The following is a 144,179-nucleotide window of genomic DNA, read 5'->3' as shown; positions in this document are numbered from 1 at the left end:
AATTTTGATCCTTAAGCCAGGCATGTCTACGAATAACTGAACCTGTAGCAGCCACCCTAGAAGAAGCCTGAAGAGCATCAAAACCACACTGCAAAGAATGCTTGCCAACTTGATCTGATGCATGAACCAACTCCTGGAGCTCCTTACACTCTATACCCTCAGATAAAGCATCCACCTTAGATTTCAATTGGCCTAATAAAAAGTTCTGATACTTCAGCATATGAAATTGGCAATTCAAAGCCCTCATAGCTAACGTAGAGGAGGTGTACACTTTTTTCCCCTACCTGTCTAACGCCCTAGAATCTTTGTCCAAAGGGACTGGATTTTTAGCCACAGAAGCCCTAACACCCTTAGGGCCTTGAATAATGGTGTCCGGATCAGCCCTAGGACTCTTACTTATGTGCTTCTGGAACTCTGTAATACCTGTCAGGCTTAACAGGGGCCGGAGGCAGAGAATCAGGATTAAGGGAAGATTCAGAAAAAACATCCTGAACAACATCTAAGACAGGAGGAATAACCAAGGGCCTATGTTGTGGCAGAAACAAAAATTCCCTAAGCCTTTTCCGAGAATCTGAAAAATCTTGACCTTCCCACTTGAAATGCTCCCTCATGGTATGTAAAGTTTCAGAAAAGGAAAAATCTTCTGGAGGAGAAGCAGAAGGACAGGAGTCCTCTGCATCCGAATCAGAATAGGAAGGAAAATCCTGAATTTCTTCAGCTGAGGAATCAGAGTAGTCCGAGGAATGATCCATTCCCTCTAAATCTGCCTCCACCCTAGGCCTTTTCTCTGGGGGGGGCATAGAACCCCGGATCAAAGTAATCAAGTCCTCCGCCATTTTCAACATATGTTTTTTAGGAACAGGGGCTGGAGAGCTAGAAGAATGACCAGGTCCAACAAGACCAGGTTTGGCCTTAGCATGGCCTTTAGCCACTGAAGTAGAAGGCCTAATAACCTTTTGTAAGGATGGAACTACTGAAACCTGAGAAGCACCCTCGGCCTGTCCTAACTCCTGAGAGGCCAACTCCTGTAAAAGTAAAGGTTCCCCCTGGGATTCAGCCGAACCCTCGGCAGGATCCATAGATTCAACCGGAGGCTCCGAAGAACCGGCGTCCGCAACGGACGACTCATCCGGTTTAGATCTCAAAGATTTATCCTTACGCTTCTTAGCAGTAGCGGGCGTCAGAGGATCCGACGGCATGTTATAGTTACACCGCTTACCGAAAACAAGCCTGGCACAGTCTAACCTTCGCTTAATGGTGCGCTTATTAAATCTAGCACAAAAGCGACACCCGACTACGTCTTGCTCAGGCCCTAAGCAAGGAATACAGAGAGAATGATAATCCCTATGAGGTATCTGTTTCCCACAAGAAATGCAATTATTAACTTTTTCTGACATCCGGATAACTGAGGCAAGAAAAAACAAAAATTTCCCCAACGGGGTACTTAGCCCAACTTGGTCTTCGGTCTGAAACTCGGTAAATGAAAATTTCAGAACGCCGAACGGCACTCGCAAACACTGCTTCTGCTTCGGACCACGTGGCAAGAAAGACTGAGGATATGGCGTCGGTCATGCGCTTAAGTACTACTGCGTACTGACGTCAGCTCTAAGCGACTATGACCGACGCCAGCCTAGCCCTTTGGTATTCGGGCCGACCGAGGACAGCGGACTACCCACAGGTCATGACTGCAGCAATGTGAGACGAAGAACATCATCTGTTTGGGTCCCAGGAAACCGACTGATCTGACAGATGGGTCAGAGTCATCAGACACAGGATCCCTTTCAAAAAGGGATCTTTAGTAAAATGAACCGAGATAGAAGTAACGGTGTTACTGTAACCTGGTTATGCACTCTGTAACCAACTGCCTGAGCATGGATCTATCCATAGCCACCATCTCAGGTGGGAAACTAGTCAGAGACTGCTGCCCCACCATGTGGAGGGTCTTCTGTCTCTTCTTAACACACAATACACTAGAGGGAAAATACCAGGGGGGAACTGTCAATATTGCTAACAGATCCTGCACCCTTGAATTCTCCTGCACCTAAAGGGTTTGGTTCTCCCATACCTGCAGCAGACAATGAATGGTACAGCCCTGGAGGATATGACTGACCCTACTGTCATACACAGTTGTGATACTATAAACATCCCAAGGGACCTGGAGATAAAAGAAGGATTGTGGTCTGATAGCCTGGCTGAAGCTAAGTCACAAGCCATAGGCTGAGACATATTTTTTGATTTACTCTTTCATTTTACAGGAGCAGATGCAGAAGATGGTGGTGGAGTGAGTGTGTGTGTGTGTGTGTGTGTGTGTGGGGGGTCTGAGTTCATCAAGTCAGGGGACAAGAAACTTGCCAGCTCAACTGCAAATACTGGTTGCACAGAGTCAGCCCAGTAGGAAGATGTAGAAATCCCACCACTCTCCCTCTAAACAGCACCTTAAGGATTATTTCTGTCAGGATATTGTTCTGAGCATTATACTGAGAAATTGACAGTATTTTTAATAACACAATTCACAGCAAAAAGTCCCCTGATTTTGTTAAAAAAGATGGGCTAGTTTCAGTCAAAATGAATGGATACAATCGTAAAAAATATTAGAGAAGTAATACAAATTCCTGTCAGAAATGTTTAACATACAAAACAGTACCAACATCACAATTAAAATAATAAAATCATATATATAATATATATATATATATATATATATATATATATATATATATATAAAATCCTACTCAGTCACTTCAAATAATCATAACAAAGAAAAAATGCAGTATCAGCATGTTTTCCTGTCAAAACTTCCAAATGAAGCTTTTAATCAACATGCCTTACTGTGCTAGTCGAAGTAAAACCAGAAACATATACAACATTTCTAATCAGAAGGAAAAACAGTGAAAGCAGCAGCATATACTATTCAAGCACTGATAAAAAGCACATGTAGGAAAGTAAAACCCAAGAACAGTTTCTTATCTGAGCTTTCCGGCTGGATTTCTCAGAAGAAAGGGTAAAATTCAAGAAATATTTCTCTAACTATGGCACAAGAAAACTACATCCTGTAAGAATGAAGGGCTGTCCTAGCAGGTCATTGGCCCTTCTCACTCACAGTAAGTGGGAGTAGTTCTGAGGTTTGAAAGACTGCTAAAGGGAAAGTAGAAAGGTCCTTCCACCCATATGCTAGTAAGACAATGTGTTTGTTGAAGATATAGAAACATGACTATGTAAGTGTTAACTTAGTGAAAATAAACCCTTGGTAGAGATCTGTAAGGTTAATCATTTACATCAGCAGAAATTATAGCATAGTAATATAATTTAAAAGGATGCAATCTGAAAACCAGTGGTCTCATAAGAAACTTCCAAGCCAAAACTCATTTAAGGGTTCATAGGTTCATAGGAGGTTACTAGGCTAGCGACAGTACAACCTTTATAAGTCTAACCATATTAATGCCATATATCCCCATTTGTTCTTTGTAGGTAGTTTTCAGAACAAATATGAATAGGAGGGTCTGTGATCAATACCGGCTACCCCTGTCCTTGAGGGATATGGGTGCCACCCAGGAGGCGAATCTGTGGTCTCCCATCCAATTATCTAGGTTCCATTTGAATACGGTCAGTGAGGAGCTCTGTTTTACTTGGATAGGAAGTCTATTCCAGAGAAGCGTCAGTCTACAAAAAGGAGAGCCTTTGAAGTTAGCTAGAGCTGAACTTGATGCAAAGCTTCAAATTATTCCCATACTCCACATTACTGGGTCTAATACTGATGACACCAGGTTTAAAATGAAGAACCTTGAATTGACTGGGAAACCCTCTTGACAAAGAAGATCAGGCAGGTAACCCTGGTAAATGAATACTGAACCATCCAGTAGACCAATCTCAAATAATGAGTAGAAGATCCATGAACAAATGCACTAGTCCAGCCCCAGTTTGAGTTCCTGCCACTGAACATAACAACAAGAGGTACAATTCCAGCTTGCAGGCCTGAAATCACAAAGGATCAATCACAGCAGCACATTAAGGTGCATACCTCCACTAGTACAAAACTACAGAAATAAGTGTGCAGTCCATTCACAAATTACAGACGGCCACATTGTACAGATGCAACTCTTCAGATGATCTGTAAAATGGGCAGCACTGGTCCTACAAGGTATATGGGCACAAGTAGTGAGAGCATTACAGCTGAAAAAGAAGAAGCAGGCAGCTAGGAAAATAATGATAGCTAGACCTGCTGAAAGTTAAACTCCTATTTTTAAGTGTGGGATGAACTCTCAATAGTTAATGTATAACTTTAGAGGAAGAAAATGGTACTTAAAAATTAAGGCCTGGAAAGAAACAGCTCAGATAATGTTAACAGCAGAAGACCAAAAAATCGCCTAACCACTTTGTCAGACCCAAGTAAAAATTCTTCAAGATGCAGATAGATGCACCAGTTACACATCACCTCATTCTTTCAAGTCCCTTCATATATCTTAACCTCTTAGCACAGGAAATCTGAACAAAGCCTTAAATAATGGGGAACAAAGGCCCAAAAATATGGACAGATTTTAAAGCTTGCTCTTATAAACTTAAATATAGAATAACAGGATTTTGTGTTAGCATACATTTTCTGAAGGGTATGAAGTGTGAAACTCAAATGGGTGTCATTATTTAGTGACTTCAATCCTCAGTGATTTGCCAGAAATCCACAAATTTTATGAGTAATGATCAAAATTATGAGGCAAAAATCTGGACATTCTGTGGAAATCTGGACAGTTGCAAGGTACAAGTCCCTTCAGTCACTGTTACTTTCTTGAACCTAAATACACCCATACATTAATACAAATCCGTATCCAGATTTTCTTTTCATATATCTACCATTGATTCAATCTGGAAGAAAATGAACTTTAAGACTCAAACCTTAAACTTCTCTAGTCAACATACAAATTTCAAAACTAAACTGTTTTTGTTTCATTTGGATACTCATCCATAAACTAAAATTGTTTTTGTTTCATTTGGATACTCATCCATACTTTGGTTGCCCAAAGTTTATCTCAATATAAAAAAGTTACCCGACATGTCTACTTTAATAAAAAATAAATTAAATGTATTCATTTATCTTTTATGTACAGGTGGTATGGCTCAGGGGTGTAGCTAGGATTTTGAAATTTGTACTGACAGCTCTCAAACTGCTACCCCCCTCCCCAGCCAAGCTATGGCCATTCTCGTAATTCACGGTTCGTTCTTTTAGTGTCGATGAAGAGGCATTCGCTGTAATGCCTCTTCAGTAATATAATATAAATTCACTCAAACTCGGTTCCTTGAATTGAAAATTAACCTGAAATGTCAGTTCTTTGAAAAATGGAGCATGGTAGTTGGGGTAGAGACTTTATGCTTTTGTTTTCTGTAACTAAGGTACAGGTTTTGAGCTTGAGCAAATTACTAACAACCTGCTACCACTAACTAGGATGTTTCATTCACACACACACCCCTACCTACCTCTTAGTGCAAGAAATATGGACAAAGCCTAAAATAAACAGGGACAGATATTAAATGATGTTCTCGTGAACTTAGAAAGTTGCTAGAATAACAGGATTTGTGCTAGTATGAATTTTTCTAAAGGACATGAAGTCTGAAGCTCAAATGTCTGTCATTATTTAGCAACTTCAGCCTTCAATGATTTTCTAGAAAATCACAAAATTTATGAGGAACAGACAAAAAATATGGGGCAAAAATCTGGACATTCTGCAAAATGTGGACAGTTGAGAGGTATGCTACCTACCACACACACAAACAACACCTCTCAACCTCTTACAGCAACAAACTCATAAATAAAACTGAGGCAAAGGCCCAAAAATAAGGACATTTTTTTAAATATTGCTCTTATAAACTTAGAAAGATAATAGAATAGTAGTAGGTCTTGCATCAGTACGAATTTTCTGAAAGGTATGAAATCTGAAACTGAAATGTCTGCATTATTTTCTAACTTCAGTCTTTAACAATTTGCCACTAATTTGCCAGAAAACTGCAATTTTATGAAAAACGGACCAAAAATGTGATGCAAAAATATAAAATTGCCAGACAATACAGCTGGGAACCTGTCAAAGGAGGGACACCATTTTAATATGAGAACAGTTAACTTAGAGCAGCTGACAAAATTAGAGAATCTACATGCATTTCTGAAATAAAAGTAATGTATAACTCTGATCATTACAGTTATTTATAAAAGTAAAGTAAACCCTCTATGTTTTCTTCCAAAATTGCTATTTTGTGGAGGGATCATTAGGGGAAGAGCAACATTTTGAGCCAAAATCAGGGACAGTTGAGGTTTGGCTATGCCTAATTCTATAAAGCAATTTATTTGCATGTACCTCTCAACCTGTTAATGCAATAAATCTGGACAAGGCCAAATATATTGAGGAACATATAAACAGTACTAAAATTGCTCTTGTATAAACTGGGACAGTTGATAGAACAGATCGTATTTTAGCATGCATTTTTCTGAAGGTTATAAAGTCTGAAACTAGTGTCATTATTTAGTGACTTAATTCCTAAATCATTTGCCAGAAAACCACAAATTGAGGAACAAACCAAAAATAAGAAGCAAAAACTCTATTCATTCTTTGAAAATCTGGACAGTTGGGAGGTATAGTTCAGCTGGGGCTGTCTAAGTTCGCCGCCCTTCCCCTCACAAAACCATGGTCGAATGGAGCCTCCCCCTGCAGCCATTCCAATGATCCATTACTTTGCTATTTCACTCCATTTACCATAAACACTAATGTGCATACTGATTTACTTCTATGATGATTTGAACTTCATTTGAAAGTTTTATTTTGCATTTTACAGCACAAACACTAAGACATCTGCTAAACAAACTTGGCATTAAAACTTCTCTGCCCTTGAAACTCACATTCATTGAAACAACATTAAAACCCACATTCAAAGAAAAATACATTTACCCGTGGCAGATAAAAATTAATTCTGGGCTGCTTTTAAATCATAGGCCCCTTGCATATGAAACATACATGTGCTCTTTGATACACCTTCCTATTGCTTTGAACATTTTTCCAGTAAACAATGAAACAAAACTGCCCAATTCAGAACATTTCCATCATAAAAGTCTAGTCAAACTTTTATAGTCCACCATTATCAGTAAATAATATGCACAATCTCTGAAGTAGTAAAAAAGTCATCTAAATAATTCCACGTTAAATAAATCTAACTAATGAAGAGGTTGCTGCTAGCAATCACCTTTATATTTCATGACTTCACCGAAAAATAAAGTGTCTGATGTCCCTGAGGAATAAATTGCCTAAATTATATTAATAATAAGCTAGTAATATTGCAATAGGAAATGGATGGCAAACTGATAACAGGGTCATAGTTAGTGTCTTAACTTTCAGTACAGCAGCATTCACCCCTTATGGGAGTAGAACCAACAACCTTCTGCATTAAAAGCAAGTACACAACATTTTGTGCTACTAGCAATGTGAGCCAACTTAGCATAATCAGCACTAAACTTCTCTTCCCCTGCAGCTCTCAGCTCCTTGCAAAATCTACGCAATACTCAACTACATCTCAACTTCGCAGCACAAGAAGTCTGGAAAAAGCCAAATTTATTGGGGTGGGTCAAAAGGGCAAAAAAAAGGAACACATTAAACATTGCTTGTATAATCTTGGAAAGCTGCTAGAATAAAATGCTGTGTTACCATCATACATTTTACTGCCAAGGTTACTGTGCAAAATAGTCAGAACATACCACTATGCCAAATCACCTGCTTTGTGAAAGAGAGGAAGACTGAAACTTAAATGGCTACCATTTAATGAATTCAGTTCTCACCATAGCTGTCAACCTCTTAGCACAAAACACCTGGACAAACCCAGTAATGAGGGAATACAGCCCTCAAACATATTCAGTGAATTCAGTTCTTGCCATAGCTGTCAACCTTAGCACAAAAAACATGGACAAAGCCAATAACAGGGTATTACAGTCCCAAAAATAAGGACAAATTTCAAATAGTCATAAACTTAAAAAAATTGCTATAAAAAAGGTTATGTTAGTATATATTTATTGCTAGAATAAAACATTGTTTTACTATGTCACAAACACAGGGATAAGATGCAGACTCCACACAGAAGGCACCCCAGCCAAGAATCAAACCAGAAAACCTATAGCTGTGAGGCAACAATACTGCCACTGCACCATCAAATATGTAAGGAAGTAAACATTCAGAAACCTGAAGTCTAAATTTAAATGCCTGTCAATTTGTTAATCAGGACAGTCTGACTTGGAACAAAAAAAAAACAATTCTCAGCAGAGGCCCAGGAAAAAGTAATGCAGACAGGTCTTTGTAACATGGGAGGACACAAAAGCAAACCCACACAAACACAGAGAGAAGATACAGACCCCCCCCACAAAGAAGGCACCCCAGCCAAGAACCAAACCCAAGAACCTACAGCTGTGAGACATCAATGCTACGTTGCTACCACTGCACCATCAAATTTCAAGCATTGCAATATTTAAAAACCACAGATACGATACAGATATTGATCAGATCAAATATGAGGCAAAAATCTGCAATTTTTTTACAAATGGTGGTGGGTAGGGAATTCAGGTCTTTAACACCTGCATACAAGGTACAGGGTTCAAGCCTGAGGTATTCCCTACCACACCACCATGACTAATCACCAGTACATCCCACCTGGGGCATTTTCACACACAGACACACAGACACACACAGACACACACACACACACACACACACACACACACACACACACACACACACACACACACACACACACACACACACACACACACACACACACACACACACACACACACACACACACACCTCTCCTGCTCTGGTCTTCCGAAACTCACCAGCCCTTCTAAATAGTCTCCAAAACAATCCTCTCCCGCTCTGGTCTTCCAAACCTTCTAAATAGTCTCCAAAACAATCCTCTCCCCCTCGTGTAATGGCTAAATAGTCCATAACGCTAATCCTTAATACATGCGCGGTGAGCTTTCAGCCGACTGGCTGACGTCATCGTGCAGTAAAGCGCGAAAAACAAACATTTAAAAAGCTACCCCCCCTTCTAAATAAGTTGTACTGAAATCAGTACAGTGAGTATGCCTCCCGACGTCCCTGGTATGGCTGACCTTTAAAGACCTGTTTCCCTCTCATCCTGAAAATAAAAATGAACATAATACTGCAAATGCTTACACTGATGAGTACATAGCAACAGAGCAAAAAACAATGTAAGGAATCGATTTGTCATCAGTATAAAAACAGCTACAAGACATGATAAAATGAGCAGTCTATAAGCTACAGGTCATATGCCAATGGCCAGCTATATTAGTCTCAGAAACACAGACAGCATCAAAACATATCATGTTTCCAGACTGCTTTACTTCTCTGAAGATGGGGTCTCTGAAATCCTGCTCAAAACATTTCAGTGAAGTTAGACTGCATTAGTGGAAGAAGGTTTAAAAGGTCTGTGTATGGTAAAACATAATCATTTGTATCCAGAGTGAGCAAAACTTCAAAATTTCCTACAATCTCTAATAAAATCACTAGAAAAAAATCATGCTAGCATGTATTATGCAGGCTCTACTGATGTAATTATATAGTTATCTTGTGAGATAATTACAAGTAACAGACTTGAGAAGAAGACTCTTACCCTCTTGGTGGCAGGACAGAATATGATATAACCAAGACACATATACAAAGAACTGAAAAAAATCACTTAAGTAGCTTAAGAACTTTTAATGTAGAGGACTTCCAAGATGGCTGCACAACGATCAACAGCTTAATTTAGCTTGCACCGTGTGAAAACAGATCTGAAAAACAACAGATAGTGATGTCAGCTTGAGTAAAATCCAGTTACTGGCTAGTCAGTACAGTGCTTGGATGCCTGCAAAGAAGAAACTAAGACAGCCTGAAAGAATGTTAACTAGAAAAAGTGAAGAGAAAGCACTGACTGGGAAGAATCCTGCAGCTGTTTAGCAGAAAGCAGTGCACACTCCAGCTATGGTGCCATTCATATATTCCAGTAACCTAGAGGAAAAATAAGTCAAATGTGCTTAGAGCTGACTGAAATAGACAAAACACTGAAAGAGTATATCAAAATAAATAACAAAAGGCTGGAAAAAATATGACCTGTAACTTATAGACTGCTCATTTTATCATGTCTTGTAGCTGTTTTTATACTGTTGACAAATCGATTCCTTCTTTAGCTATGTTAGAAACCTAGGAGGAAACTCCCAGATATGCTCAGAATTAGTTCAAAATGATGTGAAAATTACTGAACCTACACATATTGCTAACATACTGGCTGACAGGTTCAGTGCAAACTTCTCCCCCCCTCCCCCCCAAAAGGAGAGATATCTATTCCAGAGGATTGTAGCCCCCCAAACATCTCCAACGCCCAGGTGAGAACTGCCCTCACTAAGGCAAAAAACACAGCATCCATGGGACCGGATGGTGTCCCCGGCTGTGTGCTTCATGAACTCAACGAGGAATTAAACCCACAGTTAAGACAGCTGTTTAATCTTAGCCTCACCTCAGGATACGCACCAAGGAGTGGCGACGGCGACTGTGGTCCCACTTCATAAGGGCGGTGCCTCCACAGACCCTGGAAATTACCGCCCATTAGCTTGACAAGCCTTATCTGCAAAGCCATGGAGAGGATCATAATGGAACTCATAAATAAAGACATAGGGAACTTGCAGACTTTGGATCCAACCCAGTTTGGCTTTGTCAAAGGCAGATCCTGCCTCTTAAACTTGGTTGACTTTTTGAGACAGTCACCAAGGCCATTGATGAGGGAAAGGCAGTCCATACAGCCTACCTCGACCTGGCAAAGGCCTTGACACAATACCCCACTCAGGTATCATCGAAAAACTCATCAGCTTGAATGTAAACCCATACATCACAAGATGGGTTGCAAACTGGCTAAGTGACAGAACCCACAGGGTCAGAGTTGCTGGAGCCATGTCAGACTCAAAGCCTGTCACAAGTGGTGTCCCACAGGGCTCAGTCCTGGGTCCACTCTTGTTCGGCATCTACTTTTCTGAAGTACAAGCAAACACAGGAGGGTTATGGCTGACAAAGTTTGCAGATGTCTGCAAACTGGGCGCTATAGTCGAAAACACATCTGACACAGATATCCTCCAGAAGGGCCTCACAGAAACGGATAACTGGTGCCAGAGCCATGGCCTGAAGTTAAACACCAAAAAATGCATAGTCATACCCTTCGGGAAAAACAAGGTTACCCCTAGCTACCATATAGGTGGCAATCCACTGAGCACAGACAAAGTCAACAGGGATCTGTGGACTCAAGTTGACAGTAGCCTTCGCTTGACACTCATGTTGCTAAAGTAGTTAGGAAAACCTTCTATATCGCCCACCTGATCATGAAGGGATTCACATCTAGATCAAGGGAGGTCATCGTCCCCCTGTACTCATCACTCATTAGACCTATGATTGAGTACAATGCCCCATTTGGAATGTATCTGACCAGACACCTACTGCAGCTTGAAAGGCCCCAAAAGTTCCTCACCAAAAGGATAAAGGGTCTCAAAAATATGTCTTATGCTGCCCGACTGAAAGAACTCCAGCTCTATTCAGTCTCATACCGCTTGCTCAGAGGTGACCTGTGCCTGACATATAAGGCCATGTCAAACCCAGATTTGATGAATATGCTTCACCTCAAAAAATCTAGATCCCTCAGAACCACAAGGGTCGGAGACTTAAACCTTGACACGGTTATAAATAGAACGTGCTGGAGGGACAGATTCATCACCCAGAGACTCCCTATGCTGTGGAACAAAATCCCGGTACATGTGAGGCAGAGCACCTCGCTGGCCTTGTTCAAGAGGAATCTTGACCAATGGATGGGAGATCGCAGATATACCCCAGGGATTACTTCAGTGTCACTGCTTGACAGAGGCACAGAAAAATGATAGGCATAGTTTTTATTCAAACTAAAGGGGTGGCAAAAGCCACATAACTATGGGCTAGGCTTATAAATGCCCTTGAGTAGATAGCCTAGTATGAACCTATGAACCTATGAACCTATGAAGCTTTAAGCGGATATTCAGATGAGTTGATAAAACTGCAAAACTCAGAGGGTGAAATAAAGAAAAGGCTGGCTGAGTATGAGACTGCTTAAGAAGACATGGTTCAAAAATAGTAGCGTTAGAGGACAGAGCACACAGGCAAAATCTGAGATTTTCTGCTGTACCACAGACTGCATTAATTTTATGAAAGCACAAATAAGCATCTAGACTGGGATTCCACAGCAGGAACTGTTAACTGAAAGGCACACCATGTGTATTGCTCCAAATCTGGCCATGAGAAAGCAGCCAAAACCTTTTTTAGGAAAATGCAAATCTACCAGCAGAAAAAGCTGATCTTGACAAAACTGTGGCAAAGGACAAAGTATTAAAATTTGGAGAGGGTAGATTGCTTTTGGAAAATTATTATTCGCTGCACACAAAGCAGAAGAGAAAATACATTTATTGTAGTGATCAGGGAATGCCAAGAGGCAGGTGTGAGATTCAAGCTGCTGCATCCAGCTGTCTTCAGAATATTTTTTTTTCCTGGAGGATCAAACTTAATGCAGAACAGGCTAAAGAGGAAATCCAAAAGGTTTTCCAACAGAAGAATGAGCCGTCAAGCAGAAGGGGACACAACTTTTCATGTTTCTGATAATAAAGCACAAAGAGAGACTTGGCCAATGAAAGCTTTACCCCTGTTCCAGAGGAAAATGCATGAGACAGAGAGAAAAGCACAGGAGTTGACCATGAAAATCAGGAGTACCTTGGAAGTGAACCAGAATCTGCAGTTTCCATTCCATTTCCAATCACTAATCCACTGTATACCTAACTCATGGGATATAACCGTATATAAATCCTTAACATCCACTGTCAAAAAATTATAATCAGCTTTAAATTCTAAATTATGTATATTCTCAAGAAAGGACCACGAATCTCTACAGATCTGTGGTTCATCTACTAGGAACCCTTGGACCTTTGGCTTTGAAACTCGAGTGTAGAGAATTAAGGTGGAAAATCAGATTAAATGCTTATAACTCTCTGGGTTTAACTGAGTTTTGTTCCATCCAATGTTTGTTAAAATTAAAAGCACTTGATAGATAGTGTAGGTTACTGTTAAATCAATTTAAGGTTTGTACTATATGAATGGAAGTTTTTAGTATTTGGCTGTTTTAAATAATGCAATTTTTCATAACAGCCACAACAGGGAGCTTGTTGTATAGTTTTTAAAGCTAGTATGATGTAATTAAGCAATAACCTACAACGTGGTGTGGTATATTGAAGATTTACCCATGGTTGGTGTGGTCGAATCACGAGAATGAAGCCCGAGTGATTAAATAAAGCCAGCCATGGGTAAATTTCAATGTACCACAACCACGGAGTCGGTTATTGCTATTATACAACATTATTTAAGAAAAAAATACTTACTTTCCTTAAATAATAATGGCGCCGTACTGTTCTTCCATGGCTGGTGGCATCCTGCTGCCTTGTTCTGATGTACTGTGCATGTGTATGGGAACTGTGTTCCCATGCATACCCAGTACATCAATGCTTTGAAAAGGAAGCAACAGAGAAAACAAAGTCTCTGTTGCTCCGTTTTTTTTAAAAAAAAGTTTCGGCTACTTTAGGGTTAGGAGAGAGAGAGAGAATGGAGGAAATGCAAAGAAAATCAGGTACGTGTCTTTAGTTTTAAGTAATGTACCTTATTTTCTTTGTATTTCCTCCATGCTGCCTCTATGGTATGTCCAGAGTACAGACTATAGATTTTTTAAAAATTTTTGATAAAATAAATAAATAAATAATAAAAGTTATGGAATATATGAACGGAAAGAAGTCCGTGTGACCAGATCTTTTTCTGTTGGTATATTTACAACAGGCACGCTGGTTGGGTTGCCCAATCAGTGAGCTCGTTTTCGAATATTAATGGCCAGTCATTGTATAATCTTTATCTGATCACATGATGTCCTTAGAGGGATATTTAAACAGTGTTTTTATGGTGTATTTTATGTCTGAAGTTTGTTGTAATTTTCAAACAAAAGTGCTTACATTAAAATATTTTTTTGGTTTATTAGTTTCGCATGGGTTCTTTAGCCTTGCCACTGTCCCATTTGTAGTAAATTAATAATAGGGCAACAAAAGACAGAACACTGGCTTCTTCAAGGCTAAAAAGTAATGATTTCTGAAAGCATGCAAGATGTTTTCACAGTGGGTGATGGGAAATAAAGATGAACAAAAAGAACAGATAACAATTATTATATGTAGAAGCACAAGCAATAACATATATCTAGAATGGATAACCTCAATTTCAGATTAATTAGGCCTGTGTAGCAGCTGTCTTCTTGGCATAAATGTTCCTATTAGGTGGGTTAAACTTGATTACTTGAAGATGTATACAGTTATGTGTTTTTGTGTTACGTTACCAGGTTATGGGGGTGTTCTTTGAAGGTTTTATTACAGCAAAAAAGTCTCATAAAATGTGACATCAAGTTCAAAGTTGATGATAAGAAAAAACTGTATAAAGGATTAACCTGCCAAACATTAATGGGTGCATATATCAGGAAAAACTAGAAAAAGACATTTAAAAAATCTAACATATATAAGTGGGTCGATTTCTTACCATAATGGTGACCATTTTCCATATTATCTTGGAATGTGAATGGTCTCATAGGTATAGACAAAAAAGGAAAGAATACTTAATTATACTAAGAAATGCATACTGCAAATACCAATGGTAAAGAAGACAGACTTGGAAGGAACAGAGCATTTGAATTTGATAAAGAAAGGATTTCAGGATGGATATTCTGCAGAATATCAGGGACAAAGGAAAAGAAGAGCACTTGTATTAATTGCCAGTTGAGCTCTAGTAGTGTAAAAGGAGAAAAAAAAGACAATAATGGCAGATTTGTGGTAGTAAGGGGCTACTGGTGAGAGAAGAGGATTATTCTGGCATGTATGTATATTCCACCTAAAACTGCTATTAAATTAATTGGGATAAAAAATCAGTTTTTAGCAGGGAGTATTACTTATAGGTGGGGACTGGAATTTGATTTGCAATGAGGATGTAGCGGGGGCTAGACGTGAAATATAACAAAAAGAGGGTAGAATTCTGAAGAAATTTATGAAAATATTTAGTATGGAAGATGTGAATTCAGTTGTAGGACCGCAAGACAGAATTAATATATTATTCCCCAAGGTACAATAACTGGACTACTCTAGACATAAATTATTTTCACAGGAATATGGGCATTTAATTGAGAACCTTTATACACATCCAATAACTATTTCAGATCATGTGCCAATAATTATTAAGATAAAAATGCAGGGTAATGAAGTATAGATGTGACGCTGGCACTTCCACAGCTATCTGTTTTAAAGAAAAGAATGAGTACTAGAAATTATCCGGGAGTTATTAAGGAAGATAGAAAGTACCCCAGAAGTTATAGCTAGTAAGTGGGATAAACTGGAAGCTAGGTTTAAAAATAGGGCATAAATGAAAGACCTGATTAAAAAGTAATAAGAATTATTTAGAAGGGCAGATAAAGGTTAAAGTACTACAAAATAAGGGGAATCTCACATAACAAGAGTAGGCACAATTGCAGAGTGCTAAAAAGAAGGGGAAAAAAAGTAGTAGCTTCATAATATGCATGTTAATCCCAGAACACAAAAACTTTTGGCACAACAGCTTAGGCAACAAAAAGTAGAAAGGGTTGTTGCCAAATGTCGGGAGTTAAAGCAAAGAAGTGGTGAAATCAAGAAAAAGCACAAATGGAAACATTCGTGAAGATAAAAATAAAAAAAGGTAAGAGGTAGATGAGACTCAACAACTAACAGTTAAGACAGGAAGAGATGAGATAAAAATGGTGATTTATAACCAATCTACAGGGAAGTCTCCAGGAATAGATAGTATTCTGGTACAAGTTTCAAAGCTAGAAGGGAATAAAGTGATAAAGACCTGGAAAGTTTTGTTTAATAGTATTTTTAAAGGAGAGGAGGCACCAACATCCTGGAAAAAAAGTTGTGGTGGCTATAATACCTAAATATGGTACAGACCCATCTGATCAGATGACATATAAGCTTATTTCAATTTTAAACCATGATTATAAAGCATTTATGTCTATAATGTCTAAAAGAATGGGAAAGGTGATGCCAAAATTGATAGAGATGGACCAATATGGTTTTCTGGAGGGGAGACAAACATTTGACAATGTGAATATAACAATGATGATCAAGAGGAATGCAGAATGTAAGAAAATGCCACTGTTACTGGTGGGTCTTGATGCAAAGAAAGTTTTTCAGTGTAAGCTAGGATTTCATTAGTAGGCAATGGAAGCATTTCCAGATACAATAATAATGTTAATTATAAGGATATATGATGGATCATATATCAGGAATATATATATATATATATATATATATATATATATATATATACACACACACACACACATATATATATATATATATATATATGTGCATATACACACACACAGATGTATATATATATATATATATATATATATATATATATATATATATATATATATACACACACAAGGAACAGCTTATCAACCCTAACTGCACACCTCTAGCTGCTCCCAACTTATGTAACTTTCTTTAACTTTCTAGACCTTGTCTCACATTAACTTATCTATCCTAGGCACATTGCATACATTCTTATTTGCATAATGTAAGATTTTACATCTGGTGTCAAAACTATTGTTAGACCTTCTGAATTATGTAGAATTCTAAATCTGGCAGACAATGATTAGTTTACTGTAGTAAAACCTTGTTTTTCATGCATATGTTGGTTTGAATATTTTCTGTAAACCAGTTATTGATTGTTTACTTTTTTTTTTTTGTAAATTTTAATCTGTAGAACATGTGGACCTTTTCTCCCCAGGTCTCAGCTGAAAAAGGGCTCTTAGCTCAGTTGGACAAACCCGGTCAACAAATGTAAAATAAAATAAATACATCAGAGGCAAAAATCACATTGGGAGGGGTTCTCTCTGATAAGTTGCATCTGAACCTTTCCCCTGTGTTATTTGCGCTATATTTGGAGCACTGGTATGGTGTTTAAGAAAAGTTGGCTTTATCCGTAGATGATATTATTTTGTACCTGATGGAACCAGAAAAGGGCATCTCAGCGTTGTGGAACATTCTAAGACAGTTCCATTTTTTGTGAGAAGGATATAAATTTAATGAAGATAAAAAAAAGGCTATAGCTATAAACTATGTACCCACACAGGAACTGGTTCAGTAATACTAATATTTATAGGGACACAATAAAAAAGTATTTAGGAACATGGATTAAAATGGATTCTGTTATAGCAGCTAAGGATTCGTGGGAAGAGCCTAAACAAAAGATAATACAAAAACTGAGAAACTGGAAGCTCTTGCCTGTGGATATGGATAGCAAGATACACACAGCAAAAATGTTTTTAGTCCCTGTAGTTTTATACACAGGTCAGGCATATTTTAATAACCCAGAGGAGAAGTTGTGGATAGTAATTAATAAAAAGTTGAATAGTTTTATTTTGGAGGGGAAGAGGGCAAGACCAAGTGGAATAAGTTGATTTTCCCAAAACAGCAAGGAAGTTTCAGATTACCCAATTTGAAGGGATAATTTACAGCTACATAGTTAAGTCTCTTACACATAACACAAGCAGAAAGCTACACTTCAAATCAAGAAATATGTAAAGAATTGGATTTTGGACACAGATCCTTAATGAGAGTAACAGTCATTCAAAATATTATACTCATTAAGTAGCAGAAAATATACAAAGAAATGAACCAACATGGGAATGGAGAAAGGAGATTCTGCCAATAGGGATGACTGCAATTAGGGGAATAGTGAAAAGGCCAGGATGGGCTGGAATTTAGTGGAGGACACTGGTAAAGGAACACAGGTACTGGGAACAAATAATTATAGAGGGAAAGGTAACAGAATGGGAAGAGGCCACGAAGACATCTGGCTTGCAGGCTACTAACTGCCTTCAAGTATAGACAAAGAGAAAGGGATAAGGTGATCCTAAATGAAAAACCTGCACTGGTTGAGTTATTAATTGAATCTAGAACAGAAGCTGCTGTTAAAAAAGGATAATTAGTAGGGTAAATAAAATATTGCACGACAACTCTAGGAATCAATTAGAAGAAGTCACAAAATATTGGCAAGAGATCAGGTATGCATTTCACAAAGTAACAAATGGGAAGATCTAACCCACACACAGAAAGACAAACCATTCACCCACCTTCGCAGAGGCTGTCAATAAAAATTTACCTAAACAACAGAGACCCCCCCAAGACAGAAACGCACTCGAACATCACAATGCAACACCAACCCCAGAAAACACAGCTCACCACCATAGTGTGCCCCTCAACCTAAACCCTTAAGGCAAAACACTTTGCCCAATGTTCTAATCATAGGAGACTCAATGGTGAGGCACTGATGTCCCACTCATTAGGCTGAACAAGGAGAAGGTGACAGTCAGTTGTCTACCAGGTGCCAGAATCCGCCACATAACACATGCACTCAGGTCACTCCACAACAAGTACAAATATGATTCAGTCACTGTCCATGTGGGTGTGAATGACCTGAGATGTACCTCCCTGAACTACATGAAAAGTGATGTGATGGAACTCTTGGATTATGTGGCCCAGGCAGGTATGACCCTAGCCCTGAGCAGTATTCTACCATCACCCAGAATGATACACCAGTATGAGCAGAAAATTATTGACTTCAACAACTGGCTAAGTTTCTGGTGTCATTCTAAGGGGATCCAGTATCTGTCTGCCTGGGATGACATGATCGACAGACCTCGATGCTTTGCCAGAGACAGCCTGCATCTGTCACCCCTGGGATTCCGAGTACTGGCTAAGGCTCTTGCCACCGCTACAGTGCAATTTTTAGGCAGTGTTTCAAAGACCAAAATTCCACTGTAGTGGCTACAAACAAATGCCATCTGAGGGTCATGCTGCTCAGTGAGAGAAGTCTAAGCTCTCCTCAAAATGGAGAATGTCGAGATCTGTGCTGTAACGAAGACCTGGTTTAAATAGGCAGAAAGCACCCCTGCACTCACTACAATTCATTCCATACCTTTCGGCCCCAGAATACATCCAGAAGCTCCAAAGGCGGTGGGGTCTCCATATTCTTAAAGGATACATACACCTCTAGAATGGCATCCCAGCATAATGCATCCGAGATACTTCGGGTACAACTAACACTGGGTAAGAGGGTGATACAAGTCATAGCCTGCTACAGAATCCTAAACATGTCTCTAGCCTCTCACTCAAAGTTTCTAAGCACCCTGGAATCTATCAAGGTCCAACCCAATACTCTCATACCAGGTGACTTCAACTACCCTTCCATCAAATGGGAAAACTATTCAAGTATCAATGTATAGGGCCAACGCTTTCTGGAATTTATCAGTTCCAATGCCCTGGACCAGCTCATTCTGACCCCCACTAGAAGAAGCAACATCCTCGACTTGGTTATCACCAAAATGGGAGACCATTGTTCCACACCTATAGTCAATTCCTCCCTGGTTAAATCCGAGCACAAACTGATCACCATGGAAATCTCCATCTCACCTACAATCCCCGCTAAGGTGACCACCCTGAAAAACTTCTCTAAAGCTGACTTTGGGCTCCTAAAAACAGAGGTGGCTAACTTCTCGGCACCCATGCCAATGGAAAATAGCTGCATGACTGCTGAATCATACATCAATGCACTGTACGAGCACATACACAAATGCATGGACCTTGCCACACTAAACAGAACTAAGAGGCTCTCCTCCAAAAAAAGCAAGCCAATCTGGTGGTCCTCAGCCATCAATAAACTCTACAAAAGAAGGAAGACACTGTTGCAGAAAAAATGAAGTCACAAGACTGGAAAACCTCCCTTATCAGTCTCAACAAAAAGCTGAGATCCCATAACAAATCCTCTAAAGTCAGCTATGAAGGTAGAATTGCAGCTGACACCAAAAACAACCACAAAGCCTTCTATAGCTGTATCAAAAACCTCCAAGGCAATACCCATATTTGCTCTGAGTTACTGCACAATGGCACCTCCTATACTGAGCCAACAGATATAGTCAACATACTGGCTGACAGAATAAGTGCCAACTTTATCCCCCCCAAGGGCCCTATCACAATACCAGAAGAAAGCCTGATACCCACCATTTCTGTGGCACAGGTAAAAGCTGCATTGTCCAAAGCCAAGATTACAGCATCTATGGGACCTGTTAATGTCCCTGACTACGTCCTACATGAACTACAAAATGAAGTGGCACCACATCTGTGTCCCCTGTTCAATCACAGCCTTACCTCAGGCTATGTCCCTAAAGAATGGTGCACTGCCACAGTCATCCCGCTTCATAAAGGGGGAGCAACTACAGACCCTGGGAACTATCTCTCCATTAGCCTGATGACTCTGGTATGCAAAGCTATGGAGCGCATCATCATCATGGACCTGCTTAACAAAGATGTAGGCAAATTTTCAAACGCTTGACCCCACACAGTTTGGCTTTGTCAAGGGGAGATCCTGCCTGCTGAACCTGGTTGACTTCTTCAAGGCAGTCACCAAGGCTGTGGATGAGGGTAAGGCAGTGCATACAGCCTTCCTCGACCTGGCCAAGGCCTTTGATACTATTCCCCACTCAGGTATCATTGATAAACTCACTAAACTAGGCATCAGTCCTTACATCACTAGGTTGGTGGCAAATTGGCTTACAGACAAGACCCACAGAATGAAAGTTGCTGTTTCCAAGTCAGACTGTCGACCAGTCATGAGCGGGTCCCACAGGGCTCACTCCTGAGCCCTCTCCTGTTTGGCCTCTACTTCTCAGAAGTCTAGGCTAACACAGAAGGACACTGGCTGACCAGGTTTGCTGATGACTGCAAGTTAGGAGTCATTATCAACTCCCCAGGTAATGCAGACATCCTACAAAAGGGCTTCTCTGAAACCAATGACTGCTGTCAGAACCATGGCCTGAAGCTTAATGCCAAAAAATGTGTTATCATCCCCTTTGGAAAAAACTCAGTTCCCACAAATTACCACCTTGATGGGAGCCTACTGAATGGGCCATAAGAGATCTGGGCACCCAGGTCAACAGCCACCTCACCTTTGACCAGCACATTGCCACTGTGGTCAGAAAGTCCTTCTAAGTGGCACATCTTATAACCAAAGGTTTTGCATCCAGGAAGAGAGAGGTCATCATCCCTTTCTACTCATCCCTCATTAGACCAATCATCGAATATAACACCCCATTTGGCATCTACCTGACCAGACACCTACAACAGCTGGAGAAGCCACAAAAGTACCTAACAAAAAGGATCCCAGGCCTTAAACACATGTTCTACATGGACAGACTCAAGAAACGTCAGCTGTCCTCAGTCTCTTAACGTTTATTTAGAGGTGCTAGCTGCTTGACTTACAAAGCCATGTCCGACCCAGCCCTACTTGAAGTGCTACACCTAAAGAAATCCCACCTCCCCCAGCCACATGCTCCAGAGATCACAACCTCATTACCACAATTAACAGAACATGCTGGAGGGACAGGTTCATCTCCCAAAGACTGCCCAAACTCTGGAATAAGCTTCCCATTCATGTCAAGCAGAGCACCTTGCTGGCCCTCTTCAAGTGAAATCTTGACGAGTGGATGGGTAACAGAAAGTTCACCCCAGGGATCACTCCAGTTGCCCTACTGGATAGGAGCACTGGGAACTAACATCGCAATGTCTCTGGGCTAGGCTTGTAAAGGCTCCAGGGCCATTAGCCTAGTACATACTTATGAACCTATATACATGGCTCAGAAATGTGCAACAAAATCTAAAAGAGTTCGTATTTTGCTTGGAACTGTTTGATAGATAATTTTATATGCCAAGCAGACTCAAAGAATTTTTCCTCAGGAAGATGGCAAATGTTGGAGGTGTGATACGGAAGAAAGAGCTAATTTGGAACATATGCCTTGGGAGTTAAATATGTTGCCAGACTAATAATTCCCAACAGAGTATTCTATCAGGAATATTAGGTGAACAAATGAGTTAACTAAGGAAATTACTTTTGAGCTGGGATGCAGGATCTGAATTGCTTAGACACAGAAAGGCCTTGGTAAATTTAATTCTGGTGGCTGCCAAAAAAGCAATTACTAGAAAACGGAAATCAAAATCTAAGCCAACTATACTTGAAATAGTGAATATTGTTAACAGAGATAAAAGAATAGGAAAAGGGATACTTAGAAAAGGGTAGGAGTAAATTATATAGAAAAAATGGAAATTGTGGGAACAAAGCATGAAAAAAAATCTTTTAGAGGAAGAATTAGGTTTAAGAGAAAGCAGAAATTTAACAATTCATGTAATGTTGCTAAGATTATATGATCTATGCCAAGATATGCAATGTAAAATGTTTGCAACTGTGAAATTGTTAATATGATTTATTAATTTTATATAAATGTAAATTTTCCTATGTCACAATGGATAATTCAATAAAGGTGTTTTGTATTAAAAAAGAACTTTTAATGTAGTAATATATTGCAATCACCGCTTGAAACAATGCTCTATCTAAATCTTTGTCACACACAAGCCACCTTGCTTTGTTTTCCATATATAGAGGATAGAAGTCTAATTCTAAGATGTGAGGATAGATGAGGTACTGAGTATCACAATGTGCCAAAAAGTGCAGACACAGACTTTTTCAATATTTACAGCAAACCTGCAATTGCTAACTTAATGCAATTGCCAACTTATTTACCTTGGAAATGAATGGCTGCTGACACAATGCACTTATTAGCCAGGATGCAACAAGTTGGTGAAATTCTACATCCACCACATTAAGGTACATTAACCTGGTACCAGCCTTCAGAGATCGAATACCAATATGCAGTTCTTGAATTCCATTTGGAGGAAGAATAAAGGTTTCAGCTGGATCAATCTGTAACAGAACATGAACAGTGATATAAATTAACTGTGGAACTGAATGCATTTTTTTATTTGAAAACAAAAAAGACATAAGCAAAAGAAAACTACAAAATGATAAGAACAGCAAAGTCACTAGCAGTCACATAGTGCTGCATTTTTATTAATAGAATATTCGTCCTAGTCTACAAAAATAACAGATAAGAAATTTAGTTTTCTTCATTTATTGTTTAAAACTTTTTAACAAATCATAGAACAGAGATGAAAAATAGAGTAATGACATGGGAGAAACAAAGAAAATAATAACTTACTTCTGCTAAACTGTGCAAAAGTGCTCAATTCACTGTTAGGGGAGTATGGCAGCATGTAGAACTGTAGACAGTCCATCTAAGTATTCGTAGGTCTGGAACATGCTAACTTTCTAACATGCAGTAGTAATTTTATTTTATTAGTTACTTTACTATGCCTCTGTCATACAAATATGGTGCAACTCAGGTACTCCAGCTCTCCCCTCACTCTTACCCACGTAGGTCCTTCAGGCCTAGTTGCCCTTCTCTCACAGGAACACAATACCGTTCCAACTCAGATCATTTGGCAGCTAGTGGAAAAACTGGAGGAATAGTACAGTTGTGTTAGTCACTATAACTGCAGATGTTACAGTGTGATCACTGTTGTAGTCATAACCTTAGGGAATTTTGCCTTTGAATGGAAGATGGTGCCGCCCAGTGTGGCAGCAGCCTCTCTGGCTCCCGAGGTCCATTTCTGTATATTTATGTTAAATTTGTGTGAACTGTCAATCTGCGGTCTGTTGGTGATTTGTTCTTGACTTGGTCAACTGTGTGGTGGACTGCAGCGGTGATATTTGTTGTTTTTGCTGAGTTTTTGTTTTGTTGAGGAATGCTGGAATGATCATGGAAGTTTGGGTCTACAGTGGCCTCAGTGGTGAGTTTGAACTAAACTTTGAGGCCGGAACCCAGATTTTTGTCTGCCATGTTCATTTGTAAGGACTGGATTGAATTCATTGGGTTGGAAGGAATCTGACGGAATTTGGGATGATGTTTGTGGTGATGGAAATGGAAATGGTGAGGGCATGGATGGTGAGGATGGTGGAAAGATCACTGGACAGGTAGTGGCTGTTTGGGCCTTCGGGTAGTTTTGGTTGCACTGAATGCAGGTAGCTAGGGCATGATTTTGTATGCCAGTTGTTTTTGAATCGGTTTTTGGTCTGTGGTGTTGGAGGGACCAGACTTGAGATGTTGCTGGACTCGGAGACGGAGATGGTGGCAGTGTGGTTGGAGGGGATGCAGTAGTCCTGGAATCATGCATGGCTGAGGAAGCTTTTATGCATTCTGTGCCTCGGCTGGCTCAGTCACTGTTGTTCTTACTGTTGTTGTATATGTGTATTTGTTTCTGTTGTACATGAGCTTCATGATCCTGTGGCTTATTTTCTGACATCATTAGCTTTTTCTTGACCCACCCCCCCAATCTAAGAATTGTCAATGCACAGAGTAAAAGCCCAAGGTTTTGAAAATGCCTTGAGGAGAACCTTACTTTCCTATATTACCTGAAAACAAAAGGGGGGGCACAATAGGAAGCATGGACAAGATACTTTACACAAGAGAAGAAGGGGTGTGAGTCCAGACCTGCCTCGGGTCCCCAAGTTTAGAGGAGAAGAAGTGGGTGGAACAGTATTCACACTTGAACATCTACAATTACTGAAAGTTGACTGCACAACTGTACTATGTTTATTGTGTGTTTCACTGTTGCAGACCTAAACTTAGGGAAAATGATCAAAGCTGACAGTCCCAGTAGCTAGAGTGGTTGGTAGAGTTGCAGTGGATGACAGCAGCATGTCCTTTGGCATGGCCACGGCAAATCCTGCTCTAGCCCGAGAAATCAAGTCCAGTCTGTAATAACTGGAAAAGATATGAAAAGAGGACAGTGTAATTGCTTTGAGAAAATCTTGGTTGGGTGGCAGTGGTCATGATAGACTGAGACCCAAGTTTTCATTGTACAGGCTTTCCAAGTAACCTGTACCAATTGTGAATGCAATGTGCTGCCCACCTAGATATGGTTTGTTTTGACATAGGCAAGCATTTCTTATTCTCAGCAAATATCACAAAGAGCTGTTTTGATTATCTAAACTTGATTGTTCCCTCTAGATAGTATCTCAACTGTCTCTGCACATCCAAATAGTGTATAATTATTTCTCCTTTGTTTGGAGGAGCAAAAAAAAAGACTGAGGATTGAAAGGTTTGTATTAAGGCCACTTCTCTGATTGCCTTAGACATAAAGAAGGTGTGAGTGTACAAGGTGACCCTGTCTGGAGAGGTTCTTAGTACATGAATATCTGTAAAATTCAGGAAATATACTAGTTGAAGCTAATACAACTAAAAACACTGTCTTACAATACAAGAATTTGAGTTCTGCAGAGGCCACTGGTTCAAAAAGGAGCTAAGTTCAAACTTTCTAGCATATAAATTAGGTTCCATGCTGGATCTAGAGCCTGCCTGGGGGTTCTGAAGTGAAGGGTACCATTTAAGAACTGATAATCTGGGTGCGGGGAGTGGAGTCTAAAGGTAAGCAGGCTAAGATGCCTGACAGGTGTATAGTACATGTTAGATCAAAGGAGAAAAGTTTGGAAAGTTATAGGAGTACTCTGGGCACATCTGCATGCTTATAGTTAAGGTCCCTTTTTTGGCACAGAGGGAAACGTTCTACCATTTAACTATTAATGCTTTTTATACTTGGCTTCCTATCCTCACTCATAATGCTTAGCAAGTTTGTTAAAATACAAGTGTCCAAAGGGGAAATAAGTTCATAGGTTCCAAGTTTCTAGTTTCAGTTTGGACAGGTTTGGTGGAAAAGAGATCCCCCCACACTAGTAAGAGGTCTTCATGATGAGGAAGAAGGAAAAATTTCCCCCTTGCCAGGTGAGAAAACAATTGCTGTGCTAGTTAGATGGGGGCAATGACAATCATTTCTGGCCTCTTCTCCCTTAGCTTCTCAATTGCTCTAGGGATCAAGGGTGGACAGGAGAAAGCATAATCTTTAGAGCACCATATACAACTCCTCTCACTAACTGGCTAAGCTGCAACACAATGTCTAACACAGAGCAAGAACACAGCTCTAAGAAGTACTAATTAGTTCTCGCAGATGGAGGCTAAAACAGTAGTGGATGTTTTATGCACGGCAGAAAGACCAACCAGGCCCTTAAACCCTGTCTCAGAATAATAGTGTGCATTACAAGTGAGTCTCTATGACTAACTCCATTAAAGAAGAGGTCCATGGGAAGCAGGCATTCGTAGGAAACCTTACTAAACAAAACACAATACCCATATTAAGCTTTACCGAGTAAAGTTATTTAAGACTACACAGCAAACTCACTAGCCATATTTTTTAACTAAACCATCAGCAGGCTAATTTGTCTATAAACTCATTTCACCAAAGAGCTCAAAAATTAACTTGAACAATATGCCAGGAAAGAACAATGTGTGTGTGTGTTTGGGTGTGTGTATATACATGCATGCAAACATTTCAAGGATGGGCTTTCTAGCCTGCCAATATACCAAAACAGTTGTTCCCATGATGTGTCCAGGCTGTTCTTAGAAATATCTAAACTAGTGCCTGCTTTAATGTAATTTGGTAGTCTAGTCCATGCATCAGCTGCACTTTCAGAAAACCAATTAGTAGGTTGTATGATGATTCTGTACTACATTTTGATAAACCCAAACATTCCCACAGGTAGTTGTCTCTAAATGTCCTACATACCAGAATAAGGTCTCCTATTAAATATCTATATGACACTCTATACAAGTTCAGATATTTTAGTCTTTCATAATAACTTAAATGTTCACATCCATAGATGCCATTGGTATATTTCTGCTATACTCTTTCCAGTTTACTCATGCTTGTTTTCTTATAAAGTTTCCATATTGTTATTCCATACTGAAATTTGAGTCTAATGTAACTAACAAACAATGATTTCATCATTTCTGACTGCCCAGACCTTATAAATCTATTTATGCAATCTATAGTTCTACAACTATCTTTAAAGAACTGGTTAATATGATTAGAAAAGCGTAAAGCTGGATCTACCCATATACCCAGGTCCTTAAATGAATCTAAAGTTTCAATCACTGTGTGCTGTATCAAATATTCGCCTTTCAATTTATGTCTCCCAAATTTCATATGGTTAGTTTTTGATGCATTTATCAGCATATTACTCTTGCGTGCCCAAATGGTTAGTTTAGTCACATTCTTTTGCAGACATGCCCAGTCTGTAACACATGTAATCAGTTTATCCAATTTCAAGTCCTCTGCATACAGACTGTAGAACATCTATGATGAAAAATATAGAGCTGAAAGATAAAGTCTAAACAAGCAAGGGCCCAGGACAGAGCCCTGTGAGACACCATGACTGTAAGCAGAAATTACACCTGTTCAGTTGCTGTATGATACTTGCCATGTCCTATTTGTAAATCATGCAGCTATCCATCTTATCAAGAGTACATGAATACCTAGTTGTTCTAATTTATTGATCAGTCTTTTGTGCATGACCCTGTCAAATGCTGAAGTAAAATCTATATAACTTATATCACAGCACAAGTTTAAATTCATAGCTGTTATTAATATGTTACAGGTGGCACTAGATCTACTTTCAGCATATGCATGCTGATATATGGTTTCAAGCTACAACCTTTCCAGTTCTGACAATAAATGACCCAACACAATATTTTCCATTATTTTTCCACAACATGAAAGTAGACTTAAGGGTATGTATGACTCAGGGTTTGTCTTGCTCCCCTTTCCATTAAAGCCAGGTTGAATAACTGCATGTCTCCAATCTTGAGTAATCTCCCCATATTACAATCTAGTAAATAATAGATATAATGGTACTGTAATTTCTTGCTGAAGTGTTCTCAGGTCATTATTACTAATTCTGTCTTTGGATCCAGTTTGCATAGTTCTGTTTCAGTATCTAATTTGATTTCAGTACCTAAGGTTACCTGGATGCCACTAGAACAACTTACCACTCTCTTTGTGGTGCCAAAGTGTTTTGTTTAAGATTTTGTAAATATATCTATAATTTGTTGTGTCTGGGAATAAATTTTAGAATCTATGCACAGTTTATCAATTTGTATGTATTTACTCCTTCCACATCTTATGTATCTATAAAGCAGCTTTCTATTATGCTCAGTATCTTTATATACATTTTAAACTTTTTCTTGATCTTTATCTCACAATATGCTTTATTTGTTTGACCAGCTTGTTTATTTCAATTTTCAAGTTGTAATTTGACCTCTTTTTCATTTCTTATAATTTTTGTCTCTCAACTTAATCAAGTATCTAGTTCTTATGGAAATATATCCTTCTGATATTGTGTACCTAGATCCTGATGTTAAACATTTTTTGATTTTTTTTTTTTGTTTTCAAACAATTTCTCTTTCAAAACCTTCCACGTTCATTCTGTAGTATTTCCACTGAAAGCATCACTCCAATTAGTTTTACACGGTAACTGTTTTGCTTCCATATACTGTTATTAATCTTCTGTGCATTAGTATATATTTGTTTCCTGACACAAAAAGACATGTTTAAGTTTTTGTTTGTTTTTGAAAGGAAAATATGAAGTAAGAGACCACTTTTGCAGGCAAAAACCTCCTTAGGAATGGGCACAGCTTTTTATCTAATCAGAGTGGCATCTTTTGCCCCTCCTCCCAGGACCAAAAAGAGTGGTTCTCCCTTGCTCACCAAGGGCACTCCAAAAGTAGCACAGGACATGTCTAAATGTCCCAGTCAACGGTGGCTATAGGGACTCCACCAGTGGAATCCAAGGAAAAATATGAGTGGTCAGAGGAACCAGCTCTGGCCACAGCAGTCATCCACCTGTGGCAGAGGCATTTTATCAGCCTGCTATAGTGGCTAAGGCTGTTTAACAATTTTTTTTGCTTGGCTAGAAGAAGGTAAAACAGAGAAACCGGTAGGTTCAGCATCATCATCAATCCCCTTTTTCCCATTTTCTTCATGGGTTTGGGGTGTCATATCAACTGCTGTCATCTCTCTCTCTCTCTAGTCAGTGCCACTCTCCTGCCTTCTTTGACAGTCATGCTTGACTGTCTCACAAGTCTCCTCTGACACAATCCATCCACCTTTTTGCTGGACACCCTTATTTCCTCTTGCCCCCTTCCTGTCAGTTACAAATTTTCTTCACTAGATTGTTTCCTGTTTTTCTGCACATGTGCCCAAACCACCATAATCTGTTCTCTTTCATCTTTTCTGTAAATGGAGCCATGTTGGCTTTTGCTCTTTTATCCTCATTTCTTCATTTGTCCCACAGTGTGCACCTTAGTACCTCTCTCAGGCACTCCATCCCCATCACTTCAAGTTTCATCAACTGTTCTGCCTTTACTGCCCAGGTTTCTGTACCATAGTACTGGTCTGGGAATACTGCTGAATATTCATCCAGACTGCTGTAGTTATTTTCTCTCAAATAAACAAAAATTGAAGTAGAAAGTGTGGCAGATGTGACAGACCTAGGAAAAGAGGCAACAGAAAGTACAGTTGTGTACAATTACCATGAATGTAGATGTTCGAGTGTATTCACTGTTGCAGTCATTACATTTGGGTTATCTGCCTGCAGGTAGCACTCAGCCAGCCTGAATATCAAAGTCTTGGATACCTGCATCGGATGCTGTCTCTTCTTCCATGACGTCAGGTCGTCAGGGGTATAAAACATGCAAACGATGCCATTACATCAGTTTTTCTTGCCCTAGATGTCAGGTACCTCCATAATGGGAAGCAATTATATGTTAGGTTACATCTCCAACAAAAAAGAAAATAAACCAGAAAGCTGAAATACACAAGACAAGAAGAAAAGTATAGGCCAAGAGAAGTCAGGGGACTGGATGGAGGGTAACCAGGACTGCAACAGTGAATACACTCAAACATCTACATTTATGGTAAGTGTACACAATTGTACTATGTTCTTCATGTTTTACTGTTGCAGTCATTACATTTGGGTTGATTCCCAAAGCTAAGGAAGGGAGGAGGAAGTTAGATAGCATTAGGACAAGCTATTAAGCCCTGCAGGACTGCAGTGGCAAAACCAGCTCTGGATTTAGAAAAAATAGGCATGTGATAATGTTTGGTGAAGGTATGCACAGAGCTCCAGGTAGCAGCTTCTAGGATGTCCCTGGTAGGGACACCTCTGAGAAAGGCTGTAGAAGTAGATGCAGCCCTGGTGGAATGTGATCTTATCCCCTGTGGGGTAGGTTTTCCATGGTGCGTATAGCAGAAATACATGCAATGGGCTATCCACTTAGAAATGGTTTGTTTAGAAATGGACTTCCCCTCTGCTCCTGCGCAAAGGCCACTAGCAGCTGTTCAGATTTCCTGAGAGGCTTAGTCCTGTCCAAATAAAATCTTAGTTGTCTGTGCACGTCCAACGAGTGCAGTATTCGTTTCCCTTTGTTTTGTGGATTCAGGAAAAAAGTAGGCAAATGAATGGACTGATTAAGGGACACATTAGACACCGCCTTGGGCATAAAGGAAGGGTTGGTCCTGAGGGACACCATGTCTGCATGGAAGATGATGAAGGGCTCCACTGTCATGAGGGCCTGTAATTCAGACACACTTTTTGCTGAAGTGATGGCAAGAAGGAAGGCTGCTTTCCAAGAAAAAAATTTCAACTCTGCAGTTGCAGCTGGCTCAAAAAGAGGTAGAGTGATCTTTTCCAATACAAAGTTAAGGTCCCAGGCTGGAATAGGGGCTCTCCTGGATGGTCTTAAATTGTTTGCCCCTCTGAGGAATTGCTTTAGCTTTAGCAGGGGGTGAGAGAAGAGTGGAGGTTCAGTATTATAATATGCTGAAATGGCAAAGGCATGAATTTTAACTGATGAGAAGGAAAGGCCCTTGTGGATCATCTCTGTTAAATACTGAAGAATATGCGGTACGCTGGGCACCGTTGTGCCCATCCCCTGAGTCTAGCTCCAGGAACAGTATTTTTTCCACTTTTCAGCATAGGATTTTCTAGTACTAGGCCTCCTTGCCTCTAGAATGACATCTAGCACCTGCTTACTGAGGGATGCTATTGGAGAGCTCAAGGAATTAGCCAGGCTGCAAGGTCCAGGGTTTGAAGCTGAGGGTGCAGAATCTGGCTCTCCTGCTTGGACAGCAGGGAAGGGGTCTGAAGCAGGTGCCATGGTTCCAGCAGTGACATACTGTGCAAGAGGGGGTACCAATGCTGGTGTGGCCAGTCTGGTGCAATCAATATTGTCCTTGGTTTGTCCTGTTTGATCTTTAGCAGAACCTTCGAGAGTAGAGGCAGAGGGGAAAGGCATAAACTGAGAGGTTTTCCCAGGTAAAGGACAGGGCATCCACTTTCCAAGCTTGACTGTGGGAGTCCTTGTGCAGAATCTGCCCAATTGGTAGTTCTGAGAGGATGCAAACAGGTCTGTCTCTGGATTCCCCCATTTGTTTCTCAAGAGGTTGAATATCTTTGTTCCAGTTTCCACTCTTGTGGGTCCATGAGACTTTTACTCAGGTCATCTGCCAGTGAATTTAGCTTGCCTAGCAGGAATTGAGTTTGTAGGTGCACTTGGTAGCTCAAGGCTGTGTTCCACAGAGCCATGGCTAGTTTGCAAAGAGTGTATGAGTGAGTTCCCCCCTGCTTGTTTATGTACCACATAACTGTGGTGTTGTCTGTCTTTACCAATAATTGTCCTGGAAGAATGTGGTCCTTGAAGGCTGTCAGGGAATTCTGTACAGCTAACATTTCTTTTTGGTTGATATGCAGGTGCATCTGTATCAGGTTCCATCTGCCCTGAATGCACTGCCCTGCCAAGTGAGACCCCCATGCATAGTCTGATGTGTCTGCTATTAGGGTTTTGCAGCAGGGGGTAGAGTGAATGGGAGTCCCTTGTTGTGGTAGCAGGCCTCTGCCCACCAAAGGAACTCTGTCTTTATACAAGGAATGATAGGATTCATTGATTCCAGGTCCTGAGAATGTTGACACCATAGACTTTTTAGATACCATTGCAGTTTCCTCATATGCAGTCTTGCATATGGAATTAGTAGAGTGCAAGAGGCCATGAATCCCAGGGCTTGCAGGATTTTTTCTTGCAGATAGCTGGGTCTTTGAGGCCAGTAGTTTGAAGTAGTCTGTCAAATAAACTGTTTTCTCTGGCATGAGGTAACCCATCAGGGAAGTTGTTCTCAAGCTTGCTCCCAGGAATACAATTTGTTGACAGGGTACTAGATGAGATTTCTTTTTGTTTATGGTGTACCCCAGCGAGGTTAGAAGTTTCTTTACAAATACCAGATGTTTTCGTAGCATGTCCTGGATTTTTGCCTGAATTAGACAATCGTCCAGGTGTGGTTATATTTGAATATTTCTTTGCCTGCAAAATGCAATGGCTGGAGCTAGACACTCGGTGAATACCCCAGGCGTAGTAGATAAACCAAAGGGAAGTGCAGAAAACTGATAGTGCATGGAGCCTGCTCTGAAGAGTAGGTATTTCCTGCAAGATTCGCTTATTGGAATGTGCAGATAAGCTTCCTTTAAGTCTAAGGTTGCCAACCAGGCATCTTTGCCTAGCATAGGAATCAGCTGTTGAAGTGTTAGCATTTTGAATTTTGGGATTAACAAAAAGGTGTTTAGAATAGAGAGGTCCAGGATAGGACGCCAGGAGCTGTCTTTTCTGGGTACCAGGAAAAGTCTTGAGTAAAAACCTTGTCACCTTTCTTCTGCTGGGACAGGCTGAATAGCCCTGATACTTAGAAGAGAGAGAACCTGCAGTTGAGCCTCTGCCCAATGATTTGGGAGGAGGTCTGACCAACCGTTTGGGGTTGGTAAGGTGTGGAAGTGGAATCTGTATCCTTGGAAAACTATATTTAAAACCCATTTGTCCTGGGTAATGAGTTCCCAGTTTTTTGCAAGCAGGGCGACCTTTCCCCCTAAGGGAGCAGGCAGTTGAGCAGGGCTTGGAAGGTATAAGGTTAAGACACTGAGACATTTTTCCATAGGGGGGGTGTGTCTTACTACTTCCGGCTTTGGAAATGGGAGCACCCCACTGCTTAGGCCTGTGAGTACCTAGGTGGTCTGCTGTTCCTGGGTTTGGACTGAGAAGGCCTGGAAGATGCATGAAAGGACCAATTCTTAGAAGGCCAATGCCTACTAAATCTGTGAGACTGTACTTTGCAGGAAATCTTTAACAGTTTGCATACATTTAGCTTTTTCATCCATCTTTTTAAGTACTTCTTCTGCTTTGTTGCCAAACAGGTGGTCTGGGTTTAAGGGAGCATCCAATAATTTAGCTTTAACATGATCTGGCAAATTTTGATCATTAAGCCAAGGATGCCTTCTAAGTACAGAATCAGTGACAGCAGCCCTGCAAGATGCTTCTAAAGAGTCAAAACCACATTGCAAACTATGTTTATCAACTTGTTCAGCAGAATCCATTAAATCCTGTAATTCTTTATTTTCAGCACAGTCAGGAATCAACATAATTTTCTGTTTAAGCAGTTCCATAATATGATGCTGATACTTTAACATATGAAACTGGCAGTTTAAGGCCCTAAAGGCCAAAGTAGCAGAAGTGTATACCTTCTTACCCTATCTGTCCAAGGCCATGGAATTTCTATCAGAGGGGGTAGAGTTTTTGGCAGTAGTAGCCTTAATGCCTTTGGGCCCTTGGGAAATGGTCTCTGGGTCAGCAGTAGGATTCTTGAAGAGGAACTTGTGAGAGTCAGGTACTCTGTAGTAGATGTAAGGATGGCTCAGCTATAGTATCATTATTTGTCTGATTTGAATTAGAGAATATAAGTGGATGTATGAAACAGTTATACATGTACGCATTTATTTTTGGTTAATATGAACTTTAGTATATGACTTATATTAATGTATTAGTCACAATGGTTTTGGTGAACACTTTTATATATTCATTCATAAAAGGCATTGTATTTTAATATTTTAGTATTTCTACCTTCCATTTTTTTCGTTTAGGTGATTTTAGTATTTAGTTTTTTAACGTGACAAAGATTATCCTTTAGGTCTGCAGGAATTCCTGCATTTACTATTTCACTTTTTAGTAATTTAAGTGCATAATATGCTGTTAACAAAACCTTGAATAAGAATTCTAATTATTGCTCATTTAACAGAGTTGATTTATATCAATTATGTTAATTATGTAATCATGTGATTTTACGTTCTCTATTTATTCAAGCTAACTGCATTGTAATGTTATCTTGAAAAAGCTTGGTATTAACCGAGCGAAAGTGCTTGTTTTACGGTGTCTGTGGCTATCCAATAAAGAGGTCTAAGCTTTTTCACTGGTTTGGTTCCTGTTCGTGGATTTTTGTTTCTTATTGGTCTTGATCAACCTAGTGGTGTTTTTCGAGTCACTCTGTAATACCTGTCAGGTTTCCTGGGAGCTGTGTCTGGGGCCAGGCTAGATTCCAAGAAGGCAACATCTACAATGTCCAGGACAGCAGGGATAGCTAAAGGCCTGGGTTGAGGGAGGAGTAAGAATTCCCTAAGCCTCTTTTTTGAGTCAGAGTAATCCTGGCTTTCCCAGAGGAAATGTTTGCTAAAAGTGTGCAAGGTTTCACCAAAAAAAAAATCTTCTGGAGGGGAAGCAGAGGGAATGGAGTCCTCTGCATCAGAATCCTCATAGGTATATAGGGGCAAATCCTGGTAATCAGAGGAAACAGAAATTTCAGAATCCTGACCAGAAGAATCAGAAGGAAAATCAGTTCTAGGTCTCTTAGAGGGAGAAGGCTGACTTCCCCTAATTAAAGTAATAAGGTCTTCAGCCATTCTTATCATTTGTTTTTTAGGCATATGGGCCTGACCATGCAGTTTGGACGTCGGTTTTCTAGGCATGGGTTGAGTTTTACACCTTGAAGAAGAAGATGGTGCCGGTTTGAATGCAAGTCTGTAGGCCTGAAAACATGCTCAGAAGCCGGTGCCTGCACAGTGGCTCCGGACTCATCTAAGGTAGAGACATCTGCAGGTTCCATAGTAGAAGAAGCATCTCGCAGCATACCGGACTTCGAATGGGTCTCAGTAGAGGACTGCGAATCTGAAGTAGCGGGTATCAGAGGCTGCGAAGGCGCCTCACTGAGTACCGGTGAACTGGCGACTAGCTTAACAGAAGCGTCGTCTGCAGTTTTGGACCTATGCGGTCTGTCTCTATCTTTTTTGGAATGTCGGTAGTCGGGTGGCTTACTGAAGCCATTTCTGGATAGTTAAACTGAGTACCAAAATAATTTGCTGCAAAATAAAACCGATGAAGAATAGTTTGGGTGTTGAATAAGGCACAAAACTGACAGCGAGGGACATCGTGGTCTGGGCCTAAGCAAGGAATGCAGTACGAATGAAAATCTTTATGAGGTATTTGCTTTCCACAGGTAATACAATTGTTAACTTTTACTGACATCAGTTAGGAGCAAGAAAAAGGATCCCCAATGGCGTAGTTAGCTTTTTTGAAGACTAAAATGAAAATTTCAGGAGTCGGCCAACCGGCACTTGAGAACTGCTTCTGCTTCGAGCACCGCCCAGCAAGAAAGACTGATGTAATGGCTACATGTTTTATACTCCTGACGACCTGGCGTCATGGAAGAAGAGACAGCATCTGATGCAGGAATCCAAGACTTTGATACTCAGGCAGACTGAGGGCTATCTGCAGGCAGATAACCCAAATGTAATGACTGCAACAGTGAAACACGAAAATCATCTGGTATCAGCATCAGATTAAGGAAAGCTCTACTCAGACCTGCAATTCCTTCTATGTTGCTGGCTAACATAAGATCTCTGGATAGCAAAATGGACTTTATCAGGCTGGATATTAACACAAACAGTAAGGTAAGAAACAGTTGTACTATTACATTCACTGAGACTTGGTTCATTTTAAATATCAGCAACCAAGCTGTTGGAATAGACACATTCTCCTTATTCAGAGCAGAAATGTTACAGGCTCTCATTGGCAAAACAAAAGGTGGGAGAGTCTGCATATACAACAACATCAACTGGCGTGAAAACAATGATGTCATTACTAGCCATTGCTCGGCTGACACTGAATCCCTTGTAATTAAATGTTGTCCATTCAATCTACTCAGGGAGTTTTCAACTATCTTTAAAACTGCAGTTTACATACCTACAAGTCCAAACAATAATGAAGCATTCACCAGCCTCTTCTGTTAAGTACAAATTTGCGGTTTTAAAAGTACTGTATTTTATTTCTTCTGTTACCTAACTGTGTGTTTCACTGAATAGTGTGCTGTGTGTCTGCAGTTAGTGTTGGTGGCTTGAACTGCCCACCCCTCCTGTAAGTCTGTATTTGAACACTCTTCCTGGGTCTGTCTCATTTGCTCACTTAACTGAGTACAGTGAGATCATATTCTGAGTCTACTGTTCACCCTGCTTAATACAGAGAGAAGATTTGAGAAGGCTAACCCACTTAGGTTCTTCCTTCCTCTCTCCTTGCACTTTACTAACAAAAAAAGCACTTTATTCATCTTCTTTTACTGTATGTGTGTTTCCTCCTACTTTATTTTGCATTTGCCTCTTATTAAAAGTACTCAGTTTTATTTATTCTGCTGCATTTATTACTGCTTGGTAGTAGCCTGATTAAATTGTAACTGTTATTCTAAGCCTTTTGGTTTAAGCACTTGGGCTTCATACCGGTTGTTTTACATTAAGAAGGTTTGTGGTCTGCACTGTTGTGGCAGGACAGGTAGCTTACATCCTTCTAAGATGGAAATTGCTGATTGAAGGCTCAGTATCTGCTATTCTAAAAGTGTATTAGTTCTGGTTTAAGCACTTGGGCTTCAGGCCTGTTATTCTACATTAAGAAGGTTTGTGGTCTGCACTCTTGTGGGAGGAGAGGCTGGATTCTGCCCTTCTGAGCTGGGGAATTTCTGGTCACAGGCTTATTGTGCCTGCTTATTTGAACTGTTTCTTTCTGAAATTGGTGTGCCTTGTTACCGTAGCATAGAACAGATTCAGGCATGCTGAATCTAGCTTTGTTTGTATAACTTGAGCACTGATTCAGGCCATCGCTTTTTGGAGAAAGTTCCCCTGCACCCTAGTAGCAGAAGTGTGCAGTAAGAACTTGTCTGACTGAAGACTGCTGGAACAGGGCTCAGTTTTGAGCTTTTTTCTGGTTAATGGGGTAACTTGTTTAAATCAGTTTGTTCATTTTTTATTGTTTTATATATATACATATATATATATATATATATATATATATATATATATATATATATATATATATATATAAATTGCACTTTATTCATCTGCTTTTACTGTATTTGTGTTACTTCCTACTTTATTACTAGGGGCATTGACTACAACTCCGATCTGAGATATATAACAATAAGTATCCTTTTCTGTGCATTTAAAGTATTTTTTGATTATATCTGCTTTATTTTCTGGAAAAAAAAATGCTGAATTCAGGGCTGTGTTACAAATCTCTGTAGTTTGCCCATACCTTACTTGGATAGAAGAAAGTTTCTCTGTTCACCCGTGAGAGAGGGGAGCTTTGAGCAGCCTATTTGTCCCTGGAGGAGTGGTTTCAGCCCAGAAATGAATAGTTTATTGGCCATTTTGGGCTAATTTCTTTCTCTTTCATTTCCCTGCTATAAAAAATACATTTGCCCGGTTTTGTGTGCCGGGCAGCGCTGGTTAGCTAGGGTATAACTATCCCCAGCTCCACAAAGTCTCCTCTTCAATTTTTCCCTTAGAACTAGACAAACTTTCAACTTAAGCACTCAAGCCATTAATTTCTCAGCCCGGCACTTGCTCAAAACTCATAGCAAGCACTTATAAACCCTAGCACTAGACCCCCCCCTATACTGTACAGAAGACAAGGCTCTCTATTCGACTTTACCAGCCATTCAGTAAAACACTTCACTGTACCTATCCAGGCATGTCCAAAGAGCAGTTTCAGGTGTACTCTCCAGTCCAACTGGTGAATCTGGGCATTTTGAGGCAATGTTACAACTGCCTCATGTACACAGACAACCCTCTCCTTCTACCACCAAACACTAATACATGCGAGAGATGCACTTATACAGCCAAACTGGAGACTAAGCTCTCTCAACCCAAGACTGGATCAGACAGTCAAGAGGAGAAGGGAAATACTTGCATAACACCACCAGTCTTACACAGACCCATTAAACCAGCACCGGCAAAAAACACACATAAATACACAAAAACATACTCGGAGGCTCTAAATAAAAATCTGCAAAAGCAACAGAGACCTCCAAAGCAGACATCAAGCAACCTCTAACCCCCAACACAAACCATGAAACACATACTTCACAAAACCAGTGTGCCACACAATCATAGCCCTTAAGGCAAAATAACATACCCAACATACTAGTAATAGGTGACTCTATAGTCAGGCACACTGACGTCCCACTCACTAGGCTGAATAAGAAGAAGGTTACTGTTAGCTGCCTGTTGAGTGCCAGGATCTGCCACATAACACAAGCACTCAGGTCACTCCAGAACAAGTACAAATATAACTCTGTCATTGTCCATGTTGGTGTGAATGACCTGAGCCATACCTCCCTGGACTACATGAAAAGAGACATGGAAGAGTTCTCTGATCACGTAGCCCATGCCGGTATGACCCTGACCCTGAGTAGCATCCTGCCCTCACCAAGAATTATACCATGATATAAAGAAAAGTTATCAATTTCAACAATTGGCTAAGTTTCTGGTGCCATTCAAAGGGGATCCAGTGTCTGTCCGCCTGGGATGACATGCTCGACAAGCTACGCTCTTTGCTAGAGGCGGCTTGCACCTGTCACCCTTAGGCTTTCAAATACTGGCCAAGGCTCTTACCACCCCCATAGTGCCTTTTTTAGGCAAGGCTCAAAAGACAAACCCACCGCCGTAAACAGCACAAGTAACAAAAAAACTGAGGGTAATGCTACTCAATGTCAGAAGTCTAAACCTCAGAATGCACGCACTCAAGGCACTCCTCAGTATGGAGAAAATCGATATATGTGCAGTAACAGAAACCTGGTTTAATGCTCCAGAGAGCACCCCAGCACTTCCAGGCTACAACACATACCATACATTTCGGCCACATAACCTGGACCGAAATATAAAAGGTGGGTGAGTATCCATATACATCAAGGATACCCACAGCTCCAGGTTAGTGGCACAGCACAATGCTTCAGAGATCATCCATGTGCAACTAACAACGGGCAAAACTGCAATTCAAATTGTAGCTTGCTACAGATCACCCACCATGTCCCAGGACCCCAATTCAGTGTTTCTGGAAACACTGGGAAAAATAAAGGTCCTACCAAACACCCTAATATTGGGTGATTTCAATTACCCAAACATTAACTGGGAGAACTACTCAAGTACTAACTCCCTTGCCCAACATTTCCTAGAATTTATAAACTCAAACCCCCTGGATCAACTTGTCAACACTCCCACCAGAAGTGACAACATATTGGACCTGGTCATCACCAACATGGGCGACCGGTGTTCCACATCGGAGGTCAACCCCTCGCTGGTTAGATCTGACCATAAACAAATCACTTTGGATATCCACATTCCGCCCCCACCCATGAACAAGGAAACCACCGCGAAAAACTTTTCAAAAGCAAACTCTGCGTAACTTAAGACTGAGTTGGAAAGTTTCAAAGCCCCCATGCTAAAGGATAACACTGTCCAAGCCGCAAAATCCTTTACTAATAAATTCTACGGGCACCTACAAGAATGCATGGATCATGCTATCCCAAGAAAAACCAAGACTCACTCCTCCAAGAAAAGGAAACCAGTCTGGTGGACCCCTGCCATAAACAAGCTATACAATAGAAGGAGGAAACTAGTGCAGAAAAGAGTAAAATCCCAAGAAGGGAAGACATCCATGATCAGTACCAGCAAGAAACTATGATCCCTCATAAAATCATCCAAGGCAAGCTTCGAAAAAAAAATTGCCAAGTACTCCAAAGACAGCACAAGGCATTCTTTAGCTATGTCAATAATCTAAGTGGCAATGCTCAGATCTACTTGGAGTTAGTGCAGAATGACACAAATACACTGAACCGACCAATATTGCCAACATCTTGGCAGACAGGTTCAGTGCAAACTTCAACCCTCTCACCCCCAAAAGGGCCCATAACCATACCAGAAGAATGTAGAGCCCCTGAAATCACAGACACTCAAGTTAAAACAGCCCTCTCCAAAGCCAAAAACACAGCATCAATAGGACTGGACGGAGTCCCAGGCTGCGTCCTACATGAGCTCAAAGACGAACTAACCACACTGTTCAAACTCAGCCTCTCCACAGGCTATGTACCCATAGAGTGGCGCACAGCAACGGTTATTCCACTCCACAAAAGTGGAACAACAGACTCCAGGAACTATCGCCCTATAAGCCTGACTAGCTTGGTCTGCAAGGCTATGCAGCGCATCATCATGAAACTCATTAACAGAGACATTGGGAATCTCCAAACACTGGACCCTACCCAGGTCGGCTTTGTTAAGGGCAGATCGTGCCTCATAAACCTGGTGGACTTCTTTGAGACAGTTACCAAGGCTATAGACGAGGGAAAGGTGGTGCACACAGCCTAACTAAACCTCGCAAAGGCCTTCAACACCATTTCCCATTCTGGTATTATAGACAAGCTCACCAGCCTGAACATAACCCCCTACGTCACAAGATGGGTTGCCAACTAGCACATGGACAGAACCCACATGGTGAGAGTTGCGGGAGCTAGGTTAGACTCTAAACCAGTTACAAGTGGCATTCTCCAGGGCTCAGTCCTAGGACCCCTCCTATTCGGCACATAATTCTCAGAGGTACAGGCAAGCACAGGAGGACTACGGCTGACCAAGTTCGCAGATGAATGCAAACTAGGGGCTATAATTGACTCTCCGGCTGACACAGGCATCCTCCAAAAGGGTCTCACTGAGACAGATACCTGGTGTCAAAATCATGGCCTCAAGCTAAATGCCAAAAAGTGAATAGTCATCCCCTTTGGAAAAAACAAAGTACCCACAAACTACCACATAGGTGGTAGTCCCCTAAATACAGAAGACGTAATAAGGGATCTGGGGACCCAAGTAGATAGTAATCTCTTCTTTGATAATCACATTGCCAAAGTGGCTAGAAAATCTTTCTATGTGGCCCACCTAATCACAAAAGGGTTCGCATCCAGATCAAAAGAGGTCATTGTGCCCCTCTACTCATCACTCATCAGACCCATCATAGAGTACAATGCCCCATTTGGGATGTACCTTACAAGGCACCTGCAACAGCTGGAACCACAGAAGTACCTCACCAAGAGGATCACTGGCCTCAAACAGATGCCCTATGCAGCTCGACTGAAGAAACTCCAGCTGTACTCGGTTGCATACCGCCTACTCAGAGGTGATCTTTGCCTGACATAGAAAGGCCATGTCCAACCCAGAATTGATGGACATGCTCCACCTAAAGAAAACCTTATCTTCTCGAGCCACATGCTCTAGGGATCTAAACCTCACCACAACAATAAATAGGACGTGCTGGAGGGATAGATTCCTGTCCCAGAGACTTCCCATGCTTTGGAAAAAGATTCCAATCTACATTAGGCAGAGCTCCTCGCTAACACTCTTCAAGAGAAACCTTGACGAGTGGATGGAAAACAGAAAGTTTACCCTGGGGATCACTTCAGTGGCTCTGCTGGACTGAGGCACAGGGAACTAAGCTAAGGGGGTGGCAAAAGCCAACACATTCTGGCTAGGCTTATAAATGCCTTCGGGCAGATAGCCTAGTACCTACCTATGAACCTATACCACTTAGCCTGTGATCTGCAAAACAAGAACCCAGAGTGTATCAGTATTTTAGCTGTGGATTTCAATCAGGCCAAACTGAAAACTGTGCTACCAAGCTACAAACAGTGTGTAAACTTTTCTACAAGAAAACACACTTGATCAAGTGTACTCAAATATCAAACAGGTATTCAAGGCAGGCCCCCCACTCCCATCTTGATAGCTCATATCACGATTCTATCCTGTTTAACCCTGCCTATAAACCAATGCTAGTAAGGGGAAAACCTTTCAGGAAGCAAATAAGGATCTGGCCTGAAAATCCTGATTCGACTCTGCAAGACTGCTTTGAATGCACTGACTGGAATCTATTTAAAGAGGCTGCCACCACAAATCAATGCATTAACTTGGATGAGTACACTGAAATGACTGTGGAATACATCACAAACTGCATTTAGGATGTCACTACCCTAATGGAGTAACCATCAGAGCGAATCAAAAACTCTGGCTCACTAGTGAGGTACATGAATTACTGAGAGCATGTAATGCTGCCTTTAAGGTTAGAGACAGACAGGCTTTGAAAAAATAAAATACAGAGACACCTCTCTGAACAAAAAGATCTCAGGCAGCTGTGGAGCGGGATCCAAAACATCACAGACTATAAGCCACCATCCAAGCGATGTGATGATAACCCAGACTAATTAAACAAGCTAAGCATCTACTTCAGCAGATTCAAGGAATCGAATAGAACATCACCAGAGTGACTACCCACAAATAAAGATGCCACATCACTATGCCTCAACCTGGAAGAAGTATGCAAGTACCTACATAGGGTTCATCCAGGCAAAGCAGCTGGTCTGGATAGGATCCCAGGGAAGCTACTTAAAAACTGTGCTGAACAGCTGGCACCAGTCTTCACAAACATTTTCAATACATCGCTCAGCCAGGAAGAAGTGCCCAAATGCTTTAAGACCAGCAACATCATCCCTCTGTGCAAGAAATAATCTCCAGCATCATTAAATGATTACTGTGCAATTGCAGTAACCTCAGTAGTGATGAAGTGTTTTGAAAAAATGGTCAAGGATCATATAGCATCCTGCCTGCCTGCTAAATTTGATCCTTCACAATTTGCATACAGGTAAAATCATTCTACTGCAGTTGCCATAGCCTTAACACTTCATCACACCTTGGACCATCTGGAAAATAAGGACTGTTATGTACACATGCTATGCATAGACATCAGCTCAGCCTTCAACACGCTTATTCCAGAACTGCTGGCTGAGCTGAGTAAACTGGGCATAGGAAACACAGTATGTAATTGGATCCTCAACTTCCTAACTGAAAGGCCACAAACAGTTTGAGGTGGAAAGCATCACTCTAAGAATTGGGGTCCCACAAGGTTGTGTACTCAGTCCACTTCTTTTCACAGTTCTAACACATGACTGCACAGCTGTGCATCAGTCAAACAGAATCATCACATTTGCAGACAACAACACAGCAATTGACCTTATCAAGAAAGAAGATGAAGGAGTCTCCATGGAAGAAGTGAACCAACTCGTTCATTGGTGCACTGACAACTTAGCACTAAATGTTGGGAAAATGTAGGAAATCATCATCAATTTTAGGAAGAAGAAAAAGTCACACGCGCCTATCATCATCAATGGTGCCGCAGTGGAAACAGTACAAAGAACTAAATTCCTAGGGGTACATATCTTGCAAGACCTAAGTTGGGGCACAAACACTTCCTACCTTATAAAGAGAGCCCAACAACATCTCCACTTCCTTAGGAGACTTCGTAGAGCTAACCTCTCCCCACAGGTCCTACTCACCTTCTACAGAACCACAACTGAGAGTATACTGACAAACAGTCATCTGGTATGGAAATTGCTCTCAAGCTGATCAGAAAGTAGTGGACAACATTGTTAAACAGGCCACAAAAATCATTGGCTCCAACTTTCAATCCCTATAGGACATATATTTAAACAAATGCTATGGCAGAGTCCAAAAACTATTGAGGGATATGCACCATCCGGCTCATGGACTGTTCAAACTCCTGCCAACAAGGAAGCGCTACAGAAGCATTAGATGCAGGACATTCATATTCCATAATAGCTTCTTCCCACACACTATCAGACTGCTGATCCACTAATGCGCTACATGGGTAAAAATGTGGCATCTGGTAGCTTCCTAGTCCAGAATCCTAGTGGCACCCCCTTTGATCCCTGTTATTGCCAAAGACTCCAATTAGCGTAATGATCCTACACAGACACATGTAATTCTACTTTCCTGTCCTGTAGGGGCCATAATTCTAGTGCTTTTTGAATAGCCTGCTTTGCTTGTTCAGAAGCTTTCTGCTGATCATCCCCCCTCCAGATGAACTCGTATTTCTTTTTAGTCACTTTGTATAATGGAGAGAGTATTTGACTCAAATGAGGAATATGCTGTCTCCAGTATCCAAAAAGTCCTATAAAATACTGTGCCTCTGTTTTATCTTGAGGGGTCAGAAATCTTTTGTTTTGCCTTCGGCAAGATTTCTCTGTATCCCTGATGCCACTGGATTCCCAGAAATTTTCCTGTTTGAGCTGGTCCCTGTATTTTATTGGGGTTTATTTCCCAGCCCTTTGTTTTCATGTGATCAGTTACTATCTGTAAATACTCACTCATTTCTTGCTAAGAATTTCCCTGAATAAAAATGTCATCAATGTAATGTGAAATTTGCATATTCTGAGGTAACTTTATCTCGTGTAAATGTTTTGCTACTATTTTATGACAAATGGTGGGACTGTGTAAATATCCCTGTGGTAACCAGGTGAATGTATAATGTCACCCCTGCCAAGTAAAAGAAAACTGGTCATAGGTTTCTCTGCAATTGGTATAGTAAAGAAAGCATTCACTAAATATATTACTGCATACCAAGTGCCCTGATGTTTCTGTACACTTTCTATTAATGTTATAGTATCTGGAACTGCGACTGTTAATGGAGAAAGTTCCATGCCGTCGTAGTAGTTTTTAAGACACCCACATTTAATAAGTCCTGAATTATCTCACCTATTTCCTTATGTCCCCCAGGGATTCTATATCGTTTCAAACTAGTTACTTTTGTTGCTGGAGGTAATTCTACAGATGACATTTTGACTTTCCCTACTGCAACTGCTTTAACCAAAAAATATGGCTTAACACCAAATCCATACTGTCCGTCCAACAAATTAAATGTCAACCTCTTTAAAATGTCAATTCCTATTATAAATTCGAGGACAGGCACTATTAAGACAGGGTACTTTTTCTTTGGTAATTGACCTATTTTCATTTCTAACATCATCTGAATTTGCTTCCCACCAAGTCCAGTGATAGTAACTTGTCCCTTAAATAAACACAGATTTCCATAAATCAGTGAGGCCTCCACTCTAGTACCAATTAGAGCTTGGACCCGTTGTTAATTTTTACTTTTCCAAAATATTGTCACATCTACATATGGTTGAGCATCTTGTCGAGCCCATCCACTCACTGGAGCTTGGCCAATTTCCTAATCAAAATTTAGACTTGACAAATCAGGGTATGTCACAAGTGGAGCAGATGGAACCACTAGATTCTTTTCCTTATCCTCAGCCTTACCTTCTGTCACATACTCATCCTTTCTAAATTCTGAGCCTGTCTCCCCTTTTTATTTAAACCTCACTTTTTATACATCTCCTACATTGTCGGAGTATCTATCCCATCTTTTTGATACTCCATCTTTCAACAACATAGTAAACATATCTTTTCGGGACACTCGAGCTTCTGTGCATCCAACACTTTTATTTTCTTGCCTATCACTGTTTGACTGTTTTGGTCCCCATTCTCCTAGCTCTCCCAACTGCCGCAGTCCCGCAATAACTTGAGAAATAACTTTTCCCATCTCACTAAGTATGTCAGTATTACTGTTTTATAAGCTGGGGGTGCTAGCTTAATAATCCTGTTTCTAACCGAGACTGTCAAAGCATTTTGTAATAATGTATCAGCGGTCCCTACAAGTAAAGCAGGTTTCATTGTCTCTTCCTTAATTCTTTGAATAGCATCTCATAATGTGTACCATGGCCTATCATTAGGAGGCCAGTCCATTTCTGTAGGATATTTTTCAGCACAGCAATCTGTTATAATTTTAAAAAGACTTGTCATTTCCTGTTTATCATAATTTAGAAATGCATCCTGCACTGATGGATCATTACTTAACATGCCAAACTTTTTGGTATCTGTTTTGTCTATCTCCACTCCAGTGGTCCCAAACTCATAGAGTCGCACTAACCATGCTACTAATGATTCGCCAGGCTTTTGTTTAAACCTTTCACTCATTTCCTGTTGAGTAAAATCTTCATAATAAACTTCTTCCTGCCCTGTCTGGAGCCCTTGTGCTCCACGAATCATTTGCTGCCTTCGCCTAAGGATTGTTTTTACCTTTACTAGCCCTTTTTTGTCCTGTTCTTCCTCTTCTTTGAAATTGTCATTTTCATTATCAGAATCTGACTGGGATGGGGGATCGGAAGAATGCCAAATATCTCTGTCCCATCAGTCTGGGTCCCAATCAAAAATTGTTTTTGCTATCGACATCTGTACTTTCTTTTTATTCATTTTGCCTCTTCGTTTACGATATTTATATTTTGCTACACGTACAGCAGCCTTGACTGCTATATGCTGATACATGTCTGTTTTGTCTGTGAGTAATTTGGTCTGAAACTGTAAAATTATATTTTGTTTTTCTAACTCTACTTTTCGTTTCCCTAATTGTTCTATTTGTTCACATTTACACAGTTTATCTACATGTAGTTTTCGATATGCAGTTAAAAGGATCCAGCCCTTCTGCATATGGCACTCAATTCCTTTCCTTTTTCTACTAAAACTTTTTGTAAGCATGCTTGTACTGAATCTTGTTCAGCGTCTTTTAAACAAACATCCCAGTTTTCACTTAATCCAGTACCACTTGACCATTCCAAAGCTAGCGCTTTGTATGGGTCCTGATCCCATCCTGGAATTTCTACTTCAATAGCTGTTATCTTCTTTTTACTTTTCTTTTTGAACATTTTGAATCCTGTCCGTGACACCAAAATAATGTATTGCCTAATGAGCAGGATTCGAAATAATTCACTTCACACTAAAGAAATTATTTAGTAATAAACTTTATTTCTGTCACTAAACAGAAAGCTAAATAAACTCTATGTAATTGAACAGTAAATAACACTAAAACAGAAAACTAAATACACTATATTTAACTAAAATAGGAAATTAGACAATACATTTAAAAAAAAGTATACATCACAGATAATGAGAAAGCTTCATCCTATCTTCAATCTTGACTGAGAAGCCCCGTTGCAGTCAGGCAGGAGTCTTCATCAGGAAAACAGTCCTGGGCCACTCCACAGGTGAGGTCTCTGCCTCAGTGCAAGGAGCCCCAGCTATATATAACCGAGTTGCTTACCACAAGTCATGAGAATCAGTACTTTCCAGTGTAGGCTGGAGCTAGATCATTCTGTGGTGTTAACCATCCACCCCAGAAGGAACAGCAATTTCTACCAAATACAATGATTTTGCAATTTCAAGTGTTACACTGGAATAGTCCAATGACTTTACAAGTTTTAGTACTTTACTGGAATATCCCAGCATACAGACATACAGGACATATTTCATAATCAAATGTAGTGACCTTGCTGAAATCACTAGACTACACTGGAATTTTCCAGACTCTGCAAGTTTTGGTACTTTACTGGAATACTCCAGCACACATACACATGCAAGGCATATTTCATAATCAATTGTAGTGACTTTGGTGAAATCACTAAATTGTTCTGGAACACAGCATCATCTCTCATGCCTGCTGACCTTCCGGAATATAGCATTACTTCATATGTCAACGAAGAAATAAAGAAAGTAAAGAGAATGTCAAGATATAGTGAGACAACAGTCAAATAATCACACTCACTCAGCGTACCCTTCTTTCATATCACACACAGCCTACAATGACAGATCAGGAGAAGCCCACAATAAAAGAAGTAAGAACAGCACTAAAGATAATTAAGTCAGGGAAAGCAGCAGGCTCAGACGTGGTCACAGTTGATATGATAAAGATGTTTGGTGAAACCGGGAGAAATGGCTCCTGAGGGTCCTCACAGCAGTGTGAAGAGAAAGCTGTATCCCAGATAACTGGAGAATAAGCATACAAGTGCCAGTTTTTCAGAACAAAGGGGACATTCACAACTGTCAAAAGTACAGAGGTATCAAACTCCTGTTAGATAGCATGAAAGTTGTGAAGAGAGTGATTGATAAATATGCAGAGTAGTAGTAAGCAATATGGAAGATGAGCAGTTCAGACTCTGATCTGGATGCAGCACAACTGACACGATGTTTGCAATGAGACAGCTAGTTGGAAAGTAGCTAGATATGAGAAAAGAGACCAACTGGACATTCCTAGATTTGAAGAAAGCATATGACAGGGTCCCAAGAAAGCTGATTTGGGCAGTTCTGCAGTGGTTCAAAGTTCAGGAAACATTGGTAGAATTAGTGCAAGCTATGTACAAGGACCTAAAGACTCAAGTATGAACAGTGCTCCATCTCACAGAGGGGTTCCCAGTGAGAGTGCGCATGCACCAGAGCTCAGCTCTGAGCCCACTGCTGTTCATACTGGTGATGGACTACATTAGCAAACAGGTCGGAGGGGACAGATTATCAAAGCTGCTGTATGCAGACAATGTGGCATCATAGGCAGACTCTGAAAAAGGCCTTCGCAAAGGATAGAGGAATGAAATGCAAATCTGAAGGCACATGGGTTGATATGGAGTACAGATAAGACAATGGTAGCAAATGGTGGAGTTCAAAAGAATTTGAGTATTGAGATAGAAGGGAAAGTAGAACAGGTTAACAGCTTCGAGTATCTGAGAGAGGTGGTTAAGAAAAAAAGTCTGAATAAGGAGGCCAGAGCTAGAATCAGAGGGGCTGCAGCCAACTGGCATTCAGTGTCAGGTATAGTATATGACAAAACAATGTCAAAGAAACTGAAAAGTAAGGTGTACAAAACAGTGATGCAACCAACGTAGAAGTAAAGCTTTACTGTCATACAGATCAACACAGAGGAAAAAGTATGTATCACTGCATGAAATTTCGATACTCAGGCTCGTACCATATGAATGACAGTTTACAGAAGGAAGATAGATTAAATTAATAAAAAATTTAAATTAAATTAAATACAAATTAAAAAAGATAGAAAAAAGTAAATAAAGTAAAACAAATATGAAAGCTCCATTTACATCAGAAAAATAACAAATACAACAGCAGGAATAGACTCAGTAGAAAATATAAGGATATGCAATAAACAGAATTATAGTAAATGAGAGAGGCACACATGTAAACATAACCACCACCAATACATACCATAAACTTACAGTTCACAGTTTTCCTAGTGCAGAGAGAGAGATGTATGATGTATGGGTAAAAAATGTGTGTGCAATAGCTCACTTCATACATTTTAATAAAAGTGGTTTTATAAACATTTTTTTACATTTTTGTATAAATGAGGATTATTAACAATTTTAGATATGGTGTTTTAAATGTATTTTTTGAATGAGTCATAGATAATTAATGATGTCATCATGTAGTAATTATTTAAAGGGGTAAACTGTTTAGAGACACATATTCTGATGAAATCCCTATGTACAGGGAAGAAAGCGCTCAATCTGGTCATTGTATGGAATTGTGTGGAACTTTTGTAATAAAGAAGGACTGTGAGGGTATCCAGCCATGGCAGTGTATATTTTGTGATTACTAGTGGAATTTTACACTGTCTGGCTTACATTGGTGTTCGGGATATGTACAGCAGTAGACATTTATTCTGGATACCTTATTGGTTCTCCATGCCGAAGAGCAACACAGGTAAGTACTCTGAAAACCATAGATTTGATCATTCTCTATTATGGAATGCCTTTGCAAATACAAAGTGACAATGGTTCTCACTTTAAAGGGAGAATAGTACAAGAATTTGCAAAACAGCATAGTATTGAATGGGTGTTTCATATACCCTATTACCCACAGGCAGCAGGATTAATTGAGAGAATGAATGGATTACTTAAAGACCAGTTAAGAAAACTAGGAAATGGTACTCTGCAAAGTTGGACATATAATCTAAATATGGCATTACAGATTTTAAATAACAGACCGATTTCAGAAACAGAAACACCATTAGTAAGAATGTTAACTCCAGCATTGCAGATCAAACCATAGTTGATGACAGAAACAATCGCATATTGGGAAACTCAAGCAGGTGCATTAGCTCCTACTAGAGCCACATGTGAGACTGCAGGACTTAGTCTATATTTGAAGAATGCCTACAAAATACTGCCTTGGTCAGTTCAACCGATCGGGACCGGAACTGGAATTCAAATTCCAACAAAGTATTTTGGTTGGATAGTGCCTCAGTCAACACTTGCTTTGAAAGGTGTTCAGGTTTCAGATGGAGTTACTGAAGCAGATTACCAAGGGGAACTTAAAATTATTTTGTTAAATACTTCAGATGAGAATGTTCATGTACAGAAAAAGGATAGGGTAGCTGAAATATTTATTGTACCTGTGTTAGGTGGCACAGTCACCAGAGGGCAGTCACCACCTGTTGCTGCCCTTGAGAGGGAACAAATATCCGGTATTCATGAAATCAATTCAGGTGCAAAAATATGGGTCCATGAACCCAATAAACAACCTGAGAAAGCAGAAGTTATTGCTACTGGAAATGACAATACTGTTTTAATTATTAAACCAGGAAAGGAAAAATGGGAATATGTACTAGCAAATTGATGTTATTTGCAAGAATAATCATGCTACTTTCCTTTGATTTCAGATTCTAACTCCAGTCTATGCAATGCTAGCTGTTGGTGTTCTCGCTGTGCTGTATGGAGTCCCTTTGGCAGAGTGCGTAACACCAGGAGTAAAAGCAACCAGAGTCAACTCAACAGTAATCCGGTGGGGATGGGTTGCTATTGCACAGAATAAGACACAAGGTACTTTTACCTGCCCTGCTAGACAAGAATATTCTACTGTTAATTTGACTTCCGAAGGAAATCTAACTATTTGGAGGGTGAGGAGAGGACATTTTTATGTCCAACTACTGGATGACGGACCACCTACGGTAACAATCTGAAATTACACGGACATAAAATGTTGCAATTGTAAATATGAACAGACATATCAAGAAAATGATTACTTTTGTTAGAATGGAACTGATGTTTATAATGAATCAATTGACATATGGAGCATTACTGTATTGTTTTGTATGAATGCAACTCAGATCATAAATAGAAAGGTATGGGCTTCACAAATAACTGTATTGAATAACAATCCCAAACCTCATTTTGACCAAATAATTAAAGTACATTCCACCCATAGATATGTAGGACAGGAATATCAAAAGACTGTGTTACATTTTGATATTACTTTTCCAAGATTAGGTAAGTGCAGGCAGAAACGAGCATGGTATAGTACCTTATTAGGAGGTATTGGTATGGGGTTAGGAACCTTGAATGCAATTGATGTTGAAGTGTTAGCTAATAAAATTAAAGCTGTGGGTCAGGATATTTCACAAATATACATTTACAAGCTCAGTGGAATCCTACAGTTTGGCACACACAAAAATAGCTTGTTAGTTACGAGAAAGAATTTTTAGATCAATTTAATGCTTCTGTGGTTTCCAATTTGAAATTTGATGCAAATGTCACTAGGTTTGTAAATTCGACAACATGCACCTTACAGCCTGTTTTTCAATGCAGAAAAATCTATTGCATACCAAATTAATGCATAAGAATGAACATATCTGGAGACAACTGTTTAACCACTGGATACCTAGTACTAATTGGATAAGGTTTTTTTCTGAAAAAACTAAATGTACAGACAACCTTTGTACAGGTTATATTATGCAGGTTTACCTTTAAAAGGCATTACACAGTCGGGCGAACAGCAAGTGTTCGAAAGGCTGTTTGCAATTTTTGCAAACGCCGAAAGAAAAAAGGTTTGAAAGCGCAATGAGCGAATGCACAGTGACATTCTCTCATTGCACATTCGACATTGTGGGGCAGATTGCACTATAGTGGGGATCAGAAAATGGTCCCTTTCCCCACTGTAGTGCGATCTCGGAGTTAGAATAGTAAAGTGGGGGGGTTACGTTTGATATTAATGTTCGACAAACAGCAAATTTGCTTTTCGATTTGCTGATTTTCGAACATTACGGACTGTCAGCATTTTCAGTTTCGTGGTTATGAGTCACTCATATTAGCATTCGCACCACTATAAATTGCCTTTATAAAGGTAACCTATTATGCATTATAATCTCACAGATGCAAAAATATGTGTCAGTTTGTAACCTTGTCAGTGGTATTTGGACCTCCTTCATATCCATTCCAATATTGGTTACCCCATTTAGAAGGGAACTACATTGACTTCTCAAACAGAACACACAAATTAGAACATTGTACTGAAACATTGGATGGACTCATCTGTGGACAACATTCCCCTATATATGAACTATGTTTACTTCAGCATTCCATCAACATCTGTTGTTGTATCTTTCCCGGTTAGGGGTCACCACAGCGGAACTCCGGTCCGCTAATGATTGGCAGTAGATTTTTACGTGCCGAGTTGCCGGCCCTGATGCACAACCTTCAACGAAGGTACGCCCATTCACGCATGTCTCCACACAGAAGATGCTCTAGGCAACGCTACCGCAGCACCACCACCACCGCAGTGCAGTTCCATCAACATCTGTAAATTGACTATATTACCTACTATCTTTGAGATGTTCATAGAGTTAGTACCACAGTTTATATGTTTAGTGACAAATCAAACGTTGTCATATGCCTTGAGAAATCCTTTTGTAGGTTGCCTAGGTAATGAAACTCATTTGAACTGGCATAATGAAATGTGTATCTTTTCTCCTGAAACATATATTAATGTATTTCATGCTTGGTCACCAGACAAGCTGTAATATTATAACTTGACTTTCAACCTGAATTCTTTACAGGAAGTATTGAACAATACGCAACATTTTGAAAAACATTTGCAGGCAGTAAATCATAGCATTTTACATCATGAAATGACAAGTATATTATTAAAGGGAATAAGCTGGTTAGTTTAGCCAAGAAAACAGAATCTGATACAGCACATAACTGGTGGGACATATTTACCAGATGGTCAGCATCCGGCACCAAGTTGTTAAATTGGTTAATACACCCAATATTAGTTCTACTGATTGTTTTGATTTTATTGACATTCTGGAACTGTGGACTAACTTGTGTTTATAAAAAGTCAAATACGGTTTTGAATGTCGGATATAAGTGAGTCAATAGTCAAGGGGGTGAATGTGATACAAAAGAGGGGTACATTGAGTGAGTGTGATTATTTGACAGTTGCCTCACTATATCTCGACATTCTCTTTATTTCTTCCTTGACATATGAAGTAATGCTAGATTTTGGAAGTGTCAGCAGGCATGAAAGATGACGCTGTGTTCCAGAACAGTTTAGTCATTTCAGCAAAGTCACTACTGATTACAGAATATGTCTTTTATGTGTGTGTGTGCTGGAGTGTTCCAGTACAGTACTAAAACTTGCAAAGTCATTGGAATATTCTAGTGTAAACAATTTTGTGATTTCTGCAAAGCTACTACATTTGATAAGGAAATATGTCTTGTATATGTGCTGAGATATTCCAGTAAAGTACTAAAACTTGCAAAGTCATTGGAATATTTCAGTGTAACACTTGAAAACTGCAAAATCATTGTATTTGGCAGGAACAGGTGGGTGGCCAACACCACAGAATGATCTAGCTCCAGCCTACACTGGAAAGTACTGAATCTCATTACTTGTAGTAAACAACTTGGTTATATACAGCTGGGGCTCCCTGCACTCAAGCAGAAGCCTCACGTATGGCGTGGACACACTGCCCAGGACTGTTTTCTCAAACAAAGACTGGAACAGGGCTTCCCGGTCAAGACTGAAGACAGGATGATGCTTTCTCTTTATCGGTGATGTACACCTTTTTTTTAAATGTATTGTCTAATGTCATATTTTAGTTAGAGTTTACTTAGTTTTCTGTTTTAGTGAGATTTACTGCTCAATTACATAGAGTTTATTTAATTTTCTGTTTAGTGACAGAAATAAAGTTTGTACTAAATAATTTCTTTAGTGTGAAGTGAATTATTTCGAATCCTGCTTATTAGGCAGTACAGCTGTGTCTGGGTCATGACAGCTTCTTTTGGGTTTTCTTCATCCTAAAGCTACTAGAAGTACTCCTTTCATCTGCCCATGTCCCGTGGATTGGTGAGAAGATTGTTGCTGGCGTCCCTTATGAAGGGTGTCTGATTTTCTTCTTTATTTTTTTGTCTTTGCCTAGCAACCTAATATAGTTTCTTTGTGCAAGCTACTGACTTACATTCCAGAGGCTGGTAGAGTGCCTCTGATGCCTAGTTCTTTGCTATTGCAACTCCTTTATTAGCATATTTGTTAGCCAGCCACTATTCCTTCCTAGCCAACTTTTCCCACTTTTTCCTGCATGCCTTCTTTCTTTTGATGACTTCCTGGACTTCTGCATTCGACCACCAGCTTTCCTTATATACCTTATGTCCATTCTTGGCTGGGCTGCATACAGTGGTAGCTGGTGACTTCACATCAAAGGGGGCTGCAGTATACAGCTGAGTGTGTGTGGTCATCTAGAAAGGAGGTGTGGCCAACTAGAAAGGGATGAAGCTATGTTACAGAAATACTCATTAACTCGCTAATTATTTTACATTCATTTTAAAATGCAGACAAAAAAGTATTACAGTTTTACAAAGATATAATTACAACAGGAAACAGCAGGGCAATTTGTTTAATTCACACCCAGCCCCAATTCCCATGCCTACCCCACCCACAGTGTCTGATTTGATCTTGCGAGGTTAAAAACAAAAACAACAAAAAAGACAATACTGTCATTAAGGTAAGTATTCTTTTTTTTCACATAAACACTCAGTTCAGAGCTTATGGTTGATCTTACTTCACTCAAATGCACATTAGTCTTGCAAAGCAAGCTAGAACTGCAATCATTCCATTTGCACATAAGCATTGCCCCGTCCCAACTGCCTACTCAGACAATCTGCTTTGAGCCTATAAGGTTTAAAATAATGAAAATAAAAGACCACAGTTACATTACTGTATTTCTTTCACATCACATAGCCAAGAACTTGCATGTGATCTTACTTCAGTTCACCCATACACACTTTACTCATGCAAAAGTAAGACAAATGAACACAGAGACTCAAACCCTGCACTTCAGAAGTAGCTCATTAACAGCTCACAGCCTCACTCATCTGAACTAAGTAACAAGCAAAGTAATGTAGCCTAACACAATGCATTCTCACCTATGTACCTGCAAAAAACAAGCTAATCTAAAAATGTATTCATAGTTAAAATATTAATATTAAACTCACACTTCATGCTGTCCAGTTTATTCATAGTCAAATAATAAACATACTGTCAACAGAACAAGGAAGCCAAGGATCATACTCCAAGAATATGCCTCATATGATGTTCCTTTACACTATAACTACTGGGGGATGCAGTAAACATGTATTTATACAAACACACACACTTAAACAGCCTGTATGACTGTACAGCTCAGACAGCTACTTGAGATAAACTGAATAGATAAATTCATAAATAACAGTCCAGACATATCACAGTTCATTGCTGTCAGAAACTCCTTTCTGGCCTCTCAAGTTCTTAGCAGAAGAATAAGACCCAAAACTTAGAGGAATATTTTAAATATTTCTCTTATATACTTAAGACAGTTACTAAAACAAACTTTACATAAGCAAGCATTTTCTGAAGGATACAAAGTCTGAAACTCACGTGTGTCATTATTTGATGACTGCAATCTACAGCAATTTACAAGAAAAGTACAGATTTTACAACAGACCAAAATACCCCTCGGATTCCTTGCTCAAGAATTCTGGACAAAGCCAAAAATAATTTTGGAGGGAGAGTTTTAAATATTATTTTCATTAATCTATTTATTAACTGGGTAAACCCAATGGAATTAAGTGAATTGATCGATGTCACACAACAGGCAAATTGAGGTAGAGGGATTCAAGCCATGTACTTTTGACTACAAGAAGCAGTTTGTTTGCAACACAGAACCTTAAGTGCCACACAACTCTAATTCACTTGAAAAGTTATCGGAACAGGTTTTGCATCAACATGCACTTTCTGAATAACTATAAAATGTCGACCATTGTTAACTTACTGTAATCCTTGTTGATTTATCAGAAAATGAAGAATCTAATGAAAGCCTGGCAGCAAGGCTGTAGCCAAGTATAGTTAGCATACTCAGAATGAATATATTTTTTTCTGAGATCACCTTAAATGAATTATGGTTCAAAGAGCAAAAAATACTTGGAATTGTCTAAACTAGTGATTGCTGAACAGAGCAATACAAAATTTGCTTACACAATAACAGTGCTCCTCTGAAAATATGTTTTGTATAGTTATAACTGAAAACAATTACAGACAATATGTCCCTTTCCAAAGTGCAGAGTGGCAACAATTTAAGAGTTGAGCACATTTTTAAATGACAGGGAGTTGGGGGGGATAATAGCATGGATGTGAGTGCAAAACATAGATTAATGGATACACCCCTTTCTGGCAGTTGGTGAGTTGCTTCCTGTAGTCAAGGGTACTGCGTCTGATTCTTTCTACTTCCACTTGACTACTGTGTGACGTTGAGTAAGTCACTTAACCAGACAGTGCTCCAGGCCATTGGTTAAAATAGGGCATAATTATGAGGTATAGAAAAAGACAAAAAATGATGCATAAATATGAGGCAGTAAAGGACAAAATTCTGCATTTTCTGATTAACAGAAAATGTTTTTGAAGGTTGAAGCTCTCTCTCTGTCTCTCTATTCTTTGTCCAAGAAAAATGAAGGTATAAATTTGAAGCAGATTCTCAGGAGATGGTTCGGCAAAAGGTTAAAACACACACGTCTACATGAAATGGCATTGTTGATACTGTTTATGGCAATTAAAGAAGACCTCACATGAATGTCCAGGTAGATTGAAGTGATGTGCAGTCACACAGGAAGACTGGAGTGTGGCCACATGCAGACCAGATGAACAGAGCTCCAGGAAGAAGTGGTCACACACTGAGTAACCAGGCTGGACTCCCCAATCAGCAACAAGCCCTAGGCAGCTACCTAGGTCACCTTGTGCTGGATCCAACCCTGCTAGAGATGATCCAACATGTCAGATACCTTGGGATCTGACTAAATCAACACATTCAAGTGATTACATCCAAAATCAATACAATACTATATTTGGGTAAAGAAAATCTTCCATTTTTATTCCCCTGAAGGTACTTCTTGCTCAGCTGGAGATGGACTTTCTTTAACTGCATCCACCTCTAAAAAAGTTTTCTCTACAAATTGTCTGCAATAACAATTTTACATTTGCTCCACAAGGAGAACATCACTCTCTGGTGCCAGCAAAGCAAAATGTCTCCCAAGCCACCAAACAACCAAAGCAGTTTATTTGTCTACTCTAATCTCTAAACTATTATAGATGGACTCTTTCCTCATCCTTCATTAGTGATCTTACCAAGCTTTCCTCTAACTATAACCTTAGGTCAATTCCCTCATAAATAGCTTCCCTTCAGACCTTTAGCCCTACACTTCACTGGACTGACCACAGCTTTTCAGTAAATAATTCAACAGACCTTAAACACATTAACTCTTTCCTCAAGTTCAGGAACAACTTTACAAAATTTCTTATTTAAAAACACCTCCTGCAAACATTTTGAAATCAATGACAAAATGTAACTCACCTTTCATAATACACTCCACATTCCTGCCTGCCATATAAATAAACTAACTTGTATTTGACGGTAATGGTGTCTCTCATTACACTGCCTACTCCCTCCTGTTTCCTCAAACTCTTTCACACTTCTCCTATCTCTTCTTTGCCTTTTTTTCCTTTTTCTTTCCTTATAACATACAATCCTCTCACATGTGATTCTAATGATTTCACCTTGTCCGAGGCCTGGACATCATCTGCTGATGTGGTAAGGTTCACGTGTATTTCTCAGACAAACAAAGCACTGGCAGAGGATTTGCTGATGGCACTCCCTGAGGGGATGCATGGCCCATAGAGGAAAATAGCACATGGATGTTGTTGACAAACATGAAGGGGACAGGGAAATAGGGAAAATCATAATAACCTGACATCAGCAGCAGCAGAAGCAATTGCTGGTACTGTTCCCCACCCTCCCAGGTCACCCTTAAGATCCACACTGTCTCCAGCTCACTGACAAAGGAGGAGCAGGCAGGGGGCACTGGATGGCTGGAATGAATAAATGAAGTGAGAGGGGAAAGGTTTGCACACACATTTTCAGATAAATTATTTCCAGCATCTGTGGACAGAGTATTTGTACATATTTATAAGTCTGCAACTAATGTATCACTGATTTTTTTTGGTCTCTATCCCAGAATGAACCTGACAATGGTCCAACTGGATCAGAACTCTAACAAGGTTAACAGGTAAAGCAGTGTCAGCAGAACAACAGATAGTATTCAGATGTCCTTCTATTCTCATGTTGCAGTATTCATAACAGTAGGGAGTTGCTGCCTGCAGCGCCACCGTCCAGCCAGTATACCAAAGTCTTTTTCACAGGAGGGTATGTGTGATGTCCCTTACCAGGGTCATAAACCGATGGGTATAAAAGTGAGGTCTGCACGTACCCTCATCATAATATTTCTGCCACAGTGAACGTTGGACTCCTGTTTGCCATTCCACAAGCAGATCACATTTCTTCAGACGACCGAATACGATTCCGTTCAAGACCAGACGACTGCTTCTTCAACCGAAGCAGTTAAGTGCCCTGTTGGGTTTTTTTCCTTACTTTGATTAGAGTTTAGAGTTACATGTCAGATAGAATGAGGACGTGTGCTTGTGGGAGACAAATTCCTCAAAAGGACATGCACGAGAAGTGAGTATTTTGCTTAGGCGAGGCCAATGACCATACGTCCTGCCCTATTTACAAATCTTTCGTCCCCAAAACTCTCCGAAGGCACTTGGTGGTACTGAAGTTGTATTTAGAGAATCAAAAGCTACATTGCTTAGTGCTTGGTATGAATGGATGAGTAGGCCCATCCGATAAGCTGCTGAGGAAGAAGGCCAAGAAAATCAGGCCAGAATCCCACACTGTGCCTCAGGCATCTGAGCAGGTTCTAAAGGCGCTAGAAAGCCTGGAATCAGCACAGATGACAGTTACCAAACCAGGCCCGGAACCTTAACGGAAGCTGGGATGCTGGAAAATGTGTTTACGTTTGCTGAGGCAGTTCAGCCATCAGAGACTGATGGAGGAGGGGAACCACGACTCACACTCGGAAGGCCCTGCTCCTTCTCTTCCTACTAACAGATGTCCACTTTTATGCTTTCTCCACCGGAAACTCCCTTGAAGAGGAAACAACAAACTAAACACCCTGAAACTCACCTGGTGCCTTGTTGGGAAGTGTTCTCACAAAGTCTCTTTAAGGCTTTTCAGGCCTTGCAGACACAACAGCTCCCCCCTACTCTCTCACCTCAGCCACCCATACAGGTATCTGAGGATTACGCCTCTTCTGAAGAATACTTCTCTTATGAAACCCAGATAAACTCCTCTAAGGATTTCATTACCCCAGAGGAGGAGGATTCAATTTCTCCTGAATCTCCAGGAGAAGAATTTACCTTTGGGACACTATCTCCCTCATGAGGGAACATTTTAAGTGGTAGGCATCAGAGGTCTGAGTCCAAGAAGAGTTATTTTGACCTCTTACAAATGGAGCAACCATCTCCTTCTGCTGTCCCTCCCTTACTTCCTGCTTATCAGGATGCTTTTTTGGCTGCTTCTCAGTCTCTGACTCACAACCTCCAGCATGTAAATGACCAGACCTTTTCTATAAGGTGCCCCAGGACACCCAGTTTCTCTTTAGAAATCCACCAGCAGATCCAGCTGTTATAGCTGCCTCTGCAGACAAAACTTCTAGGCAACTTCCTTCCACTGCAGCAAATTGATGGACAGACTGGGGAAAAAGGTTTATACCTCCTCTACTTTAGCTATAAGGGCCTTGAACTACCAAACACACATGGCTAGGTATCATTTAGATACCATTTCCAAAGCCTCTACCCTTCTGTCCAAGGTACAGGGCTCCCCTATAAAAGCACAAGTTAATTCCCTATTTTCCACAGCATCCCAAGTGACCAGGCACTCCATTAAGTGCAGTTACGATGCTGTGGAAGCCTCATCTAAATCAGCTGCTTCAGGACCAGTATTAAGGTGATATTCCTGGGTAAGGCTTCAACCTCTCCCTACGGAAGTTCAGACAACATTACTAGATGCACCCTTGGACAATATGGCCCTCTTTGGACAGGCTTCTGCTGAGCTCCTTAAATCCCTTCATGAAAAGGGGAAAGAATTACAGAATCTCAAACATCTTCTGCTATCCCCTACTCCTAGATACCACAGGAATTATGCACAGAAGCCTTCCTTTGTTAGAAGGCAGTTCTTTCACTCAGCCCATCCATCTAAGGGATGGAGATGGCCCAGAAAAAGTTCTACTCCCAGGTTTCCCCCCAGCTCCTCCACTACATCCTTTCAGAGTCAGTCTGACCAATCCAGACCACCTCCACTGTGCCACACCTCAGTTGCATCCAGAAACACCCTTATCACTTTGCCTCACCCTCTCCCTACCCTCCTGGTGGAGAACAACAGCAGAACAATGGGTCCTCTCCATCATTCAGAGAGGATATTTCATGACCTGGTGGATGCTCCCACATTTTCAAGGTATCCTTTAACCACCAAGAAACCAAATCCACCTATTCCCAACCATCACTCAACAACTCCTAATTCAGGGCACCATAGAACAGGTGCCTACCCCCCAAAGAAAACACAGGCTTTTACTCCAGAATGTTTCTTGTACCGACAAAAGATGGCCACTGGAGGCCAGTCCTAGACCTATCTTTCTTAAACCTCTTCCTCCACGTTCCCAGCTTCAAAATGATCACCTTGCCCATTCTCTTACCACTAATTCCGCCCAGGCATTCATGGTAGCCCTGTACCAGAAGGATGCCTATCTCCACATTCCTATCCATCCAAATTACAGGAAATTCCTCAGATTTGCAATAGGCTCCTGTCATTTTCAATTCTCTGCCTTGCCCTTTGGCCTCTCCACTGCTCCTCAAGCATTTACAAAGTGCCTAGCCCACTTCATTGCTCACTACAGGACCCATGGTATCCAGATATACCCTTACCTAGATGACCTGCTCATCTTCCATCAAGACTACCAAGTTCTACTACTTCACCTACAACAGGTGTCTGCTACCCTAACTCAATTAGGGCTCACCCTAAATCCAGAAAAATCACACCTGACCTCCTCACAAGATTTGGTTTTCTTGGGATGCAGGATCAGAACAGACAGCATAAAAGCCTTCATTCCAGACCAAAGGATCAAGAACCTTTGCATATACTTGAGTCAGATCCTTACCCACTCCTCATTGATGGCAAGGGAATTCCTAAGAATGCTAGGCGACATGGCATCCCTCATTCCCATGTTACCTCTGGCAAGACTCCACATGCACAAAATCCAGTGGGTCTTGAAAAGCCTATGGAGCCAACACTCCCATGGACTCGCTTCTTCCACTATTCCTGTGCTTAAAAAAGGAAATTCAGTGGTGGCTCTCAGCACAGCAACTCAACCTAGGAACCCATCTTCAACTTCCAGCCCCACAACACCAGGTCTCCACAGATATGTCAGACCTGGTTGGGGTGCAGTGCTCTTAAAAAAACAACAACAATTCTCAGTTCAAGGCAAATGGTCCACTCAAAGGCAAAAGGACCATATCAACATCAAGGAAATGAAGGCATTGCTATTAGCCCTTCTAAAATTCAAACCCACTATCCTGCCAGGAACCCTGAAAGTAATCACAGACAATATGACTGTCCTCTGGTACATCAACAAGCAAGCTTCCCTCCAGGTCCATCTGGTAACAATGTATATCCCCTCAACAGAGAATTTTATGGCAGACAAACTCAGCAGAACCTCAGCTCCCTCTCATGAATGGATGCTTCAGGGAGAGGTCTTCCAGGACCTGATATAAAGGTGGGGTATTCCACAAGCAGATCTATTTGCCTCCCCCCACAACAAGCAGATGCCTAGCTTCTGCACAAGAGATCCATATCCACAAGTTTGGAAAGTGGACACATTCTCCTTTTCTTGGGAGGGAGTGTATATTTACGCCTTTCCTCCTTTCACACTAATTCAGAAAATCCTCCTGAAAATTCATAAGGACAAACCCAAACTCCTACTGGTGACACCGTTTTGGTCAAGACAGCATTGGTTCCCCCTCCTACACTTACTAGCCAAGGGCAATCACCATAGGTTACCCCACCAATTAGACCTGCTCACACAGGATAAGGGATCCCTACTCTACCCCACAGGTGAACAACCTGAAATTGACCTTATGGGTGATAGGATTCTAATCCCTTACAGACACCTATATTCAGAGGACGTACTCAATGTTCTGCAGGAAGTCAGAAAACCTAGTGCTAGGACAAACTATGTATTAAAGTGGAACAGATTTTCCAAGTAGTGTCAAAGGAATAATCAGGACCCTCTTACTACTCCGATACCAATGGTCCTATCCTACTTGTGTGAGCTACTTCACTCAGGACTAACTTATTCTTCAGTCAAAGTCCATTTGTCTGCCTGTCTGCCCATTACACCCGCTCTGGTATACAGACTGGAAGTCAAGCTTTTTCGAAAAAGAGTTCTCCACATCAGACCCCCCAGGAGACCCATTCCCCCCTCCTTGTGACTTGAATTTTGTTCTAGAAAAACTGACCTTACCCCCTTTTTGAACCAGCTCACTCAGTTTCCCTGAAGCTATGCACCCTGAAAACAGTTCTGCTGGTGGCCCTTACCTCCGCCACGAGGGTCTCAGAGATACAAGCCCTTATGGCCACCTCTCCTTACCTTGTTTTCCACAAGGAAAGTGTGGCTCTCGGGACCAACCCTTCCTTCATGCCCAAGGTAGGTAATGAGCATTCAGTGAATCAAACCATTAACCTACCAGTTTTCTACCCTCATTCACAAAACTCCTCAGAAAGGGCTCTACATTCCTTGGATGTACACAGACAACTCAGATATTACTTGGACAAAACTAAGTCTATTAGGAAATTTGACCAATTATTCATTTCCTTCCATACAAGAGCCCTAGGGACCATTTCCTCATGGATCTCCAAATCCATTTCTTTGTGCTACTCCCATCATGGGAAATCCTTGCAAGGCCATGTTAAACCTCACTCTACCAGGGCAGCTGCCTCCTCTGCTGCCTTTTTCAAAGGCATCAACTTCACCCCCCATTTTATAAGCAGCCACTTAGACCTCGGTACACACCTTCAACAAGTATTGCAAACTGGATATGGCCTCTCAAGCAAGAGCAGGCTTTGCCAGGTCTATCCTCCAGGGCTTGGTTGATCAAGGAAACCTTTCCTCCACCCAGCTTCATACTTAAAGCTCTAGTACTCTCCCTACTGTTATGAATACTGCAACATGAGAATAGAAGGACATAGAATAGTTGTGTAAGAACTTACCATAACCCTAGGTGTCCTTCTCTTCCATGTTGCCGTATTCAGTCCCACCAACCTACCCCTGGTTTCTTCCTAACCAGACTCCATGGCCTACCTGTGGGGACATAGTCATTATCCTCCCTAGTCTTAACTCTCCTATACACAACCAACCTACTGTCCTGGGCCTGGTGTACATGTAAGCCTAAGGGTCTCCTACTAGGACCCTCCTTTGCAATTCACAGAAGCACTACTGCATGTGATAAGACATTTCTGATGAGGGTACGTGCAGACATCACTTTTATACCCAATGTCGGTTTATGGCCCTGGTAAGGGATGTCATACGTACTCTCCTGTGAAAAAGATTTTGGTATACTGGCCGGACGGTGGTGCTGCAGGCAGCAGCTCCCTATTGTTATGAATACTGCAATATGGAAGAGAAGGACATCAAGGCTATGGTAAGTTATTACACAACTATTCTTTTTGGTGCAGAAGGCTGTGAGTTTTATTCCCACACCAGGGAGATGGATTGCTGAGAATGCAGTGTACCATAAGGGGGATGCTACACTCCTGAGTGCACTGACTTTGGATGAGACATTAAACCGTGACACCCTCTGAGTGAGTTAGTGGTAGCTCAGGTGGCTGTAAATGATCCCATGGCACCTATTGAAAGTATTAGGGAAGTTTTCCACTGCTTTACCCAAGAAGTATAAATACCACATTGGGTCTTCCCTGAAAGAAAGCTACTAGCCTAAAGGGACTAACCTAGTCAAAGGATAAATAAATAATAATAAAAAAAATCACACATTAAAAATAAAAAAAGAACAAATAAAAATTGACCAAACTGAACTGTTATCTTTTTCCTAGGGAAATCTGAGTGGCTCAACTAGTTATTGGGTTAAAACTGCCACTTATGTAGGGATAGCAGGTGAGCTGAAGCACAGAATGGCCTTCACTGTACTATTCAGCCTATAGCATTTGATGCAGTGGGATAAGTCTGTGAGCTGTAGTTCAATTCATATAGGGTTTGATTCCTGTAGTTCATGTTTCCCTACTGTGCAATCCTGAGCAAGTCAGTTAACCAGACAGCACTTGGGGCCAACTGGGAATTTGGAATAGGCTCCTTAATGGTCTCCTGGAAAAAATACAAATAGAATACCTGTAGTTATATGATGGTGGAATATAACTAGAAATAAAATAAATCACGTTATCTGAGGAAAAATGGCTGGCTAAATTCTGAGCTATGGCATGCTAGAAATGTCTGGAAAGATCTCGGCAGGGAAACGTAAACCCCTTTATTTTTATGGATGATATTTTATACTGTTATCAATATTCAGTGAAAAAAACAAAGAAGGTGTGCCTGGATTAGTATGCAGTCAAAGCACAGCAGCACCTTTTGATACCTGGCATTTCTCAAAGTAAACATTAAATACTGTTATTATATATCAACTACCAAGCACAGAAGTAAAGACAGTATTTTAATTTACTTCTTTTATTTAACATTTGTTTACTGGGGAGCTCTGACAGGGCTAGTACCCCATTTTCAGCAGAGACTCGGGGAGAAAAGCTCCAAGCACAAGAAAGATTTATAAATGAAATACAGTAAATGGCAAGAGATTCTTTAAGATACATCTCACAGTGGTCATATCAAACAACTGTAAAAGCAGTGTCCAGTGTCAAATGGTACAAAGAAAAGAAGTTCCTGAAAGGAGTTAGTTGATTTATATTGATTCACTTGGAGCATATAATCTGAAGGCATATTTTATTTGCACAAAATAGTGCTAATCATGCAATTACTCAAACATCATTATCATTAATTTAGGGCACTAAATGTAACAACACTTTGAAACTCTGCATATAAATGTATACATAGCCCAAAAGACTGAAGCTATGGTTGGTCTGTTACAAGTATTAATGGCTTTTATTCTGTATATGAAAGCACCATTTTATGGAAGTGTGTATAATTCCACAATCGTATTTTACAATTGTTATGGGTGTGTGTACAATTCCACAATCATATTAATTATTAAAGGAATGAAATTGGAATCGGATGAACAAATGTAATTTCACTGAACATTTAGAAATTTACAGAAAAGAGTGCTAAATATTTTACAAAGTTACTCTGCAGAGCAGTGTTGGAACACAAGTAAATAGTGACTGCTGGAATCTTCATCTCAATACAAAAGTACACATTTAGCCTAAGGGCATTCCTCTGGATGCAGCTGTGGACAAAAGGAATAAATGATGAGCTGAAAATTCTTTTCTCTCTAAACAGATGTGACCAAATGAAAGCCTTAGAGCCAAATGGGGATCCATTATTCTCATTGTGGGTCTCATTTCCTGGTGTTTTTTTTTTTCAGGGCTAAAAATAGCAAGCAGCTAGTAGCAGCAAAAAAGAAAAAAAATAGCTTACAACAGAAATGTCCCTCTCACAGATCACTCCTTTAGACATGTAGAGTAAATGACAAGATTTCCTGTTAACTATGCATAGTGTCTTTGTGTCTCTCCCAGATGGGTTACATGTATTTTTTCATGCTTTGTTATCTCCCACTGATTTTGCTTTTTGTATTCCTCTGATTTTTCTAGAATTTGTTCACACTGATAAGCAAGTTTACCTGACCTCTAGACAGGAGGGAAGGCAATTGACTGATTTAACTGCAGGCAGTTCCATTTTGTGAAAAGACGTAAGATGACAAAAGTGCCACACTAGCCCCTCACCTTTCTCCGTTATTGCTGGATTCACATTCGTCATCTCTGCAAATGTATCTGATTCCTGCTACTGTTACAGTCCTGTAAATGTGACCTTAACAGGACACCATAAATTAACCAGCAGTTCAAACAGCTAAACAACAATGGAGCACAATGCTTAACAGTACCTACTTGCACTTCTTTGGGATGAGATGTAAATCCTTTCACTTTTCGAACAGCTTGTGTACCTCGGAGAACAAGAGAGAGCTGGGACAGCTGGCCAATAACACAGCTGACATCAACATGCTGAAGAGAGTGCACATAGAACTGTAATATCTGGAATGGGGCAGCAAGCCATGGGTCCCTGTATTAATTACACAATGGAATTAATGAGGCAACCTCAGCAAGAAAATGCAGAGCACAAATAAATCACAACTTCCAGGGTCTAATGTTTAAAGAATAATGTTTATTACTCTGTTTCATATTCAAATGCCCCCCCCCCAAATATCACACACAAACACAGAGATATATACACACATCTTTATTATTGTCAACTTCTCCGCATAATTTAATAATCCAATTTTTATGCAAGTAAAAGATGGTCTTAAGATTTAAATCTTATTTTTCACAATGTTTCTAACACTTGAAACCCTTTATAAAGAAATAAATGGCCCAGACTGAAAATATGACATCTGCTGCATTAAACATTTTGGTACCCTTTTGCATGGGAAGAAAAATGAACCAAAAATGTAACTCTTCTTTCAAAGTTTTTATCTAAGAGATGGCAAGCTCCCCTCATGTAGTGTTTGTTTAAAAGGATAAAAAAGCTGTAAGACGAGAAGTTGCATTGCTCTACTTGAACCTAGGAAGGCTGGCACTGCACAGGATAATACCTCTGCATGAGTCAGTAGCTGCCTTTTTTTTAAATGACTAATGACTAAGTGTTCCAAGTACCTGGGACTGTTTATATGGATGGCACTTGCTTTGTCATTGCCAGGACACAGTAAAAACTTTACTTGTTAAGCACAAAGAAACACTGAATTATTTTGGCTAACAAGTGAAATGCTCAAAGACTGTGAGCTAATTTCACAAAATCACTACAAATTTCCATGCTGTAGGCAATACACTCCTTTCCTGTTAGAACAATATATCATCCTCTGCAGTGTATTACATGATCTGCACTTTTGCATTCAGAAAGTGATAATACATTGTTAATTACTTTGGGAGTAGGAAACATTATAAGAAAAAAAAGAAAAAAAAAAAAAACAAATAGTAGTGTATCATGCAATTTTATTTTTATTTGTATTTAAATGTGTTCACTGGAAAAGCACAGTAGTCCATCCATATCTATTTCAGGTAAAAGATGGGAAAAAACAAAAAAGAAGTTATGTCCTTACCATAACATTCCATGTGAGTTGTTCATCTCGCCTTTTTGTTCTTACACGTGGGTTGGAGCCGATCCCTCAGCTCCGAATCGGCCGCTTTCAAGCACAAACTCTCAGAGAAGCTCGAGACCTAGTGTATATCCCATGATGCTCTACTGTGAATCCCCAGATCTAGTATGCTGCAACCAAGACAGCCTACAGGAATAAGTTAAACTATCGTGCCTACCTATGAAGGTAGCTAAAAGATTGTAGATAGGAAACACAGAATATGCCATACAGACTGACAACTTGACCAATCTACCAAGGCAACCATCCCATTCGACTGGAGGGGGAAGGTGGGTGGGAATGTAAGAACAAAAAGGCGAGATGAACAACTCACATGGAACGTTATAGTAAGGACATAACTTCTTTATGTGAAGTTGTTCTATCTCGCCGTTTTGTTCTTACACGTGGGTAGCGTCCCAAGCACCCTAATCCTGGGTGGCTCACGGGAGAACATTCCTGAACACAGTGGAACCAAAGGTAGCCCTGTCCCTGGAGATCCTATCCACTTTGTAATGAGTGATAAACGTGTGAGGTTTTGACCACATGGCAGCTGCACAGATGGTATCTAAAGGTAAACGAGCTGCATGAGCTAATGACGTAGAAACAGCTCGTGTTGAGTGGGCTTTGACATTAGATTCTAATGGCTGACTAGTGGAAGCATAAATGGATTTGATGCAGTCAGAGAGCCACTTACACAATGTGATTTTTTATACTGCAAGACCTTTCTTATTTTCTGCGTAAGAGACAAAAAGTTGATCCGACTGTTTGAAATCCTTCGTTCTATCTAGATAGAACCTCAGTTATCTGTGTACATCAAGCTTGTGTAACATATATTCCAATCTGTTGGAATGGTGTTTGAAGAAGGTTGGAAGCTCAATGGACTGATTTAAGTTAGTCTCTGAACAGACCTTGGGAAGAAAAGTAGGGTTAGTCCTGAGGGAGACCCTATCCGGGTGAAAAATCAAATATGGGGGTTTGATGGACAAGGCTTGAAGTTCGGAGACCCAATGTGCAGATGTAATGGCTACCAGGAATATAGTTTTCCAAGACAAAAACTTTAAATGACAAGATGAAGCAGGTTCGAAGGGGGTGAGCATCAATTGGGATAAAACTAGATTCAAATTCCAGGGAGAGACAGGATGCCTGATAGGTGGTCTGAGGTGGTGGGTTCCTTTTAAGAATGCTTTACATAGTCTATGTAACATGATGTTAGACCCATTAAACCCTACATGGAAGTTGGAAATAGCAGCCAATTGAACTCTAATTGTAGCAGCTGCTGCGCCATCATGGAACAAGGAAGACAAGAAGTCTAAGATGTTATTGACAGGTGCTACATAAGGGTCAACGTCATGTTGAGAAGCCCAGTAAACAAATCGTTTCCATTTGTTATTGTACAGGTTCCTGGTAGATAGTTTATGAGAGGAAACTATAATATGCCTGACCGCAGAAGACAAATTTTGAGACCTGGCTAATGTGGGAATTGGAGCAGCCAAGCTGTCAGTTTTAGGGAGGTGAGGGAGGGATGAAGAACTCCCGACGAGTGAGTCAGAAGATCCGGCACTGGGTCCAGGATTCATGGTTCTTCCAGTTGATACTTCCGCAGGAAGGGGAACCAAATTTGTTGAGGCAACGATGGGGCTATCAAGATCACAGTCCTTCCCAGACTTTTGGCTTTCTGTATAAATTTGGGAATTAGGGGTATTGGTGGAAAGGCATATAGGAGGCCCGGGTGCCAATCATGCGCGAGCACGTCCCTCGGTCTGTTCCCCGGTGAGGGATAAAGGGCAAAGTAGCTGCTTCATTTGGCATTCATTGGAGATGCAAATAGGTCACAGCAAGGCTGGCCCCATCTGCGGAAAATCTTTTCCGCCACTTGTTGTTTGAGAGACCACTCGTGAGGCAACAGGAAGTTCCTGCTTAGCTTGTCCACTATTACGTTGGATGACCCCGGGATGTGCGTTGCTATCAGAAAGCGTCTGGTGGATACAGCCCACTGCCAAATTCTTACGGCCTTCCGGCACAAGGGATACAATCTGGTTCCCCCCTTGTTTGTTGATGTACCAGACTACCGACATGTTGTCTGTCTGGATAGCAATTGTACCTAGAGGGAGAGAATCTTGAAAGTGTTGCAATTCCAGAAACACCGCTCTCAGCTCTAGGACATTTATATGCAAATTCTGCCCCTATAAATGTAATATGCTGCGTAGGTGATAATGCAAATTTTTCGAAATTTAGGTTATGCCCAACTGGGAACAAAGGTTTATGGTGTAGTCTCCTGTTTGACTTAGTTGATGCCTGGAGGTGGCGGTGAGGAGCCAGTCATCCAGATATGGAAACACCCGGAATCCTAATCGTCTCAGATGAGCTGTGACCACTGCCATACATTTGGTGAACACCCTGGGGGCTGTGGTGTGACCAAAGGGCAGGGCTATGAATTGGTAATGACTGGCTCCCAGCCGGAAATGCAGGTAATCGCTGGATGATCTGTCCATTTTGATGTGGTAGTACGCGATCTATAGAGCACATCCAATCGCCCGTTAAGAACGGGAGAATCGATTGCAGCGTGACCATCCGTAACTTTTCCTTCTTGACAAAGGTGTTGAGTTTACTGAGGTCTAGTATGGGCCTCCAGTCCCCTATTTTCTTTGGAACTAAAAAGAACCTTGAGTAAGTTCTGGATCCTATTTGGTCCACCGGGACTGGGTGGATGACTCTTTTGTCGAGCAGGTTTTGGATTTCTATAGTTGCTAGTTTTCTCAGACTGGGTGGAACCTCTGGGATCTTCGTACACATGGGTGGGGTTTTTGTAAAGGGAATGTAGTAACCTCTGGCAATGATGCTTTTTACCCAAGAATCCATTGTGATGCTTAGCCAGGCCTTTGGGTATAAAGCTAAGCGACCCCTGACTGCCTCCAGAGTAGGACAGCCAGGCTTCCTTTCAGGAACGCTGATAGGGCTTACGAGAGAACTGTTCCCTGTCGCCCTGGTTTTGCGGACCGCCTCTGCCGTTTGGACGGCGTCTCCTGTTTTTGCCCTTCCTCTGCCCCTAGATGGGGTATCAGTAGGTGTTGCTTTGGAAAGCTCCTTGGGGTTTTCAGAACCACATTTTCCCACTTCGTTGCCCTTTGGGGTACGGTCTAGTTGGAGTGGAAAAACGGACTCCTACACCAGCACAGTTTTTCCTTCTTGTTCACACCTAGTAAGAGTCTCCTTAACTTTGGGTCCAAACAAGGCGGACCCATTGAATGGGGTATTGACGAAGAAAGACTTAAAGGCTTCCACAAAGGAGCAATGGCACATCCAGGACTGTCTCCAAAGAGCTATCGCTGAGCTTGCTGCCCTACTCGATCCATCGGCAGCATAAGAGATGAGTCGCATGGATGAGTTTACTATTGAATTAAGGGTGTTGAGTTGTGCAGTCACCTTTTCAGAGACTGCATCAGCTGTGTTACCCAGGAGGGTATCTCCCAACTCCTTTAGGAGATCTCGTTGAAGGCGGGTAAAATGTGTTAGGTAGTTGAGCGATCTCATGGAAAATGCCGCAGAACTAAATATGCATTTCCCATACCTGTCCATCATCCTAGAATCTCTATTAAGAGGATGGACAGCAGAAGAGGTTTCCGACACCTCTTTCTTGGTGGCCGCCACCACCACCATGGCATCAACCGGGACTCCTTTTGTAAGAAAGTCCTTATCTGTAGGGGAAGTAATAAACTTGCTGGGTCTCCAATGGACTGGTTCCAGAGAGTCAGGGGACTCCCACGCCCTTCGAGAAACCAGCTCCATCAGTTCATCGAAGGGCGGAGTAATCCAGGAGATGGATGGTTGAGATCCAAAGGCCTTCAGGAGGACTGACTCATCCTCAGTAGGGGCAAGGGACTGCCAATCACCCCTCTGCCTTAAGATTTCCAATATGTCTGCAAATGAGACATCCTCTGAGGGGGATCGTGGGGACCCTTCTGATTACTCCAAGTCGGTATCCAATGTGAGGGATTCCTGTGGGGAATCCAAGTGCCTCCTCTTGCACAATCTCTTTCTAGGTACTTCATCGGTGGGAGCATCCGGTGAAGCCCTAGAGAGGAGGGGACACCTAATGGGGATACCTGAGGCCCTGGATCTCGACGCTTGGTGGGGATCTGCAGGGAAGAGGTAGAACGAGGCCCTTTAGGGGGAGGGGAAGACAGATCCGAGGAGGTAGTAGTCTTAACAGACATGACCTTCCTCATGGCATCGAAGGCAACAGAATCTCGGTCCGAGAAGTCCGTCAGTTCCTAAGAAACCGGCAGCTCTCCCCCAGCCAAGACCCCGCACTCCAATCCAGAGGACGGAGCAGAGACCACCTGGCCGAAGCCCCGAATGGAAGGGTCAGGAACTGAAGTATCGGTTCGACTCTCCACCACGGAGCCAGCGAGGGACTGTCGGCCCCGAGATTCCCCGGTCGGAACCGAGGAGATCAAGGTCGAAGGAGCCAAGGGAGGTGGATCGAACCTCAGCTCTGAGGACTCTACCAACATCGGTTTCACCTGCCCCAGCTCCGAATGCTCAGTTGGCTTCAGAGGAGGTGGAGAAATTATGGCTGAGGTTTCAGTCTTCGAAGCCGATTGGCTCGAAGCAGACAGCATTTTGGCCAGGGCCGGGTTCTCTGAGAGCCTCTTAACAACTCGGTCCAGATCCACATCGGAAGGCCTCGAAGTATGCATCGAGGGTGGGTCGAAGGAGCAGAAGATGGCACCGACTGAAGATTTGGAGACTGAGGAGTCTCCAATAAAGGCTCCACAACTGGGCTCCGAGGTAGAGGTTCGATACATGGTTCCAAGGCCTGTGGAGCGATGTACGAACCACACCAGAGGAACTCGGAACTGATGACTTGGGCTCCGAGGATCCTTTGGAAGACTTTGACCCCTTCGAAGCCTTGGAAGAGAGGTTAGCCTTGTCTAAAGAAGTCTGAAAATCTGGCTTTAGGAGTCCTCTATCTACCAGCTTCCTTAGCCTTTCCAGGAGAACCCTGGTGCTAAAGGAGTGGCAGATAGAGAACACCTCTTATAGATGCACTGAGCCCAAACAGTAAACGCAGGTGGAGTGATTGTCTGTAACAGACATCTTTGGACCACACTCACACCTTTTAAAACCTGACCTTTGCTTTTCTGACATTTTTTAAGAAAAAATTCAGGTCCCTGAATTTTACTTGTCCAAAAATTTAGTAACTACACTCACAACTAGTATAAACTAACTTCTATGGAATAATATAGAATAATATGTATATATATATATCTATAAACACACTATCACTGACTATATAATTAACACTAGGTTTATATATATATATATATATATATATATATATATATATATATATATATATATATATATATATATATATATATATATATATATATATATATATATATATCTATATATCTATATAAGATAATACACACACAATAGCTGACAGAGCCCTGTTACGCTCAAGAAAAAAGAGGCCTAAAGCCCTGAAGAAAAACTTTTAGAAAAAGTTCTAACAAGGTTACACTAACAAGTAACAATCTTAATACTATAATAAGGATAGTAATCTAAATATATAAAAACTAAGTTTAGTCAAAAATCTTATTAATATATAAGATTTTAAATCACTGGCCCGAGCTTCCTCCGACGAGCTGTTGATCCGTTGCAGCGGCAAACTAGATCTGGGGATTCACAGTAGAGCATCATGGGATATACACTAGGTCTCAAGCTTCTCTGAGAGTTTGAGCTTGAAAGTGGCCGATTCGGAGCCGAGGGATCGGCTCCGACCCACGTGTAAGAACAAAATGGTGAGCTAGAACAACTTCACATTAAAAGTTTACACCTATGAACAGATAATACAGTGTTTTAACACTATAATTTGAATGTATACATTGCAATAATAAGTTCACTTTAACACAAAATGTGATTATCATTGAGAAAATTCTGAAAGGAGGTGCTGGGACAGAATACACTATGTATAAGTGTCTATCTGTATTTGTGTGTGCCTTATACTATTGCAAGACTGAAGATAACATAACCTGAGACATTAATGTCATAACCATAATGGCTAATTTCATAACATTATAAAACCCACACAACTATTCACATCGTCATTCTTATTTGATCCTCTTGTAGCCCCATGCTATTGTGGGGACTTCCCCTCTCAAGTAACTTTACATAAACATGCTAATTTAAGTCGTACTTGGTCTCAGAGAATGAGTAATACTATGATGATACTACAGCATCTCTAACGTTGTGCAAACATGGAGTCAGTCTAACAGGCCAAGCCATCTTGTGGTTTTTGCAAGCAAAATTAAGTAAAATGAAATTTTCAACTCCTACTTTATTCCATTAGCAACAATCACACTTCTGCACCTCAGCACTACTTGAGTACTGGATAAAGATCTCCAGAATAAATGGAGGGCACCATTTTACTTATTTTTTAATATCACCTATAGCTTAGAAATTTCAGACTCCTAAATCCCTGTGCGTGCTACAGTGTCTAATATGTAGAAAATATAGTTGTCTGTCATCTCACTGGCATATGGGCATAAAGCTCTGACTATGACCAAGGAGTCCAAGATATGATTAGTCAGCCAGCAAATGAAGGAGTTGGTGAGGGGAAAGAGAAGATTTAGGAGTCAATACAGGTAAGTAATAACATGCAATGCAGGAGGCCTTCTTAAAGACATTGAGTAAATATCCAATATATCTGACTTTGCGGGCCTTCTTCAGTAAGTGGTAGAAAGAATCCTAAGCACTGTAAATTAAACCTGTCAGGAGCGGACAGTAAGAGGATGGCTGAAAGCCAACATATAGAAGTTTGAATCAGGGGTGTAGCCAGATTTTTTTGGTTTGTACTCTAAGGTCCACATTGTGGGCCCCTACCATCATCTATGACGTCCAGATCTGCAGTCATCCATATTGCCCAGTCCCTAAATTATGACTCATCACCAAGCCAGTACATGTTCACTCAATACAAAAGCAGGTAAGCTGTGATATACAGTGGCATGTAACACCATGAAGTCATGCAATGTTCTGCTATGGGTCTCAATGCATTGTTCCATTCAAATAAATAACTTATCCATCTCTAGTTCTTAGTATTGCAACAAGCCTAAGTACCACAACAAGATAGCCAATTCCATGGGATGACAATGTACAACCTTAACTGGCATTTTGTGTTATACTGTGAGAAACCATTCTACCTCATCTGGGTAGCCAGTCTACTGAGGTCTGCCTTATACCAGCACAGCTCATCTGATGACTTGTACTTCGACTGATGCAGTAAGATGTCAGGAGTTCCAGTTTTGTCTTACATAATAAATGTCAAAAAACAAAACTACTCAGAGCAAACATCTGCCAGCCAAAGGTGAAGCACAACTTATGAAGTGTGCTCTTAAACACAATCTTATCCATTCTTTAAGTCACTACCTTCAAATTTAGAGGAATGTCAGTTGCTGGCCAAGTACCAGACTAATTAATAATTAGAGGCCTAAGCCTAGCTTTTCACAATTGGATATTCCAAGCTATAACTCACAGATAAGGTGAAGACAGTGCTTATCTATGAAAAAATAGCCATTACTGTTCATTATGTATTTGCTTCCTTTAAATAATGTTATTCAGAGGAAAGGTTTGCAGTATTGCAGTGACTGCTTCTACTTTCCTCAAAAATCTATGCCAAAAATGTCCTCTCTAGCAGCAGACCAAACTCACCAAATGTATGGACCTATAATCTTACAAAATGTTGGTATCTGACTTCCCAGTATTAAAGAATAGCATGTGACTGTAGGTATCTTGACAACCAAGAAACCACCATACAACTTCCTGCTACTAACTTTTGGTATACTGTGAGCAATTAATCCAGAAGTCTTTCGGCTTAATAACATATATGAATACTTGCTTAGCATAAGTTAATGCCGCGGTGGTATGGCGGTAGCATTGTTACTTCACAACAAGAGGTTCTCCCGTTCGATTTTCGGCATGCCTTTTGTGTGTGTGAAGTCTGCATGTCCTCCCCGCAGTTGGGTAGCATTTGAAAGACATGCGTGCGTAAATGGGCGTGCCTTCGTTGAAGGTTGGGCGTTGAGCTGGCACCTCAGCGTTTCATAAAAATCTACTGCCAATCATTAGCGGACCGGAGTTCCGCTGTGGCAACCCCCTTACCGGGAAAAAGCCGAAAAGACAAACATAGGTTAACCAGAATAGGCTTCTTTATCGAATTGTTTTTGAGACTAAATAACTTGAGAAGGCTCTTCCTAGGTCTCCCAGGTCTCTGTCAAGAGATCATTGCAGCCATCTGCGACTGAACAGATAGTGGTGGGAACATTATCTAATTTGTTTTGTGAGAAGCTTTGGGGTGCTAAAAGTGTTGTTATTGCTACGACAACAGAAGGTGTGCCAATTATTGATCAATGCAGGCAACATATCAAATCAACAACTTCTGGTCAATCCGGACCAGACTGGCACATGGGCCTGGCTGCAAGCCTAAACAAAGGCAGCCCAGAGAAGTAGTTTGTGGCAAAAGCGTCACTCAGTTATAAAAACAAAATATCAAAGGTGCAGTACTGAAGTTTAAGCTGGCTGTTGTCCAATTTAATAAACAAGCGCATTATATGCCTCCCATTTCTTCTATTCCACCATCTATTATCTTTCTTCTGACCACTTACAACTGGTCTTCTCTCTATTAAAATTCTCACTGTTGGACTTCCCATTATGGGGAAGCTGCTAGATTGTTCTGCCAAGTCTCTTTTGCACCCCCAATACACATACACTCTCACTTTTGGATAACTAAACACTTGCTAATAAAGAAATTAGAACTGCCCTGATGATGATGCAGCAACAATGCATTTGTTACAGTTGCAAATGACTAAGCTATCCCTCCAACTTTTAATGTTAACACTGCACTGTTTTGATTCCTACCCCATCCATTTCAATTGAATCTATACTGTTTAGGGGTAATGGAATGCAAAGTCCTCCCGACAGCCTTCTTAGCTGTGTTGACACCATACAGCCTACACAACTAGGCTATTTGCTCTTTTTTCTCTCTGACTAAATAGAATTACAAACATTTTAAAACAATAGTTATAAAATACTAGCTATAAAAATACCTTGGATATGCAGTCTGCTTATAAAAACAGAAGCCTGCAGAAAGGTGGCTGACCTGTGGCCACCATTTCAAGTGTCAGCACTTGGTGTGCTGAATGTGAAATAAATGAATATGTAACAGAGACTGCTTTAATACTTGTTTGCCCATAGGTTCATAGGTAGGTACTAGGCTATCGGCCCTGGGGCCTATACAAGCCCAGCCAAAAAGGTACCCTGGCTTTTGCCACCCAAGAAAATTATTTTCCTGTGCCACTGTCGATCAGAGCCACAGAGGTGATCCCCAGGGTGAATTTCCTACTTCCCATCCAATCATCAAGATTTTTCTTGAAGAGTGCTAACAAGGAGCTTTGTTTGATATAGATAGGTAGTTTATTCCAGAGTATTGGAAGTCTCTGGGACAGGAATCTATCCCACAGGCATGTTCTGTTTATTGTGGTGACAAGGTTTAGGTCCCTAGAGCATGTAGCTAGGAGGGATTGGGATTTCTTTAAGTGGAGCATGTCCAACAGCTCTGGGTTTGACATAGCTTTGTATGTTAGGCAGAGATCACCTCTGAGTAGACGATATGCGATGGAGTAAAGCTGGAGTTTTTTGAGATGGTCTGTGTAGGGCATCTGTTTGAGGTCGGTCATCCTCTTTGTGAGGTATTTCTGCGGCCTTTCCAGTTGTTGTAGATGTCTTGTGCAGTACATACCAAAAGGGGCGTTTGTACTCTATAATGGGTCTAATAAGTGATGAGTAGAGGAGAACAATGACCTCTTTTTTTCTGGATGAGAAACCTTTTGTGATGAGGTGTGCCACGTAGAAGGATTTCCTGACTACTGTGGTGATGTGATTATCAAAGGAGAGACTACTGTCCACCTGTGTTCCAAGGTCTCTTATCACACTTTAGGTGTTAAGTATACTACCGCCTATGTTGTAGTTCATGGGTACAGAGTTTTTACCAAAGGGGATGACAATGCACTTTTTGGCATTGAGCTTGAGGCTATGACTTTGACACCAGGCATCTGTCTCAGTGAGACCTTTTTGTAGGATGTCCACATCATTAGGAGTTTCGATTATGACTCCTAGTTTGCAGTCATCTGCGAACTTCATTAGCCAAAGACCTTCTGTGTTAGTCTGTACTTCAGAGAAGTAGATACCAAACAGGAGAGGACCCAGGACTGAACCCTGTGGTACTCCACTTGTCACTGGTCTGAAGTCGGATTTGGAGTCTGCTACTTTCACTGTGTGGGTTCTATCATGCTGCAAATTATAATTAAAACAATGCAATTTTAAGTATTAAAAGCAAAGTAACATACCTTTTTTTAACAAAGGCAAACTTAAAAGTAAACCAAATAAAAGCAGCTTCAAACAAAAGAAATTTTCTCTAGGTAGCAGCCAAATTGTGTGTAGAGCCTCATCAACCAATGTACCTAGCCACACCTCTCAACTGTTCTTGATTTCACAGGATATCTCTGTTTTGACCTTGCATTTTTGACATGCCCCTCATAAAAATGCTGATTTTCTGGTTAGTCACACAATGCCAGACATCAGAATTTCTTATTGTTATGAAAATTTATGCTTATGCAAAATCTTGTTCTTCTATTAACTTTTATAAGTGAATTATTCACAAAATGTCCCTGATTTTGAGCCTTTCTTCCCCGATTATTTTTGACTTTCTCCATAATACCTAAGCAAAGAAGTTGAGATCTGTGCATCTATGGTTTGTAAACATGAGCACAAATACCTTATCTGCTTCTTTGCTAACTCTGTGTATGCCCCTTAGTCAGCTCTACTAATACTTTGCAGCAGCACACAAATTGCCTTCTAAAATTTACTGATCTATGTCTAATATTGAGTCATTCTGCTATTGGGTTCACAGATGCAGAAAAAAAAAACAGCAACAAGTACTTGTCCTTGATCATTGTAGAAATCCTGTATAAATGGACATTTCTCTGACTAGCTACTGTGTTATGTTGCCACTCTCCATAGTGGTGCCAATTCAACTCAAATTAGTTATGCTTTGCCCTCATAGATAACTTTCCACTCCCTACATACAGAATACCAAGGGTCAACACAGGTAGCCCAAATTCACGTTTAGGATGAGAATGTTTCTCACAATGGCCTTGCACGCTACTGGGGATAATAACTAGGAGATTTTTTAGCAAAGGTTGAGACGTTATTTTAGCAATTACTTTTTTTGGTGTGCTGAAAGAAGGTCAAGGCTGGATCTAACTTCAGATCAAGTTATCTTTATTTAGAGATATTTGGTATAATGTCGTTCATACTGCCCTTTATTAAAACTGAGGGGAGGATGGTTAGTTTTAAGGAGTGGGAAACAGCCATGGGGAGGATGGTTACTTTTAGGTGGTGGCAAACAGCTTAACTCTAGATTTATTTGGACTGATTAGTAACCTATTATTTAGCCACAACTGCATAGCAAAGTTGAAGCTATTTTGCAATTTATGTTGTAGGCTAGTTGTGGATATTGCAGATTTGATTAAAAGGAAATCACCGGCATACATAGTTATGTTAAGAAAGGGGAGATCACTGGTTAGGTCATTATAAAAAGTGAAAAAAGAAGAGGACCTACTACTGACCCGTGGCAGTCCAATATTTAGGGTGCCTATGTCAGAGAGAGAGTCTTGTTAGAGCATACCTTGGAATGTTCTTTCTTCCAAATAACTTCTAAATCTGTTTAATCAGTTACTGTCAAAGCAGAGTTTCAGAGTTCAAGTAGAAGGTCATGACTGACAGTTTCAAATGCTTTGGTCATGCCCACAAAGAGACTATCAGCAAGAACAATATAGTTTATATTGCAGTATACAAGCTATGAGTTACCAAGAATAGGAATATCGTTGTACTGAATGCATTACAGAAACCTCTTTGTTCATCACACTACAGTCCACATTTGTTTATATGGTTGAAATTCTTTTTTAGGGTAACTTTTGAAAAATTTTAGCTACAAGATAAATGTTTTATTTTATTTCATTTGTTTTCCAGGGCAGAGCACTGATCTCCATGAAACTTTTTCAGACTCAGCCCAGGACTGGTGTCTAGTTAAGTGACTTGCTCAGAGTCACAGATTGAAATGGGTCTGAAATCCTTGCAGTCCTTAGGTGCATAGACCTTGGAGAGTGGGAGAACAATTGAATGTCTAAAGATTTTGGGAATATTTCAGATGTTAATGAGAGGCTATAAATTTGTGCCAGTTATTTTGCAATGCTTCTGAGAATGGTCCTGGCAAAGCCTCATCAATACTTAGAGAAGGAATCAAGCTTATAGTACTTTGTAAAAGTACGTCTGGATGACCAAGTTGCTGTTTCCAAAATACTTCTGGAATCCAGCCCTTTCCCAAAAGCCACAGATGAAGCCAAGGCCTGAGAGAGAGTGGGCCTTGGCCCTGCCTGGAACAGTTTTGTTATGGTGAATATAACAAAAGGTAATAGCCATAGACAACCTTTTTGAAATAGTCTGTTTTGACATAGATTATCCCCTTCTTCTTCCCTTCACAAGAAAAGAACACTTGATCAGAAGATCTGAAAAATTTAGTTCTGTCAAGACAGCACCTCAGTTGTCTGTGGATGTCCAAGGTATGGCATATCCTTTCTCCCTCATTTTTGGTTTCAGGACAGAAAACAGAGAGATGGATAGTTTGCCTTAAAGTAAACTTGAATAGTACTTTAGGCATAAAAGGAGGATTAGTTCTCAAAGAAACCATATCACCGTGGAAAATGAGCTAGAGTTGACACCATAAGAGCCTGCAACTCAGATACTCTTCTTGCACAGGTCTGAACAATCAGTAAAACTGTCTTCCATGTTAAGAACCTCAAGTCAGAAAAGGGTAAGTGGTTCAAATGGAGTTAGTTTTAGCTTGTCTAACACAAAATTAAGATCCCAAGGAGGGGCCACCGATTTTGTTGGAGGCCTCATGCAAACCCCTTTCAAAAATATTTTGACATGAGACTGCACTGAATGAGGAGGATCCATGAGCAGACACGCTGAAATGGCTGATAAATTAATCTTTATAGAGGACTAAGAAAGGCTATAGGATAGTAACTCACACAAATACTGTAAAACAACAGAATAATTATCCCTGAATAAGGGCTAGTTATGTTGCTGGCACCAACTGAAAAACCTTTTCCATTTGCTAATATATGACCTTCTTGTAGCAGGTTTTCTTGCCTCCATTAGTACCTGCTAAATATCCTCAGTAAAAAGTTGACCAAAAGAATTAAGACCCTATCAACTGGGCAGTTAGTTAAAGTTGACTGGTGTTGGGGTGTATCAAACACCCTTGTTTTTGTGAGAGTAGAGCCAGTCTGTGAGGAAGCTTGTAATGATTGCCCCTGGCCATTTCCAAAAAAAGGGAGAATCACAGTTGCCTGGGCCAGAAAGAAATCACCACAATGATCTTGGAGGACTCCTTCTGAATCTTCAGAAGTACTTTGGATATTAGTGGAAAGGGAGGAGAAGCTAACAGGAACATTCCTTCCCAAGGAAAAAAAAGGTATCTGTTTTCCAGGCCTTCTTGCATGGAGTCCTGGAACAGAATCTTGATAGCTGATTACTCAGAGGAAAAAAAATAGGTCTACTTGATGAACTCCCCAGAGATGGATCAAATCATGGAAGACCCCCCTGATTTAATTTCCATTCATGAGGGTCTTCCCTTGGCCTGCTCAGCTTGTCTGCCACAGTTTTACTGTGACAGAATGTAGGATGCCTGCGGACTGAGAATGTGCTGTGAAACTTTATCCTAAACTAACAATAGCTAGGCTGCAAAGTGGATGTGGCCTGGTTCTCCCTTGCTTGTTGATGTACCACATGACTGTGGTATAGCCTGTAACAACTTGAAGAGGTCTTGGAGATCAAAGATGACTCAGAGAGTTCAGTCCCTTTATCAGTGCAAGCATCTCTTTTATATTTATGCTCTTGCGTCTGTCCTTGTTGTTCCACACACCTTACTCTTTTATTCCTTCTGAAACTGCTCTCCAAGCAAATTCTGAGGCATTTGCGATGACTGACTGATATGGAACAAGGAGGGAGACCTGGATTAAGGGATATCTGTTGTATCCACAAAAGTCCCACTGGGATTTGAAAAGACAAAGGGTGTTGGTGCTGGGACCAAGAGAGACTTCAGATACCACTGTATCTTCCTTATAGCTGTACCAAGGGTATCATAAGAATCATTGCAGCCATAGCTATGAAACCCAAAATCCTGAAGTATTCCCTCACAGTGAACTAAGTTTGAGTAGAAAGTCCTAGAAATAGATAAGAAGAAAACCTTTTTAACTGTGGTGTCTAGCTGACATCCCAGAAATACAAGCCTATGAGAAGGAGCCAAGAAACACTTTTGAATGTTCTATTGGAATCCCAGCTTGTATAAGGGATCTTTCATTCAAGAGAGAGAGATTCCTGACACTGTGGGAACAACTTTACAAAGGTAAGCAAACCATCTAAATATGGAAAACTGTGGATACCCTATAGCCTGTAATGAGCTATAACTGGATCTAGACACTGTGAACACCTTATGTGAGGTAGATATTCCAAAGGGTAAGGCAGAGAACTGATAATGTGATCTAGATGCAAAAAACATTAAAAATGCATGAAATCTGGGTGAACAGGGAAGTGATAAGCATCTTTTAAATCTAGTGTTACCAGGCAACTTGACTGAAGAGGAGGTAACTGCTCATGAAATTACACCATTTTGAATATGGGCACTATCACAAACAGGTTTAGGAAAGAAAGATCAAGAACTGGTCTCCAAGCAATTTTTTTCTTTGGTACTAAAAACATCCTTGAATAAAAACTCTTCTCTAACTTGGGAAGGGGAAAGTGGTTCTATCACTTCCTGGGAGAGCACATGATGAAGGACAGGTAGAAATAAATGTTTAGTCTGGAAGATGAAGAATTACCTCCTGGAAAAAGAGGAATTTCTTCTCATTGTCAAATGTAACCTTGATGAATGATCTTCAGAACCCATTTGTCTGAAGCAATATGTTGCCAAAGAGAAAAGTGGAGATTCAGACTTTCTGGAAGGTAAAATGAGGTGTCAGGGTAGGGGGAAGGGACAAGGTCTCTCAAATAGTCATTCTGACTTAAAGGACTGTCCTTGATTTTGAGAGTTTCCAGAATTCTGCTTGGAACTACTTTCCATTTCTTCTTAAACTTCTGTTTACCTGTATTTTGTTGAGATTGTTTATCCTGTTTTTTACCCGAATTGGATAAGGAGTTGGAGAATGCCTTGGAAAAGTTTGAAAAGGAGGGTTGAAAAATCTTAGAGATTCACTGTATTAGCCTACCCATTTCATCACAGGTTTTCATGACATCTGCAGCAGAGGGGTCAAAAACTAAATCTCTATCCAAAGGACAGTTTAAAATTTCATTTTAGACATTATCTGAGTGGTTCTGAAAACACAGCCATGCATGCAAACCTCCACAAAACAGTACTAGAGGCCATAGCCCTAGAAGGATTAGCAGTCATATACACACACACTCTGTATATAATAAGAAGTGACTTGAATAATAGAACAAATTAAATTATTTAAACCAGTTTCTTCCTTACAAGAAGAAACTCCAGACAAAACATTCCTTATACTTTCACAGACAACTAGTAAAAAGGTCATACAGATAAATGAACTAGTAAAAAACTAGAAAATAAAATTAGCCACATTAGAGATTTCACTGTGTAATACCTTAAACCTCCTGAAATAGAGGTCCATGGGATATATGCAAATGACCACTTAAGAACATCAAATGTTTCAGTTATACTGCTTATGAATGTGAACGGCATTTTCCTTTTTAAGTCTTTATGGACACATTCAGGCCAATAAAGGTAAACCCCACTAGCTGTGGACATGCATGCTTCGGCCATCTAATGTCCTCTTCAGTACAGCATGAGTGGAATGTTTGGCTACATACTAGAAACACAGGGTCTTTATACCCAGCAGATGTCCATAACCATTAAGCTGTCTGAAAATATCCCAACTAACAACTAAATTAAAGAGTAAAAAGGTCACACAGACAAACCAATTACTAAAAAAAAAACTATAAAAAAACATAGCCAAGCTACAGTTTTCACTGTGTGATACCTTGAACCTCCTGTTATAGAGCCCCATGGGATATATGCAAATGACTCCTTAAGGACATCAAGTGTTATAGCTATATGGCTTCTGAATGTACATGAATTTTTACTTTTGAAGTCTTTATGGCCACTTTCAGGACAATAAAACCAAACCCCACTAGCTGTGGACAAGCATCTTTCTGCCTTCTTATGACCTAGTCAGCACAGCATAAGTGGAATGCTTGGCTATACTCTAGATTTAAGTCTTTATGGACACATTCAGGCCAATAAAGCCAAACCTCACTAGCTTTCCAAGTAATATCAGAGCTGTCTATATAAATCCAAGGTGTGAATAATCTTCTCACTACCAGACTGCGGAAAATGAAAAAAGTGGAGTAAATTAATAGACTGGTTAAGAGGCAACTCACTGACCACCTTGGGCATAAAAGAAGGAGTAGTATGAAAAGACACCCTGTCCCTATGAAATACTAAGAAAGAAGGAACAGCTGTAAGAACCTGGAGTGTCTTAGCTGAAGTAAGGGTCAAAAGAAGAACAGTCTTCCAAGTAAAATGGTGTAATGCAGCTGAAGATGCAGACTCAAAAGGAACCTGAGTCAACTTTTCAAGAGCAAAGCTGAGGTACCAGGAAGGTGGAATAGGCTTCCTCGGAAGTTTGATATGAAAGATGCTTTTAAGAAATTGTTTGAACTCAAACCTAGATGCTAGAGGAAGATTCAAGATCAGACAAGCAGAAATACTTGATATGTGAGCTTTAACTGAAGAACATGCCCACACAACTAGGAGCAATTCACACAAAGAGAGAACCAGGGGGATCCCTTCTGAAAAGGGATCCTTGTTAAGAGACAGGGACCAGACAGAACATCTTTGGCATTTAGACAAATATGATTTTCTGGAAGAAATAAGAGAACCAGAGGAATCTCTACTGAAAAGGGATCCTGATTATGAGAGAGGCACGAGACATAAAATTTCTTCCATTTGGACAAATGATTTTCTGGTAACGGGTTTCCTGGCCTCCTGTAGAACCTTAAGCAGATCTTCAGAAAAGAGATGCCTTAAAAGGAACAAAACCCTATCACCCACAGCATCAGTTGAAGAGTGGATGGCTAAGAAACCCCTTGTCTTGTGTGAGAAGGTCTACCCAGTGAGGTAACTTGTGATGATTGCTCCTGGCTAAGTGAAGAAGAAGGGGTAACCAATTCTGTCTGGGCTAAAAGGGAGTCACCAGCAAGATTTTAAGGGAGCCCTGCCTGATCTTGAGCAGGACCCTCGGAATCAGGGGATGGGGAGGAAAGGCACAGAGAAACATTCATGTTCCAATCAGAGAGCTTGTGACTCTGGCACAGAAAAGTGGAAGTTGTCTATTGAGAGGGGAGGCAAACAAAATCTACCTGTGGACTACTGGACCAATGGAAAAAGTCCAAAAACACATCTCTGTGAAGCCTCCTTTCATGAGTCTGTGTACTGGTCTTGATCAAGGAGTCTGTCACTATATTTTGCTCTGAAGGAATGTAGACAGACTGAGCAGTCACATGATACCAGACAGCCAGATCCCTGACCTAAAAAGTGCGTCTGCATATCACTGCTTAACATGAACAAGCATCTCAGAGGTCCAGTCATCCAAACATTCTACATCTGGAGTAGATCTATGTACTTCAGACTCCAGGAATAAAGTATTGTTGCTCAGATATTCAACAAATGTAATCAATTCCACCTTGTCAATACTCCAAAGCAGGAATATATCATCCACAAACCTGCTATAACAGACAACACTATTCTTCCAATGATTGTCATTGCTGAATATATATTTCTCCTCTTTTTAATTTTTCCAAATCTTTTGGGTTTCTAATACCATGATGGGAATGAACCCCATTCCTAAGTCAAATTATGATTAAAGGTAATGAAATTAGTATTGTTTCACTCTTTGATGTCAGGCACAAGTGTTCTTCACAGCATCTGCACTGTGCCCAGTAATGATTCCTTCTGCAATCTGTACAGTTACATGTACTGGTAGCATATCTAAATATGATTGTAGACTCTTTTTTATAAGACCCATTGCTCCTACTACTATTGGAACTATCTGGGTATCTTTCTTCCACATTGCACTTGTTTCTGCTTGAAAATCCTGATATTTATGACTTTGTGTCTCTCTGTATGCAGGACACTGTAGTCATTGGGTGTGGCAATTTCAATGATCAATGCTACTTTTGCCTTTTTTTCTTGCAATACTATATTCTGTTTTCTAGCATCTATGTTTTGAACTGCTGGTAATGGATGATCCCATGTGATGTACACCATCACTTTCTATGATGCTTTGAGGCTCATGTTTCCAGTGTTTTTTGATCACTTCAGTACCATAATGTTTGCACAATCCCCAGTGCAACAGTCTCACCACATTATTATGCCTTTCAATATACAGTCCTTCTGCCATTAGTATGTCGCAATCAGCAACGAGGTGTGCAACTGCTTCCAGTTCTATTTTGCAAAACCTACATTTGTCTGTTTCTCTCACATATTCAATGGACTTTGTAAACCAACATGTATGTAGCCCACTATCTTCTGCCACCAATATTAACCTTTCATCTCTTGTTTGAATTTACCTCTCCTTAACCATTCCAGAGTTTGCTTTTGATCAACATGAGGTTCTTCCAGAAGTTTTCTACATATGTAACTATATTTATGCATTTTCCACATTTCTTGCCTTCTCATCTGGTCCTCCTCACATCTGGCCATCAATATGTTTCAACAGCTACTGGCACAAGAAGTGCCATAGCCACCCCCCCACTTCTGCCAGTAATGTTGTTCACCATACACGAAAACATTATTCTCCAGTATAATGTCCATTAATTTACACATTTGTGAAATTGCCATCTCATCAAAAGCTTCATCATGTCTAAGAAACTCATCAATGGCTTTAATACCCAAATCATTCAGTATTACTGTAAAACTCTTGACACCTAAGGTGCCCAATATAAAAGTCACTGTACTGGCACACAGTGTTTCTAAAAAATAGAGGGTGCCCCTTTATGTTACGTTGCTACTTGATGCTGAAGGAAAGCTTAGTATGAAGATTCATAGAAAGGAGTGCTAGAGGAACAATCTCTTGCACAGAATGAATATGCACCCTCGACACATCTATCCGCATGTGGTCAGGGGGCAGTTACTTAGGACCTCCAGGTTGTATACTGATGACAAGGTAGACGAAGACGAAGCTGCTCAACTTTTGGAACATTTTCGAGCACATGGATACAAAGAGAATGAGATACAACAAGGATATTTGGCAACTAGGAGCCTCAGAAAAATGAAGGTAAAACCATACGTTTCTGGAGTGAGAGAGGATAATACAAACACAACAATATGAGGATGGTTATATGAGTGGACCTCTGAGATGCATGCTCATTTTTAGCAGTGATATGCATCAAGTCTGTGAAATAATAAAGAAGAATTGGAGATGTTTGACTATGGATGAAGGTCTAAAAATACTGTTGGTGAGATCCCAAGATTTTTAAAAGTTTTAAGAATAAGCAGAAACTGAAAAGACTATTATGTTACAAGGATGAATTGGGTCACAGAGTTAAGTCTTCCAAGGAAGGTACATTTCCCTGCAGGAGGTGCAGGGCATGTCCTTTATCAATGGTAGCAAAAGTCTTAAACATCTGACTACATCAAAGGTCTACAGGCTGCATGCATATGCTGACTACAATGTCAGAAATGTTATATATGCAGCACTTTGTAACTGTTGCTTGGGATTTTATGTGGGAAAGACTAATAGACCTTCCAAAGAAAGGATTTTCCACCATATGAGTGATATTCAACTTGGTAGCAATAATAATGCCATATCTCAGCATATTAAAAAGAATGGTGGACATGGGTTTTCTTTTTTAGTATTAGAAGTGGTCCATGATACTGTGAGGGAAGGGGATCTGCATAACAAGACAGAGATAACTGAGACTAAGTGGATAATTAATTTGCAGGCAGACAGGCCGCCAGGTCTGAATGGAATGATTCCCCTCACACCAGTACTGAAGGGGCAGAGGCTCCCTAGGTGAACATGAATTGGCTGAAATTAGTTTTTAAATAAATGTTTTGGATGAGTTAAAATGGGGATCTGATTAAGGTTTTCGACCGAAAGCACTCATCCAGATTTAACTTTGCGGTTTCTTTTGCTGTTTTACTGTTTCCATTTTGTTTTACTGAATAAATCCTTTTCTGTGGTGCAGCAGCTCTTCACATCTTTTTGAGAAACTAGAATTTGTGGTATTTCCCTCGGTTCTTCAGATTTAATCAACTGGGTTCCCCCTCAATGTCCAGAGCAAACATATGTAAAGCTTCCGAAGATGTGCGAGAAGTTGAGTCCATGTTGGCCTCTGACAGGGGTCACGGCACAGGAATCCAAAACAACAACTGGACAATCTTCTGGGCTTTCACTAGCCTCGAGAGAGATGTCCAGGGGAGGCAGGACAACACCTGAATCAGACCTAAATTTTTGGACCTTTTTCTTGGTAGGAGACTGATTTTTGGGACGAGAAGACTCCACCATAGCACCTTATGCCAGCAATTACTGATAATGAGGAGAAGTGTCTATATAGGGTCTTAGGGGAGAAGCACTTGGCAAATAGAGACTTGTATATGGTCGTGAAAAGCAGCCATATTGAAGAGACACTGCTCATGATGGTCTTTATGAGGAATCTGCCTTCCACACTGACATTTTCTCTTTCTGGATGACATGCAAACACATCAAAGCAAAAACAGAAAGAGATAAGAAGAAACCCCAATGGGGCACTTATCTGAAACATGGCTTGGTAACCAGCACAGAAGGAGGAGCATTCAGACCGAAGTTCAGTGATGGCATTCATACTGACAACAAAGAAGTTCTGAGGTATGGACATTTGTACATCACGTTTAAGCCCTATAACTTGTGTGGGGAGCACAAGTGTGACATATGACTTCTATAAATTCCAAAGGTTTCAGTATACTGGTTGGATGTTCAGCTACCCTTGCCAAGAGATCCCTTATGTAAAGAAATCTGCAAAGTGACAGGACATCAGCACATGATGACCTTCGATCCTCAAAGTGTAATCTTAGGCGGCAGAAAAGCTCTGAAAGGCTTCACACCCAAACTGGTCATTTATTCAGCTCAGATCGAGGTGCCTGACAGTTTGGGCATGTGGAAGGTGCTCTGAAGCTTTGAAAGCTGGCCTGCTGCTACTTCTTTGGCAAGATATAACCCATACAGCTAAGGCTTCTGCAGCAGTGATCAATATGAACTTCTGATATTTAATATTTCCAGTTGCTTTTGGTACCTTCGAATGATATTTTCATAAAACAGAATGCAGGGCATTAATCAGCTACAGCACAGAACTGGGCTGAATCTAGTGTGATTACGTACTGTTAAGCCAAATGTTGGACCAGTAACATATTGACTGTGGTGTCAATGGAAATAAGAAGGAAGATTCTGCATTTTATGGCAAAGTTTGTGATGTCATTGCATGAGTTGGCATTGTCTGAGTAACTTGTCATTTATTGCATCTATTAGCTCTTTTAACTCCTTTCAGAAGTACTAAGGAGATGAGGGCAGGCCATTTTTATCTGTTTGATAGTCAGCTTTAGCTGTGTTTATGGCTATTCTAGTTGCCTTTTAATTCTCCAGGCATGTTTGATGTAGCTGAACATTATTAGGATTGCATTTATAGGTTTTCTAAGTTTCATCACATAAATTTTTTTAGTTATGACATCAGCCAGTAGTAATTCTTTTCCCCTACATCTTCTACAGTCAATACAGAGTCCTGCATTTTTGCAAGTGTACTGATAAATTATGTTTTAAACTAAGTAAAGGGAACAATGAAATCTGTAGGGGTGTATAAAGATGCCCTGTCCAAAGCTTATGGATTTGTATCCTGGATATATTATTTTGTTTTGGAAACAGGTTTAGCAATAACTATTTGTGGAGGGTTTTATGAGTTTTGTAGGATCATGAAGATATAACTCAACAGTATTCACTAAAATATACTTTCCCATACCTACTCCCTTAATTTAACTAGAATCACTCTAACCAAATATGATCCCACTTAATCATCCCAGCTGAGGTATTTCTCTTGGATCTCACACATTACATTCATAGGTTCATAGGTAGGTACTAGGCTATCTGCCCAAGGGCATTTATAAGCCTGGCCAGAGTGTGTCGGCTTTTGCCGCCCCATTGATTAATTAACTGAGCCTCTGTCAAGCAGAGACAATGAAGTGATCCCAGGGGTGTACTTTCTGTTACCCATCCACTCGTCAAGGCTTCTCTTGAAGAGTGTTAGTGAGGGGCTCTGCCTAATGTAGTTATGAATTTTGTTCCAAAGCATGGGGAGTCTCTGTGACAGGAATCTATCCCTCCAGCATGTTCTATTTATTGCTGTGGCAAGGTTTAGCTCACTAGAGCGCGTGGCTCACAGTGACTTGGATTTCTTTAGGTGGAGCATGTCCATCAATTCTGAGTTGGACATGGCTTTGTAAGTCAGGCAGAGATCACCTCTGAGTAAGCGATATGCCAATGAGTACAGCCGGACATTTTTCAGTCGGGCTGCATAGGACATATGTTTGAGGCCAGTAATCCTCTTGGTGAGGTGCTTTTGTGGTCTTTCAAGCTGTTGGAAGTGTCTTGTGAGGTACATCCCAAATGGGGCATTGTACTCTATGATGGGTCTGATGAGTAACGAATAGAGGGGCACTATAACCTCTTTATTTCTAGATGCAAACCCCTTAGTAATTAAATGGGCCACATAGAAGGATTTCCTAACTACTTTGGCAATATGATTGTCAAAGGAGAGATTACTATCTACCTGGGTCCCCAGATCTCTCATTACCTCTTCTGTATTAAGGGGGCTGCCACCTATGTGGTAATTCGTGGGTGTTTTGTTTTTCCCAAACGGGATGACTATGCATTTTTTTGGCATTTAGCTTGAGGCCATGACTTTGACACCAGGTGTCTGTCTCAGTAAGGCCTTTTTGGAGGATGTCCGTGTCAGCCGGAGAGTCAATTATGGCTCCTAGTTTGCAGTCATCGGCGAACTTGGTTAGACATAATCCTCCTGTGTTTGCCTGTACTTCTGAGAAATATATGCCAAACAGTAGGGGTCCCAGAACTGAGCCTTGCGGGACACCACTTGTGACTGGTTTAGAGTCAGACCTGGAGCCCGCTATTCTTACCGGGTGAGTTCTGTCTGTAAGCCAGTTGACAACCCATCTTGTGACGTAGGGGTTTATGTTCAGGCTGGTGAGTTTTTCTATAATACCCGAGTGAGGAATGGTGTCGAACGCCTTGGCGAGATCAAGGTAGGCTGTGTGAACCACCTTCCCCTCATCTATGGCCTTGGTGACCGTCTTGAAGATGTCAACCAGGTTTAGTAGGCATGATCTGCCCTTAACAAAGCCAAACTGGGTCGGGTCAAGTGTTTGGAGGTTCCCAATGTCTTTGTTAATGAGTTCCATGATGATGCGCTCATGCAGACCAGACTAGTCAGGCTTATAGGGTGATAGTTATCAGGGTCAGTTGTGGCGCCTCCTTTGTGGAGCGGAATAACCATTGCCGTGTGCCATTCTATGGGCATGTAGCCTGTGGAGAGGCTGAGGTTGAACAGCGTGTTTAGGTGGGGGGGTTAGTTCGTTCTGTAGTTCGTGCAAGACGCAGCCTGGGACACCATCTGGCCCCAATGATGCTGTGTTTTTGGCTTTTGAAAGGGCTGTTTTCACCTGTGCTTCTGTGATTTCCAGGACACTACACTTTTCTGGTATTGTTGTGGGCCCTTTTGAAGGTGAGAGGGAGGTAAAGTTTGCACTGAATCTATCTGCCAGTATGTTGGCAATATCAGTAGGTTCAGTATATTTTGTGCTATTTTGAACTATCACAGAGCATATCTGCGAGTTGCCACTTAGATTTTTGATATAGCAACTCTCTCCGCTTCCATTGGCTATCCATAGCCTCTCTTTCATAAACAGAAGCCCACTATACTACTGTTTTATATAGTATCTCTAACACCCTACCTCACTGTTATATTTCTCTCTTATCCGTGTCGCATCTCTTATCTATTACTACTCAATATCTTCACCCTTCTTTTATCTTTTATCACCACACTCTGGTTAAGTCCAAGTTACCTGTCATTATCCACTCTAACTCCTTTCATCAAGCTGTTACATTTTTACAATAAGCTGCCCTTACAAATAAATTAAGGAATGCTTTAACAAAATTGCCAAGCTTGCAGCTAATGCATCCTACCTTATACACCACCGTTTAACACTAAAATAGCTCATCTGGCTAGAACTACCTAATCACCTTACATTCACTCATCCTAAAATTACCCATAAAATAATATACAAACCACACATGCCCTTCTCTACAAAACATTCTCAAGCACTACTCCCCACCACGTTGCCCTTGCTCAAGTAATCAGAGCCTACTAATAATTTCCAAATCCCGTAATACAGCTGGACACTCACTATACTCATCCTAAGTCACCCGACAGTGGAAATTCCTGTCTATCCCACTAAAACAGGACAGTTGTGCATCTAGTTTTAAGAACAACCTAAAACAAACCTAAACTCCTCCTGGCTCTGTTCTTGTTCACACCCTGACTAGCTCACTCTCTCTCAGATCTCTAAACTGCCTCCAATCCCTAACTCTCCAGCTCTCAAACCTTGTCCTGCAAATGCAACTATATCTTATCTACTTTTATAACTGTATACTGTTTTTCATCACTCCTATGTAAATGAAATTTGTATAGTGTTGTATATGTAAATGCAACTTGTTTATTACTGTATAACACTCTTACAGAAATCCATTTGTATTAACCTATCTGTCTTGATTTTATTACCAATTGGATGATTCTAAAATCCCATTTCTACTGTTAAGAAACTGATTTTTTTTTGGTGTAAATTCTTTGTAATTTTTGTATCTCTAATGGAGCTTTTCTCCCAAGGCCTCCGCCGAAAATGGGTCTGAGTGCCCAGTCAGGCCATCCCAGTAAACAAAAGGCAATAAATAAGCACCAGGATGGTTCACTATGCCCATCAACACCATTATTTGTCTCACAATCTTTCCTTTAAACCCCCTGCCTAAACACAATTACATTCAGGTTCAGTTCATAGGTGTATACTAGGCTACTGATCACTGCAACCTTAATAAGCCTAGCCAAGCATCCCAATTGCATCACACAAGTTCAAGTGCTTTAGAGGTTAAGTGGTATATGCAAGCTAGGGTAAATCTTTCCATTAGAGATATAGGTGCTAGACACAGGATATATTTATGATTTCACATCCACATGCTAGGTTTCTCTTGAACAGGATTAGGGACAAGCTCTGTCTCATACAGGAAGTCTGTTTCAGAGAAGGAGAATTCTCTGAAACACATACCTGTACCTCCAACATGTCTTATTTATATAACAAAGTTTAAATCCCTAGATCATGTAATTCTGATGCTATTTGTTTTGAGGATATACAAAAGGTCCATCAGAATGGAATAGAAGGATGCCTTGTACAACAGGTATAAATTGTCCTTGAACACTCTGTAGGAAACAGGGAAATGGCTTTGATACAATCTGCAGAGGGCATGCTGTTTTACTCTTTGTACTCTTTTTGTATGAAACCTCTGTGGATGTTCCAGTTGTTGCATGTGTCGGGTCAGATACATACCTAAGGTGGCATTATACTCAATGATGGGCCTGATGATGGCTGAATGTAGTGGAATAATGACTCCCTTGGACCTAGATGCTGTGCACTTGCTTATACGTTGAAAAGCAGATTGATTTCCATATTACCTTAAACACATGCTGATCAGAAGCCAGGTTACTATCTACACACCTATCCAAATCCCTAACTCCTGGTTCTATTCTTAGGGGTGTGCTACTGATGAGGTAATTTCCTAGGGTGGCAGACTTCAGATAATGTACTATTATACATTTCTTGATGCTGAGTTTAAAGTAGTGGCTTTGGCATTAGCCATTTGTCTGTGTTAGTCCTTCCTGTAGGATGTGAGTGTCTTGGTGGGTTTCTATGACTGCTCCTAGTTTGCAATTATCCGCAAACATGGTCAGCCAATGGCCACTGACTTTGGCCTTCACATCAGAGAAGTAAATGCCAAACAGGAGAAGAACAAGCAGGGAGAGCTGAGGGACTCCACTAGTGACCGGCCTCTCTGTGGAAGTGCTCACCCATACCCTAACTTGTTGAGTCCTGAGTGTCAGCTGGACATCCAGTGTGTATCTTATGGGTTTATGCCTATACGAATGAGTTGCTTTTTTTTTTTTTACAATGCCTGAGTGAGGTATTATATCAAATGCCTTAGGAAGGTCAAAATAGCCATCATGCACCATTTTGCTCTCATCCATTACTATGGTTACCTTCTCAAAGTCCACCAGATTGAGTAGGCATGATCGGCCTTTGATTAAGCAAAACTGGGTCAGACCTAGTGTTTGAAGCTTTCCTCTGTCCTTATTAATCATTTCTATGATAATTATTTTCATGGCTTTGCATAACAGACTAGTCAGACTTATGAGAATGTAGTTTCCGGGGTCTGTTGATGGCCTGCCTTTGTGATGACCATTACAGTTCTCCAGTCATGTGGAACAAAGCCTTTCTGGAGGTTATGGTTAAACAGTGGCAACCGTGATCCCAATAACTCATATTTCAGGCAATTTAGGAGGCATCCTAGGCTGTTATCAAAGCCCATAGATGCAGTATTGTTGGCCTTAGACAGCACATCAAAGACCTGCTCCCAGCTGACGAGCAGACAGGGAGGTAAAATTAGAGATGAATTTGTCAGGCAGCAGATTTGTTACATCTTCGGGTTTTGTGTAGGTGGCTCTATTTACAATCAGTTCTGCATACTGCTGTGTGCTGCCTTTGGGGTTTCAAAAATAAAGAAAGCCTTGTGGTTGTAGTCTGGCTGGGAGGCTAATCTTTACTTCAAATGTGGCTTTATTAGACTTGATTTGCCCTCTTAATTGTTTGCTTAGTTTGATGAGAGTGTTTTTATCATGCTGGATGTAGCACTTCCTAATCTTGGCTATGATTTTTTTTTCTTTTGTTGTACAACCTGTTTATGTTTGGAAGCCACTGGGGAATTTTTTTTTACTTAGTTCTGGACTTATTTCTGGTAGGCACAGCTGTCTCTATGCATTTATTGACATGATTGCACAGGGTTTCTGTGAATAATTCTACATAGGCAGCTGTTGTTTTCAGGGTTTGGGGAGGCTTGACATTTTGACATGTTATCACTTAGTAGCAGGAGGTTTGCCTTAGATACTTCCTAAATGTTACAGAGTTAGCCAGGGTGAAATAACTGGGTTTTATTATGAAGGAGATAGCTTTGTGGCTTGATCATAACAGAGAGGACACTACAGTGGGGGATACAACGTTCTTCCATGTTTGTGAGTGCCAGGTTGAGCATGTTTGCATGCCTAGTGGGCAAACGGACTATCTGCTCCAAGGTACTTGTGTTTACAAACTGCAGGAATCTCTGGGACTGTAAGTTTGGGGACATGTAAGCATCCTATTTCATAGGTTCATACTAGGCTATCTGCACTAGGGCATTTACAAGCCTAGCCAGAGTGTGTTTGGCTTTTGCCACCCCTTGGAATGAGTTTACTGTGCCTTTTTAAGGTTGCGTTTACTGTGCCTCTGTCTAGTAGTGACACAGAAGTGATCTCCGGGGTAAACCTACGATCTCCCATACACTCGTCAAGATTTTTCTTGAAGAGAGTCAGTGAGGGGCTCTGCCTAACATGGACTGGGATTCTATTTCAAAGTGAAGGGAGCCTCTGGGTTATGAATCTGTCCCTCCAGCATGTCCTATTTATTTCTGTGCTGAGGTTCAAGTCACTCGATCGTGTAGCTCTAAGGGATTTGGATTTTCTGAGGTGGAGCATGTCCATTAATTCAGGGTTGGACATGGCTTTGTACGTCAGGCATAGATTGCCTCTGAGTAGGTGGTATGCAACTGAGTAGAGCTGGAGTTTCTTTAGCCGAGCAGCATATGGCATCTGTTTGAGTCCCTTGATCCTCTTAGTGAGGTACTTTTGGGGTCTTTCTAGTTGCTGCAGGTGTCGAGTAAGGTACATCCCAAATGGGGCATTGTACTCAATTATGGGCCTGATGAGGGATGAATAAAGGGGCACAATGACCTCCCTTGATCTAGATGTGAATCCTTTCATGATAAGGTGGGCTATATAGAAGGTCTTCCTAACCACTTTGGCAATGTGGTTGTCAAAGGAGAGGTTACTATCAACTTGGGTCCCCAGGTCCCTAATTACTTCTTCTGTACTTAATGGATTACCGCCTATGTGGTAATTTGTGGGCACTTTGTTTTTGCCAAAGGGTATAATTACACATTTTTTTGGCGTTTAGTTTAAGGCCATGGCTCTGGTACCAGTTATCCATCTCTATGAGACCCTTTTGGAGGATGCTTGTGTCAGCTGGAGAGTCAATTATGTCGCCCAGTTTGCAGTCATCTGCGAACTTAGTCAGCCACAGTCCTCCCGTGTTAGCCTGTACCTCAGAAAAATATATTCCGAATAAGAGAGGTCCCAGGACTGAGCCCTGTGGGACGCCACTTGTAACTGGTTTAGAGTCTGACATGGCTCCAACAATTCTGACCATGTGGGTTCTGTCCTTCAGCCAGTTTGCAACCCATCTTATGACATAGGGGTTTATATTTAGGCTGGAGAGTTTGTCTATGATGCCCGAGTGGGGTATTGTGTCAAAGGCTTTTGCGAGGTCTAGGTAGGCTGTGTGGACCACCTTACCCTCATCAATGGCCTTGGTGACTATTTCAAAGAGGTTCAGGAGGCAGGATCTGCCCTTGACAAAGCTGAATTGGGTAGGATCCAGTGTCTGTAGGTCCCCAATGTCTTTGTTTATGAGCTCCATAATGATCCTCTCCATAGCTTTGCAGACCAGGCTAGTCAGGCTTATGGGGCGGTAGTTTCCAGGAACCGTAGAGGCGCCGTGGAGTGGGACTACTGTTGCTGTACGCCATTCTTTGGGTACATTTCCTGTAGTAAGGCTAATATTGAATAGCAGCTTTATGTGAGGGTATAGCTCTTCTTGAAGTTCATGTAGCACACAGCCCGGGACACCGTCCGGTCCCATTGATGCTGTGTTTTTTGCTTTGGAGAGGGCGGCTCTCACCTGGGCATCTAAGATGTCAGGGAGGCAACACTCTGCTGGGATAGATATTTGTCCTTTTTTGGGGGGGGGGAGTTTGCACTGAACCTGTCTGTCAGGATGTTGGCAATGTCTGAGGGTTCAGTGTATTTACTGTTATTATGGACTAACTCTGAGCATATCTGGGAGTTGCCACCCAGGTTTCTAACATAACTAAAGAAAGCCTTATGATTATCTTTTGTTGCTTGTGCAATTTTTCTCTCGAAAGTGGCCTTGGATGTTTTTATGAGTGATCATAGTTTTTTGCTAGTACTGATCAGAGATGCCTTCCCTTTTAGGGATTTTGCTCTATCATGTAGTAGCTTCCTCCTTCTGTTGTATAGCTTATTTATGGCTGGGGTCCACCAGACAGGACGCCTGCCTTTGGGGGAATGGGTCTTGGTTTTATTTGGGATTGCATGATCCATGCATTCCTGAAGGTGTCCAAAGAATGTGTTTATAAAGGTTTCAGCAGATAGAGCCATGGTTTCCACTGGCCTGGGGGCCTTGAAGGATTCCACTTTGGTTTTAAGAAGTGTGAAGTTAGCTTTTGAGAAGTTCTTCACTGTGGTCTTTTGTGCTGGGGATGGGGGCGGGATGTGGATTTCTAGTGAGATTAATTTATGGTCTGATCTTACCAATGAGGGGTATACTTCTGGTATGGAACATTGCGATCCCACGTTGGTGATGATCTGATCTAGTATGTTTTCCCCTCTTGTGGGAATGGTGACCAATTGTTCCATAGCATTTGAGTTTATGAATTCTAGGAACCTCTGGGCTAGGGTGTTGGGGCTTGAGTAATGCTCCCAGTCTATGTTTGGCTAGTTTAAGTCCCCCAATATGATGGTGTTTGGAGAGACCTTCATATTCTCCAGTGTCTTCAGGAAGGCCGAGTGGGGTTCCTGAGTTTGAGAGGGTGGTCTGTAGCATGCTATAAACTGAAAGGCAGTTTTGCCCACTGTTAGTTGCACATGGATGGTCTCCGCTGCTTCATGCAATGCCACTAACCTGGAGGTGTGGGTGTCCTTGATGAATATGGATACTCCCCCTCCTTTTGTGGTTCAGTCTGAGTTTTGGGGCCAAAAAGCATGATATGAGGTATAACCTGATAGTGCTGGGGTGCTCTCGGGAGCCTTGAACCAGGTTTCTGTCACTGCACAGACATCGATGTTCTCCATAATGAGGAGGGCTTTGAGAGCATGCATCTTGAGGTTTAGACTTCTGGTGTTGAGCAGCATTACCCTTAGTTTCTTTTTACTTGTGTTGTCTAAGGAGGTGGGTTTGTCTTTTGAGCCTTGCCTAAAAAAGGCACTATGGGGGTGGCAAGAGCCTTTGCCAATATCCGAAAGCCCAGGGGTGACAGGTGCAAGCCGTCCCTTGCGAAGCAACGTGGCTTGTCAAGTATGTCATCCCAGGCAGACAGATACTGGATCCCCTTTGAATGACACCAATACTTAAGCCAATTGTTGAAATTGATCATTTTGTCTTTATCCTGAGTTATCATTCTTGGTGAGGGTAAGATGCTGCTCAAGGTCAGGGTCATACCAGCCTGGGCTACATGGTCAGAGAGCTCCTCTATCTCTCTTTTCATGTAGTCCAGGGAGGTACGTCTCAGGTCATTAACACCAGCATGGACAATGACTGAGTCATATTTGTACTTGCTTTGGAGTGACCTGAGTGCTTGTGTTGTGGCAGATTCTAGCGCCCGACAGGCAGCTCACTGTGACCTTTTCTTTGTTCAGCCTGGTGAGCGGGATGTCAGTGTGTCTGACTATAGAGTCACCTATTACAAGTGTATCAGGTATGTTGTTGACCCTTAAGGGCTGTGGTTGTTTGGCACACTGACTTTGTGAGCTATGTGTTGCCTGTGTTTTGTTTTTGGGGTAGCGGTCGCTTGGGTGTCTGCTGTTTTGGCAGATTTTTATTTAGAGCCTCCGAGTATGTTTTTGTGTGTTTATGTGTTTGGTCTGCAGTTGTGGTAGGACTATGTGAGATGGGATTTGTGATGTGTGTGGTTACCTTCCCCTCTTGACTGGTTACGCTAGTACTGAGTCGAGAGAGCTCAGCCTCCAGTTTGGCTATATGGTTGCATCTCTCACATATATTTGTACTTGTTGGGAAGAGGAGAGGGTTGTCTGTGTACATGAGGCAGTTGTAACATTGCCTCAAGATTCCCAGATTCACCAGCTGGACTGGAAAAGAAACCAGTAACTGACCTTTGGACATGCTAGAATAGTATAGGGAACTCCTTTGCAACTGAATCAGAAAGGACCAATAGGGGATAAAGTACTCAAGAGGAGTATATGAGGATGTAGTGCTTATTTAGATTATTAGTGCTTAACTTATAGAAATTGCTTATATGAGCAAGTGCAGGGTTTTAGATTTAGAATAGAGTGTTGAATTTGAGAGTTAGAGCAGTTCCAAGGGAAAAAGTGAAGAGTACACTTTGTGGAGCCGGGAATAGTTTAAACCCGATTAACCAGCACTGCCCAATGTGCAAAATCACGCAAAGCCAAGCTAAGCGATTTTTATACCAGGGAGAACAATAGCATAGTGGGGTAGTTGGTCAGCTATGAAAATGGTGTTGGATGTAATGGTGAGGGCCTCCAGTAAGTCCAAGTACAAGTTACGGGTTACTTTGGTCATAAAATATAACCTATAGCTTGCAAGAATGTGATATGGGGCTTTGCCTATGGAAAGGCCACTAGAAACCCTATTTAATCATAACCTCCAGATGGGCTTTGTCCCAGAAGAATGGAGGACTGCAGCAGTCATCCCTCTGCACAAGGAGGCTCATCAACTGACCTAGGGAACAACAGACCCATAAGTTTGACCAGTCTTACCTACAAGCCCATAGAGATAATTATCATAGACCTGATCAATAATAACGTTGGAACTCTCCAAACACTGTACCAGACCCAATCTGGCTTTGTCAAAGGGAGGTTTTGCCTGCTTAGTTTGATTGATTTCTTCGAGAAAATCACCAGGGCCATGGATGAGGGTAAAATGGTACACACCACTTATCTAGACCTGGACAAACCTTTTGACACACTCCCTCATTCGGGGATCATAGATAAACTTACTGAGTTAGACATAAACCCCTATATCATTAGATGGATAGCCAGTTGTTTCAATGACAGAACACATTTCAATATAGGTGAATCCACTTTCGATAATAAACCTGTTACTATCGGTGTCCCACAGGGCTCAGTGGTGGGACCCCTCCTGTTTGCTATATACTTCTCTGAAGTGAAGGCCAATGTTGGGTGCCTGAGGCTCACCAAGTTCATTAATGACTGTAAGCTGGAAGCAATCACTGAATCCCAAACAATTTGACATCCTACAAACAAGCCTAATAATGACTAACAACTGGTGCCAAAACCATGGTCTGAGACTAAATGCTAATAAATGAGTAATCATACCCTTCGGTAAATCAGACATCCCTGCAAATGATAATATTGATAGAAGACACAGTGTTGAGGGACCTTGGAACACAAATAGATAGTTAACCTATACTTTGATCATCAGGTAGCTACAACAGTGAGGAAATCCTTCTGTCTGACTCATCTTATAAGTAAAGGCATGGCATCAAAATCAAAGGAAGTCATAGTGCCATTGTACTTGGCCCTCATCAGGCCAATAATTGAGTAAAATGTTCCCTTCTGCATGTACCTAATTGGGCACTTATACCACGTGGAGTAGCCCCTGAGGTTTCTCACTAAAAGAATACAGAGTAAGACACATGTCTTATGTAAACCAATTAAAGGCCCTATCCCTTTACTTCCTCTGTTTATTGACAAGGGACTTATGACTGACCTACACAGCACTCTCAGATCCAGCCCTGATGAAATTGTTACATATTTGCAAGAAATATTATACAAGGGTTATGCATTCCATGGACCGGAACCTTACTTATGACTCCTAATAGAACCTGCTGGAGTGACAGACTCATTTCCCAAAGACAAATTCATGTATGGAATACATTTCCCATTTTCGTAAAGCAAAGCCAATCCCTCACTCTCTTCAAAACAAATTTGGATAAATGAATGGGGAACTGTAAAATGACTCAGTACTTCAACACCCAAAGACCCACTACCCTGATATGTGACATTTTACATGCAGTTTTAATAGAAAGGAATGTTTCAGTACAAATGAATAACCTTCAGTGAAGAATAATGATAAGAATAAAATGTGCTAACAGAATGTGCAGTGCATTAAGTACAAACAGGCTTTAGAACCAAGGTTAAAGAGGCATGTAGAACTTTATGAAATTTACAGGGTTCTGGTCTTATTAGGAGAGATACTTCAGACACAGAAGTCAGTCAGATACTTCGGACTGATACACAGAAAGTCATAGCAGTACAGTCCACAGAAGTTTGGTGCAGACACTGGAGTGAATACAGAAGTCAGGTCAAATATTCAGCATCCCAGAATATTAATTATATTATTCAGGAGGAAAGAAAGAATTCTGGATATAACGAGTGCAGAAACTACAGAAATTATAATGCAGTCTATTTCAGTTCATCAGCACTGTTGTTCGGGACAGTACAATTTGATATTCTTAACCATAGTACAGTGTGTATGCAGACCTTTATTCTGAAAGGTATAAGAAAATTTGGCACATAAAGCATAGACTGGGACCTGTTCAGCACAGCTCTGGGTAACTAAAAGATAAAGGCATTCATTCTAGCCTCATTCCAGTTTCTTCCAGTTCATTTTAGTATTCTACAGTCTTTCCAGTACCCCACCGGAATGACACCAGAAACTAAGTCAATTATTGAAGTCAATCATCTTTTAATCATATTGTGGCACCATCCTTGGTGAGGACAGAATGCTGCTCAATGCTATGTGCATACCAACCTGGGACATATAGTCTGAGAAATCCAAAATGTTTTTCTTCATATAGTCCGAGGGTACTTTCCAGCATTTACACACACAGACTATGACTGAGTCATACTGGTACCTTTGGTCTAATTATTTGAATGTGTGGGTGATTTGGCAGATCCTGGCCCCGATAGACCACCAACCATGATATTCTCCTTATTCAGCCTGGTCAGTATGTCTCACAATGGACTCTCCTAGGATTGAAAAAATTGAGTAGTGTGTTGGTTTATCTTATGGGCTATGTAGCTGAGACTCCACAGGATGTGGCTGTATGTGTTGTGTTGGGACCTGTTCTGGTAAAGTGCTTTTCGGGTTGTCGAGGATTATTTTTGTATGATAAATGTCTAGGAGGTCTTTGGGATTTAGGAAAGCTGTTTTTAAGTTCCTCAGCATATATTGGTCTATATGCTGGGTCAGTAGTATGTGTGGTGGGTGTAATGGTTGCATTACCGACAACCTGATTGTTATTTTGAGTTCTGTGTGAGACTCTTGTCTTCACTGACAGCGTGTCATTACATCTCACATATTGTATCCCATATCTACTAAGCTGTCAGCACAGAGAGTGATAAGAGTCCAAGCACTGTGTCAGGTCTTTTTTAGGTGAACTACAAAGGGGTGGTATAGCAAGCAAACTTGGATACTGAGACAGCAGAAACTACATCTAGCTTGTATGACTGAAGTTCTTCAGTAGTGCTCCTTAGAGTGCAAAGAAGATGCTTTTTGCACAATTTATTACTCTGCAAAATTACAGGGGAAGTTTTACAGGTGTGTAAGTTGCCTGTGTCTATACAAGTACTGCTAAATACCATCAGGATCTTATCTTCATAGGTATAAAACACAATTTCCATCTAAGTCTACCTTTCTCTTACTAATCTTTTAGATTCGACAAGAGTTGCATGGTCTACATTTTCTTCTGCATAGAATCAACTGTCTACTTATATAACACAATCTGTGTGATATCTTCTGTCTCTTTTATATTAATATTATTCCTAACTGAAAATGTTCCCATTATTTATTTTTTGCTCAACTTTTTTTTTTTTGTAAAATGTATTCTAAGCAAATCTATGTAAACCAACTGTTTCTTAATGCACATAACGATGGGGGAGCTTTTCTCCCTGAGCCTCTGCTGAAAATGGGTTATTTGTGATCAGTTCAGACTTTCCCAGTAAACAAATGAAAATACAGTCAAATAAAATAAATACATAAATGGTTTGGATGAAAAGGGACTTGCAAACCTCTTTGTTTTATTTTGACAAAGATAAGATCATGAGTGGAGTGGTTAGGTCTTGTTGATTACTTTATTATTTGATCTAGTCCATAATGTTGAAGCATTTTATTGAGCATGTAGAATTTATGTTAAATACCTAGAAGTATTACTGTATTGTATAGGATACTACCTGGAAACATTTAATTTAAGACTTGTTGCATGGTGGTAGAAGTGGACGGGATTATACAGAGACAATATATAGATGTGCTTGTCTTTTTTAATGCTAGTTGTACTTAAACCCAGTTAGGATCATTATCTTTCTTGGTGTGACTTTTTACAACTTCAGTGTTGTCTAATAAGGTATTTTTTGTATAAACAGAGTAAATATAAACAAAGAAAAAATCTAGGTGTGACTAAACTTTGCACCATAGTGCACAACACAAACTTCTTAGTTTTGTAATACACAGTCACACACTTATCGCAAAAGGCCTGAATCTAATATGCAACATCAACAAAACCTGCTGGAGAGACAGGTTTGTCTCCCAGAGGCTGCCCCGTCTCTGGCATAGACTTCCTATACACGTCAAACAGAGTAACTCACTGACCCTCTTCAAAGTGCAACCTTGATGAGTGGATGGGAAACCACAGATCTGTCCCAGGAGTTCAACCTGTGCCCCTCACTGACAGGGGTGACAGGTGCTGCCTGAGGTTTGTTTTGGGGATAAACTCTTGGCTATACTTGTAACCTTCTATGATCCCATGATCTATATACACATGCATGCATACATAGAGATAAACTAATGGAATGAGCTCTCATACATTCAGAATCATCTACATCTGTCTTGTTATCCAGTTTCTGTGCTATCACACTTCAAGCTTTTTCAGTGACAGTTTCTGCCAGGGCCACACACAACCTACACATGGGGTCAGACTCCAAATCAGTTGCTCTCAGTGTAAGTATGCCCTGATTCCAAAATACTTGCTCTAAGTGCAAGACCTATATGTAAACAGGTTTACAACCTTCTGTCAGTGTAAACGGTCACTTAAAGTGACAGTAAGTGTTTTGGAATCGGCCCTATTGTGTCTTTCCACACAAGTGTAAGCAAACTACATTATTTCCACATACATAATTGAAATACATTAACTGAAATCTATTAGCAATCAAAAAAGACAATGGGCAAACTGTGGCAATGTTTACAGAAGAGTTGTTTGGACAAATTCTCTGTATTACTTTTGCTGCAGACTGGGCTTGTATTCCTTCTCCAACATTGCTGTAATTTTAAAACAAGAGAGTGAGGTAATAATGTTGCAAACAAACATATTACCTGCTCACTTAATTTATCTTCCAAATTGCAGACAAATACATGTTACTTACATAAAGATCATAACAAAAAACTTCTTAATCTGGGGGCTAGGACCACTAGCAACTTTCAGGAACACATCCTGGGGTTCACCCCGAGCCTAAAAACATAAAAAAGGAGAAAGGAATGTAAAAATCAACTAATATTTTGCTATGAAAGATGTATTGGTGCATAGTACTTTTTATCACACTTGTATATCTACAATGCTTTCTCAGCCCTGCAACTTGAATATTCATACGAACACTAATGTGATTATACAATAATTAAATTGCATCCAACAGTTAGATAAGTGCCAACCTCGGTTCCAAAATGCTTAGTGAAAGTCAGACATAGTAAATAGCTGGACTGTGTGATAAAAAACAATAATACACTAACTATAGAGATTTTGAGTACTTAGGTTTATAATACCAAATAAAATTTTTGTTGTGTTTTTTTTTCAGAAACTTCAGCATGCCATAGGTCAGCACAAATGTTTCTTTCATACAGATTATAGTTTATTTACAGACACAACACATTGATGTCTCCTAAATATCTCTTTTCATTTCCCATTTATGGGGATGATTAGAATAACGATTAAAGTCTTAACCTTACAGATACAATGTACAGGGTTTGAGTCTGACCTGCAGTAATTGGCTAGGACTGTAACAGTCTGCAGACTGATAAACTTTCACCTATGAACCTCTGTATTAAGTTTCATTTCATTGCTCAAGCAAAGAATTCAGAAAGGAAAGAGAGTATAATGGACATAACATGCATACTAATAAGTGTGCAAAGCATATTATAAAAATTTAATGCAAACACAGACTCACTGAATCATCAAAATAACCTGCTAAACACAAAAATGTGATATGCACTGACTTCTAGATTTTAGGTTTTTGTTCAACACATGGTAATGCAATGCACTAAGATAGTCTTCAAACTATCATTTAGAAACATATATTTGAAGACAGGTGTGTGTGTGTGTGTGTGTGTGTGTGTGTGTGTGTGTGTGTGTGTGTGTGTGTGTGTGTGTATCTATTCTGCAGCAGTAATGAATCTCTGCAATACTGTCGTCAAAAGGCAAACAGAAAACCACATAGCTCTAAATGGATTAGATTCTTTAATAAAGTCCCAGTGTACCCCGCAGATTATTTCAAAAAAGAAACCTAGGCCGAGGGCAGTAGGCCATAAATCAGCACTGTGCAACGGTAATGAACTGTCCACATGGAAATTTTGCTTTTCGCTTCATATACTAGTTTCTACCTCAAATACCATTTATAGCATGCAGGCACTGGATGGCATCTGAGTTTCTCAATAAGCTCAGAAGGTTCAGGGGAAATATTTTCCAAGATGAAATGTGAGAGAAGCAGAAGCCTTATTTGTTCCATAAATAGGCCATGCTGATGATCAGGAAATTAAACACCGAATCTGTCCTTGCATCTTCCTTTTCAGATTCAAAATCTTGAATATCTTCAGAAAAAGTGGAATTCTTCTTTATTTTACCATAAACCACTTTACAAACTACAAATTAATAACCTTAATCAAACCCTGAGACAGACCCAGTAAAATATTCCTGTCTAAAGAAATTTAAGGAGGAGTAGATGCATGCTTGGGTTTGGACCATCCATGTTCGTAATCGCAGCAGCTGTTTCCCAGAGATGGGTAGAGCATTCTGACAACATGGAAACTTTCTGCATTCGCTCTCCTGGGACCAATAAGAGCGAAGAGCGCCTCTACTTTGCTCAGTGAGGGAACTTCAACAGCCGCAGAAGACATGAGTAGTCCATGGCCCACAGCGTCTGTATGTGCTACACCAGAAGGATATGAGGTAAAAGATGAGTGGTCTAAGGTACAAACAGCCACAGCAGTGTCATCCACCTGCAGCTGAGGCAAATTGTGAGCCTGCTGTGGTGGCAAAGGATGTTTGTTTAACTTTTTCATTCTGTTGCTGAAAGAAGGATTGACCATTCGACCGGTAGTCTGTTCCACGGTCAAGCTGAAAATGGCACCTCTTTGCCTGGAAAGAAGAGTAGCAAATGCCAGTAAAACTGCCTGTCTACAAAAGTTACTTTTTTGACAGGAAAACTCAATAAAAAGCATTTTTAAATATTATGCCAGCCTCAACAAGGAAAATTAAACATAATTTCTCCACATAAAATATGTTTTCAGTTCATTAGTACTACTTTTAAACTGAGAGAAAAAACTAATTATCCATTTAAAAGTATGTTATGGTCTTGAGAGAGTCCATTACAACACTCCTAACTTTAAAATAATTTCTCTGAAGAGGAATGTAATAAAACATCAAAAAAGAAAAAAGAAAATGGAAGCTTTTCCCCCCAAAGTGAACTTATCTGCCTAGCAAGTGAAAGCACAAGCCCATTAATGATCATCAAGAGTCTCAGAGGAGCACACTTTTCGTCAGAAGTAAAACTCTGAAGGGCTTTGCACCCAAACTTATCTTTTAATCAGCTCAGTTCCAGCTGCTTGACAATTTGGGCATGTGGAAGGTGTCCCGAAGCTTTAGAAAGTGGCCAGCTGTTAAATCCTTAGCAGGATATAACCGATATAGCAAAGGCTAAGACTACTTTGCAGCAGTGATCGATATGATGAACATGAAATATTACATTTATTCTCTAAGGAGGACAACTTCCATCACAGGAAACACGCAATTTGCAAATCTCATGCATGGGGGTAAATTTGTCATTATTACTATTATTATTATTACTATATTTCAATTATTAGAGGAAGAATGACACAACAGGGGAGAAATGGCTCCTGAGGATACTAACAGTAGTGCGGAGAGAAAGGAGTATCCCAGATGACTGGAGAATAAGCATACTTGTGCCAGTGTACAAGAACAAAGGGGTCATCCACAACTGTGGGCAGTACAGTGGCATCAAACTCCTATCACACTGCATGAAAGTTTTGCAGAGGGTGACTGATAAATGGATACGCAGACTAGTAGAATGTAAGATGGGAGATGAGTAGTTCGGATTCAGATCAGGATCCAGCACAACTGACCCAATGTTTCAGTAAGACAGATACTTGAGAAGAAGCTAGAGATGAGGACAGAGTCCAAATGGGCATTCCTAGAATTGGAGAAAGCATATAACAAGACCCGAAGAAAGCTGATCTGGGTAGTACTGCGGTGGTTTGAAGTCCCAGCTGTGAGCCCACTGCTGTTCATACTGGTGATGAACTACATTAGCAAACAGGTCGGAGGGGGCAGATCAACAAAGTTGCTGTATGCAGACAATGTGGCATTAAAGGTAGATTCTGAGCTAGAACTTCAGCAGGATATGAGAATGGAATGCAAAACTGAAGGCACATGAAATGAAACTAAGAACAAATAAGATGGTGGTAATGGCAGTAAACTGGGGCAATCAGAAGAAGCTAAGAACAAAGACAGAAGGAAAATAGTGGAACAGGTAAACAGCTTCAAGTATCTGGGAGGAGTGGTTAAGGAGAAGTGAAGTCTGAATGAAGAGGTCAATGCTAGAATCAGAGGGGCTGCAGCCAACTGGCATAGTGTGTCAGGTGTAGCGTATCACAAAAGAATGCCAAAGAAGCCAAAATGTAAGGTGTACAACACAAGCTGTGTGACCAGTACTACTGTATGGTAGAGAAACCTGGGCAGTAAAGGCAGAACATCTGAAGAAGCTAGAGGTGATGGAAATGAAGTGCCTGAGAAGGGTGGTAGGATGGCACTGTGGTACAGACGAAGAAATGAGGATATAAGAACAGAAGCCAAAGTAGCTCCAATTGCCGAAAAGATCAAGGAGAACAAATTACGTTGGTTTGGACATATATGCAGAAAAGCAGATGACAATCTGGTGAGGAAGATTTGGGACAGACAGGAAGACGGTAAGAGGAAGAGAGGACATGCAGTAAAAAGGTGCATGGATTGTGTAAAAGATGATCTGTGATAGTCAGGCATGAGTGTCGAAGAAGGCAGGAGTGTGGCACTGAATCAAGAGAGCTGGCAACAGTTAACACTATACTCCAACCCCATGTAGAAAAAAAAATGGGAAAAAGGGGGCTGATGATAATGGATGGCATTATGTGTTCATTTGTTCAAGAGGACATGTACATACTTTATTTTAGTTTTTTTCTAATAATGAAGCTCCTGGATATGACAGGGACTCAAATATGGCCTTTATACATAGGAACAAAATACAGGGTTCTCCAGACATTTCTTAGTGACATTTTGGCATGCTGTACTAAATCCAGCATCGATTACAGTGGATATATGGCCTACTTTTAAGTCAGTGAATGATACTTGCCCATAATAGATCTGCATTAAGTCGCCAGTGTACCAAAAGTAATCATCATATGTAGTTCTCTAGAGAAGGGAACTTTTGGTCACCAGAAAAACAACAAAGCTCACTGTACCTTTCATGCCAATCTCGTGGGGTCAAATTTACCAGTGAAGTAAAGTCAAATCCCTAAAGGCAAAATGGTACTTTTAAATGTATTTGTAACTGCAGGCTGAAGTACAATTCCTTGAAAATCAAACTAACCCCCAGTATAACCTTCTAAACTATGTAAATGAATGTAGTATTTTAAAAACATTCAGTAATGACAAACTGGCTTGCTCCATTATGGCTATTTTTCCACTTCCCTACACCTAACTGAGCTTAAACTGGCTGAGGTACCATCAGAATGATTTGAACTCAGAGAAGCCGATTTCCCCATTTATTGTCTTTTATGGGAAATCATTGCTGGTACAGTTTCTAAGTGTGAGCCATAAGTGATTCATTTATTTTGGTAGACTTCTCACTTACTTGTATATCCACAGCCATGAAACTAATATATATGCTTTAACAGAGACCTGGTTCAAGGCAGCAGAAAGCACCCCTGCACTACCAGGCTATAACTCATTCCACACCGTTCGGCCCCAAACTTTGGGCCGAAGCTCAAAGGTAGTGGTGTTTCCATATTAATAAAATAACACCTCAAGACTGGTAGCCCAACATAACGCATCTGAGATACTTCAGGTGCAGCTAACATTGGGTAAGACAGCAATTCAGGTTGTAGCCTATTATAGCTCCCCAACCATGTCCCAAGATGTGCACTCCATGTTGCTAAGTACCCCGGAGAATATTAGGCTCCAACCTAACACTCTCATACTCGCCGACTTCAACTACACCTCCATTAACTGGGAAAACTACTCATGTACCAATATACTTGCCCAACATTTCCTGGAATTCATTAATTCCAATGCCCTGGACCAGCTCGTTCTTACCCCCGCTAGAGGTAGCAACATCCTTGACATGGTCATTACTAACATGAGCAACCGTTGCTCTACACCAATAGTCAACTCCTCCATGGTTAGATATGACCACAAACTAATCACCTTGGAAATCCACATCCCCCCACCCACCCACCCCCCCATAAATGCAACCATGAAAAACTTCTCCAAATCTAACTTTGGGCTCCTAAAAACAGAGGTGGCTAACTTCATGGCATGACTACCGAAAAATACACCAATGCAATGTACGAACACGTACACAAATGGATGGATCTCGCCATACCCAATAGAACCAAGAGCCTCTCCTCCAAAAAAAGGAAGCCAATCTGGTGGCCCCCTGCCATAAACAAACTCTACAACAGCAGGAGGAAACTGATGCGGAATAAGGTGAAGTCCCAAGACTGGAAAAACTCCCTTATCAGCCTCATCAAATCCTCTAAAGCTAGCTATGAAAATAGAATTGCAGCAGATAGTAAAGACAACCACAAGGCCTTCTATAGTTATGTAAAGAATCTCCACAGCAATACCCAGATTTGCTCTGAGTTACTGCACAATGGTACCTCCTATAATGAGCCAACAGATATTGCCAATATACTTGCCAACAGATTCAGTGCCAACTTTACCTCTCTCACCCCCCCCAAAGGACCAATCACAATACCAGTAGATTGCCAGACACCCAGTACTACTGCTGCACAGCTTAAAACAGCACTGTCCAAGGCCAAGAATACAGCTATTATGGGACCTGACAATATCTCTGGCTGTGTTCTACATGAACTACACAGTGAAGTGGTACCTCACCTGTGTGCCCTGTTCAATCACAGCCTCAACTCAGGCTTTGTTCATACCAAATGGCGCACTGCTATAGTCATCCCTCTCGACAAAGGAGGAGTGACTACAGACCCTGGGAACTAATGGACCATTAGCCTGACAATTCTGATATGCAAAGCTATGGAACACATCATCATGGACCTACTAAACAAGTATACAGGGAAATTCTAAACTCTGGATCCCACACAGTTTGGTTTTGTGAAGGGTAGGTCATGCCTGCTCAACTTGGTTGACTTCTTAGAATCAGTCACCAGAGCTGTGGATGAAGGCAAGGTGGTTCATACAGCCTACCTTGATCTGGCCAAGGCCTTTGATACCATTCCCCACTCAGGAATCATAGAAAAACTCACTAAGCTAGGCATCAACTCCTATATCACTAGGTGGGTTGCAAAGTGGCTCACATACAGAACCCACATTGTGAAAGTAGCTGATTCCAAGCCATACTGTTGACCATTCACAAGTGGAGTCCCACAGGGATCGGTCCTGGATCCTTTTCTATTTGGTATCTACATCTCAGAAGTCCACACCAACACGAAGGGACTCTGGCTGACAAGGTTCACAGACGACTGCAAGTTGGGAGCCATTATTAACTCCCCAAGTGATGTTGACATCCTACAGAAAGGCCTCACTGAGACCAACTACTGGTGTCAGAACCACAGCCTTAAGCTCAATGCCAAAAAATGTGTCGTCATCCCCTTTGGGAAAAAGCCAGTTCCCATGAATTACCACATTGATGGTGGTCCACTGAACACATGGGGCGTTATAAGAGATCTGGGAACACAGGTTGACAGTAACCAGTCTTTTGACCACCACATCGCCACTGTGGTCAGAAAGTCCTTCTATTTGGCACATCTCATTACTAAGGGTTTTGCATCCAGGAAGAAAGAGGTCATTGTCTCCCTCTACTCTTCCCTCATTAGGCCATTCATTGAATACAATGCCCCATTTGGCATGTACCTCACTAGACAACTCCAACAACCGGAGAGGCCACAAAAGTACCTCACAAAGAGGATCCTAGGCCTTAAACACTTGTTCTATATGGACAGACTCAAAAAACTCCAACTATTTTCTGTCTCATATCACCTACTTAGAGGCGATCTCTGCTTGACTTACAAAGCCATGTCTGACCCAGCTCTGTTAGAAATGTTACACCTAAAGAAATCCCAATCTCTTAGCACCGCATGCTCCAGAGACCTCAACCTCATTACCACAATCAACAGAACGTGTTGGAGGGACAGGTTCATAACCCAGAGACTGTCCCTGCTATGGAATAGACTTCCCATACATGTCAAACAGAGCACGTCACTGGCCCTCTTCAAGAGAAATCTTGATGAGTGGATGGGAAATAGAAAATTCACCCTGGGGATCACTCCAATAGCTCTGCTCGATAGAGGTGCTGGGAACTAAGATCCGGTGGCATGATGCCAGGGTAATCCTATGGCCTAGGCTTGTAAAGGCTCCAGGGCCATTAGCCTAGTACACACCTATGAACATATATATATATATATATATATATATATATATATATATATATATATATAGAGAGAGAGAGAGAGAGGCAGATCGATATATACAGACAGACACACACACACACACACACACACACACACACATATACATATATATATATATATATATATATATATATATATATATATATATTTATACACATACATACACACACACATACATATATATATATATATATATATATATATATATATATATATATATATATATATATATAGATATAGATATAGATAGATATACACATATATGTGTATATATATATATAAATATATATGTGTGTGTGTGTGTGTGTGTGTGTATATATATATATATATATATATATATATATATATATATATATATATATATATATATATATATAAAACTTCGGGGGAAACTGGGGCTTGTCCACCAACACAGGGATACAGGGGCCTCGCCCCCTTCAAAAAATGCTTAAGTTTTAATTTTTTTCCACTGCCCAAGTTTACACCTGGCTGTTTTCATCTGTGTATGTGTGTACCCTGCCTGTACTCTCTTCTTCACCTCTCTTTCACACTTGCCATTACTCTGCACTTTTGATCCCAAGTATTTAAACTCATTCATCTTTGCCAACTCTACTCCCTGCATCCTCACCATTCCTCTATTCTCCCTCTCATTCACACACATATATTCTGTCTTAGTCATGCTGACATTCATTCCTTTCCTCTCTAGAGCATATCTTTACTTCTCCAGGGTCTCCTCAACCTTTTCCATACTCTCACTACAGATCACAATATCATCTGCAAACAACATAGCCCATAGGGACTCCTGTCTGATTTTGTCTGTCAACCTATCCATCACCACAACAAATAAGAAAGGGCTCACAGCTAATCCTTGATGTAATCCCACCTCCACCTTAAACGTGTCCATCACTCCCACCGCAGACCTCACCACTGTTGCACTAACGTCTTACATATCCTCTACCACTTTTACATACTCCTCTGCCACTCCCAACCTCCTCATACAGTATCACAACTTCTCTCTAGGCACCCTGTCATATGTTTCTCTAAGTCCACAAAGACACAATGCAACTCTAGACCTTCTTTGTACTTCTCCATCAACACTCTTAGAGCAAGCATAGCATCTGTAGTGCTCTTTCTTGGCATGAAACCATACTGCTGATCACTAATCATCACCTCCCTTCTAAACATCACTTCCACTACTATTTCCCATAACTTCATGCTGTGACTAATCAGTTTTGTCCCTCTGTAGTTACTACAGCTCTGAACATCACCCTTATTTTTAAAAATCGGTTCCAAAACACTTTTTCTCCACTTCTCAGGCATACACTCACTTTCCAAGATTTCATTAAACAATCTGGTTAAAAACTCCACTGCCATTTTTCCTAAACACCTCCATGCTTCCACAGGTATGTCATCTGGACCAACAGCCTTTCCATTCTTCATCCTCTTCATTGCTATCCTTACTTCCTCCTTGCTAATCTGTTGCACTTCCTGATTCACTATCCCCACATCAGCCAACCTTCTCTCTCTCTCTCTCTCTCTCTCTCTCTCATTCTCTTCATTCATCAGCCCCTCAAAGTACTCTTTCCATCTGCTCAACACACTCTCCTCACTTCTGAGTATGTTTCCCTCATTATCCTTTACCACCCATACCTGCCACACATATTTCCTAGCTCGGTCCCTCTGTCTAGCCAATCGGTACAGGTCCTTTTCTCCTGCCTTAGTGTCCAACCTTTCATACAACTCTCCATACACCTTATCCTTAGCCTTCACCACCTCTGTCTTTGCCATGCACCTCATCTCCTTATACTCCTGTCTACTTTCTTCACCTCTCTGACAATCCCACTTCTTCTTCACCAACCTCTTTCTCTGTATACTCTCCTGCACTTCCTCATTCCACCACCAGGTCTCCTTGTCCTCCTTCCTCTGTCCAGATGTCACACCAAGCACCTTTCTAGCCGTCTCCCTTACTAGCTCTGCTGTCGTCACCCAGCTATTTGGTTACTCTTCACTGCCACCCAGTGCCTGTCTTAACTCTTTCCTGAACTCCACTTCACAATCATCCTTTTTCAATTTTCACCATTTGATCCTTGGTGCTGCCCTCACACTCCTCCTCCTCTTCTTGATCACCGTCATCCTACAGACCACCACTCTATACTGCCGAACTACACTTTCTCCTGTCACCACTTTACAGTCTCCAATCTCCTTCAAACTGGCCCTTCTGCATAAGATATAATCCACCTGTGTGCATCTTCCTCCACTCTTGTATGTCACCCTACGCTCCTCCCTCTTGTTAAAATATGTATTCACCACAGCCATGTCCAGCCTTTTTGCAAAATCCACTACCATCTGACCTTCTGCATTCCTCTCCTTAACACCATACCTACCCGTCACTTCCTCATCCAGCTGTTCCCTTCACCAACATGTCCATTAAAATCTGCTCCAATCACCACTCTCTCACTCTTGGGTACAGTCATCACCACTTCATCCAACTCACTCTAAAATTTTTCTTTCTCATCCATTGCACACCAGCCAGCTTGTGGAGCATATGCACTAACAACATTCATCATTACACCATCAATATCCAGCTTCATAAACATCACTCTATCCGACACACATTTTACCTCCAAAACACTCCTGGGATACTGTTCCTTCAGGATAACCTCTACCTCATTTCTCCTCCCATCCACACCATGATAGAACAATTTGAACCCATCTCCGATACATCTGGCCTTACTCCCTTTCCATCTGGTCTCTTCTACACACAATATATCAACCTTCCTTCTGTCCATCATATCAGAGAGCTCTCGCCCTATACCAATCATACGGCCAACATTCAAGGTTCCTACCCTCACTACCACACTCCTAACCTTTCTCCTCTCTTTCTGCTTTTGGACATGCCTTCCACCTCTTCTCCTTCATCCAACAGTAGACCAATTTCCACCAGCACCCTGTGGCTAACAGTACTGGTGGCGGTCATTGTTAACCTGGACCTCGACCGATCCGGTATGTAAATCTGTATTGTTGTCCACATATGTCATTTGAAAAACGTTTTACACCGGATGCCCTTCCTGACGCAAACCTCCCCATTTATCCGGGCTTGGGACCAGCACAAAGAAATACACAGGCTTGTGCATCCCCATTGGCTGGATTCTCTATATGTACATATATATATATATATATATATATATATATATATATATACACACACACACACACACACACACACACACACACGTATCTATCTATCTATATATATCTTTTAAAGAAAACACTTCTGAACAAAATAAAATAAAAACGGCTTGGAGAAGAAATAAAATTGCAAGAACCTGTAGTTTATTTAGTGCTTTCATTTCTTCATCATGTAGAACTTCTTCAGAATACTATCAAAAGTTAAGAAATACAGATGTTTAAATAACACCTCTAGGAACTGATCAACTTGTGTCAACCCACAAAACAAGCAATATTCAGTGTCATAAAACATGTAATAGTAATGAAATCCAATAGGTATGTGGTAAAAACATTAAAAAATACAAGTGGTCACACATTCTACCGTAATGCACATTTTAAATTAAGGTTGTCATTGATACCAGGTAGAGATTCTTTCCCCAACAAAAGCTGTCAACACAACTCTTTTACTTCGAATAAAGTAGTTGAATCACCCATGAAAGGTTGCACTTGTTCAATCACAAAAAACTGAACATTTTACAAAGTTAGGGCATAGTCTGCTCTGTTTACCTAAAGCATTGCCAACATTATGAGATCTAATAGCTGCACAATGCTCTTTAACTCTGTCTGATAATCTGTGGCTAGTTTTTCCTATATAGAAAGCTGAGCAGGAAACACAAACAGATGCATATACTACTACTTTGCTCTGGCATGTATAGCGATTGGAAAAGGTAATAATGTAATTACAGTGTGGAAATAGATAAGAAGAACCAGTGAGGATGGACTGACAAACTACACAGTTATTGCACTTAAACATGCCAGCAGGTGCATCAGCAAAAACATTATCAGACAACAGAAAATGTTGGTCTCTGTTTTTAAACATCATTCGTAATGTCCTTGTTCTTTTGCAGGAAAACGAGGATGCATTGCACAGTACACCAAGCAAGTCTCGGTTAGAGGAAATAATGTTCCAATTCTTTTGCAAAACATCCCTAATTCCCATCATGTCTCTACAGATGGGAATAGGGAAACTGCTGCATCTGTCTGCAGATTATGTGTTCCTCAGCTTTCTATATAGGAAAACCTAGCCACAGATTATCAGACAGAGTTAAAGAGCACTGTGCAGCTATTAGATCTCATGATGACACACACAGACATATACATACATACATGGGTGTACACACACACATACATACATACATACATATATATATATATACTTGCATGTTTATATGTGTGTGTATATATATATATACAGTCACTTAACAATAACCTTATTGTGGTTAAAACTAGCTCAAAACTCCTCGTTATCACAACTGATGATCAACTAAAATTTGATCTCCACATAAATAATTGAATAATTGTATCAGGAAAACTCATCTTAAATTAGGTCTACTATATAGAAATAAAAAATTTCTCACTCAGGAAGCTAGAATTGCCCTCACTCATGCTTCTTCCCTTCTTCCCTGCTTAACATATTGCTCACAAATCCTTACTAACCTTAACTCCTCTCTCCTTACTAGACTTGAGACTACATACCACAAAGTAGCTAGATTTGCAACTCAACAATCCTATAGATCCAGGGTTGCCAGATTTCCGACTGGCCACGTAGGGACAAACAAAAGTGAAGACTAAAAAAAAAAAAAAAGCACAGAGCTGCTTCTGTTTAATGCTAAACATCGCAGTTCCGCATTAAACAGAAGTAGCTCTGTTTTGCGATGGGCCAATCAAAAAAAAAATAAAAAGTGGAGGCTGCCCGGGATTTAAACCGGCAGTGCGGGACTCGGGATCAGGCTGCTGATCTCGGGACAGTCCCGCCCAAATAGGGACGTCTGGCAACCCTGTATATATCTCACCACTGTCTCTCTTTAAAATATTTAAACTGGCTTGAGCTACCTCACCTCCTCCTCCTCCCTCAGCTTCAAACCATACACTCAATTCTTTGCCAGCCATCCTTCTGTCCAGCCTTACACTCTGTCTCCCACTATGCTCCTTCAAGAAACCTCTGCAGCTCTTCCCAAGACCTCTTAAATATCTATAAGCCCAAGTCTAAAGCAGGGTGCAACTGATATAGCTACCACCCCCTCTATGGAATGGAACAAACTTCCTCTTGAAATTCGAATACACACACATCCCAAACAATTTAAACTAACTCTAAAAGAATATTTCAAAGGGCAATGGATCTGCCAGTTCAAACCCACCTTGATAACACTCTAATATATGTATTCCTCTCTCTCTTATACTTTACTTTATCCTATATTATTCAATTGCAAAACAAAAAAAAAAAAAACACTTTACTCCTATGTTGCTTTTTATATTTACTACAACTTTTAAAAATGCTGTGGCTGAAATCTAGCTGTTTGCAATTTTTCTACTTACATAATATTTGTATAATGACTAAATGTAATCTGTATACTTTTAGAAAATGCTCTTGCAATCATCTGGCTGGTTGCCATGTTCTATTTATATAATATCTGTATAATGACTAAATGTAATCTGTATTTACTGGAGCTTTTCTCCCTGGGCCTCTGCTGAGAATGGGCTTCGGCTCAGTCAGACATTACCGGTCAACAAATGTAAAATAAAATAAATTAAATTAAATTAAACAAACAAACAAACAAACAAACAAACAAACAAACAAACAAACAAACACACACACACACACACACACACACACACACACACACACACACACACACACACACGCATTTAAAGAAGCATCTGCTGCATGTTTTTTCTATAACTGCTTCACTACTGATTATTGTGTCATACAAAGAAAGTTATTTCAATGTTAGTACACACACACACACACACACACACACACGTATATGTGTGTGTGTGTGTGGGGGGGTGATTTTGTCATGAAATACTGAATCCTCAAAAGAGAGATACAAAAGGGAGACAACCAAAAGGAGAGCATCAAAAGCAATGATCTATTACTAACAACTAATCACAAAATATTGACTGGTTCTCTCCCACTAATGAAGCCCTATATCAGTAAACTCCAGTTACAAACTAAGATCAAGGCTGATGTTCATAATGATTACCACAAAGTCTGCACTACATATACACTTATGGCAGCCTTTCTGCGAGAACAGACGCACAAGAAATGTGGTAGGATGTTCATGAGTACAGACAGTGTACACTTAGTGGTAATCTTTATGAATAGGTTCATAGGTCTTTACTAGGCTAACGACTATAAGGGCCTTTTTAAGCCTAGCCATACATCCCAAATCTCTGACAAGTTCCAATACTCTTGATAAGTGTAAGCATAGGCCTGGGAGATGAACCATTTACAGGTTACCTGTGTCTATTAGAGACATAGGTGCCAAACCAGGGATGAATTTCCGGTTTCCCATCCAATTGTCCAAGCTGCACCTGAATTAGGTTCGGAAGGAACTCTGCTTCACATGGATGGGGAGCCTGTTCAATAGATGGGGTGGTCTCTGGGATACATACCCATCCTTCCAGCAGGTCCTATTTATATCACAGGCAAGGTTTAACTCTTTAGAACGGATAATTCTGTTGCTGTTTGTTTTGTGGATATGCAGGAGGTCCATCAGAGTGGGGTCTGATAATGCCCTGTATGCCAGGCATAGATCTCCCTCAAAATCCTTTAGGAGACAGAATACAGGGATAGGGCATTGAGGCGGTCTTCATAGGACATTTTACTTACGCCCTGTATTCTTTTAGTGAGGAACTTCTGCGGATGTTCTAATTGTTAGTTATGCCTGGTTAGGTACATATCAAAGGGGGGCATTCTACTCGATAGGTCTGTTGAATGCTGAATACAGTGGAACAAAGACTTCCTTGGACTTAGATGCCATACCTTTGTTTATAAGTTGGGCAACATAGAATGATTTCCTCACCACTGTAGACAAATGATGGTCAAAGGCTAGATTAGTATCCATGTGTGTCCCTAAGTCCCTGACTACTGGATCAGCTCTAAGGGGTGTGTTGTCAATATGGTAGTTACCAGGGATGGATGACTTCCCAAAGGATACATTATGCATTTCTTGCCATTCAGATTTAGTCTATGGCTGTGACATCAGTTGTTTTTCTATGTCAGCCCCTCCTGGAGAACATCTGTGTCAGTATGAGATTCAATGACACCTCCTAAATCATAATCATCTGCAAATTTAGTCAGCCAGAGACCATTGATATTGGCCTTGACTACAGAGAAGTAAATGCCTAAAAGGGGCGGTCCAAAGACTGATCCCTGAGGGACTCCAACTGTGACTGGCATCTTTGGTAGAGGTGGACCCCCCAATTCTAACTTCCTGCATCCTGTCTGTGAGCCAGTTGGTTATCCACCGGGTGACATACGGTTTTGTAACTAACATCTTGGGTTTGTCAACAATGCCCAAGTGGGGTATTGTGTCAAATGCCTTGGCCAGGTTAAGGTGGGAAGTGTGATCAAGTTTGCCCTCATCCATTGCTTTGATGACCTTCTCAAATAACTCCACTAGGTTGAGTAGGCATGATCTGCCCTTGACGAAACCAAAATGGGTTGGGTCCAGTGTCTGTTGGTTTACTATATATCTATTGATCATCTCCAGGATAATTTTTTTAATGTCTTTGCATATAAGACTACTGAGACTTGTGGGTCTGTCATTTCCAGGGTCTGTAGATGGCCCACCATTGTGCAGAGGGATGACTGTTGCCTTTCTCCATTCATGAGGCATGAAGCCTGTTTGGAGGCAACAGTTAAACAGTAATTCCAGAGGCCCTGATAGGTCATGTTTCATGCTATTTAAAAGCCACCCTGGGATATTGTCTAGGCCCACTGATACAGTGCTCTTGGTCTTAGAGAGAGCATTAAGGACCTGTTCCCTAGTGAAAGTAGGGGGGAGTTATATTTGATATTTCCTGAGGGAAGGTTGAAGGGGAGCGAGGGGTAAAGTTGGAGCTGAATGTATTAGCCAGGAGGTTTGCTATATCTTCTGGCTAATAAAGGTTGCTCAATGAGCTCTGTACACAATTGTGTATTGCCTTTGAGGTTGTGGACATAGCTAAAGAATGCTTTGTGGTTATCCTTGGCCTGGGAGGCCAACCCTACCTCAAATTTGGCTTTGATAGACTTTATTTGTCCTCTGAGTTGTTTGTTTAGTTTGATGAGAGTGCTTTTATCCTGCTGGGTACTGCACCTTCTAATTTTTGCCATTATTTTCTTCCTCTTGTTATATACCCTATTAAGTTTGTGATTCTAGCAGGGTGGCTTGTTTTTTTAGTTAGTTCTGTACTTCTTGGTGGGTACAGTTCTCTGTATGCAGTTATTAACATGCTTGTATACTGTTTCAGTGAATTGTTCTGCATAGGCAGCAGTGTTTTCAGGGTTTATGGGGGTTGACATTTTGACAGGTTCTCACTTAATAGCAGGAGGTTAGCCTTAGAATAGTTCCTGAATATTTCAGGTTTAGCTAGGAATCCAGATTTTATTTTTACTTCAAAGGAGACCATTTTGTGGTCTGACCTTACCATGGAAGACATTACAGTAGGGGGTGTGCAGCACTCTACCATATTAGTGAGGAGCAGATCAAGTATGGTTGCATCTCTAGTTGGTGTGTTGACTATCTGGTTCAGGGAGTTTGTGTTTACAAAATCCAGGAATCTCTGCGCATGTACGTTTGGTTTCATACAGGATTCTCAGTTAATATCAGGGTAATTAAAGTCACCCATGAATATGGTATTGGGTTGGATGGTTAGTATTTCTAATAAGTTTAAATACATCATGGCATGGCTTTCCTGGGTCATAGAGGGGACCTACAGCTTGCAAGGAAGTGGCATTGGATTTTACCTATGGTGATTTGAACAAGTTCAGGTGCATTGTCCTGTTTGACCAGCCTTGAAGTATATTTAGTTTTTATGTAAAGAAAGCAGTGGTGGTGCTGCGGTAGCGTTGTCGCCTCACAGTAAGACGCTGTCCGGTTTGATTCTCAGCTAGAGCGTCTTCTGCATGGAGACATGCATGAATGGGCATACCTTCATTGATGGGTGTGTGTCAGGCCTGGTAAACAGAGCGGTGGTGGTGCTGCGGTAGCATTGTCGCCTCACAGTAAGACGCTGTCTGGTTCGATTCTCAGCTAGAGCATCTTCTGCATGGAGACATGCGTGAATGGGCGTACCTTCGTTGAAGGTTGTGCATCAGGCCTGGCAAGCCGGTACGTAAAAATCAACTGCCAATCATTAGCGGACCGGAGTTCCGCTGTGGCAACCCCTAACCGTGAAAAACAGCCAGGAGAGTTTTCGTGAACAAGATTAGTAGAAAAGGGATTAAATTGCTACACTGGCAGTGCATATAACCTTTGCTGGAGCTTGTGTGTTAGTTTATTTGGAATTAGTGTACAAAGTATCCTATAAGTATAAAACTTGTCATCGTTTCAAAATGTCTCCTTTTAAGAAATCATTGGCCATTTAGCACTAAAAGTACTATCTTGTATAATTCTGTGACTGTTTGAAAGTTATTTCTTTGAGAAAAGATAATCACAGTCTGTATGAACTGTTATCTGAGGTGATTCTTTATGTTACACACAAAACCCTTGCTCCTCTTCTAGTGATATTGGGAATGGACAGCTATTCTTTTACCTCTTATCTTCCAGTGATACTGATGATGCAGGAGAAGGATCCTTCTGATCTCCAATTTCAGAGGACCTACACATGTCCAGTGATGCTGACTACAAAATCTGGTGGGAAGCATCTGACTCCAAATTTTTTTTTTTAAATTCTTTTACAAACTGTATATTCAAACATGTGAGGAAATGTTGGTTGGGAAGTGGAGGGCAGTAACAACAGGGTTACTGAAATTATTTCATTTGAGATTACAGACGCAGAAATTCATTTTGGTATCTATAATTAATTAGACACATTTATAATACTTGCTTTTTCTATTAAGCTCCTGGACATGAAAAATAGTTTTATTCAATTAGGGGGCAGGCATGAACATCTATACAGGCTTTTGGACTTTACGTGCGGCCTACACTTAAGTTGGTGACTCTGTTTCATGTATCACTTTAAACAGCCTACAAAAATGTCAATACACTAACTCTTCATAGGTAGTCATTATGCATGCAGTCTATGAGATCATTACGCTCATAATTCTAATTGCCCTAAAACACTGTCAGGATAAGTAACTTACTCAAGATTAAATGGTAGGCAAACGAAGATGGAAAGATTCGAACCTGTATACCTAGCAAAAGAAGCAGCTGATTAACAAGTCAGAGCTATAGTCCTCTGCAATATCTAGCATGAAGCTTGACAGGAATTTATGCTTTTTTATATTTTTCTGAAACAGGCTCCTTTTTTAAAAGCTTTCACACCAAATTTCTCCATCTCTTATTACACTTTTTCAGATTTTAATAGGATCCCCCCCAGATTAACCAGAACCACCTTTCTTTTTGAAAGTTTCTACAATTAAGTGCCATTTCTTTTCAGTAATTTAAAGACACTGCCATCAATAACTTAGTATTATAGCTTTACTATATTGTAGACAAAGAACATTAGTATCACTGTTATGTCCTAGCCTTAAAATAACCACTGTGAATAAGCACATTTTGGTGCAATATTTTTGCGATTAACAGCATTACTGATGGATTTTTAAGGTGAAGACATAGACTTTTCCCTTTATTTAATTTCTCCAAATGCTTAGGTTTTTGCATACCTTGATGGGAATGGACCCCACTCCAAAGTTAGGGCATAATTAAAGTTCACAAAACCAGATGTTCTTCGTGTTTCACTGTTGCAGTCATCACATTTGGGTTATCTGCTTGCAGTAGCCCTCAGTCGGCCTGATTAACAAAGTCTTGGGTCCTGGTTGCGGTCTCTTCTTCCATGACGTCAGGTCATCGGGGTATAAAACTTGCAGCTGACGCCATTACATCAGTCTTTCTTGCTGTGCGGTGCTCAAAGCAGAAGCAGTTCGCAAGTGCCGGTCGGCCGACTCTTGAAATTTTCATTTTTGAGTTTCTGAACCAAAGTCTTCAACTAAAAGCTAAGTACCCCATTGGGGAAACTTTTTCTTGCTCTAAACCGATGTCAGTAAAAGTAAATAATTGCATTTCTTGTGGAAAGCAAATACCTCATAAAGATTTTCATTCATACTGTATTCCTTGGCTAGGTCTTGACCACGACGTACCTCACTGTCAGTTTGGTGCCTTATTTAAACCACGAACTATCCGTCATCGGTATATTTTCGCTTCTAAATATTTTGGTGCTCGGTACAATTATCCTGATATGTCTTTGGTAAGCCATTCAACTACCGGCATTCCAAAAAAACGCAAAGATAAAGACAAAGACAGGCCGCCTAGGTCCAAAAGCTGCCGACGACGCTTCTCCTAAGCCAGTCACCAGTTCACCAGTACTCAGTGAGGCACTTTCACAGCCCCTGATACCCGCTACTTCAGATTTGCAGTCCTCTACTGAGACCCATTTGGAGTCCGGTATGCCGCGAGATGCTTCAACTGTGGAACCTGCGGATGTCTCTACCTTGGATGGGTGCGGAGACGCTGTGCAGGCACTGGCTTCTGAGGGTGTATTCAGGCCTACTGACTTGCATATTAAACTGACGCCATCTTCTTCTTCAAGGCCTAAAACTCGAACCATGCCTAGAAAACTGACGCCCAGACCACATGGTCAGGCCTCTATGCCTAAAAAACAAATGATAAGAATGGCTGAAGACCTTAATACTTTAATCAGGGGAAGCCAAACTTCCCTCTAAGAGACCTAGGACTGAGTTCGCTTATGATACTTCTGACCAAGATTCTGAAATTTCTGCTTCCTCTGATGACCAGGATTTACCCTTATCTACCTATGAGGATTCTGATGCTGAGGACTCTATTCCCTCTGCTTCCTCCCCAGAGGATTTCTCTTTTGGTGGAACTCTGCATACTCTCAGGGAGCATTTTCATTGGGAAAGTCAGGGATTTCTCTGATTCTAAAAAGAGGCTTAGGGATTTTTTACTCCTGCCCCAGCACAGGCCTTTAGCCATACCTCCTGTACTAGACATTGTTGATGATGCTTTTTCGGAATCTAGCTTGGCACCTGACTCTTTACCTCCTGCTCCCAAAAAACCTGATAGATATTATAGGGTTCCTCACTCTCATAAGTTCCTTTTCAAAAATCCTACTGCGGATCCAGAGACCATTTCACAGAGATCCAAGGGCATTAAAGCTACTACTGCTAAAAATCCTACCCCCTCTGATAGAGACTCCAGGACGCTAGATAGATGGGATAAAAAGGTATACACTTCTGCAACTTTGGCCATTAGGGCCTTAAACTGCCAGTTTCATATGTTAAAGTATTAGCAGCATATTATTGGATTGCTTAAACAGAAACAGATGTTGATCCCTGATTGTGCTGAAAATAAGGATTTACAGGATTTAATGCATTCTGCTGAACAAGTTGGAAAACATATTTTGCAATGTGGTTTTGATTCACTAGAGGTATCTTGCAAGGCTGCTGTCACTGGGTCTGTACTTAGAAGGCATGCTTGGCTTAAGGAGCAATCCTTGCCAGATCATGTTAAAGCTAAATTACTGGATGCTCCCTTAAATCAGGACTGCCTGTTTGGCAACAAGGCAGAAGAAGTTCTTAGAAAGATGGAGGAAAAAGCTAAATCTATGCAAACTGTTAAATATTTAAAGATTTAGTAGGCATTGGCCTTCTAAGAATTGGTCTTTTCCTGCCTCTTCCAGACCTTCTCAGCCCAAACCTAGATCCAGTCCCAGGGTACGCACAGGACTAAGCAGTGGGGGGCCACCACTTCCAAATCTGGGAGTAATAAAACTCCCCCAATGGTAAACTGTCTCAATGGCTTCTTTTTAAAACTTCCAAGCACTTCTCAACTGACTGCCCCCTTGTGGGGAAAGCTTGCTCTGCATGCAAAGAACTGGGAACTCATTATCCAGGACAAATGGGTTTTAAATATAGTGTCCCAAGGATATTTATTTTATTTTATAGCCGTTGGTTTACCAGGATAGTCCATTGGGCCATAAAGAACCCGTTTTCAATGGAGTCCTGGGGAGAAAAGCTCCATAACAGAAGGTATTTTCAACATTTAACGGTTACAATATTAGTACAGAGAGTTATTAATATTGTGTAAACAAACAAATGTAGAACTCATCAATTAGAATAGCAGTCATAACAGTTAAAACAATAGGAAGAAATGTACTAGAATTAAATAAATGTAACATAATACTGATTAGAGAATAAATGTCATAGGTATAGAAGTAGAATATGGTATTGAGGGTGAAATAAGTAGAGTTAGTTATGTGGGGTGGGAACAAGAGCATTCCCACTGAGAAGCTAGATGAAAGTGAAGAGACTTTTGAAGGCAGAGTGGTTAGAGGTGGTGCGGATGAGTGGAGGTAGGGAGTTCCAGGCTGAAGGAAAGAAGGTTTTGCCTGGGGGATGAGTCGGTCTGTGTACTTTGAGTAGATTTTGATTATTTGACCTTAGAACTCTGTTAGGCAGGTGCATTTTAAAGGCAGAAGAAAAAGAGGGACAGAGGGTAGGGTTGAGAATAAACATGGGCTAGAGTTAGTTGAGTATAAGTTAGTTGATTGGGCAGTTCTAGCCATTTTAGCTTATGGAGGGAGATGCAGTGGTGGGTGGAGGATTTTTGGCTGGTGGCGAATTTTGCAATTTTGTTGTAACAGGAGGTAAGTTGTTGTTTTAAACAGGACTGAAGATTAGTTAGTAGTGGGGCACCATATAGAAGGGATGGTATTAGGAAGGAGGTAGAAAGAGTGATTTTAGTGGCAGATGTGAGGTAGGTGTTCTGTCTATAAAGCATGCCAAGTTTCTGGTGTGTTTTTTGATGTTAATTTGCAGGTGGGAGTTAAATTTCAGTTGGTTATCGATTTGGACCCCAAAGCTTGGTTTCTGATACTATTTCAAGAGGTGAGTTGTGTAGAGTATTAATTGAGAAGGTACCCATGTTCGGAGGGATGACTTTGGAAGGAGTAAATAACATTAATTTGGTTTTGGAAGCATTGAGAGCTAGATGATTACATAGCATCCATTGTTCTGTGGAAGAGAAGGCATCTTGAGTAAGTTTTTGTAGGGTAGTAATAGAAGAAGCAGAACAGATGATAGTTGAGTCATCCGCATATTGGATGATGCTAGAGAAAGGGATAGATTTGTGGAAGTCATTTATAAAGATGTTGAAGAGAAGAGGACCCAGTATGGAGCCTTGGGGAACTCCTGTAGGGGTACCAAGGAAAGAGGAGGTAGCTTTTTTCCATTTTACAGCTTGGCTTCTGTTAGATAGGTAGCTAGTGAACCAGCAACTTCCACACGTTACCAACTCCAAGCGGTTGGCCAGATCTACCCCCAAATCAGTGGGCAGAGGCCCAAAAGCAAGTACTCTCTCTCTTAAGCATAGGGGCTATTCAGTTGGTACTAGAAGAGGAAAAGGGACAAGGTTTCTACTCCAGACTTTTCCTGGTACCTAGAAAAGACAATTCATGGCATCCTATCCTGGACCTGTCTACTCTAAACACCTTTTTGGTGATTCCAAAATTCAAGATGCTGACTCTTCACCAGTTGCTTCCTATGCTAGGCAAAGATGCCTGGTTGGCAACACTAAATTTAAAGGAAGCATACCTGCACATCCCAATCAGGGAATCTTGCAGAAGATACCTACGCTTCAAAGCAGGCTACACGCACTATCAGTTCTCTGCACTACCTTTTGGCTTATCTACTGCACCCAGGGTATTCACAAAGTGCCTAGCTCCAGTTATTGCATTTTACAGGCAAAGAAATATTCAAATATACCCACACCTGGACGATTGTCTAATTCAGGCAGAAAGTCGGGACATACTTTTGAATCATCTGGCCTTTGTACAAAGGGTGCTAACTTGTCTGGGGTACACCATAAATGAAAATAAATCAAACCTGACACCCTGTCAACAAATTACATTCCTGGGAGCAAGCTTGAATGCAACTTCTCAGATGGCTTTCCTCACGCCAGAGAAACAAATTCATTTGACAACCTACTTCAAACTAGTGGCCACATAAACCCTGCTATCTGCAAGGCAAATACTGCAAGCCTTGGGGTTCATGGCCTCCTGCATTCTTCTAATTCCATATGCAAGACTGCATATGAGGAAACTACAATGGTATTTAAAAAGCTTATGGTGTCAACATTCTCAGGATATAGAAGCAATGATTCCCATCATACCTTGCCTATGCCTAGAGTTCCTTTGGTGGGCAGAGGCCTGCCACCAAAACAAGGGACTATCATTCACTCTACCCCCTTCCGCCCAAACCCTAAGAACAGACACATCAGACTATGCATGGGGGGGCTCACCTGGCAGGGAAGTGCATTCAGGGCAAATGGAACCCAAGTCAAATGCACCTGCATATCAATCAAAAAGAAATGTTAGCTGTACAGAATGCTCTGACAGCCTTCAAGGACCACATTCTTCCAGGACAATTAATGGTAAAGACAGACAACATCACTGTTATGTGGTACATAAACAAGCAGGGGGTTACCCATTCTTACCCCCTCTGCAGACTAGCCATGGCATCGTGGAACACAGCCTTGTGCTACCAAGTGCATCTACAAGCTCAATTCCTGCCAGGAAAACTAAATACACTGGCAGACAGACTAAGCAGAAACCTCATGGACCCACACGAGTGGAAAATGGAACCAAAGATTTTCAACATGTTGACAAACAAATGGGGGAGCCCAGATATAGACCTGTTTGCCTCCCCCCAGAACTATCAAGTGGACAAATTTTGCACAAGGACTCCCCACAAACAAGCTTGGAAAGTGGATGCTCTGTCCTTCAGCTGGAAAAACTTATCAGTTTATGCCCTTCCTCCTCTGCCTCTCCTCTCCAAAGTACTACTAAAGATCAAACAGGACAAACCAAGGAAGATTCTGATTGCACCAGACTGGCCACGCCAACACTGGTATGCCCTCTTGCGCAGTGTGTCACTATTGGCCCCATGGCACCTACCTCAGACCCCTACCCTGTTGTCTCAGCAGGAGAATCAGATTCTGCACCCTCAGCTTCAAACACTGAACCTAGCAGCCTGGCTAATTACCTAATCTCTCCTTTACTATCCCTCAGTAAACCAGTGATGGATATCATTTTAGAGGCAAGGAGGCCTAGTACTAGAAAATCTTATGCTGAAAAATGGAAAATTTTCTGTGCCTGGAACCAATCTCAATGGGTGAGCACAGCAGCGCCCAATTTACCTCAGATTTTACAATACTTAACTGAGATGCTTCACAAGGGCCTTTCTTTTTCCTCCATCAAAATTCACACCTCAGCCATTTTAGCTCATTATAACGCAGAACCTCCCCTCTTCTCTCATCCACTGCTTAAGCAGTTCCTCAAAGAGGCCAAAAATTTAAGACCACCCAGGAGAGTTCCAACTCCAGCCTGGGACCTTAATTTTGTATTGGAGAAACTCACTCTTCCTCCTTTTGAGACAGCTGCTACTGCAGATTTAAAATTCCTTTCTTGGAAAACAGCTTTCCTTTTAGCAATCACTTCAGCAAGAAGGGTATCTGAATTACAGGCCCTTATGGCAGTGGAGCCTTTCATCATCTTTCATGTGGACAGGGTGTCCCTCAGAACCAATCCCTCCTTCAAGCCCAAGGTGGTATCTGGTGTGGCTCTTAATCAGTCCATTCATTTGCCAACCTTCTTTCCTAATCCACAGAACAAAGGGGAACGGATACTGCACTCCTTAGATGTGCACAGACAACTTAGATTCTACTTGAACAGGACTAAACCTCAAAGGAAATCCGAACAACTGCTGCTGGCATTTGCTGTATTGACAGAGGGGAAGGCTATTTCAAAGCAAACCATTTCTAAATGGATAGGCCATTGCATTCATTTCTACTATAAGGACCATGGAAAACCTAGCCCACAGGGGATCAGACCCCACTCAACCAGGGCTGCATCTACTTCTACAGCTTTTCTCAGAGGCGTCCCTACCAGGGACATCCTAGAAGCTGCTATCTGTAGTTCTGTACATACTTTCACCAAGCATTACCATTTGCCAATTTTCTCTAAATCCAGAGCTGGCTTTGCCACTGCAGTTTTGCAGGGCCTTATAGCTGGTCCTAATGCTATCTAAATTCCTCCTCCCATCCTTAGCTTTGAGAATCTACCTAAATGTGATGACTGCAACAGTGAAACATGAAGAACATAGTACAGTTGTGTACACTTATCATAAATGTAGATGTTCAGAGTGTATTCACTTTTGCAGTCCTGGTTACCCTTCCTCCAGCCCCCTGACTTCTTTTGGCTATACCTCTACTCTCCTTTACTATGCTTAAAAGCTTTTTGGTGTATTTGCTTTTTTGTTGGAGGTATAACCTTGTGTGTGTATATATATATATATATATATATATATATATATATATATATATATATTTAATTGCTTCCCATTAGGGGGGCACCTGACATCTGGGGCAAGAAAAACTGATGTAATGGCGTCGGCTGCATGTTTCATACCCCTGACAACCTGACATCACGGAAGAAGAGACAGCAACTGACGCAGGACCCAAGACTTTGTTAATCAGGCTGACTGAGGGCTACTGCAAGCAGATAACCCAAATGTGATGACTGCAACAGTGAATACACTCGAACATTGGTAAGTGTACACAACTGTACATTTTGCTTTAGTCTGACATTTGATAAGTATGCTCTTCTGAGAACCGACAATGTACTCAGAAGTGCCTCCTTTTGCAGTTCATAACAGGTTACTTTTATTGCCAAATATGTTTGAAGATTCTTTTTTATGATCCCACTTCTTCCTACTACAGGTGATACTATATGCATATTCTTATTCCAAACTGCATTACTTTCTGCTTGCACATCTTGATATTTTACAAATTTATGTTTTTCAGTTCACAAGATGCTGGAGTCACTGGCTAATCAATATCCTTAATCTGAAAGATGGATTGCAACTATGAATGGCCTTATGACAGAAAACTAATGCACATATGAAGAAAAGTTTCCCAGTAGTGAGAACTGTTGAAAATGCAGGCACACATCACTTACGATGCAAATTTGTGCTCAAAATGTCTGTTTCTATGCTGGCATAAGACTAGTGTTGGCCAATTTAAGGGAAGAGGGTACTTGTACAAAACAAATGCCAGAAGTGATGTAGCTCTTCTTGTAAGTAAAACCAAACATTATGAATTACCACTACAGCAATTCTTTACAAACTGAGATCAATACTGTGCTATTCACACAGTTTTTTCCTTATCACTAATTCATTCTAAGTGTATGCTGCATTTCCAGCCAGAATGCTTTATAATAAATGTTGTGATAAAACCTCCAACTACCTTGTAATGGTAGTCCTTTTTGCAACATTTTATGATAATACATATAGATGATTAGGTTGTACCCTCACAGACACAACCCTCCCCACTGGAAGCCCTCTAAAAGGCTAGAGATAGCAGCACCTCTACTACAATGAGCTCTAAAATGATAGACTACTCATTACCTGAATCAAAGCAAAATCAACTACTGCTGGCAATTCAGGAAGAAATAATTTGTTACCACACAGAAGTAACCAACTTACACTAGGGAAAGAATGTCTTGAACAGAATTTTTCAGTTAACTATTTTGAAAGGTGAACAGATGTACTTTTGGTGTTTCCCCACATCTGGATCAAGCCCTGGAAGACCTCTACATGGAGCTTCTACTTGTAACGGTCTGTCCAAGATCTGCTTAGTTTATCTGTGACTATGTTTTACTCTGATGGGATATACAAGGCATGAGAAATCAGACAATGTATTGCTGTATAGACAGCTCCCAACAGAGTATGGCCTTGCACCCCCTTGCTTGCAAAGGTACCACAGCTTGGTAGCATTGTCTATGACCTCTAGAAGAGGACCCATAGTCCATAAGTGGAGAAGAACTTTTAAGATATGAATCACTGCCAACATCTCTTTTACATTAATGTGCTTTGGCATGTCCTGAGGACACCACAAGCCTTGCACTTGAATTTCCATGAACACTTCTCCATAAATGAAATCTGAAGAGTCAGTTTAGACAGATTGGACTGGGTCTGAAGAGAGAAAGGGAGACCTGGAATCAGAGCGAGTTGATCCCTCCACCACTGCAGTTCCTGTTTCACAAATCCCAGTACCAGTATGTGGAAATCAAAGGGATGAAGGTGCTGGGTCCAACAATTCTTCAAGTACCGTTGAATTTTTCTCATGCATAGTCTGGCTAGTGGTATCATGATGACCTTTGATGCCATTGGGTCCATTATTTGAATAACTCTCTTGATGAGGCCACATCTAGAACAGAGAAATCCCAGAAAATGACCTGGCAAGTTAGAACTTTGCTCCTGGCAGGAAAGCTGTCCTTTTTACTGTGCCTATCCAATATCCCAGGATGAGGAAGGACTTTTGAAGGTACAATTTGAAACTCAGGGTGGGAAAGGAGGGATATGACTTTGTCTGCGCATTCCAAGCACCTGGATACAGAATGTGCACAAATCAGCAAGTCATCTAAATACGGAAACCGTGGGTGCCTAGTGTTCTGTAACAGGCAACCACTGGGGTCAAACACTTTGTAAACACTCGAGATGCAATAGATAGCAGAAAGGGTAATGAAGCAAACTGATAATGTAAACCAGACACAGCATATCTCAACAATTTGCTGCAAATGGAAGCAACAGGAATATGACATGTGTCCTACAGATATAGACTCACCATAAAACAGTGTTCAAGAAGCAACTTTAGGGCCAACTGTTTGGTGAGCATTTTGAAATGAAATTTAGAACTCTTACAAAGTGTTTGGAAAGGAAAAATCTAGGATGGGCCACAAAGAATGCTCTTTTTTTGTTACCAAAAAAATTCTGGAGTAAACTCCTTTGCCTTTGTGTACTGCAGGCTCTGGTTCTATGACCCCTGCTTCCTGCATGTAATGGAATACTGGAGGAAACAGCTGTGTCTGGTCTTGTGGGTTTTGGAGAAATTCCCTTGAAAGGAGGAGGAGTTTCTATCCACTGCCAAGTGTATCCTCCAAATTACTTTCAGACTAAATTTGTCTGAGGCTATTTGCAGCCAGGCTGCAGGGTCGACAGAGAGCCTGGTGTAAGGAAGAAGAGAAAGAAGGGCAAGTGGGGAGGGGTACTCTGAGTCTAGTCATTCCTTTGCAGGACACTGCTCTTTTTTTTGGAAAGGAATTCCTTTTGTATGTTTTTGAAGAATTATCCTCCTGCCATTTCCTTTTGGATCCCTGGCTTGTGTTTGGCTGGGATTTTTGTTTGTTCTGCCTCTTGAAGAAATACTTCTTGTTTGGGAAGAGCGTGGGTACATGAAACATCCTAGATACCTGATGCGTTAATTTGCATCTATCATCCCAATGTCTGAGAATCTGTGTAACAGAGGGCCCAAACAACAATTCATAACTTAAAGGTGCATTCAAACCTTTGACTTTAAATCAGATAAGAAAGAACCACAACAATAGAAGCTACAAGCGTTTTCGTTCTGTATGTAACAAATTAGCTATTAATAGCATTTCAGCCTCCATTTAAAGAGGCAATGAAATTTGAAAAGTTTATTTAATGACTGTTTTAATTTGTACTGGTTGTTGTCTGAAGAAGTTTTGATTACATAATAAAGCATACCATTTTAACACAACAGCAGAATCAGCATTTCTCAAGAATATATCTGCTCATTCAAGCACACCTCTCAAAACATGTTTTGAAACCAAAGTCAAATTAGAAACAATTTCATTTATATAAGAATTTTGCTCTGCAGCTAAGTATGCAGCAAAATTATCCAAACTGTATGTACACTGTAAAATAAATTTCCACATATAGACTTGGTGATTTAACATTCTAAAGGCTAGATTACTAAAAAGAGATATAATTTTACCTTGAAGGTCTAACCATTTTCCCTCTTTAATGTGGGATGTTGGATTAGATGAAGCCAAGGACTTATCTGAGCAGGCAGCTGGGGAACCCACAGTTAGATCAGCTGTCAAATGATAAAAAATGACCTGTCAAATTCAAGGAGATCCTATATTTTCTCTGAGCTTTTTTGGGACTGCTGGAATAGATACTGGTGTCCTGCATGCAGCTTTATAAACATCTTCTCAGACTGGTAGGAGAGGGGATGGCCACAGAATTGGGCATTCCATCCTCTATAAGGTCATATACCCTACCCAGCTCTGTAGGAGTTCGCAACTGCTCCAGAGCAAACACTTCACTAAATTTAGCAATCATATGAAAAAATGAGAACACTTGTCTGGACATAAGTGCAGGTTCACCTTACAAAAATCAGAGTGACTGAACTCAGTGTCAGCTAGGAGATCACCATTGCCCTCATCATATTCCTAGTCAATCTCTGAAGCAACAGAAAGGTCTCAAGCCAACCTAATACTACAGCCATATATGGGAACACAACCACCAGAATTAGTTGTATGCAAAACATTAGTATTAATTTATTTACTGGGTAAGTCCAACAGAGCAGTGCCCTTTTTCATTGAAGGCCTGGGGAGAAAAGCTCCATTACACAGACATCATGGACATCATTTGCATTGCTTCATTTACACTCTGTTTCATTCATGAGAACAATTCCATTACTCAGACCTTCTTGACAACAGTTACATAATTTACAAACCGTTGTAATTAAAAATAACAGTTACATATTTTTTAAATACAGTGAGGTATCATCAGTATGCATAGATTGTCAGATTTATCGTAAGAATATTTGTTACTAAAAAGACTTGTTCAAAATCTAGGACACAGGAAGATAAGCTATAGCGTTACAGCAGTCCAAAGAAAGGAAGGAGAGAAGAGGCACAAAAAAGATAAAGGAGATGAGATAATAGAGGAAGATGCAGTTGTGATAATATTACATTACATTTTCTGCAGCAGAGTTATGGCATGAATTCATATAGATACTTTATTACCAGTTTAATAATATATGGTGCAGATACAGAGCCATTTATGTATCAGGTATTTCTTCAACTGCCATTTAAAGTCTTTCAGGTTACAGACTGTTTATAAGTGAAGTGGGATGGTATTCCAGCTATTAGCAAATGCAGTGTTAATAAAGTGAGTATCCTGCATTGTTGTTAGGTTTAATTATGAAGAGTAAGGATTTCTCAGTGGATCAGGTTTCTTAGTAGTGTAAGGTTGAATGATGAAGTTAAAAGATGAAATTTTTTTCAGGGATGTGCATCAGTTTGAAAGTTGTAATTAATTGTGAACATGACAGAGAAATATTTAATTTAAGCCAGTGTAGTTGTTTTAGAGAGGCAGTGATGTGAGCCATATTGTTGGTTAGTTGGAAAATTTGGCTACTTTACTGTAGCATTGTTCAAGTTTGGCTGACAGGAGTTGAAATTGGTTTGGATAAGAGAGGTATAAGAAGAGGCTGTTTTGTCTAGCACAGTCAGTAAGGTAGTGTTTTACTCTATAAAGGAGCCTAAATTTTGGTGCGTCTTCTTTATGGCTCTCTGAAGGTGGAGATCAAATTTCAGGTGGCCATCTATAATGACACCTAGTAGTTTGGTGTACGATATCAGTTCTATATTGCTGTTGTTGGATGACAGTATATTAAAGGGATTTTTTAGGAGGAAAGAGTTGAGAGTGAACAGTATTACTCTAGTGTATATATATATATATATATATATATATATATATATATATATATATATATATATATAGATTCATTAGTCAATCTTGAAATACTGAAATGTCAAATTTCAGTATTTCACAACTGAATAGTCGAACACCCACACACCCGAAGACGCAAAACCGTGAATAGCACAATCGCAACTACACATACACACAAACACACGCACACACACACACACACACAAACATCCCTAGCCAATACCCTTATGCGAACACCGCTTACCAAAACTGCAGATAAATCCACAAACCGCACCGCATGTCACGAACGCAACAGATTCAACATTTCCGCAGTCGACATAGTGCAGTTTCGCATAACTGCACTTTCGTGTATTCAGTTTCGACGTACTGAAATTCGACATTTCAGTACATTGAGATTCTCTAGTGTTTCGATATATGATACATATTTTGGATTCAGAATTTGTGAGTTGTCGAGCCAAGCATCTATGGAGGAGTAGGATTTTTAGGTGAGTGCTTCGAGCATGGATAGTGTTCTAGCAGCACATATTAGTGTGGAGTCATCGGTGAACTGTACTATAGTGGCCTTGTTGGCTGTTGAGTTTAGGCCACTGACAAATAAGTTAAACAGCAGATGTCCTATGATGGAGCCTTGTGAGAATCTGCCTGATATAGGAAGGAAAGGAGAAATTATCTTGTCATTTCACTACTTGGTACCTATTAGTGTGAGTTAAACTGTGAAGCAATGCCTTAGCAGTTATTGGCTGGGGGTGGATTGGATTGAGTTGGGTTGGTTTTCCAGGATAGAGCAATATATTTATTGATTTCCAGAAGTTTTTTTTTTTTTGCCAAGGAAACTACATCAGCCTCAGAAAGAGCTGTATGATGAAACTTCTATTTCTTTTTCTTGTGAACTTCACTATGAGATAAAATAGCTGGGGACAGAGTATTGTGTCTTATAAGGGGTCTCTTACACCGCACTAATCCTTACTCCTGCACCTAAATGGCTCTGTTCTCCCAAATGTGTGCCAGGTACTGAAACAGCCCTAGAGGATGTGACTGATCTCCATTCCACAGAGGCCAGCAAAGCTACACTCAGAGTGATGAAGAAAAAGGTAAGTGGTCTGTGGGCCGAGCAGTGGTCCTGAAAGAATCACTAACCATAGGCTGAGGTATATTTTTATTTTTCGGTGCAACCAGATTTGACTGGGGGGTGGGGGGTGAACAAGAGTTGGAAACCAAGTCAGGGGAGACAACATCAGCCAGAATAATAAACTGACAGTACTGGATGTATCACAATAAACACATAAGATTTCTAGTAGTAAATATGTCACCACAAAACTAAACTCTGCCAAACTGAGATCATCATAAAAACAGAAATGTGTTCCAGATTCTTTTACAACTAATAGAAGTTACAAAATTTCCAGTACACAAAAGTCCGAACACCAGAGCAACCCATGTGCTAAACCAGTGTTACAAAATTAGTTCCACACAGTTTAACCATGTTAAACTGCCCTAAAATAATGTTCATTAGCAATTTAAACTATATTTTCTTGCGAGAGAGAGTAAAATATCCATGGTATATTCAAATAACTTCACTCATGTTAAAATAGCAATCTAATGTTAAAAACACAAACAACAGAGTCATACATATAGTATATAATTTATACATGCTGAAAAATTCCAAGTTCTGTAATATTTTCCTGGCAAAAGTTGAAAATAAAGCAGAGAAACAACAGTAAAGACAAGCATGATTAATTCACAATTCTGACAGCATGAGACAGCCCCTAGTGTCTAACTGCACACACTGCACTTCTATGAAAAATGCTGAAAGATTTCTCAGAAGCAGTACAAAGCATTTGTCAAAGACAGAAGCCAAATAAGCACTGATACAAATTGAACTCCCTACAGGAATTACTGTAAACATTGACAGAATTAAAATATTAAAATAAATATTTCAAATAAAATAAAAATAAATAATAACAAATCTGATAATAAAATGAGAGTAAAGGGGTGCATTCAAATGGGGTTTATCTGAGCAGTAAGCTGGAAAAAAATCAGCAATGGATCCTGTGAAGAGTCACAGGACTCCTCTTCTTTGGATGGCAGAAAAAGACTGAATAGTCACTTCCTGTGACTGATGAAGGCTTCACTCTCAGGATATGCTGAACCAATCAGCTATTACGAGAAGACAAAGGAAGGGATGTCTGAGCTTTTGAAACTGGCAAGTACTGGGTTACCTTGGCAGATTACTCAAAATACCACTGAAGCAGTGGGAATCCATCTATCCATCCATCACCCCATTTGCCATTTTTGCACATGGGGTCAGGATGTCACTTCAAAAGTGACAGTCGTCTAGTGCTGTGGTTGTTCTTCCACCTCATACACTTGCTCACACCTAAACCCAGTTTAAAGTATCCAATCCATCTGCTGCATGTCTTTAATGTGGGAGGAAGCCAAAGCTCCTGGCGGTAACAAACACAAGGAGGGCATGTAAGCTCTACACAGAAGGTACCCAAGTTGAGAATTGAACTGTAGAACATCTTGCTGTGAGGTGACAATGCTATCCACTGCATCACTGTGCCAGTAATGATGAACATAAAATATTTCTTCCACAAACATCAACAGTGCTACCAGAAACATTGAGTAAAATGGATGATATTTTTCTGAGGGATTATAATCTTTCAAGAATTGAGAAAAATGACTAGATTTCTCAAATGCTCCCATAGCTGATCATTTTACTCAAGGAGATGTCAGTTGCACAAATACAGATAAATGTGAATGCCACTCAATATAGGCAAGGGCACCTGGACAACAAGCTTGACACACCTGATAGACAAAAGGGGAAACTGAAAGCTGTTAATGGTCTTGACCCACCTGAAATTTTAGGAATGCTCAGAGGTGCATGTAGGCTTCAATCAAATCCATGTTCATCATCCTGGCCACCAAGAAAGCAAGAATACCGGACTCTAGAGAGTAATCATTCTGTCGTTCTTCACCTGTTTGCTCAGGCTGGAAAATCCAAGAAGTCATCTGTTTGGTCTTCTTCTTGGTGCAAAAAGAATCCAGAATAAACATCTGTTGTTACGAAAGGAATTGGGCCTTTGCTAACAATTTCTTTAACATAGGTCATTATCTAAAAATAAGAGTTCCTGGATGTATTCAGAAAAGATTGTGGATTTGATTTGGAGCAATATTATGTCATGCATCCCCCTCAGTTTTTTCAGCTGATATGGTGTGAAAGGAAACTCCTTTTACAAAGTAGCAGGGGTAATCCAGTCACAAAACTCTGGTCTACAGATTTTTTCTCTCTCTCTCCCCTTCTTTCTTTCTCTCATTGGTTGAAGAGAGACCTCTCCCATAAAGTAGAGGAGGCACATTACTGACAGAATTCTTTTTTTATAAAAATAGCCTCTTACTGTACTCCAAACAATACAAGAGGCTACTGTCACATTCAAGACATTTGACACTATCTTCATAATGTTCTACTGATTATCCAAATCTTGAACTGCAGCATTAACATCAGCATCAAATATCAACCCCTGCAAAGACAGAGTATCCTAATTTTAGCAAAGTGGCTTAGTTTCTTAGCTGGAAAATTAATATAGTTGAAATTGTCCTAGTGACGGGAATAAACTGTAGCATTCTCTTCATATACCACCTGCTAAGTAAAGAGGTTATTTATAAAATACATCATTGGTTTTCTCACTGTCTCAGTGTTGTCATATCAAAATTGTCTCAATACCTGAGTTAAGAGCAAGTTCATGACTGTAAATGAAAAATTCCTGAGAATTATGCAAAAAAGTCATTTTTGTCCACACTATTACCTCTGGGACTATAAAGAGCAGTGTTTGAACTCGACTTTCTGGTTGGTAGTGATCTGATTGCATTGAGGCCTGGAACCAGTTGCTTAACCTTCTGCTCTGAGCTCCAGTTAAGACAATATCCAATCCTGAGCTGATCTATAAGAGAAACTGGAAAAATAATGTCAACTGCCACTGCATCCAGTTTCCTCACCACCTTCTTCTGTTATGAGTGACAGTGGCGGGAGGAATATTTTGCTCTAGTAACGAATTTAGCAATTTTGTTATAGCAGCGCTCCATTTTGTTTTTTAATGACGATTGGATGTTTGTCAGAATGGGGGCACCATAGAGTAGAGAAGGTAGGAGAAAAGATTGGACAAGTTTTTTTTTCTACCAGAGTAGTTTATAGAAGTGTTTATATTGGTAGAGGGTACCAAGTTTTTGGTGTGTTTTTTTGATGGTGTTGGGGATGTGTTGGTCAAAGGTTAAGTTGTCATCTAAGGTTATGCCAAGTAACTTGGTATGGGAAACTACCTCTAAGGCAGTCATGTTGGAAGAAAAAAATGATGAAATCAGATTTATTAATGGTACTTTTTTGGGGGGTAAAGAGCAAGAGATTTGTTTTATTTGGGTTGAGGGTGAGGTGATTATTTGTCATCCAGGTTTCGGTAATAGAGAAAGCATTCTGGGTGACGGTTAGAAGTTCAGTTTCAGAGTTACCAGAGCAGATAATAGTAAAATCATCCATGTTTTGAACTACAGATGCATGGGTGAAAGTGGAGTGAAAGTCATTAATAAAAATACTGAACAGGAGGGAGCCTAAGATGGATCCTTGGGGAACTCTGGTAGAAGTAATGAGAAAAGGAGAGAAAGAGTGCAACCATTTGGTGGATTGTTGTCTGTTTGTGAGGTAACTGGTGAACCAGTTAAGGATAGGTGTGGACAAGCCAAGGTGTGAGAGCTTAGAAAGGAGGACAGGATGAGAGATGGTGTCAAAAGCTTTAGAGAGATCAAGAAAGAGTGCAGAGACAAGTTTACCATCATTACGGCTGTGGTTAACAGTGTCTAGGAAGGATAGGAGAGCAGTTGTAGTACTATGGCAATGCCGGAATCCATGCTGAGTTGTGGAAAGTAGTTGGTTTTGGGAAAGGTAATCCATGAGTTGAATTTGAATACATTTTTCCATTATTTTAGAAATAGGAGATAGAATGGCTAGAGGGCAGAAATTTGAGATGTCTGAATTATTACTGCCTTTAAGTAAGCGTATGATATAAGCTTTCTTCCAAATGGATGGTACACAGGCTTCTTGGATAGATCTATTTATGAGAATGCTTATGGGGTAGCTGATGGATGTATTTGAAGGTATTCTGGGGGTAAACTGTCTGGGGCGGTGCTACCGGGTTTGAGTTTTAGCAGGAATTTAGAAATAGTGGAAATGGAAATGTGAGAGAAGGAAAAAGACTGGTGGGAAGGCTTTTCTGGGGTATGGTTTGTAGACGTGGGGTTGCTGTTGTGAGTAGCTGTAGGAAAGGTGGAAGCAAGTTTGGATATAGTATCTATGAAGTAGGAGTTGAAAAGGATAGCTAGTTCAGCAGGGGGTTTTGTCAGGGTTTGGGCAAGAATTGCTTTTGGTGTCAGGGTTTAATAGAGTGCAGACTGAATTCCAGAACTGTTTTGGGTTATAGTGGTGTCTGTTTTGGAGATGGAGGTACTAATGTTTTTTTATCAGTAATAACTAGATGCTTTACTTGATTGCTGAGTTGTTTGAAAAGCTGGAGATCTCTGGGGTTTTTACTACTATGCCATTTTTTCCATGCTCGGTCTCTGGTATTCATAATTTTTTTTGTGTCTCTAGAAAGCCAAATTGTGTGATTTGCTTTGATTCTCTTATTAGGAAGGGGGGGGCATTCTATTGAGTATACTGAGGAAAGTTGAACTGAAAAATTCAACTGCTTCATCTAGAGGCAAATACTTTAGAATGCTCCAACTGATTTTGCTTAATCTTTCTTTGAAGCTTATAGAGTTGAAGTTAGTTAGCCATCTAGAGGGTCTGTACTGGTGCTCATTTAAGGTTGATTAGATAGCACGTGTTATAAAGGTGGGCAGATGGTCACTGATATTACAGGGTAGAGTTCCTGCAGATGTAAATTTGTTGGGATCGACACTAAGACCCAGTCAAGTAAGGTGCCTTTGTTAGTGTTATTGCTAGGCCTGGTTATGGTAGTAATGAGCTGAGCGAAGTTATAGAGGTTGATGGAAGAAGCATTTGGAGAATGATTTTTATGGTCTAGCCAACTTATGTTGACATCCCCTAGGATTATAGTTTCACTGTGGATATTATATGAGGTCCAGGCTAATATTTCTTCTAAAACAGAAGTATTGTTGCCTTGTGGGATGTAAATGGCTATCAGGCACAGACTTTTGAAATCATTTAGAGGTTCCTTTGCAACACCAAGATATTTCCAGAAACAAGGGATGAGGGTAGGTGGATGGGAAATTGAGGAAGAATGAAAATGGACAACACAGATGGAATGTTATGGTGAGTACATAAATTTTTTTCTTTTTTATCTGATGTCATCCTTAACATTCATTCCTCAATTGATAGGACAGAGTCCTCAGCTACTGTGACCTTGGGAGGCCATTATGGAAGGATATTCTGGAGCACTGCTGTGCCAAAGGCAGCTCTATTCCTAGAAATTAAATCCAACTTGAAATGAGCAATGAAAGTGTGAGGACTAGCACAAGTTGGAGCTGCACAATCATCATCTAAAGAGGCTCTTGACCAAAAACCTAAAGAAACCACCACAGACCTAGCAGAATGGGCTCTAGGAGGTTCAGGCAGAGATAATCCTAATTTGCCATAGACAAAGATTATACAATCAATCAATCACTTGGTCACCATACCTTTAGATACTGGCATGCCAAATCTAGTAGGAGAAAACAAAACAAGTCACTTGTCAAATTTCCTAAAGTCTTTGGTTCTATCAAGGTAAAAATGAAGTTGTCTATGTACATCCAAAAGGTATAACATATACTCCCCTTTGTTTGACAAGTTGAGAAAAAAAACTGGGATTAATAACCTGGTTTATATTTGACCCAGCAGCTACCTTAGGTAAAAAGGATGAGTTTATTTGCAATGACACCCTGTCTTTGTGAAAAACCAGGTAAGGTGGCTTTCAAGATACAGCCTGGAATTCAGATACTCTTCTAGCTGATGTAATAGTTACCAGAAAAATGGTCTTCCAAAATAAAAAAAAAAATTAAGGTCTGCATTGTCTGAAGGTTAAGGCTTGAAGTGTTGTATTGAAATCCCATACAGGAGTAGGATCTTTTAATGGAGGTCTATGCAAAAAGACTCTCTTGTGAAAGGCCTCGCATAGTCTACAAGATGCTACGGTAAAGTTATTTTTACCCTGATAAAAATTAGAAATGGCAGTTAACTGGACTTTAATAATTGAGAAATTAGTTCCTTCATTGAAGACTGTAGCTAAAAATTCAAGGATTGCTGGCACGGGTGCTGAAAAAGGGTCAAGATCATTGTTAAGAACCAAAAGAAAAACATTTTCCATTTACTCTTGTAAACCTTTCTAGTACAAGGCTTATGGGAAGATAAAATATGACGGACAGGGGAGAAGAGCCTGGGCTAACCATGAGGAACTGAAAAAAACATGCAGCCAACGGACTGTTATATATGGATCAGTCATGCCTGTTGGGTGAGACAGGAGGTCTGGAGTTGGATCCAAAATCCAAAGTAGATGTTGAAGGTGAGACTAGAGGAATGGGAACCAAGTCTTAAGAGTCCAAAAGGGTGCAATTAGGATTACTGTGCTCTTCAACCAAACTGCATTTTGTAGAAACTTGGGAATTAGTGGCAAGGGTGAAAAAGATTAAAGAAGACTGGAGGGTCAATCATGAGCTAGAGCATTTCTCAGTGACTCCCCGATGGAGGGATCAAGGCATAGAACTTGCTACACTTTTTGTTCAGTGGACAGGCAAATAGACAGCAGCATTGCTGGCCCCAATGATGGAAAATTCTCTCTGATACATAGATGTAGAGAGATAGTTCGTAAAGTATCAGAATGCACCTGTTTAGTTTGTCTGCAGTCATGATGGATTTCCCCGGAATGTGCATTGCTATTAGAAAGCAGTTGGAAGAGATCACCCATTGCCTTGGTAATAAGGAGAAAATAGTCATAGGCACTAGACAGCCTACAATTGCAAGTACCTTGCCAAAAAGTAAGGGTAACTAGCTCTTGTACTACACAAAGAAAGCACCTAACCAGGCATGTCCAAGGGTCAGCTTTCGGTAATTTCTCCTGTCCACCTGGTGAATCTGGGCACACTGGGAAATTTCAGCAATTACCTCATGTACACAGACAACCCTCTCCTCCTACCACCAAACACTACAACCTGCAGGAGATGCAATAACACAGCCAAACTGGAAGCAAAGCTCTCTCCAGTCAAGATTGTATTAAACAGTCATGGGGAGAAGGTTAACACCCACACAACACCTCAAACAACACATAGTCCTTCAAAACCCACACCACCAAAACCCACACATAGCAACACAAAACCCACATATGCAGAGGCTCTTAACATTAACCTGCGCATGCAACAAGGACCTTTGAAGCTGAAACGCAAACAAATGCCACCCCCAAACACAACCAAAGAGTCACATAGCTCACAACACCAGTGTGCCACCCAACAGCAGCCCCTAAAGCAAGACAACGTACCCAACACTTTAGTCATAGGTGACTCTATAGTCAGGCACACTGATGTCCCATTCTCCAGGCTGAACAAGGAGAAAATTACAGTTAGTTGCATGTTGGGTGCCATGATCCAACACATAACGCATACACTCAAGTCACTCCACAACAGGTGCAAATATGAGTCTGTCATTGTCCATGTTGGAGTGAATGACTTAAGACTTACCTCCCTGGACTACCTGAAAAGAGACTTAGAAGAGCTCTCAGATCATGTAGTCCAGGCTTTTATGACCCTAGCCCTGAGCAGCATCCTGCCATCACCCAGAATGATACCACAGTATAAGGACAAAATGACTGACTTCAATAATTGGCTAAGCTTCTGGTGTCATTCAAAGGGGATCCAGTATCTGTCTGTCTGGGATGACATGATCAACAAACCACGATGCTTTGCAAGAGATGGTTTGCACCTGTCACCCTGGGGATTCAGGTTACTGGCTAAGGCTCTTGCCACCCCTATTTTGCCTCTTTAGGCAAAATTCAAAGGACAAAACTACCACCGTAATGGGTACAAGCAAGTAAAATCTGAAGGTAATGCCACTCAATGCTAGAAGTCTAAACCTCAAGATGCACTCTCTCGAGGCTCTCCTAAAAATGGAGAACATCATTATCTGTGCAGTAACTGAGACCTGGTTCAAAGCTCCGGAGAGCACCACTGCAATACCAGGCTACAACTCATACCACACTTTTCAGGCACTAAACCAGGATCGAAACACTAAAGGTGGAGGAGTGTCCATATTCACCAAGGATATTCACACCTCCAGACTGGTTGCCTAACACAATGCTTCTGAAATTCTCCAGGTGCAACTAACATTAGGTAAGACTGCAATACAAACTGTAGATTGCTACAGATCCCCCACCATTCCCCAAGATTCTCAATATACCTTTCTAAACATACTGGAAAATATTAAGCTACAACCAAACACCCTAATACTGGGTGATTTCAACTATCCTGCCATTAACTGGGAAAACTACTCCTGTATCAACACCTATGCTCAATGGTTCTTGGAATTCATAAATTCCAA

The sequence above is a fragment of the Protopterus annectens genome, chromosome 2.part1, assembly GCF_019279795.1.
Source record: "Protopterus annectens isolate FY-2018-M chromosome 2.part1, PAN1.0, whole genome shotgun sequence".
Taxonomy (NCBI): domain Eukaryota; kingdom Metazoa; phylum Chordata; order Ceratodontiformes; family Protopteridae; genus Protopterus; species Protopterus annectens.
Note: the sequence above shows the minus strand (reverse complement) of the source record.